Genomic DNA, 144179 nt, shown 5'->3' with positions numbered 1-144179 from the left:
GTGAAGACAGTATTAGGAATGTCCAATACCACCAATTGATGAACCGCCATTGATGATAATACATGCTTAATTAAAATTAGGCGGCCCTCTTGAGATAAAAGCTTAAATTTCCGACCAGCTATTTTTTCCTCAATTTATCAACTAGGGGCTCTAAAATACGGGTTCTAAGGCATCTAGATACCAAAGGAACACCCAAGTAAGTAGTAGGGAAACCTCCTTCCGCAAAACCAGTCGTCCTTAACAGAGATCTCTTCCAAGCAAAAGCAATTCTCTTTGACAAAAAAATACTTGACTTTTCTTTATTTATCAATTAACCAAACCAATCCTCATATTTCTTTAGAGTCTTAATAAGCATTCGAATGGAACTTATCTTGCCATTTGTAAAAATAAGAATGTCATCCGCATAGAGAATGTGAGATACCAAAGGCGCCCCACGAGGGTGATAGTAAGCCCCTATCTTATTCTCCATAATTTTTTTCTTTAGAAGCTGAGAGAGAACTTCTTGTAAAATAATAAATAGATAAGGAGATAGAGGATCTCCTAGGTGAAGCCCTTGAGAAGGTTTAAAGAAACCTTAATAAGTGTCATTCATCATAATGGAGAACCAAGGAGAGGAAACACATTCCACCACTAAACCACAGAATCTTTGTGAGAAACCAAAGCTTTTCAGAACGAAGTTTAAAAAATCTCACTCGACCCTATCATATGCCTTAGCCATGTTCACTTTGATCATTACATTTCCACCATTAGACTTCTTATGCAGAGAATGAATCATTTCTTGTTCCTTTCAAATATACTTCTACTAGGAATGAAAGCTCTCTGCTCCGAAGAAATCAATGCAGACAATAAACCTGTCATCCTTGCAACAATAATTTTTGAAAATTTTTTGTAGATAACACTACAAAGACTAATAGGCCTAAACTTGTCAAAACTTTGAGAATTCTAAACTTTTGGGATAAAAACAATGTGAGATGCAGAATAAAATATAGGAAGAGGAGACCCAGCAAAAAAATCTCTAGCTACATCAATCACGTCTTCTTTTACAATATCCCAACAATCCTGGAAAAAAGCTTAACCAAAACCATCCGGACTTGGGCTACTATTTCTTGGGATAGAAAGAATAGCATCCCTTACCTCCATCTCAGATGGTTCACAACAAAGATCAATATTCTCTTCTTCAGAAACCATAGAAGATATTATATCAACAAGGTTAGCTATTTTATTAGAGCCTACACCTATTAAGAAATTTTGAAAATACCTAATTGCACCCTCATGAATAGCCTCCATAGAATCCAACACTTCTCCATTTGGAAGTTTCAATGAATGAATCATAGTCTTCTTCCTCCTTTGGTTCACAAATGCATGAAAGAACTTTGTATTATTATCCCCCGCCTCCAACCATTTCTTTTTGGCTAGTTGAAATACGAATCTCCTCTCTCTTTTCCCATGCTTCCAACTAGAGTTTAGTAAGGAAAAAATCTTCCTCCATTTCTGACGAATACCCTTCCTAAAGCTGAGCCTCTAGAGCCTCTATATTTTCCTCTAGTTTTTTAATGTTCTACTCTACATGTCCAAAAACATGTTTGTTCTAGTTTTGAATTGCAACTTTCGTATGTTTCAATTTACCAGCAAGTCTAACTAAACCCAAACCATGAGACTCCTCCCTCCAGGCTTCCTCCACGCAAGACTTAAAAGATTGGTGTGTGCTCCACATATTCTGATATTTGAAGGGAGAAGGACCATACCAATGCATATTTCTATGAAATCAAATAATCAATGGGTTATGATCTGAAGTCCTCCTCTTTCCATACTCAAAATAAATATTTGGCAAAACTTGGAGAAGATTCGAATCATACAGCACCTTATCCAGTTTTGCCTAACTCCAAGAATTACCATTGTGACCATTACACCAAGACATGTTATTGTTAGTACCAACCAAATCCATAAGACCACAGTTTTCCAAGCAAGTATTAAATTCCTCCATAGCCGATAACGACCTCATATGACCACCAATACGTTCTGAATCTGAACGGATGATATTAAAATCTCCCGCCACTAACCAAGGGAAATCATCCCTCTTTACAAACTCCAAATCATTCCAAAGTTCCTAGTGATCTATTTGACGACATTTAGCATAAACAAATGAAGCCAAGAAAACCTGGTCCATAGAACTAAAAATACCCGAAATAACTTGATCAGACATATGTTGTAACTCAAAGTACACTTCCTCTTTCCAAAACATCCAAATTTTACCTCCCACTAAAGCATTTGCACGAAAATTCAGAAAATTTAGAAAGTCAGCCCATTGCGACATCAAACTTTCATCAGAAAATGATTCTGAAAGAACCAAAATAGAAGGCGAAAGATTCCTCATTAACTTATGTAAACGATTTTTCGACGTGCGTAAACCCCGCATGTTCCACACTAGAATTATATTAGTCATAAATAAAGTTTCTTTGGATGGGTAATAACCTATTGAGACTTCTTCTCACTTTTCCCATTAATATCCTTCAACTTAACAATCAGAACATGTAAATCATCATCCGAACAAAAGCTTTTTTCCAATGGGAGTTTCTCTAAAGTATTTGTCTCCACCTCCCTATCTGATTCACAATTATATGGGACACACCTGGCCATGAAGGTACACTCTTGTTCCAAAATTTATATAACCATATCACTAGACGTCATCAACTGATCACGCATTACTATGCCATCTTCCACTATTAGAATATCAGCGTCAAGAGCATCCAAGACTGGTTCAACACTCTCCTCCCTCTGCACAATCTCATACTGATTTGTATTTCGCTACAAAGTCTCCACTTCAGGCCTTAGATCTTCAGGAACAAATTCCTCCTCTTCCATCTCACGTTGCGGAATTGTCTCAACCACTGGTAAAATTTGTGATGTCGTTGCACCCTCTTGAATCTAAGCCCCCTCTATAGGTTCTTCAACAATGCATGGATCTATCAAATCTCTCTTAACTTCCTTCCCTTTATCCAATTTCTTCACACACCAAACTTCTTGTCAATTTTCTTGTCTACCATTTTCCGTATCCTTACTTCTATCCCCAATTTTCTATTTCCTTTCACCCCCTCGGCATACCACCTTTGAATGCCCCTGTCTATGACATTTCTCACAATAAAATCCTTGCTTTTTGTACCTCACTTCCTGCCAAATTTTTTGATTTGCAGAAACAACAATCGGGAAAGCATCCACCTGATCTACCAATAAATCCACCTCCATGCACATTCTCGCACCCGTAGCCCTAGTTCGATTAAGCGTAGCATTGTCAGTTCCCAAGTATCGACCAAACCTCGTGGCTAGGATTTGTAAGCAATCAAACCTATACATGTGCATCGGAAGACCAAGGAGAAATAACCATTGAGGGGCCAAGGATGGTTCCGACTTCAGGTTGAAATCCTTTGTCCATCGAAAAAGACAAAACGGAAATCCAGCCAAAATCCTTCCTTCATGAGACCATCCATGAAGAAAATCTCATTCATTCTTCATATGAACCAGTACGTGAAAATCAACCATGAAACTAATAGAAGGAATCTCTGAAAGGCCCTATGACTTTATGATATTCAAACGCATAACGTCAATGGATGGTCTAGATCACAAAAATTTCAGAACCAACGCAAACTGAAAATCTTCTGCCACTTTGTTCATCTCAGCCTCTGAGAATATAAAACCAATATCTCCATCAACATAAACTGGATATCTCATGGCTAGTTTGAAAGAGGAAGACGACGGGTTAACAACATTAGCATTATAACGTGATACTACATGGGCGTACGATAAAGGTCCTGAACCACCTTTGGAAAGAGGCCCCACTAGTGGAGGATTCCCCAGAGGGCCGGTAGGCACCGCCATCAACTCCTACATAGTAAGCTTCTTACTTCAATGAGAATGGAAGAGAGACATACATGATTTAGAAGAGTACCAGCAGAAGAAAGCTTACCGAAATTCAAAGTCCTGGAAAACCAGTAGGTGGTGAAGTGGGCGACCGTATTTGTAGCTGATGACTCTTCTCTTTGGAAAAATTCTCACAGCAGGAGGAGGCTGGCGATTTCTCCTCTGCAAATCCCGAAAATGGCAATGTCTGACTCTTTTCTATGAAACCCCTAAACAGAACCTAGTCACCGTCGTCGTAAAGGCTGAGAGTCCCGTCGTCATTGTCGCGATATTTCTCGAACTCGCCATCATCCCACCACTGTCTTTGCTAACCTCCTCTACAAATCCTAGAAAGACCACCCTCTACAACCTCTACTTCAGTGTGTAGGGTCGCAGAGAGCAAGATCCGAAGATCGGTGACCACAACTGGCACAGGTGAGAGCAACGGTGCAGCTTGTGTGGCGATCGGCAGTAGCGTGGCCAGTAGTGGTCGTGCACATGGCGTCTCGCGCAGGAGTGCAGTGGAGTAGTGAACATGAAAACACGTCAGAGAGAAAGCGGTTGGTGGTGGTGCAACACTATAGAGTTGGTCATGAATCGTGAAGGAGGGAGAGCCGAGGGCAGGAGGCGCTAGGCACTGTGTGCGCGACGGCGCGTGGGCTATGGGGATTGGGTCATCACTACCATTGTAGATCTAAATCGCGAGAGCTAGGGCTTTTGCAATTTCCATCATCAAGCGATCTTGCTAATATGAACTTGCACACAAACTTGATAGACATTGAATACCTGAGTATTTGTCATAATAAAAGTGGGTATAACCTTTAAGGTCAACATTCTCCCCTTTTCGATGATGACAAATACATCATACAAAAGTGGGTACAGTCTAGAAAGGCTCCCCCTATCAATGTGCACAATAAGAATTTTTAAAGATGTATAAGATCAAATAATTTTCAAAAGATTTAAAGATGTATAAGATCAAATATTTTTCCAAAAGTACTTAAGTATAAGATCAAATATTTTTCAAAAGTACCGAATTTTGTGCCTCTTCTCCCCCCATTGGCAACAACAAAAACAGCTTGTGAAATGTAACTGGTTTTTGAAGAATATAGAAATTATGCACACAAACAATATAACTGGTCATTCAAATTTAAAATGACATAACAAACATGATTAGACCAGAATTATCCACAAACCATAATAATTAAAATCATATCATAAGACCCGTAAAAGATTTGATTTTAAAATATACGGCATATGATAACACGTAGAAGGTTTGAGCATAAAATAGTCTAACTATTTCATATGCATTTTCATGTGTAGTTATCGAACCAGTTATGCAATATAAATATATAATAATAATAATAATAATAATAATAATAATAATAATAATAATAATAATAATAATAATAAATATATATCCCCCTTTGATATTTGCAAAAAGTACTGGGGGTGCTTGCTAAAAAAAACTTTAATTTAAAAACAAGCAAGCAAACATTATTCTAGTCTAGCATTTAAAAGCAATACAACATATAACCATAAAGGGACAACCATATAGATTCTAAAAATTTAATCAATCAAATGCAAGATAATATGGAAAAAACGGATGACTGTGGCAAAACTACAAATTTCAACTTAAGATTTTTAATATAATCATTTTATTTAAGCACATGCCACAGTAATTTTAAAACACATCTGAGCCTAAAATACTGGTGAACATAACAAGATAAAAGTTTAGTTTAAGATGCTCCCCCTTTCAAATTTAATTCAATCTTAGATCAAACAAACTGCTTATACTTAATAAGGATTAATTTCATAAAGAATTCCAAGTGTATAAGCAATCATTTTTTTAAGTCTTTTAAAACGAATATACTAGATTAAGATTATTCATTTTACTATTTGACCAGTATAATCATCCCTATAGGTCACACATGCATCAAAAAATATATATTAAGGCATGAAATAAAGCACATAAATAAGAACAATCCATATTAAAACATAGAGGTTTAAATGCGGGATATGATATTCAGGGTTCTTAGAAGAGCCTCAATATTCAAAAATCAAAACATTATGCATATGAGTTTTTTTTTTTTTTTTTATGCTGTTTCTTTAGGGATGGAGCTATGCTCCTTACCTTAAATACCTGATGATTATGTGAGGATGAAATTTAATTTTCATTTAGTTTTCACTTATCCTTTCAAAAAGATTTTAACGTTTATTTTATCATAATCTTCTTTATACAAGGTTTTACTTTGGAAAAATTCCTGTCGAAATTTCGGCAACATGCTGTTTGTAAATCAAACATTTTCCCATAAAACCTATACCTGATAGGTTGTTCTCAACAAATAGATCATATGAAGCACGCAACAACCTATAATCCACTACCAGCATGCAATTCACATTAACTGCATCCGCCATGCATGCATTCCAGTAGTATAATCAACTCAAGATATTCAATAGAGCTAAATAGTAGTTCGTGCTAGGAAAATACATAAACTATCCATCAAAGAACTTTTAACCATTTATTGAATCATGGATAGTGCTGCAATGCTATACACATATAGGCATAAAGACATAAATGATATAAGAATATGAGAGCATTTTAATTTATATAGATATGAAGGATAAATGCTCCCCCTCAATTATGTACTATACTCATTTTATGATGTTTTCATTTTCTAATTGCTTAACTGAGTTGTTGACTCTATGATACCAATCCTGTTTTGATAATGGCAAATCACTTGGTATTTGATCTGTGCATTGAAATTATGAACAGGAATAATATTTAGTATGCACAGAAGGCTAATAAGTCATGGAAGCCATGAAGATTAAAGTATATACATCTTGGCACAATCCATGGAACTAAAAGAGTTGAAGAATGAAGATGCAAGTGGCAAGTTCAAGATCGTCATGAGAATGGGTATTTATAACTGAATGTACCTTAGATTGACCTTAGGAACTCATGCATCTCATGAACATCTTTAGGGGATATTTATGGACTTAGAGAGTTTTTTAAAACCCCAAAAAATATTTTATAAAAGGGCAAAGAAAAGGAGCATAAACAATTTTTTGAAAATAAAAAGGAAAATTCAAAAAATGTTTAGTTCAGAAGACTAAACTCCCTAACCATTCGTCTGAAGATTCAACTTCAAAAGACCGAAGTTAAGCTCAATCGTCTGAAGAATTTCTTTAGAAGACCGAAGATTAAGTTCAGTCATCTAAAGAATTATTGAAGAAACACAAAAACAGGTAGAGTGTTGACCTTATTGGTCACGCTTGGTTTTGATTATGAAAAATACTCATTGTATCTAATAAGTGTTTGAGGTTTTGTGCAGGAACTAAAATTGTCAAAGATTGAGATGTGCACAAAGAGGAACTAAAGCTGAAGACCCATTTATCGATTGTATTGTATTTAATTCATTTGTAAAGGGTCTGTAATAGTAAATAGGTCTTTGGTTTGTAATAAACTCACACACATCACATGCATGATCATACATAAGCTCAAACAAAGCATAAATAAGAAATGACCTTAGAAAGACCTTAGGGCTTTCCCTTCAGTCGACCGACACCAGAATTTTTTGGTGCCTTCAAAATTGGACCCCAAGTGACCTTAGGACACTCACTTTTGCACTTGCATGTATTAGGCACTTGAATAGAGTTTGCATGTTTCGAAATGAGACCTAAATGCACACTTGGTGCACTTTCGGTCGATCGACAAACACAGTTCATTTTGGCATGGTCGACCGAACCAGACCTGGGTCAATAGTTGACCAAGGCCCTAGTCGACCAAACTAGGTAGTTCAAAATGCCTCGGTCAATCGAAACCTCCCTGGGACAACAATTTGACCATTTGGTCGACCGAGCCACTTTTGTACTCCCACTACCTGGTTGACCAAGGGTCCTCGAAAAAATTCCCAATGATCTGATCAACCAAACTAATCAGTTCAAAATGGCTTGGTTGACCAAACCTTAGAGAAATGGAAAATCACCCACCTTCGGTCGACTGAGCCCTTAATTCAAAATCCTCCTGGTCGACTGAACCATGTGAGTCTTGGTCGACCGAACTTGTTCTGGTCGACTGGACCTCTTGTGTTGCCCTGCATTTTTACTATGATTAACTTATTTTTATCAGGGTTAAAATATTTAAAACATCATTAATCTTTTCTAATATTCCCAACTATATCCCTAACGGCCATATTTTAGGGGTTTTCTATTTATACCCCTTCATTTGGGAAGATTCATAACTTGATTAACCTACTTTATTAAAAATTCTCTCTCAAGTTCAAATATCCATAATACTCAGATCTAAGCCCCATTCACTCATACTTACCTGCTACTATTGTCTAAACCCTCTGTAAGTTGATTGAGTGTTTAATTGGAAAGGTTTGCTCTCCTTGTTCAATAGACACGATTTTCTTGAGAGTCAAACCTAAGGATTCTTAGGGGACTTTGTTGATAAGTCTATCCTAAGAAGACCTTGATAGATCTTCTAAGCTTGCACTTTCTTTGCAATATCTTGAGAAGATTGTATTTGTTTTTGGTTGCAAAATATTTTCAAAATACTTTCAAATATCTAGCATGCGTTATCTTGATAAATATTTAAAGAGATATTTGTTTGTGTGAGAAAAATATTTGTGGCTATATTCATTGATTTATATCTTTAGTTGAATACAAAAGATTAATCTCATTTGACAAACCAAATCTATATACTACTTGAGCTTCATATACATATATGTATTGATAAAACCTGTTGATTGAAATATATGGAGTGTGGCTAATATCTTTGCTTGAGCATTTAGATTGAATATCTTGTGATACAAAGATTACTTGCTTGACACTCTCACGTACGCAATACACTGATAGAAAACACCTTTGAGAGTTGAACTGTCTAGACCACACTGAGCTTACATATTGAATCATACTATGGTATATGTTATTGTGCATATTTGGATACATATCTGCTTTACACGAAAGTACAATCATTGTACCATTTGATTGTAATACACATTTGTTATATTTCCAGGCATAGGCCTGAAAAGGGAGACTAGCCCTAGAATAGTCCCGGATTGGCCTAGACCCGGTTAGGAAAGCTAGGTGCGTCGTCCTGTTAAGGCGTGTAGGTTGAGGTCAGCCCCATTAATTGACCTGGTTAAGGTTGAGGTCAGCCCTATGCTAATTGACCTGGTTGTAATCGGTGTTGCTCCACCCTTAAGTGAGCTATTAGTGAAATCCTTGGGCTTGCGAGCTAGAGGTGGGGGATGTAGGCTCAGTTGGCCGAACCTCGATAACATATCGTGTGTTTGTTTATATTTCTGCATTGTATATTTACCGCACATGTATGTTATGGGTGAATGATGCGCATGACTTAATTTCTACATTATATTTATCTACGTATTTGGAAATTGCATAGACTGACCCTAAGTTGTGTATATACTATTGTTGGATAGATTTACCTAGGAGAAAAAGTTTTAAACTCCAATTCACCCCCCCCCCCCTTTAGGAATACACCAATTCTAACACAGAGGCACACCAGAAGACAAAATCCTGACTTTAGTCATCTGAACCTGCAACTTCAGAAGTTTGAACCCAAACTTCAAACGTCTAAACCTGTGTCCAGGTTAATTTTTTGAAGCTCTAAGGAACTTCAGTCGTCTAAGCTTTAACCCTCTGTCGTCTAAACTTACGGGAAGATTAAAATTTTGATTTTTAATGAGAGAACACACGAGTTATTTTTTTATCCAACGGTTAGGATTCATTCTAAAGGCAAGGTTACCTGTATAATCAACATCTAAACCCTAGTGCCCCCAAGAAGAAAAATAAGAAAAAAAGAGAACGAACCTTTAGTATACAATTGAGCATATTGTACGTTTAGCATAACCTGGGAGAACTTTGAAAATACTGCTGAAAGTTTTTTCTTGTGATTTCAAAATTTATGCGTCAAATCTGAGCTAAGGCTATCTTGATCTTCAAAAGGCAATCTTACAATTGTTGTTTTCATTTTGGTATTGAGGTTTGGCAAATCCATCTACTTGTTAATATTTATTCTCAAATAGTTTTTCATCTCAAAATCCATTATTGAATATTAGTTGAGAGATTGATCTTGAGAGTGCTTATATTAAATTGTTTGGACAAGATCACTATTTGAGAAAAGTTTTCGCCATTGGTTAAATGGTTTTGATTCAAGGTGTATTCAGTTAAAGACTCGATATTTTCGATATTACAAAACCACTTGATTAAATATCCTTAGTGTTCATAACTATATATACTATTGAGGGATATTTTCTGAAAAATAATATATTAGGTTTTTTATCTTTGGAACTCATATCATATATATGCATAGCACGAAGATCATTTTGTGATTGGATACTTGGAAGAAAACTTAGTGATTTAGATCTTCATAATATTTAAGAAAAATTTTTATTAAGATCATATTTGGTATTCGTGCATCTAGTAAGTTGAACTAAAAACCTAATTTCTCCAAAGCTTTTACTTATATCATTACTTAGGAGATTTGATAAAAGGAAATTTGTGTTGAAGCATATCATTCATATAACGATTATATCGTTACATACATACTGAGCTTCAAGTTTCATCATATGGATATGTATTAGGCTCTCAATTGTACTCACTAGCTTTGTTAGAAGCAATATTGAGTTGTTTTGTAGATTTGAAATTCTAAATTGTAATCATGGTTCGGGTTGTGAATCGGGTGAGGAGAAAGTTGTGCCTCTTGTAAGCAGCGGATGTAAGGGGAGCTTCGTCTCGGTTAAAGGAGCAGGGATATAGTGGAATCCTTGAGTGGGTTGCTCAAGGCGAGGATGAAGGCCGGGTTGGCTGAACCTCGTAAAAATTGTATTTGCCTTCTCTCTTCCTTCACTCCTTTTATTTTCTGCAACGCATTTCATTATCTATCTTGCATGTGTATGTTGAATAACCCCACACACACTTGACAATCAATTGGGTGAAAAGAATTCGGTGATATAATAATTTAAATCCATCTTAAACCCCTGCAATTAATTTGTTAAGTATAGAAATAGGGATTAAGTGGTAAATAAGTTTAAACAATTTAAAAAAACCCAATTCACCCCGCCTCCCCCCCCCCCCCTTTTTGGGGTTACACCTAAATTAACACGAGTGTTTTAGATTTTTCGTGATTTAATCTTGGCTTATCATGCTTAGGCTTAGAGGACCAAAAATTCACAATGAGTATTTCTTTATGAACTAAGCCTACATTGTCTCTTTTCTTTATGAATCCTAACGAGTGAGAGGCACAAGTTCTAATGGCTTTGAGTTTTAAATACATGAGCATAGGTCTCCTTAAATTTAAGACCTAGTGTGACCAACTTAGTCGTTCAACTCATCTCTAAGGATATGAAGCTCTAAAGGATATGACTTAACGATTTGAGAGCTTGTGAAGCTAAAAGGAATAAATACTCTTAAGAATTTAAATCACTATTGAGTTCCGAAGACTATTTTGAAGAAAGCAGGACAATTTTTAAAATATTTTTATACTAGTGAATATGTCCAAGTCATCTTACCAAAGAGCATTTAGGAGTATATGGTTCTTGAACATAACTCTTCGGAGAGTGGAGAGTACCCTATAAATATAATCACAATTTAAATCTAGGATACAAGTGGATAGGTGAAACCTTACTGAATATGGTCATGGTTCGGTAAGGATTTCTTGTGAATAGGATGGTGAACCAAAATTAAAGGGTTCAAATTTTAGACTAAAAAGGAAATTTTGATTTAACTATGAAACTTGAATCCCTGAGTAGATGCCTCTAATATTGATTACAAGAATAATGTCTTTAGATAAGCACCAGAAGAATAGGAATTTATGATAGCCAATGCTTAGGCCTAGAGAGATGGCTAGAATTTTTAGCAGGCTTTTAGGAGAAGAAAAATGAGTTTAGGCATATGATAACTAGAACATGATGAATTCCCTAAAGCTCAATTTTGTGCAATGGAAAAATTGTGCTTAACTCAAAATATCTATATTTAAGCGTGAGTTAAACATTTAGAATTAATTACTTGGCAGATATGCTTTGTCCATTTGGAAGTGGAGTTTACTTTAGCTAGTTATAGCCAATATATTTTTATGTTTTATGCCATCAATATGATATATATGAATTAAATTCAAATTGGATAAGACATTTAAATTTTTGTATTGGCTTGCTTCCCTATGGTACTTAGTATAATAATAGTAGGTGCATATACTAAGATTTGACATCTAAAGCCCAAACTACTTCCCAACCTTATAGTCATCACTACCCCCTATAGCTAATCCTAAATGCTAAGGAAGAATTGTGTAATCATGTAATTCGTGTTTAAGTAAATTCTTCCTTGAATTTCAAGGGGTTTGCTTTCTTAACAACCCATACCATTTTTCTGTTTTTGATTCTCAATGGGTTAGGAGTCAGTGATTCTTTGACTTTCCATACTCGTTTAGGTTTTACACCTTTTCTTTTAAACGGGCAATCAAATTTTATGTGCCCCTTCTTTTTACACAAGACACATATGGTGTGAGTGTATGAACTAAAGGAGGTACTAGTATAATGTTTAGATTCTCTTACAAAGTACCCCATGTATAGGTTCTTCCTTTTCTTATTTTCAATCCCATTAAAACCTATACCTTCCTTATCTAAGGTCATCTTTTGTGAACCTAAGAGCTTGTCAAAGTTTTCTTTACCCCTAGTGAATGTATGGATGATCTTAGCTTGGTCCTCAATTTTTCTTTCTAGGTCTTGAATTTTTAGATCTTTCAAACTTTTGCAAACACCTTGTAGTTTTATAAATTCTTTAGACATTGTGTTTGCTTTACTCTCAAGTTCGAAAATAAGACGATCATTTTCATTATCACTAGAGATTTGGGATCTTAAGACATTCAGCTCCTTTCCCAATTTTTCATTCTTGTTTACTAAATTTTTTATTTTTAAATCATTTTCCTTTTCAACAAGAATTTTTTATTCGAGTTCTTTCAATGATGCCTCATTCTTGTTTTTCAAAATAGTATAGCGTTTAAGTGCTTTAACAAGAGACTTGTGAGTTTTAATGTATTCTTGTTTGATTTCCTCATAAGTTGGCATGTTGTCATCATTAGATTCACTACAATATTCACTACTAGAAATATCATCAGATTTAACACGACCATTGCATGAATCATCTAATGAGGTGGAAGGAGACGAATTTACCTCTTCGTTAGTTAAAACTATAAAGCACTGATTTTCTCCACCATGATCCTTTGAGTTTGACTCACTGGGAGTTATAACCTTTTCTGACTTAGTTTCTACATGCCTCTTTTTGAGTTCCTCCCATATTGCTTTAGCATTTTGACATGCCCTTACTTCATGAAAGATATTAGTGTCTAAAGCATAAAATAGAATGTTCATAACATCAAAATTTACTTGCATTAAATTCAGATCATTCCCATTCAGCTCAATTTCTGATTTGGGAATTTCAACATTATTGACGATTTTCATAGGCACGATATTCCCTTGAGCAATAACTCTCCAAGTTCTCCAATTCAAGGATTTGATAAAAATAGTTATTCTAAGTTTCCAATTGGCAAAATTTTCACTAGAGAACATTGGGGGGTTTGCAGAGAACCTACCCTCATGAGATGGAGATGCACCAAAACGAGCCATCATGATCTTTTAAAAAATAACATTAAGTCTAAGTAACAAAGCTTTGATAACAATTGTTGACTTTTTGGGGACTTGCAGCTTTTGGTGAATGGGATGCAACTTCGGCGAACCTGCCCTAAAGGACTTCAAAGGGTGTGGTTGGTGTGGGCTTCAGAGAGGTTCACTCGAAGTCCTAAAAAATGAGTTCTTCCTCCTCTCTCTCTCTCTTACCTTTCTCTTTAGGATTTTATTTTTTTATTTTTTCTTGTGATTTGTTGTGTGTGCATGTGAACACTAGTTTGTGATGATCGTGTGTAGGATGTTTTGATGCTTCGAGCGAGGGATTGGGATATTTGGTTAGGTGGTTTTGGTTTGTGTTAGAGGTAGGAGATGAGGATGAGTTGGCTCATCTTCGACCTAGTAAGTGAGTAACTGTTGACTCGTGTGAGTCAAACCAACGAGTTGTGTGAACTCGGGTGGTCCTAAGTGAACCCGGTGTGTAAGATCAGGCACGTGTGAACCTAATTGGTAAATGGGCTTGGTCTGATTTTTCAAGTGGGCCTGGGGGGTGTTTTAAAAATGGGCTTGGGTATTTTAATCACAGGTGGGCTCAGGTTTGTTTTAAAAATGGGCTCGGGTCTTTTAATCACAGGTGGGCTCGGGTTTGTTTTAAAACACAGGTGGGCTTGGGGTTAGTTTAAATGGGCTTGGGTTAAATTAGAAATGGGTTGGCTCGATTGAGTTTTAAAATTTAGAAATGACCCCGAGTCATTTTTTTAAAGAGTCATTGGGTCTAGGTTTTAAAACAAAGCTCGAGTCTAAGGATTTTCAAAAAGGGGCTTGAGGGTTAGAATTTTAAAACAGACCGAGGGTATTTTAAAAATGAGTCGAGGGTTGAATTTCAAAAATGGGCTGAGGGTTCTTTAAGACTTAGAATTGGGATTGGCTTCTTAGAAAAGAGATGGACCGGGTTGTTCTAAAACAAGTTGGGCTTTAGGGAGATTGGTTCCAAATCTGGTGGACAATTTAAATTTAGATCGGTTTAGGGTTGGTTTTAGACTAAGTCAGGGATCCGAATCTAAGTTCGGGTTTGTGCACTATGGGATCTCTGTGGAGGCTCATGAACAAATCTAAAGCTAGGGTAAGGAACTCCTGCATTCACATTCATGTTCCTGCAAATGTGATTTGAATTATATAATGCATAGGGTGCAATTTCAGGATTTTACCTTCTCCCTCCTCTTCACCGGTCTTTTTCTCCTTCCTTGGTGCAAGTCTGAACGTCTACACGTCTATTCTGGTGCTCTGAGCTTTTCTATAATCTACTTCCTTGCTCTGGTCCTTCTCCTAACTCCTCTGCTCTGGTCCCTCTCCTGCTCTAATTCTTTCCCTCTTACTTACTGCGTATCTCGCTCTCAGAGACTCCCTCTACTTTCTCAATTTTGACAGGGTATTGCTGCTTTCTCTGTTTTTCTTTCTATTTTTCCAGCATTTCTTTATGCACTCTCGATGCCTTGCAACAGTTCTGCGACTCCCTATTTATAGGGAGTTCGGGGTGCATTTTGGCACCAATTCCTTAGCAATTCCCCACCAACGAGCTGTGTCGGGGAATAATTCCCTGCACATGTGACTCCTCCGTCCTGGTTTTGTGATTTTCTAATTTCCACTCTTGTCTGTGCGCAGATGAATTGCCCAGGTGGCAGCCTAGGACTTGTGGGCTTTTTGGGGAGCTTCCAAGGGGCAATTCCTGAGAGGAGGGCATGGCATCTTGGTTTATATGTATATATTGCAGTTTTCTTTTGGGTGGCTAACTAACTCTTCCTTTCTATCTTCTATGCACAAGTAATTGGGGTGATCCAGGTGGCAGCACAAGGATGGCAGGCATGGAATCCTCTTTTAATTTAGGCGTAATCCCAAAAGGAGGGTGAATTGGGTATTTTTAAAATCTTTAAAGTTAATTTACCACTTAATCTCGATTTCTATGTTTAACAAATTAAATGCAGGAGTTTGAAGCTGATTTAAAATTTATTTTATCAATGAATTCTTTTTACCCAATTAAGTGCATGTGAAGTTATTCAACGTACACATGCAATACGAGTAATGTAATGCAGTGCGGAAAATAAAAAGATAAGGGAAAAGAGAAGGCAAACATAGTTTTTATGAGGTTCAGCCAACTCGCCTTACGTCCTTGCCTTGAGCAACCCACTCAAGGATTCCACTAAAAACCCTGCTCCTTAAATTGGGACGGAGCTTCCCTTACATCCTCTGCTTACAAGAGGCACATCTTTCTCCTCACCCGGTTCACAATCTGAACCGTGATTACAATTACAATTTCAAATCTGCAAAATAACTCAAGATTCACTTCTAGCAAGGCTAGTGAGTATAATCAAAATTTCTAACACATATCCATATGATGAAACTTGAAGTTCAATATGTATGTAACGATACAATCGTTAATGAATGAATATGTTTCACTAAATTTCTCTTTTATCAAATCTCCCAAAATATTTGCATGAGTAATAGCTTTGAAGACAAGATGCACAAATATCAAATATGATCTTGTTAAAAAATTTGTCTTGAATATTATAAAGATCTAAATCAATAAGCTTTGTCCCAAATTTTCAACCACAATATGATATTTGTAATATGAAAATTAATATATATATATATATATATATATATATATATATATATATATATATAGTTATGAACTTCTAAGGATATTTAATCAAATGGTTTTGAAGTATCAAAAATATCAAGTCTTTAACTTAATACACACTTGAAGCAGAACTATTTAACCAATGGCAAAACCTTTCTCAAGTAATGATCTTGTCAAAACAATCTTTATATGTATATGAACACTCAAGATCAATCTCTCTAATAATATTCAATAATAAATAATGAGATAAGAAACTCTTGAAAATAACAAATGGATTTACCAAACCTTAATACCAAATAGAAATCAAGATGAGTATATGAAATCCCTTCGTTTTTTTGAGTTGATTTGCCTAAGCTTGATGAGTATAAGTTGGAGTGTAGGCAATCATATAGCAATATGTTCAAGTCTTTCAATTCTATTCCAAAATTTGGGGCACTAGGGTTTAGATGTTGAATATATAGGTATCTTGCCTTTAAAATGAATCTTAGCTATTGGATCAAAAATTAGCTTTCGTGATTTCTCATTAAAAATTAAACTTTTAAACTTTCCCACAGGTTCAAACGACTGAGGGTTAAGGCCCAAATGACTGAAGTTCCTTAGAGCTTCGAAAAATTAACCTGGACACAGGGTCAGACGACTGAAGTTAGGGTTTAATCTTCTAAAGTGTCGGGTTCAGACGACTAAAGTCTAAGTTCAGTCTTCTGATGTGCTTTTGTTAGTTCTTCAGATGACTGAACTTAATCTTCGGTCTTCTGAAGAAATTCTTCAGACAACCGAACTTAACTTTAATGTTCTGAAGTTCAATCTTCAGATGACTGAACATGGAGTTCAGTCTTTCGAACTGACCAATTCCTGGATTTTTTCTTTTTAATTTGAAAATTTTGTTTTGCTCTCTTTCTTGGCTCTTCTATAAAATATTTTCCGTGGTTTTAAGAATATCTCTAAGTCCATGAATGTCCTCTAATGATGTTCATAAGATGCATGAGACCTAAGGTCAGTCTAGGGTATAATTTGAGCCTCAAATTAAATCATATGAAAGATGTGAGTATATTCAGTTCTAAATACTTATTCCCATAACGATCTTGAACTTGTTGCTTACATCTTCATTCTTCAACTCTTTTAGTTCCATGGATTTTTCCAAGATGTGGATTTGGCCAAGATGTGTATGCTTTCACAATCTCAATGCACATATCAAATACCAAGTGAGTTGTCATTATTAAAATCGGATTAGACTCATAAAGTCAATAATCTCCCCATTTTTTATGATGATAAATACACAAGAAAAAATATAAAATGGGTTACGCCGAACAAGGCTCCCCCTCAAATAATGCATCAAATATTCAACAAATGAAATATGCTCATGTCAAATAAGATATACTCATGCTCATACACAATTAGTTTTGCCATACACAATTTTGCCCATTTTTTCTTGCTATGCTTGCTATAGCCGGATTATTCTCCTATAGCCTGATTTTTCTCCCCCGTTACACAACTAGTGTTGCCAAAAAAATTTCTATTCTTCTCCCCCTTTGCACAATTAGTTTTGCCAACAATTTTTGCTCCTGATTTTTCTCCCTCTTTTGACATCAACAAAAAGATGTATAATAATACATGAGTGGACATAACCTTATGTTCTTCTCCCCATTGAAATCTTAAAGATTTAAACTTGTTCAACCATCAGATTTGAAAAATTTACTTCTCCTCCTTGCTAATGTATAAAGTTGTGTTGTTGAATGTAAATTGCATTGTGAACATACACCGTGTGGCAAATTTCAAAGATTATGTGAGGATATCAAAAGTTAATTAATGTGATACCGAATGAGAACAAATGAACTGAATTTGAAATTTTTAACCAATTGTGACTATTAAGTGACGTTGCTCCCCCTGAATTATGTCATCTAATATAATTCTAGGCAACCTCTCAACTATGTATCAGACCTAATTCATGCCTAATTTGGATAAACCTATCCTCTGCAAGTGGTTTCATGAATATGTATGCCCATTGTTCATCCGTGCATACAAACTCAAGTGTCACATCTTCTTTTTGTACATGATCACGAAGAAAATGATGTCTTATTTCTATATGTTTAGTTCTTGAATGTAACATAGGATTCTTTGAGATGTTTATTACACTCATATTATCGCATCTTATAGGTATTGTATCATAGCTTAATACAAAATCCGTCAATTATTGCTTCATGTATAGTGTTTGAGCACAACAACTTCCTGCCGCTACGTATTCAACCTTAGTTGTGGAAAGAGCTACTGAATTGTGTTTTTCAGAAAACCAAGAGACTAACGAATGTCCTAAGAAATGACATGTACCATTTATGATTTGATACCAGATGTAAATACAAAATATGATACTAAATGTGATTATGCTTATGTTTTAGAGCCATAGTATTTTATAGTTAATTTACTTCCTTTCAATTACGCACTTATCATATTCTTATGTCTTTTCCTTGTAATAATGCTTCACTAGTTTAGTCAAGTGTTCTAATATTTTCAATAATTTATACTTGGTTTTACCTACTTTAGCTTAGAGGACCATACAGTCATAAACAATTCTACTACAGGGTCATAAGCCTATATTGCCTCTTTTCTTATGGATCTCAACGCACAAGTCTCCTAGTCATTTGCATTATCATATAGATTGAAACCTATCGCATATAACTTAGCCATTTTACATATTCAAAATCTTCTAATTGATTTGACTTGAAGTTTGAAAGCTTGTGAAGTGAGATTTTGCAAATACTCTTAACAATTATCATTAAGTTCAAAAGAATATTCATTATGAGTGGACAATATTCAAAATATTTCATGGAAGCGAATATATCCAACTACATAGGCCAAAGAACCATTTGGGAGAATATTAATTTTTGAATACTACTCTCTAGGTATTTCTGGTTATCCAAGTAGTGGATGGTACCTTATAAGTATGTCTTCAATTTTAAGCAAGGGTACGACCCTATAATAGATGAATCTTTACCAGATCTGAACATGGTATGGTAAAGATTTCTTGTGGAGGATATTGCTTAATCACAAATCAAACTTAGGTATTTTTATACTTTAAGCACAACGGGAATATTTATTAAAAATGTCTTTGTACACAATTTGATCCCGTATAGAATTCCACGGATTTGATTATAACGAGATATCTTTTTAATAAGCACCTGAAAGATATAGAGTTTATGATTTATTAGTGCTTGTGGCTAGAATGCTGATTGATTTAATTATTTGAGGCTCCAAGCATGAGTTTAGGATTAGATGATTTTTAATATATGATTTTATTCCTAAGGCTCAATCTTATGCAATGGACATAATCTGCTTAACTCAGGATTTTAATACTTAAGCATGTATTAAGCAATAAGAATTATTTGTTAAACAACAATACTTTAATTCATTTGGAAGTGAATTTATTCTTCAATAATATGATTTATGTTACTCATTGCAAGGATATTAGGTTCCTGATATTTTAACAGTTAACTCTCAACCTTCACTTTGAACACATCAAGATTTGCATGCTATTCAATATTTTAACATTTTACCCAATCATTACGATATGAAAGCATTAGCTAGTTAGATTGGATATATTGCTTAAAGGAATCATATTAACTTAACTTTCTCGAAGGATTCTTAGTATAATAATAGTGTAGTAGATACACATACTAAGATTTACATTTTAAGCATATACTATTCCCAAACCTATTAGTCATCACGACCCCTTTTTGTTTATGTGGCTGACTTCACTAAATTCTCAATCCTAAAGTCTAAAGAGGAGTTTTTTGGGTTTGTTTGGTACTCATTTTTCTTTGACTCGCCAAACTTGTTTGAGCTTCACACCTTTCCTTTTAAATAGATAATCAAATGTAATGTGTCCTTTATTTTTACATAATACGCAGGTGGTGTGAGCATACATACCGGAGGAGGTACTAGCATAGAATTTTGATGCTTTAACAAAATACCCCATGTATAGGTTCTTTCTCCTCCTATTTTCAATTCCATTGTAACTTATACCTTCTTTGTCTAAGGTCATCTTTTGAGAACCTAAAAGCTTGTCAAAAAATTTTTTTCCCTTAGTAATGTGTGGATGATCTTAGCTTGATCCTCTATCTTTCTATCTAGGTCTTGAATTTTTAAATTCTTTAAGCCTTTGCAAATAGTTTGTAATTTTACCAATTCGTCAATCATTTTGTTTGCTTTACATTCAAGTTCAGAAATTTTAAGATCTTTTGCATTGTCACTCGAAATCTTGGATCTTAACTCTTTTAGCTCTTTTGCCATCATATCATTCTTGTTTTCTAATTTCATGATTTTCAAATCTTTTTCTTTTTCAACATCAATTTTTGATTCTAAATCTTTCAGTGATGCCTCATTCTTGGTTACTAGTCTTTTAGTTTCTAATTCCTTTTCATTCTTTTCTTTTTCCCAAGAGGTATGAGACTCTCAAAACTCTTCTAATTGTTTTGCTAAGTCTTTATTTTCACTTTCCAACATTATTTTCTTTTTGGACATCTTTGTTAACATTTTATAAGCCTTAGAAAATTCTTTTTGTAATTCCTCATAAGATGGCATGTTATCATTATCAGATTCATCATAATATTCACTACTAGAATTATCACAAGATGTATCACAGTCATTGCATGAATCTTTTTGAGAATTTGAATGAGAAGTAGAATGAGTAGAGTGTACCTCTTCATCAACTAATGCAACTAGGCCACAGTTTTCTACTGCCTGATCATTTTAGTTCGAATCTTCCCAAGTAAAGGGCTTCTTTCCTTTGGTCTACCCAAATCTCCTATCGAGTTCTTCCCATATCTCCTTAGCACTTTGACGTGACTTGATTTCATGAAAAACATTAGTATCTAAACCAAGTAATAGAATGTTCATAGCACCGAAATTTATTTGCATTAACTTCATATCAGTCTCATTCAGCTCATATTCAGATTTAGGGATTTCAACATTATCAATAATTTTCATAGGAACTAAGTTTCCTTGAGCAATTACTCTCCAAGTCCTCCAATCCATTGATTTGATTAAAATAGTCATTCTTATTTTCCACTCGATGAAATTTTCACCATAAAACATTGGAGGTCTTGTAGAGATTTGTCCCACACCAAATGGGGATACTCCAAAATAAGCCAACGTGATCTTTTTACGAAAAACATTTAAGTCTATGTAATGAGGCTCTGATACCAAATGTTAATTTAGGTGTAATCCCAAGACGGGGGTGAATTGGGTATTTTTAAAATCTTTAAAGTTTATTTACCACTTAATCCCGAATTCTATGTTTAACAAATTAAATGCAGGAGTTTGAGGCTGATTTAAATTTATTTTATCAATGAATTCTTTTTACCCAATTAAGTGCATGTGAAGTTATTCAACATACACATGCAATACGAGTAATGAAATGCAGTGCGGAAAATAAAAAGATAAGGGAAAAGAGAAGGCAAACACAATTTTTATAAGGTTTGGCCAACTCGGCCTACGTCTTCGTCTTGAGCAACCCAATCAAGAATTCCACTAAAAACCCTACTCCTTAAATTGGGATGGAGCTTCCCTTACATTCGCTGCTTATTAAAGGCACAGCTTCCTCCTCACTCAGTTCACAATCCGAACTGTGATTACAATTACAATTTCAAATCTGCAAAAACAACTCAAGATTCGCTTCTAACAAAGCTAGTGAGTACAATCAAAATTCCTAACACATATCCATATGATATAACTTGAAGCTCAATATATATGTAACGATACAATCGTTAATGAATGAATATGCTTCACCAAATTTCCCTTTTATAAAATCTCCCAATATATTTGTATGAGTAATAGCTTTGAAGACAAGATGCACAAATATCAAATATGATCATGTTAAAAAGTTTGTCTTGAATATTATAAAGATCTAAATCAATAAGCTTTCATCCAAATTTTCAACGACAATATGATCTTTGTAATATGCAAATTAATATATATATATACATATATATATATATATATATATATATGATGTGATTACTAAAGATCAAAACCTAATATAAAATTTTTTAGAAAATATCTCTCAATAATATATATAGTTATGAACTTCTCAGGATATTTAATCAAATGGTTTTGAAGTATCAAAAATATCCAGTCTTTAACTAAATACACACTTGAATCAGAACTACTTAACCAATGGCAAAACTTTTCCCAAGTAATGATCTTGTCAAAACAATCTCTATATGTATATGAACACTCGAGATCAATCTCTCTAATAATATTCAATAATAAATAATGAGATAAGAAACTCTGGAAAATAACAAATGGATTTACCAAACCTTAATACCAAATAGAAATCAAGATGTGTATATGAAATCCCTTCGTTTTTTTGAGTTGATTTGCCCAAGCTTGATGAGTATAAGTTGGAGTGCAAGCAATCGTATAGCAATATGTTCAAGTCTCTCAATTCTATTCCAAAAGTTGGGGCATTAGGGTTTAGATGTTGAATATATAGGTATCTTGCCCTTAGATTGAATCTTAACCATTGGATAAAAAATTAGCTCGTCTGTTTTCTCATTAAAAAATAAACTTTTAAACTTTCCCTTAGGTTCAGATGACTAAGGGTTAAGGCCCAAACGATTGCAGTGCCTTAGAGCTTCGAAAAATTAACCTGGACATAGAGTCAGACAGCTGAAGTTGGGTTTTAGTCTTCTGAAGTGTCGGATTCAGACAAATGAAGTCTGAGTTCAGTCTTCTAAGGTTCTTCTGTTAGGTTTTGTGTTTCACCATTAATTCTTTAGATGACTGAACTTAATCTTCGGTCTTTTGAAGAAATTCTTCAGACGACTAAGCTTAACTTCGGTCTTCTGAAGTTCAATCTTCAGACGACTGAACGTGGAGTTCAGTCTTCTAAACTAACCGATTCCTAGATTTTTTATTTTTAATTTGAAAAATCTATTTTGCTCTCTTTCTTAACTTTTTTATAAAATATTTTTCGGAGTTTTAAAAATATCTCTAAGTCCATGAATGTCCCCTAATGATATTCATGAGATGCATGAGTCCTAAGGTCAGTTTAGGGTATAATTTGAGCCTCAAATTAAATCATATGAAATATGTGAGTACATTCAGTTCTAAATACCCATTCTCATGACGATCTTGAACTTGTCGCTTGCATCTTCATTCTTCAACTCTTTTAGTTCCACGGATTTTGCCAAGATGTGTATGCTTTAATCTTCATGGCTTCCATGACTTGTTATCTTTCCGTGCATGCTAAATATTGTTCATGTTCACAATCTCAATACACAAATCAAATACCAAGTGATTTGTTATTTTCAAAACCGGATTGGACTCATATAGTCAACATCCTCTTTTTTATTTTACAATTATTATTATTATTATTATCATTATTATTTTGTAATTTCATTTATTTTTATTTCTTGGTATGCTGATGTACCCCTGCTCCCTAATTTTGTAACCCTTTATTGCTTGCGTGTACCACTTCCGTACATGCTCCCTCTTAATCAAATTACGATGCACCTTTTTTTTTTTAATTTTGACTTTGGGAGTTGACCAATTTTGACAAAAAAAAAAAAAAAAAAAAAACAGAATATGGCTTTAATCTCCAAATGAAGCCGGTTTTTTAAAATTAAGACCCAATTTCAAAATAGGTTAAGATTTTGCAAGTTTAACTCCAAATTTTAACATTCCCAGACTCATGAAAACCCAGAAGACTCCATTAGCTAAACTAAGTTTGGGATTTCAAAATTAAAATTAAAAATTTGAGGATGAGACCTAGACTTGTTACAAAGAGCAACGACTCTAAAATCAAAGGAGCAACATTAGATCTAACATGAGGACCTTAAACTGATTTTTGAGTTTTTTGAGAGTTAAATTTATTGACTTAATATGAGGGATGACATTTTTTTTAAAATTGAAGGACCATTTTAAATGAGGACTAATTTTTTGGGTTTTTGAAACTAAATTAAGACTTCGCAGAAAAGGACTTTAACTTATTTCTAAGAACGAAGACACTAAAATTAGGGGATCCTAAAGCCTAATCTTCAATGAATTTGGAAATTACGGGGCTCGGCTAAGGGAAAAATGGTTTTGAAATCCGCTTTACTTTAGAAGGAATCAATCTTTGGACTCCTAAGACTCCAAACCTAAATACCTAAAGGGGGGGGGGGGTTTAACTTTGGAACTGTGGGGTCTCACACAACAAACAAGATTAATTTTGCAACTAAAAGAGTTAATTAAAATTACCATAAACATTTCCTAACAATTGGCTTAAAAACCTAAGACTTGGATTTGAACATTTACAAGACTCAACTCTAAACCATATTTTTGACTTTTTAGAGACTCGACTGAAATTAGAAGGACTCGAATGAAGGATTAGAGTCTTAATTCCAAAACTCGAGGTCATTTGGGGCTCAAAGTCAACTCATGTTTTGTTAGGTTTCCTTGGGGTGGCCTGGTTAAAATTGGGGTGTCGACACTGCCAAGAGTGTTCTTGGGTTGGAGATTTGCAAGGTTAAAGTTATAAGGAGATTGGGATTATCTCGAGGTGACTTTATAGTTATAGCTTCGGGGAGATTGGTGTTATCTCAGGGTGGTTGTGAGGATTAAACTACATGGAGATTGTGGTTATCTCAGGGGGGTTTTGGGGATCAAGTGTGGGAGAGGTTTATGCTAAAATGGTCACCGAAACACCATTAGCGAATCAAAGTAATCAGTTTATCGCTCAGTACTTAGGGTCAAACGATGATGTTCAAGTCATGTCAAAGGTTTCCTACACCAGTGCAGTTGGGTACTTCGATGGGCAACAAAGGATTTTTTCAGTTGTGAGGTTAGCAGATGGAGACTACACAGGGGGCTTGGACGATAGGAGGCTTGCAACGGGATATGTTGTGGAAAGGCCTAATTGTTGGAAGTCCAGGGTACAGTCTCAAGGTGCGCTGGTTACAACTGGATTGAAGAACTTGGCAGAGGCTAAGGTTGTCAAGGTAGCATTGTGGTTCAGAGGATCTTTCAAAGAGTTGGGTGTTCAGCTTGGTGGAGTTCCTATTACCATGGTCAAGTTCAAGCGTGGCTTGGACTTGGTTTACGTCTCTAGGCGTTAGAGGGGGGGCAGGTTTCAATCTACTGGCTCGAGAGGAGCAGCGGATTATGCTTTCGGATTTCTCCTAAGTGGTGAATGTTCATCAAGGTGGAGATTGTTGGAGATGTGGCTCATATTCTCAGTGGAATGTCTGCACCTGGAGAAAGCACTGTGACACAAAGGACCAAGGAAGAGAAGCAAGGTGTGGGCATGGAGGGCAAATCATCAACAGTTTGGGGTGTAACCGTCGACGGTTTTCGTCGGTGCAGGTTATGGATTTTCAAATCCGAGATCACTAGATTGGGCTAATCAAAGGGATTTCCTCCACAGGATTGCTACAAAAGTTTTTTAGATAAACTATAGGTCTTCTGTACGCATTAGATTGTTATATAAATATTATTATGTAACCTTAGAAGAGATTGATCTTGTAAGCTTCATCATTGATAGTGAAATTGGTTGCTACTCTCGTGGACATAGGCAAATTGTCGAACCACGTAAATTCTTGTGTTTTGATTGTTGCTTTCATTGATTCTCATTGTTGAGTGATTACTAGGTTCATATAATTCATGTACATGTGCGAATATCAACAAGTGGTTTCAAGTTCTAGTTGCTTGTCACAACAATTGGTATCTGAACCAGGTGCTTGTTGGTGAGCATCGAATCACAACATATATTAGGGGTTGTTTGATGTTATTGTAAAAAATTAGGAAAATGAAAATCAGAAATCAGAAATAGAAACTAAAAGCTAGAAACCAGCAACCTATTTGGTTAACATTTATAAAACTAATACAAATTAAAAACTTAATTAAAAAAAAAAAGCTTATTTTCATTTTTAGATCAAAATATTATAAAAATATGATTAAAATAATAAAATTACAAAAAAAAAAAAACACACACACATTAAAAAATTACTATAATAAAAATAAAATTTATAATAATTAGTTTTCTTCATTATTCTACTTTCAAGATTTATGCAACAATAAAAAAAAATTTTATTAGACATTACAATTGAAAAATAGTAAAAGTATTTTGTAATTGGCTTTATTATTTTTTTAAAAATTATATATATATTTATTTTAATTATATTTAAATTTATATGAAAATTTAATTTTGAAATTAATTTAAAAGTATGTAAAATGAATGATTTAATCCAAAAATACTATTCTGAATATTAAAATTTCTGGCAATAGGTTGCCAAAATAACTAAAAACCATAAAATCTATTTTTTTTTTTTTTTTTTTTGGCAAACAGTTGAAAACCAGTAACAGAAACAGAAAACTAACAGTAGAAATAAATGTATTTTTAAAATTTGTTTTTCACTGGAGAAATATAAACAAAAAATAAAAAACAAACGATATCAAACAAACCCTTGTACTCTTCATGATGGGTGGGAAAACTTAACCGAAATAGCGCAAAAAAGGGCATCATGGTAGCAGGGGGGAAAAGGTCAATTATCAAATTTCTTGTTTTTAAATGGATTGTTTTAGCAAAAGGAATCCTTACTTTCCCACTTGTTTTCCAATATAAACCCCCGAGAGTTAGATTGGAACATAGATAAAAGATTACTTGGTTTCGAATTTTCTAGCACAAACCCCTTGGGACATAGATAACAGATTACTTGGTTTCGAATTTTCTAGCACAAACCCCTTCACGTTACATTAATAAATTCCAATGCAAGATTGAATTGCAAATTAATTCTAATATTTCATATCCCTTTTGAGAAATTAAAAGAGAAAAAAAAAAACAAAAACAAAAACTTGGCCCATTCAATTGGGGAAGCAATTATTTTTCATTTTTTTTAGTTTTGTAATGACTTATAAAAATATAATCTTTAACATTTATACAAGAAACTTTGAAAACATTCTGGGTTATTCACTTGCGTACAATAATTTTAAATTTTTATTTTCAATATCCAAAAATATTACAAAAATACTACCAGTTTTCAAAAATTTTCATGGAAACATGAGCAGTAATAAACAATATTTTCCAATTATATCAGGCAAAGAAAACAAAAAAAATATTAGTTTAATTGTGGAAAACAGTTGTAGCTTTTACTATTAAATTTTTAAATAATTATAAAAATGTTACATTTTTTTTTTGTTTTCCAAGATTTGTTTTAAAATTTCAAAAGAAAATTATAAATTTTTTCCAATTTCCTACAAAAATTTTGAAAATTGGAAAATAATTTGACATTTTATTAAGTTTCTGAAATTAAAACTAAAAAATGAAATTGTTTTCCACTAACAAACAGGAAATAACATTTTTTTTTTAATTTTTTTCAAAATTAAATATAAAAACTATTTTCACGACCATTATGTTTTGAATTTATTTTTAAAATGCTAAATAAATTTAAAATATAATCTGTTAATTTTTTATTAAAAAAATTTAAAAATTGTTCACATTCAATCAACCCTTGAATTTTGGGTCCCATTTGAAATTTGAAAAATATTAAGAAAAGAAAATAAAAATTCGAATGAAATCGTATTTTTATATTTGATTATTAAGGAAAGTGAGAAGATAAATAAATAAATATATATATATATATATATATAACAAATTAATGAATAAAATTTTGATTTGCACATCATTATTATTTAATTTTTTTACAATTTTTAGTTATATTAAAAAAAATTAATTTTTTTATTAATATTTAATATAAAAAAATAAAAAATAAGCTCTTTTTTTATTTTTATTTCTTTGAGCAAAATTCTTAATGCAAGCCATTGATGAAGAGAACTTTGGCCATGGTACGTGCGTGGTGTAATTGCAAATTCGCAGGGTTGTGGCGGTGGTCCGGGATTTAGTGGTACTAAAAGAAAAGAAAAGAAAATGAATTAATGAAAAGAAAGGGTGAGAAAATAAAAGAGGGAGAAAATGTCAACGGCTATGAAAAAGAAGCTCAAATAGAACTTCAAAACTTCAAATTACAAGTTTTCTTTCTCAAATTCCGTGCGCTGGTCACATGTCACCCCGCCCCACCCCTCTCTCTCCCTCCCATGCACAATTGGGTAGGGTACTGCATGGCCCACCTCTAGGCCCATCCTAGCCGTTCAATTGGTGGGCCATAAAGTAGATGCACATGCACAACATGATTATGCTTCACCCTTCATGATTTTCCAGGGTCTTAACAAAATGCACAATGGAGATTAGTTTTTATCCTTCACGGGTTTAATGATGAGACCATCAGGAGGTGATGACGAGCACATAATAGCCAGAATTTTTGGTATCAACTCTCACATAGTTGCTGCGGAGAGCATTCAGGAGGGTTATTGCAAAACAAGTGGCTTTGTTCTTTTACCTTTTCAACCACTGACAAGATTCTTTTGCCTTTCTTTTTCACTTTATTATTTTTATTATTTTCCATCCTACTGTCCTGTCTCTGTTAACTCCATATATATATATATATATATATATATATATATATATATATATTATTTTCCTAGATATCTAAAACACCGCCAAAGCAATTTTGTAATTTTAACTTAGTGTTGGAGGCTTTAGCATTCATAAAAACACAATTTCAATAGCGTTCATCCAAAGGCTGTATCTTAATTTGTAACATCCGCATTACCAAAATTGAGAGTATAATCATCCTACTTCTGTGTGTGTGTGTGTGTGTGTGTGAGAGAGAGAGAGAGAGAGAGAGAGAGAGGCAAAATTGCTGACATTGAAAAGCCTGTTCAGAGAGAGGGCCTAAATTGATACCATTGAAAAGTCTGTTCCGAGAGAGAGAGAAAGAGCCTAGGGATTAACGAAAGGATGTTTTGGGTGGCATGGTATATCCAAGCTTTTAGAAAGTATATGCAGGGTTAACGTACAATACATGCGATTCGCCTACTAAAAAAGATAGCCTGTTTTTTTTCATCTCCCCCACTGCACAACCAGACAAAAACCAAAAGCCCCATCTTATTTTCTCTCTCGCTCTGCATAGTCGCACATGTCATCTTTCATCAGGGAATCTCATCCCAGCAGACCATCCTTTTGCCTCTTCTCTTCTAACCCTAATAATTGCCAAACCCTTTTCTTTTACTGCTTCTATCTTCACCTCCTGTCGCAAATCCCCATACATACAGCACCCACTTTTCATAATCAAACCTCTTTAGTTTTTCCCATTCAACAAAACAAAACAAAACAAAACAACTGTAACGACGAGACACGCTTCCGGTCCCCCACCACCCCCCACCCCCCCCCCCCCCCCCCTTCCCCGGCGGGGCCTCTTCTAAGTTCTTACACAAAACACAGCACATCCTGTTGCTTCTTCTGCCTTTTTCCAGAGTCCCTAAAGTACCATTTCTAATGATATTTATATACTTCTAATTCATAGGCCAGTAACAACATTAGCAGGAGATTCTTGAAACTTGGCTGAAATAGGTTTTAAAAAAACAATTGTGAAAAGTAGAGATGAAGATAAATGAGAAGGTTGCCAGGAATAATAACTTTAAAGGAGACCCAGTGGCTAAGCCTGAAAAGATCCTAATTTCCTTATCCTGCCATTATTTAGTAAAAAGGTTCTAATCAGTCCACGAAGGTTCCCCCCGTCCCTACCAGTGGTATCCTGCTCCCTACAACAAATTGCAGATGCTAATGAGCCCCAAATAAATTTTTTTAATACGTATATTAATATATAATATTCAAAATCTTGGAAAACCATTGTGGCCAGCACCATTTGAATTCCGAAATTGGGAAACATTCAAACAATTGAAGAGTTGCATGTTTTGCAAGTCATTTAACATGGATTAGATAAGCCAGGGGCAGCTTAGGAATACAGCACCATTAAAAAGTCAGTAATGATTCATATTATCTAAGACTGGAGCACTCACATGTGAAGGTTCTGATTGGGACAAAAGCTTGTGTGTTAACATGCATCAATTGGTTGTCGCAAGACCCAAGACTACTGGCAGGACCAATTTCTTTAGAGAAGTTTGTCCCCGCTGATGTCTCATCCAACTGATGATTTTGACCCTTCAACATTTACTCCTAAATATTGATCCAAAACATTCTTCAAGGCCTGCAGCATTAAACAATGGAAATTATCTCACGATTGATGGATAACATGAACCCTAGGTTGCTTTCATACTGCGAGACCACTAAGATAAGAGAAATGAGTACATCGAGAAACGGGAATAAACTAAGATTATGTTTGGTTTCTGGGAAGCCTATCCATTAGAATAAAATTGTACAAGACATGTAATAAAAATTATAGTCATAATATACATTTGGCTATACCATCCAATATGAAATAGGATAGGAATATTCATCGACATTTCCATCATGAGAATAGTCATTCTTGATCTATTCCATGTTTATGGATTCATAAAGATTTAGCATATTCATTTGTTCTGTGATGCCAACACAACTGTTTTAAGCTATCAAATTCTTAAATTATGACTGGTCAATGCCTAGGGATAGACATACTCAGAATCAAACTTAACCTAAAACTACAAAGATTTCCAAGAGAGCAAAAAAACTAGGATCTCCAAGTTGAAAATAAAATTTCGGCTACCATTAGATTGAGTTACTGTCTTTGCAACCACAAATCATAGCAGCGGCAGCCTATAAAAGAAAAATATGACCATGGAAAACCATGCATTTTCTGGTGCTTTGCAACATTTATAGACCCACCTGCAATGGACAATGGCCAACTCTCATGCCAAGTTCTTTGCCAGAGAGACTATTCAAATCGAATAAATGGTCCACATGGCTAGATACAAAAGATGTGCACAAATATCTAACTCATATATGCTCAGCTAAATTTGATAATAGGAAAATATGTCAGACATTGAATCTAAAAAGCATTGTCGAGTATGAGTACAGCATTACCTGGAATGCAAATGACTCCTTCCCATTCAGAATTTTGTCCATAGCAGTGAACTGGTCATCAAATACTCCATAAAAAACTTGATAGAATTTGTTCCTGAAAATTGATAGAATACAGATAACAAGTCAAAACAAAATATAATGGATTAGTGTTCCCTACTCAATTTACAGGCAAATGGCAACTTGCATGAAATTGACGTGTACCTAGCTTCTCCGGTGGTCTGTCTATCCATCTCATCAAACTTCTGTGTAAGGACCTCTGCCCCTACTGGTGAAAGCAAGTTCAGTATTAGAGCCTCCAAAGTTCTTGGGAAGTTGTGCTGAAAGAGTGAATAGTGTAACAGCGTGAAAAACAAAATTTATTAATCTCATCTCTTAACACTAATTTAATATAAAATAATTATCATGAAATTCTAAAACATAGGACCTTTTTTTATGAGAAAAATATAAACATTAATTTGATTTAAAAATAAGTATCACGAAATCTAAAACATAGGTCCTTATTGATGAGAAACACAGACAACCGCAGCACCAGCCACTCCTGATAAGTGGAACAACAATATCTGTTTATAGATGGTTGAACTCCATTATCAAATCATAACACTAGAACAACCAAACACAAAAGACTTTGATTTTATGAGACAAAAATCTTTGATAATTGTGGCATTTTCTAATTATTAAAGGGTAAAATCAGATAAACAATCAGTTTTATATTGAAAAGGGCAACAATGTCTGTCCATGGCTGGAAGAGCAGGAACTCCATTATCAAAATTTAAAAACCCCATTTTGTCTAACTAATTTAAGGCACTTCCCTCCCTCCCTGTCATGCTACTTTGGCCCACACATCGCCACGCTTATTTCCAGTATGTGCATTGTGCCTGACTTGAAAATTGCATAAAACCTTAGAAAGCCCATTGCCGAATATGTGCATTAAAGCACAAATTCATGATATATATATATATATCAATTTATTAATCCCTGCAGGAACATTTTAGTCAATAAATACATAAAAGAGCATGTTTTAACGTAGTATTTGAGTGCGGCTGTGCAGGGGAGCTGGACAGCTTCGAAAGCACTATAATTTTTTTTTTAGATTAAAAAATAAGATATATTAATAGAGAATGAGAGTACAAGTACAAACAAGAGAATGAGAAGTCCTCAAGAAAACAGAGAAAAACAAACCAAAACAGAACTGCTCATTCTCCAGAAAAACCAAACAAAGGCTACCTAAGAAAGGCCCTTTTTCAAACCCTATCCATCATAGTTAATAGAGCACTGCAAATTGACTAATTCCTGTTGTCCCTTAGCCTTTTACCACCATCCAAGCGGACTTGCTTCCCCTCCCAATCAGCGAATCACAAACCCATTTTATCTAAGCAAATGTTGAAAGTGTGCACAGGGGCAGGCAACCGGCCTGCTCAATCTTGTCTCTTCCCTCATCTATCCCATCGTAGTCCAAAGCATAAATTCCCTGTAAAGCATCCACTGGAGACGGAGACTTGGGAAAACTGGCCCAATGGATCAGAAGAGTCTGATCCTGAGCCCAAGTTGTTCACAAACCTCATCAATAAGTAACCTCCATCATAATCAAAATCACTACCCAGCTCACCCTCCTCATCAAATACATCACCCCTTCTTCATCTCCATAGGATTATCCTAACCCCTTTTATTAAATCTATATTTGACCCATTCGAAGGATCCTCAACCTAAAAATTCCCATTAAAATTTCTTTTCAAAAATTTAACTACACTTGCATAGTTGCATCTGTACTTAATTGCCTCTTAGCTGGGGATTCATTTTTCTTCCATGCCCATCCAAGCCCACAAGTATAAACCTGAGGCATTGCTGGTTCCCCCACAACTGGAGATTTTGTCACCCCTTCCATCCCCACCTTATCATTACTAGAACTTTAACCATCTCGATCTCCGCCCTGATCAACTGTTTCATTAAACTCCATCTGCACTTCCTGCTGCCTCAAATCCATTATCTGACATCAATCCTCGATAGGAACCCCTCTAGAAAACTCATCAGTTTTCAATACAGCCATTTCCCCGGCTTTCAGCCCACTATAAAGAAGCTCATGCTGCCATGCACTAGCAATTCTTGGCAATGAATATGAATTCGGGAATTTGGATCTCCTCTACCTGCCTGTTTGTAGCCCTCTTTTTCATAACCCTTCACCGCATGAGCCTCATATACACTCCCAAATTACTGATAATGTGTTCAGCTTGAGGTGTACTCACCTGAATATCCTATTTACTTATACATAAGACCCCCTAGCTCCATAGGACAGCTACATGGACCCATAAAAGAAGAAACATTCCCATTCCGGGTGCCAAATCGTCCTTTAAGTGTTTGGCACACACATCAAATGCCTATTGGCACCTTTGGAGCCAGCTAGCACTTCACTTTGATTTGCCCTACTCTTTTTTTGGTATTTACCCTTTTATTTTCCCCAAATTACGTGCCCAGAACCTAAGGCGCTCTATTTCTGACCTTTGACCAATTTTTGAATGATCTTCAACCACTTGGATGGTTATCTTGGCCTCCAAGGCAAAAAACTAACCTTAAGACTCCAGTATACCTATTAATGGGAGTTTTTTTTTTTTGGTGGGGGGGGGGGGGGGGGGGAGGAGAGAGAGAGATGAGAATGCTACAGTGAAGTACAAGAGATTGGGACTATCTGAATTGTATTACACAAGACTACAAAGCTTTATTTGTATTGTAAAGATACAATCCTGGGTATCTTTCATTTTTCTTTCTTCTTTTTTCGTTTTTTTTTTTTTTTTTTTTTCAATTCTTGTGGATCTTCAAGTAAGAGCATAAATAGAATTCAATTTCTTTCTATTTATAGGCACCTGATTTTATGTATAAAAGCAGCAGTATGTAATGACATTATACACGACATAATACAAAAAGTCATTCGATAGTTTTTTCTACTTGGTATCAGAGCCTAAGATACTTAACACCCTAGCCTCACAGTCCTGAAAAAATCATAGCCGCACATTCCATCCCTGGGAAACCCTAGCCACCATCAGCTTCTTGAGCACACAAACTCAGGCCGAGAAAGAGGTTCAGCTGCCACCCTATCAGGTCCAGAAAGGAGTCCAGCCATGAGGTTCAGCTGCCACCCTCTCAGGCTGAGAAAGAAGTTCAACCGCCACCCCCTTCTCAAGCAAAACCCTAGATGCCACATGTCCCTACCCACCTGCAACCAGAAACCTCACAAATCACCATGTCTGTTGACAGTAAACATCTTGTTTCAGCTATGCAATTCAACAACCAGCATGATTAATCCAACCTCCCGATGGTTTTTTGAGAAGCTGAATTCCACCAATTATGTAAATTGGGCACAATCAGTCAAGATGATCATCAAAGAGGAGCAAGTTGGGATATCTAGATGGCTATAACAAGCGGCTAGAAGAAGATGAAGCTGCAACAGAGAGAACGGAAGATGAGAACTCACAGGTGTTGGTTTGGCTAATCAACACTATGCGGCCAAACATTGGGCGTAACTACCTATTCATGGAGAAGACAAGAGATCTATGGGCAGCCATGAAAGAGGAATTTTCAAGTGGAGGTAATGATGGTTCAATGTATGAGTTGGAGAATCAAACCTGAGACACTAAACAAGGTGATTCCGATGTTAGCTCCTATTTCAATACTTTAAAGGGATTATTGATGGAATCGGATTATTATCAAAATTTAGAACTTGAGAATACTCATGTGCCAATTAGACTTACTCGCCTTATGGAGAAGGGTGGGACATATAAATTCTTGGCTGGTTTACGATCTGAATTTGATTATGTGTGCTCCATGATGATTAGTAGAACTCCTTTTCCTTCCCTTAGTGAAACTTTCTCGACGGTACGAAGTGAAGAGAGCATAAGAAAGGCCATGACTAAGGATCGGAGTGGAGAATCCGTGGCTATGGCAGTCAACAGAGATTGTAAACCTCCAAATAAGAGGAAGAAAGGGGACAACAAGGGCAATCTTTGGTGTGACCGATGCCATCAATGGAGGCATACCATTGACAATTGTTGGGAGATGCATGGAAGACCATGAGCTAATAGAGATAAAGGTAAAAAAGGAGAGTAAAGCACATATGGCTTAAGGTGCACAACAACAGGAGGAGACTAAGTCTGCATTTACCAACAAGTAGCTTGCAGAACTTATGAAGTTACTAGAAATCCGTGCCAAGAATGCTAACTCCACAGGAGGTGGTAAACTTCCTATGCTCTCTCTACTACTTCAAATAACTGTAACACATGGATTATTGATTTAGGTGCTTCTGACCATATGACAGGAAATATCTCTGTTTTTATTTCATATAAACCTAGACTTAGTAACCATAGATTTGAAATTGCTGATGGTTCGACATCAATAGTTGCAGGAAAAGGAACAGTTCATCTTGGAGGGAAACTAAAATTACCTAATGTTCTGCATGTGCTTCGACTATCACCAAACCTGTCTCTATTCAAGAGTTATGTAGGCAACTTAACTGTTTAGTGTGTTTTTTTGAATCTAGTTGTTTTCTTCAGAATTTGACCTCAATGCAGAAGAGTGGTTTGGGTGAGGAAGAAAATGGGTTGTATCTGGTGAAGATGCACAACGGGCACCAATAGCAAATACGATCCACAAGTTTTCATGGAATGCAACGAAATGATGATCCTCCTGAAGCTTGGTTGTGGCATATGAGACTTGGTCATCCATATTTTCTTGTTCTTAGTGAAATGTTTCCTAGCCTAATAAAGCCCTCTGATGTATCCCAGTTTCATTGTTCTACTTGTGAATTAGTTGTTCAAGTCAGGCTGTTTAGGCCACAGGTCAAGGTTGTTCTGTGATATTTTCATATTCCTGCACATCAGTAGGCATAGCAATTGGCAAAGAGACTTGATCTAGACCTTGATTAGGAGTTCAGAACTGCTCGGGATTGACCCTATTCTCCTTGTGCCGGGCAGTAGGGAGGTAAAATGGGACCAACTCGTGGAACAATGAAACTGGGATACATCAGAGGGCTTTATTAGGCAAAGAAACATTTCACTAAGAACAAGAAAATATGGATGACCAAGTCCCATACGCCACAGCCAAGTTTCAGGAGGACCACCAAGTCGTTGCATTCAATGAAAACTTGTGGATCATATCTACTATTGGTGCCCATTGTGCATCTTCACCAGGTACAGCCCATTTTCTTCCTCACCCAAACCACTCTTCTACATTGAAGTTAGATCCTGAAGAAAACAACCAGATTCAGAAAAACACACTAAACAGTTAACTTGCCTACATAACTCTTGAACAAAGATTAGGTTTGCCGATAGTCGAGGCACATGCAGAACATTAGGTAATGTCAGTTTTCCTCCAAGATGAACTATTCCTTTTCCTGCAACTACTGATGCTGAACCATCAGCAATTTCAACTTTATGGTTACTAGGGCTAGGTTTATATGAGATAAAAACAGAATTATTTCGTGTCATATGATCTGAAGCATCTGAATCAACAATCCACGTGTTATAGTTATTTGATGTAGTAGAGAGCGCATAGGAAGCTTTACCACCCCCTGTGGAGTTAGTAGTCTTGGCACAGGTTTCGAGTAACTTCATTAGTTCTGCAAGATGCTTGTTGGTAAAAGTCCACTCAATCTCCTCCTGTTGTTGAGCACCTTCAGCCATAGTGTTTTACTCACCTTTTTACCTTTATCTCTATTAGCCCCTGGTCTTCCATATATCACCCAACAAGTGTCAATAATATACCTCCATTTATGGCATTGGTCACACCAAATATTGTCCTTGTCGTCCCCTTTCTTCCTCTTATTTGGAGGTATACTATCTCTGCTGACTACCATAGCCACAAATTCTTCACTCCGATCCTTAGTCATGGCCTTTCTTCTGCTCTCTTCACTTCGTACCATCGAAAAAGCTTCACTAAGGGAAGGAAAAAAAGTTCTACTAATCACCATGGAGCACACATTATCAAATTCAGATCGTAAACCACCCACGAATTTATATGTCCTACCCTTCTGCATAAGGCGAGTAACTCTAACTGGCAGATGAGTATTCTCAAGTTCTAAATTTTGATAATAATCCAATTCCATCCATAATCCCTTTAGAGTACTGAAGTAGGAGTTAACATTGGAATCACCTTGTTTAGTGTCTCGGATCTGATTCTCCAACTCATACATTGAACCAACACTACCTCCACTTGAAAATTCCTCTTTTGCAGCTTCTGATAGATCACTTGCCTTCTCCATGAATAGGTAGCCCAATGTTTGGCTGCATAGTGTTGATCAGTCAAGCCAACGCTTGTGAGTTCTCATCTTCCCATCTCTCTCCTGCGGCTTCATCTTCATCTAGCTGCTTCTTATAGCCATCTAGATATCCCAACTTGCTCTTCCCTCTAATGGTCATCTTGACTGATTGTGCCCAATTGACATAATTGGTGGAATTCAGCTTCTCAAACACCATCGGGAGGTCGGATTGATCATGCTAGCTATTGAATTGCATAGCTGACGTGAGATGTTTATTGTGAACAGACATGATCATTTGTGAGGTTTCTAGTTGCAGGTGGGTAGGGATGTGCGGCAACTATGGTTTTGCTTGAGAAGGGGGTGGCAGCTGAACTTCTTTCTCAGCCTGAGAGGGTGGCAGTTGAACCTTGTGGCTGGACTTCTTTCTCGACCTGATAAGGTGGCAGCTGAACCTATTTCTCGGCCTGAGTGGCGGCTGAACTTCTTTCTCAGCCTGAGAGGGTGGCAGCTGAACCTCCTGGATGGACTTCTTTCTGGGCCTGATAGGGTGGCAGCTGAACCTCTTTCTGGGCCTGATTCTGTGTGCTCAAGAAGGTGATGGTGGCTAGGGTTTTCCAGGATGGAATGTGCAGCTAGGGTTTTTTCAGGACTTGAGGCTAGGGTGTTAAGAATCTTAGGCTCTGATACGAAGTAGAAAAAACTAATGAATGACTTTTTGTATTATGTTGTGTATAATGTCATTACATTCTGCAGCTTTTATACATAAAGTCAGGTGCCTATAAATAGAAAGAAATCAACTCACACTATATAAAATTAATTCTAGGAAATAATAGCTAATAAGGCAAGTCTAAATTAGGACACTAATTTTGATTCTTGACACACTATATTTAGAGTTGCTGAGAATGGTAGCTTTCCATATGCAGCAGATCTTCAACAGTTTGCATGGTTGTTTGCATGTTGTTCTTTGAAATATTTTTTTGTAGTTTGTATAAACAAAGAAATTTATTAGAAGAGAGAAGAATGTACAGCAAAAAAAGAAAAGAGAGAGGAAAAGAAAAAGGGAAAAATGGGGAGAATAAAAAGTCCTCCCTTTACACCAAAAGAAACTAGCCTACAAAGATCATAGTCTAAGCCCAAAAATCAAACTCAATGTAGTAGAGCCAATCAATCCCACTGCAGGCCTTACAAAAGTAACATGACGAAAAAATCCATTTGCCGACACCCACAGCATGCAAGATAAACCTTTCTACTCTAAAGCAAATTGTTAACAGTAACCACACTTTTGAATATTCTACCATTCCTCTCCAACCAAATACACCAAATAATAGCCATAACAATGTATTGCCACATAGCTTTCCTATTCTTTCCTTTAACAAAATCCCTAAATGTGATGGTACAAAATGCATTCAATGTGGAGTAACGGACATAGTTTTCACCAAATATACCAAATAATCTTATTCCAAATAGCCAATGTGAAAGGACAATGAAGAAATAGATGTGCGCAAGTCTCTCCACCCCTCAAGCAAAGGATTCAAACGTCGAGTGATTTAGCCTTATTAGATCTTATTTTCTGAAGCAAATCATGGTGTTAATTCTTTCAAGTATTGCAGTCCAAATGAAAGCTCTTACTTTTAAGGGAGCTTTAGCTTTCCAAATCGACAGATACAAAGCGAAAGTATCCACAATAGAGTGACAAGTCAAGTAGGAGAAAAAAAAAAAGATTTAAAAGAGAAATCGCTAGAAGGATCTGTAGTAAAGATAGAGATAATGGAGAGAAGAAGACAACAGGAGAAGAGAAAAAAAGAGAAAAGAGAATGGGGTGGTAGTTTCTTGTAGTTTGTATACCCTACAACAACAACAACAACAACAAACCTTGAGTCTCATTAGGTGAGGCCGGCTACATGAATCCTTTTTCGCAAAAATCATCTGATCGAGGGCATTATCCTCAACTAGGTTGAGAGCAATTAAGTCCTTCCTCACTACCTCAATCAAGGTTATTTAGGTCTACACCAGAAACAATAACTAACTCACTCCTTATTGGTACACTGCTTGGCCTGTGTTTCAAATGCCCAAACCATCTAAGCTACCCCTACCTTATCTTGTTTTTGACCGGTTTAATGTCTAGTTTGCTGCATATATGTTTGTTCCTTAATTTATCTTTTAATGATATTCCACTCATCCACCTTAACATTAACATTTAAGAAACTTTTACTTTTTGTATATGTTGTTACTTAGTTGGTCAACGTTTTGATCCATAAAGCATGGCTTGTCTTATAGTCATCTTATAAAATTTGCCTTTTAAGGGTATTCTACCATTACAGAACACACCTAACACAGTCCTTCATTTTACCCAACCTTCTTTATCTCTATGAATTACATCCTCCTCAATTTCTCCTTCTGCTTACATAATAGATCCAATATCCCAAAATCTATAGAGCTATTAATTTCTTAACTATCAAGTTTAACCTTATCTCCAAAACACCTCCATACATTGCTAAAATTACATTTCATATATTTTTCTTATATCTACTTATCCTAAAACTTTTGAACTATAAAGCGGTTCTCCAAATTTTTATTTTTTATTTTTTTTGGATAAAAAAAAAGTTCTCCAAAATTCTAACTTAGATTCCACTCCACTCCTACTTTCATTAACTAGGACAATATCATATGCAAATAACATACACCAAGGGATCTCTATTTGGATATTCCCCAATGAGTTCATCAATCAATAAAGCAAATAAATTCTCAAGAATCCTTTCCTAGAGTCCTAACGCTAGTCATTATTCTATCATACACATCCTTAATGATTTTAGTATAATTACTATTAGCTCCCTTCTTTTCTAAAACTCATCAAAGGACTTCCCTAGCTACCCTATCATATGCCTTTTATAGATCAATAGAAATCATAAGTATGTCCCTCTTCTTTTCCCTAAAATTTTATATTAATCTTCTTAAAAGATAAATAGCTTCTATTGTCAACCTTTGAGGTATAAAACCAAATTGATTATCTAAAACCCTCATTCTAGTCTTATTCTTTGCTCAATTTCCTTTTACCAAAGTTTCATCATATGATTCACATCTTAATTCCACAATAGTTATTACAATTTTGAATATAGTCTTTGTTTTTGTATGTGTTTTTCCTCCATTCCTCCAGCAGTTTCTTAATTTTTACAATAGTGTTGAATACATTAGTTAACCATATACTTCCTTTATCCCTTGAACATTTCAAGACTTCAATTGGCATGTTATCTGATCGTATAGATTTTCCACTTTTCATCTTTTTAATAGCAATCTTAACTTCAGTGACCCTTATATATTAATGATAATAACAATAGTAAGTCTTACAGACAAAAATAGCCCACTAACACAACCTAGATGCTGAAATAACATATTCTCTGCTACCACTCCCACTCAAGTTGTAGGTGTATAAATGTCCCCCAACCCTAGCTTGTTACAACAATTTGACAAGATAGACGTAAAAAAAGGCTTTGTAAAAACATCACCTTGTAAGTTGGGAGATTTTGTGAAGGTCTAAAAGAGATGGAGGTCTAGGTCTTGGTAACTTAGCCTCCAAAAACATTTCTTTGATGGGGAAATGGTTATGGAGCTTTCCTTTAGAATCTAATTCTCTTTGGCGTTAGGTAACTTGCAATAAGTTTGGTATACAAAAGAATAGGTGGGATGCTAAAGTTGGGTTTAATATTTACTCATGAGAGTCCTTGGAAGTTCATATCTCAGATTTGTGATTATTTTTTTCCAAAAATCTAGCACATGGTGGGTAATTAGGAACGAATTCATTTCTAGGAGGAATTTCAGATTGGGGAGATGTCGTTGGCTATTGTTTTTCCAAGTCTTAATTCTTCATGATGCCCCTATTTCTAATTTATTTCTTTTGTAAGCAGATAGTCTCTCTTAGAATTTCCATTTCGGGAGAAATCTTAACAACAGAGAGATTGATGAGTTGGCTCTTTTAACCAGTTTGCTTGATTCTATTCATGTTCATTTGGGAAATGATAAAAGGGTTTGGATTTTTAGATCCTTCTGAGATTTATGTTATAAATCTGTTTTTCTCTAATTTGACTCACAACCCCAGTGAAGACTCTTTCGGTTTGTACTCTTTGATTTGGAAAGTGAAAACTCCCTCAAAAACAAAATATTTATTTGGATACGGTACTTGATAGAATTAATACTGTAGACACCCCATTTTTTCCCAGGCCCAATATAACAAAAATGTTTATTATTATTATTATTATTATTATTATTATTATTATTATTATTACTCTTCTATTATTATCTTTATTATTATTTTTATTATTATTTTATTTTTAAATACAATTTTATTATTATTATTATTAGTTTACTATTATTATTATTACCATTACTATTATTATTATTATTATCATTTTAAATATTACTGTTATTATTACTTTATTATTATTATTATTATTATTATTATTATTATTATTTCTACATATTTCCTTATTATTAGTATTATTATTTTATTATTACTACCATAACTATTATTATTATTATTATTATTATCATCATCATTATTATTGTTATTAATATTATCTTCCTTTTTTTTTTATTACTTTATTATTATTATTACTATTTTACAATTATACTATTATTATTATTATTATTATTATTATAGTAAATAAAAAGATAAAAAAAGAAAAAAGTAGAAAGCAAGGGGGAGCGGAAACCCTAGATCCCTACGCTCCCCCCCATTCATCTATAAAAAAAGTGTGGCGCAGCACCCATGGACACAGCTGGGGGTGCACACAAAAAAAAACCTGTCTTGCTACAGCGGTGCCCCTGCACCAAAACTCTCTCCTTCTTTCCCGCTTTCTCTCTTCCCTCTTCCTCTGTTCTTCTTTCTTTCCTCGTTCTGTTTTTTTCTCCATCTCCCGACTCTCCCTCTCGGTTACTCTCCCCTCCGCAGCAGCCAGCAACCATCACAGCCGCCCCCAGCTCCTGCCATCCACAACACCAGACCTCCTTCAGTCTCTGCAACACAGTCCACGAACCACCAGCGACCTCCTCTGCCTGTCTGCACAGCTCCTCCGGCTACCCTGCACGACGACAGCAGCAGCAGAGAGGCCATTCCACAGCAGCCTCCTCTGTTCAACTCCGGCAGCACCAACACCAGCACCAGCACAGCAGCCAGCGGACCTCCTACCAGCAGTCACCGAAGCCAAAAGCTCCGTCAGCCACCGACTTTGAGCCTCCACACCTTCACTCCAAGCTCCTGAACCTCCAGCCAGCAACCAGCCCCTCAGACGCCAGATCAGCGACGCCATCTTTCTGAGCCTTTACGACTCCGGCGGCCAAGCTTGCAGCCCCGACGACCCCACTGTAGCCTCTCCGGCTCTTTCATGGCCACGCACCCACACTCACACACACCGTTACACGCACTCAAACACCCAACGCACATACACAGAACCCACACACACTCACATGCACGCACTCACACACACGTGCACATATAGATTTTCTTTTCTTTCTTTTCTTTCTATCTCTTGCCTATTTTATTTATTTTCTTGTTTTGATTTAATCTAATCATGGGGTTTTCCTGGTATGTGCATATGTCTAGGTTGTATTTATTATATATATTAAATGACTAATCTTTCCTCTTGAAGGATTTGTAAGGTATAATATTTGTTCCAATATTTAAGTTTGTTCTTTTTTTGGTTTGTATATATTAAAGTATTATTATTATTGAGTTGGTGTTTATATTTAAAGGTTGAATTTTTGCTGTATTTATTATGCAATTAATAATATTGTTTTAGATTTTTAACGTTATAATATTGTTTAATGGATGTTCATGTTGGTATTTTTGGGTTGTATTTGTTAAAGTATTATTATTGTTATTGTGGAGACTTTGGAATTTGTGTTAATATGTAAAACTTGAATTTTGTCGTGTTTATTAAATATGCATTGCTCACGTGATATGTTTAATATGTAGGGCTGGCTAGTGTTTAATATGCAAGGTTTGGTTGAATGTATTTGAATACGTAACGGTCATGTGACAGGTTTAATATTTAGGGTTTTGGTTGAATTTATTTAAATGAACAACATTCAAATTGTATGTTTAATATTTAGGGTTTTGGATTATCATCATGTGGTTTTCTCATTATTATTGTGGTGGATTACTATTACGGTATAATTCTTATTATGACAGTATATATGATATTATGACATTTCCGTATTATTATATGTCTATATTTAGTAGTACATATTATATTTAGTATTTTGGTGCATTATGGTGTTCTTATTATGGTATTTAGTATAATATCATTACTATGTTTATATTTAGTATTACCTATTAGGGTATTTTTATTATTTTAACATATAGGGTACTACTTAATATGGTATCTTTAGGATATTCAGTATTAGGGTATTATTAGTATTTTTAATATATAAGGTATTACTTTAGATAGTATCTTTAGTATTGTAATAGATATGGTATTTTATTACCTATTTTGACATTTATAATATTTTAGTAGATATGTGTTACTAATATTATATGCATTGTAATAGTTTAATATCTTAACTTATTATCCTAGTAATATATATTAAAACCTCCCAAACTAGTATTTTCATACTGAGAAAAACCCTATAAGATTTCCAAAATTTGGGAGTGTATTTTGTAAATTATTTTCAATTTTGTCCCTATGATTGCAATAAAAATGGTATGAGCTTTCGGGCTTAACATACCTTTTGTTCTGAGGGAATATATACATATATAAATTACGTATATTTTTGTATGATTTATTTATTTATTTATTTATTTTGCATGTGTATTTGTAAATTCACAAAAGGAGTAACCTAAAAGGCTTTTTAAACTTACTTAGAGAAAATTTCATAATTAATTAGGTACCTTTCGTAAGAACGGACACATAGGGGTGCTCGTACCTTCCCCTCGCGTAACCAAACTCTTGACCCCAATTTTGGTAACGTAGACTCATTCTACCCTTAACCGGATAGTAATTAAGTATTATAACCACACTAAAAGATTAATGGCGACTCCATTCCTAGTTTTTTCCCAAAAATTTAAACCCCAATTTTTATCTCGCCAGTCGCCACCCTGGGGCACCCGCCCTCCCGGGAGGTCATGACAGCTTGGCGACTCCGCTGGGACGTAGAAAGTCGAGCCAGTAATTAATTAGAAATTATCCCGAGTTCAAATTTAATAAACCTTTCAGTTGCTCCTCATTTTGTGAATATTAATTGTAAACATTCTCTTTCCAAATTTTTTAAGAATATTAATTGCACATATCTTCTTTCCAAATTTGTAGATAAGAATATTAATGGTACATAATTTCTTTCCAAATTTGTAATATTAATTGTAAATATTTTCTTTCCAAATTTGTAGATAAGAATATTAATGATAAATATTTTCTTCCCAAATTTTTAATATTAATTGTAAATATTTTCTTTCCAAATTTTAGGTAAGAATATTAATTGTAAATTATTTCTTTCCAAATTTTTAGATAAGAATACTAATTGTAAATATCTTCTTTCCAAATTTTTTAAGAATATTAATTGTAATTATTTTATTTCAAGTTTTTAGATTAAGTTTGTTAATTGTAAATATATGGTTTCCATAAGCATGTGATTGATTGTAAATATTTTCCTTTGTTGCTTGAATAAATATGTGATTAATTGTGAATAAGCATATAACATGCATGTGGGGTAGCGGGAATAGGCTAAACTTAAATTCACACATTTTCACTAGCCTTCTACTCGGATTTCACCCTTTAGGATTAGAAAAGAGTATAGTACCGTTAGCCCTCTTGGGACAAGGTCCTTGGGGGCGCGTGAAGCACTCCGCTCAGAACCTGTTGTCTATAAGGGTTAGAGTCTACCCACACGTACTTGTCCGTAGTTTTCTCTTAACTAGGATAGAGCCATGAAGAAACCCTGTAAAATACGTGTATCTAAGAATCTCTGGTTCAGTTGTCGTGGGTTCAACTGTGGTCGTGGTCGTGGGTTCAATACGGACAAATACGTGTGGGTAGGCTCTAACCCTTATAGATAACAGGTTCTCAGCCTAAACTCTATCTTCACCCAATGGGCTTGGACAAAATTCAAACTGAGTGGAGTGGTTCACGCGCCCCCAAGGATCTTGTCCCGTGAGGGCTAACAGTACTATACTCCTTTCTAATCCTAAAGGGTGAAGCCCAGATAGAAGGCTAGTGAAAATGTGTGAATTTAAGTTTAGCATAATCCCGCTACCCCACATGCATGTCATATGCTTATTCACAATTAATCACATATTTATTCAAACAACAAAGGAAAATATTTACAATCAATCACATGCTTATGGAAACTAGATATTTGCAATTAACACACTTAATCTAAAAACTGGAAATAAAATAATTACAATTAATATTCTTAAAAAATTTGGAAAGAAGATATTTACAATTAGTATTCTTATCTAAAAATTTGGAAAGAAAATATTTACAATTAAAATTTGGAAAGAAGATATTAACAATTAGTATTTTTATCTAAAAATTTGGAAAGAAAATATTTACAATTAATATTCTTATCTAAAAATTTGGAAAGAAAATATTTACAATTAATATTAAAAATTTGGAAAGAAAATATTTACATATAATATTAAAAATTTGGGAAGAAAATATTTATCATTAATATTCTTACCTGCAAATTTGGAAAGAAAATATTTACAATTAATATTAAAAATTTGGAAAGAAAATATTTACATATAATATTAAAAATTTGGGAAGAAAATATTTATCATTAATATTCTTACCTGCAAATTTGGAAAGAAAATATTTACAATTAATATTAAAAATTTGGAAAGAAATTATGTACCAATAATATTTTTATCTACAAATTTGGAAAGAAGATATGCGCAATTAATATTCTTAAAAAAATTTGGAAAGAGAATGTTTACAATTAATATTCACAAAATGAGGAGCAACAGAAAGATTTATTAAATTTGAACTCGGGATAAATTCTAATTAATTATTGGCTCGACTCTCTACGTCCCCAGCGGAGTCGCCAAGCTGTCGCGACGTCCCAAGAACGCAGGTGCCCCAGGGTGGCGAGATAAAAATTGTGGTTTAAATTTTCAGGAAAAAACTAGGAATAGAGTCGCCACTAACATTTTAGTGTGGTTAGAACAATTAATTACTATCCGGTTAAGGGTAGAATGGGTCTACGTTACCAAAGCTGGGGTCGGGAGTTCAGTTACGCGAGGGAAAGGTACGAGCACTTCTATGCGTCCGTTCTTACAAACGGTACCTAATTAATTATGAAATTATCCCTAAGCAAATTTAAAAAGCCTTTTAGGTTACTCCTTTTGTGAATTTGTTACAAATACACATGCAAAATAAATAAATAAATAAATAAATCATACAAAAATATACGTAATTTATATATGTATATATTCCCTCAGAACTAAAGGTATGTAAAGCCCGAAAGCTCATACCATTTTTATTGCTATCATAGGGACAAAATCGAAAATAATTTACAAAATACACTCCCAAATTTTGGAAATCTTATAGGGTTTTTCTAAGTATTAAAATACTAGTTTGGAAGGTTTTAATATATATTAATAGGATAGTAAGTTAAGATATTAAACTATCACAATGCATATAATATTAATAACACATATCTACTAAAATATTACAAATGTCAAAATAGGTAATAAAATACCATATATATTACAATACTAAAGATACTATGTAAAGTAATACCTTATATATTAAAAACACTAAAAGTACTCTAATACTAAATATCCTAAAGATACCATAGTAAGTAGTACCCTATATGTTAAAATAATAAAAATACCCTAATAGGTAATACTAAATATAAACATAGTAATGATATTATACTAGATACCATAATAAGACCACCATAATGCACCAAAATACTAAATATAATATGTACTACTAAATATAGACATATAATAATACGGAAATGTCATAATATCATATATACTATCATAATAAGAATTATACCGTTATAGTAATCCACCACAATAATAATGAGAAAACTACATGATGATAATCCAAAATCCTAAATATTAAACATACAATTTGAATGTTGCCCATTTAAATAAATTCAACCAAAACCCTAAATATTAAACCTGCCACATGACCCTTACGTATTCAAATACATTCAACCAAACCTTGCATATTAAAAACTAGCCAGCCCTACATATTAAACATATCACATGAGCATTGCATATTTAATAAACACGACAAAATTCAAGCTTTACATATTAACACAAATTCCAAAGTCTCCACAATAACAATAATAATACCTTAACAAATACAACCCAAAAACACCAACATGAACATCCACTAAACAAATATTATAACGTTAAAAATCCTAAAACAATATTATTAATTGCATAATAAATACAGCAAAAACTCAACCTTTAAATATAAACACCAACTCAATAATAATAATACTTTAATATATACAAACCAAAAAAATAACAAACTTAAATATTTGGAACAAATATTATACCTTACAAATCCTTCAAGAGGAAAGATTAGTCATTTAATATATATAATAAATACAACCTAGACATATCTACACATACCAAGAAAACCCAAAGATTAGATTAAATCAAAACAAGAAAATAAGTAAAATAGGCAAGAGAAAGAAAGAAAAGAAAGAAAAAAAAATCTATGTGCACGTGTGTGTGAGTGCGTGCATGTGAGTGTGTGTGGGTTCTGTGTATGTGCGTTGGGTGTTTGAGTGCGTGTAACGGTGTGTGTGAGTGTGGGTGCGTGGCCATGAAAGAGCCAGAGAGGCTACAATGGGGTCGTCGGGGCTGCAAGCTTGGTCGCCGGAGTCGTAAAGGCTCGGAAAGATGGCGTCGCTGATCTGGCGTCTGAGGGGCTGGTTGCTGGCTGGAGGTTCAGGAGCTTGGAGTGAAGGTGTGGAGGCTCGAAGTCGGTGGCTTCCGGAGCTTTTGGCTTCAGTGACTGCTGGTAGGAGGTCCGCTGGCTGCTGTGCTGGTGCTGGTGCTGCCGGAGTTGAACTGAGGAGGCTGCTGTGGAATGGCCTCTCTGCTGCTGCTGTCGTCGTGCAGGGTGGCCGGAGGAGCTGTGCAGATAAGCAGAGGAGGTCGCTGGTGGTTTGTGGACTGTGTTGCAGAGACCGGAGTAGGTCTGGTGTTGTGGATGGCCGGAGCTGGGGGCAGCTGTGATGGTTGTTGCTGCTGCGGAGGGGAGAGTAACCGAAAGAGAGGCTCGGGAGACAGGGAGAAAAAAAAAGAACCAGGAAAGAAAGAAGAACAGAGGAAGAGGGAAGAGAGAAAGCGGGAAAGAAGGAGAGAGAGGAGAGAGTTTTGGTGCGGGGGCACCGCTGTAGCAAGACAGGCTTTTTTTTTGTGCGTGCCCCCGGCTATGCGTCCATGGGTGCTGCGCCACACATTTTCTAATAGATGAATGGGGGGGAGCGTAGGGATCTAGGGTTTCCGCTCCCCCTTGCTTTCTTCTTCTTTTTTTTTATCTTTTTATTTACTATAATAATAATAATAATAATAATAATAATAATAATAGCAATAATAATGCTAAGTAATAATAATAATGATAATAATAAATAATAATAATAATAATAATAGTATAATAGTAAAATAATAATAATAATAATAATAATAAAGTAATAATAAAAAATGAAGATAATATTAATAACAATAATAATGATGATGACGATAATAATAATAATAATAATAGTAATGGTAGTAATAGTAAAATAATAATAATAATAATAATAAAGAAATATTTAGAAATAATAATAATAATAATAAAGTAATAATAACAGTAATATTTAAAATAATAATAATAATAATAATAAGAATAGTAATGGTAATAATAATAATAGTAAACTAATAATAATAATAATAAAATTATATTTAAAAATAATAATAATAATAATAATAGAAGAGTAATAATAATAATAATAATAATAGTGATAATAATGATAAAGTAATAATAAAAATAATGATAATAATAATAATAATAAACATTTTTGTTATATTGGGCCTGGGAAAAAATGGAGTGTCTACAAATACTAATGATGTGCTTTAGAAGAGAAGGGCTAATAAGGCCCAATCACTAGATGTTTGTGTCCATTTTAGTGGGGAGGCTCACATTTGTTTCTTCATTCCCCCTTTACTTGCGTTGTCTAGATTAAATTAGTTGGTATATATGGTAGAGATTGGATTTGCCCCTCCACTTTGAAGGCTTTTTGCTATATCCCATATAGAGGTTTTGAAAAAGGGAGGGATAGGAATGCCTTATGGCAATGCACTATTATGGTTGTTATTTGGTGTGTTTGGTTGCAAAGAGACGCTAGATTTTTCAAAGGGGTGGCCATAGCTAATAATTTGTTTGGGAGTAGATTGGTTTATTTTGCGTCACTATGGGTGTCAGCGAATGGTTGCTTTCATCAAGTTTCTCTCAAAGACCTGCAGTGGAACTAGTTGCCTCTGCTTCATTGATCTTGCAGCATAATTTTCTGTTAATGTTTTAAAGAGAGGATTTCTTATGCTCCCGATTTTTCTTTTCTTTTCCACTTTTTTCTTTTGTTGTACATTCTTATCTATACCAATAAATTTATTTGTTCAATAAAAAAAAATCACTTAATTGATCCAAGATTTCACAAAATTCTTCATGACCTTCTTAACCACAGCATCCCTCACAAAAATGACAGTTAATTTCAACGCACTCAGTCCTCATGAAATACTGGATTGCTAGTGATGTAAATGCCAACTTGATTATCACAGAAATATCCATTGGTTTTGTTACCAGAAATCTCATCTCTAACATAAGAGACTTCAGCCACATAAGCTCACTTAGAGTATGAATCATAGCTCAGTATTTTGCTTCAGCATTAGATCTTTCTACAATGGTGAATTTCTCGCTACACCATGTAACAAGATTACCTCCCAAGAATGCACAATATCTAATAGTAGACCTCCTATCACCAACAGAGCTAGTCCAATCTGCGTTTGAGTATCCCATGACCTAACATGTTTATTACATTTATATATTAAACCTTTGCCAGAAGAGCCTTTGCAACCCCGCAAAGTCCTACAAACAGCATCCCAAAGTGGTTTTTTGGGATTTCCCATAAATTGACTTACCACCCCTTTGGAAAAGATATGTCAGACCTAGTGAAAATCAAGCAGATCAACTTGCCTACCAACTACCTATATCGTATTTGTCTTCAAAGTCTGATCCAGTGTCATAAGACACCTTCATGTTAGGATCCGTAGGAGTATCAAATGGTTTAACTCCAAACAAACTAGTCTCACTTAGCAAGTCCAAGGAATATTTCCCTTGAGATTGACACAACGCTTTCCTACACAAGTACAATCTCAATACCAAGGATATAATGCAGAGTACCCAAGTCCTTGATTTGAAATTTATCTCGAAGCCGGTGCTTAACATCTGCAATCCTGCTTGGTCACTACCACTTATGATGATATCATCAACATAAACTAAAGTACCACACCTATCTCATTTTTACGAACAAAGACTGAATGATCAGAACAGCACTAGATAAAGCCAAATGTAGAGACTACCACACTAAATTTGCCAAACCAAGCTCAAGGAGATTGCTTAAGACCATAAATGGCCTTACGCAACCAACATACTTAGACGTCCTCCCCCTAAGCAACATACCCAATAGGTTGCTCCATTATACCTCTTCCTGCATATCTCCATACAAAAAGAATTCTTCATATCCAATTGTCATAAAGGCCAATCAAAATGAACTGCCAACGAGATCAACACATGAACATTATTTAGTCGAGCAACAGGAAAGAAGGTCTCAAAATAATCAATACCATTTTTTTAGTTGCACCACTTAGCAACCAATCAAGCCTTAAGCCATTCAATTTAACTATCACAAAGATATTTAATGGTGCAGACCCAACAACATCTAACCAATTCCTTTCCAAGAGGAAAAGCGTCAAGTCCCATGTCCCTTGAGTGGTCAAGAGAAAATATTTCTACATCCATTACATGCTTCCATCTAGGGTTAGCAAGTGCTTCAACATGTGATGAAGGGGTAGAAATTGGGGAAATAGACTAGGCAAAGGAACACATAGGGCTAGGAAGGGGAATAACAAAAAAAAAACAATAGGATAAGCAAATAAGGACTATTGAACACATGTTTGAGTACGTTTATGGTGAGCAATGGGCAAATCCAAGTCACATTGGAATGGATCTCCAGAACCAAGCGTTGAAACAATGATGAGCAAAGGAGGCAACTATATAGTGCAAGTGATGTTTGCGCTTGCTTTACTTCATTTATAAACCTTCAATTGTTTTTCTGGATTAACAATCAATGGATTTGGAAGAGGAGTAGTGATGGGGATCAACATGCTCCTCGAGTATCTTTTGCAGATATTGTAACACGTGGACAACCACCCAAAGTCCACCATTGGATGTGAACTTTATTTGCAGCAATTGAAGCTTCTCTTGGAAGCTAGCTTGGAAAGAGAATGACAACTTGCAAGTCAAAGAATCTTGGTTTTTCAAGAAGCATGACAACTTGCAAGTCAAAGAGTCTTGTTTTTTTCAAGAAGCATTTATTTCATTTTAAGTTCCTAGACTCCACTATCATAATTATTCTAGTTCCTAGGCACCTATTTCCTATGACAAACTATTTCCTAGGAACCTCATTACCTACATTTTAAACGTTTTATTTTACTTTTGTATTTTCTTTAATCTTTTAAGAAGCCATGTGCAAGTCATGTGCATGCTCATGTAAGGCTATAAATATGTCATCACTTGTTTGTAAAAGGTATCTTGCATTATCAATTTAAAAAAAAAAAAAAAAACAGAAGGTTTTGCTTGAATGTGTGAATCTTGTTCCTCTCCTTGTGAGTGAGTAGTGTGAGGCTACATTCCGTCTCCCCAAAGATTTGGTGGTGATAGACCATGACAACATCAATGTCATCATCAACACTACACACCCACTCCTCTTTCATAGCTCACAGCCACAACCTTCCTCAACCTTCGTTCTCGTCTCAAGATTCCTAATGATCAACAAGCTTGTTTGTAGTGTGATCTAGTACTCGTGTGTCTTGATGTTTGTCATTCCGAATCTTTTGGTAAGCTCGTTTCAATTCCTTATTTGTGACCATCTAAAATAGCCCCTAAAGGTACCTTGTAAGCCTTGAAACTCTAACCAAACCCTTGATTGAAAAACCTTGTTCATTCTCTTTGAATCTTCCTAGATTTTCAACATGAACATGTTTTCTAGTACCATGTTTAGGGATATTTGATTTGTATGATAAGACTTGTGATCTAAGACTTCTAATATAACATATTTTAAAGTGAACTTGATTACTTGAATAAAATGATTAACTAAGGGCTTTCAAACCAAATCATATACGTTTTCAAAATCTAAACAACTTGTGATCATTAGAATATGTTTGTGATGTTCATGCTTGGTTAATTCAATTCTTCCCATAGATTGTGATATTGTGTGTGCTACAAAGAGGGTCAACCATAGGACTAGGGCTACTTAGAACCGTCCTACATCATATTGGTATCAAAGCCTAGGTTAGGTTAACATTTGACCCTACTTTGTGTGACCAAACCCCATTCCAAAGGGCTGCCCTAATGTTGGCCGAATCCTTCCCCAACCTCTAGGATGTCTACTCGAGCTGGGAATCCTTACCAAGGTCGTAGGACTGATGTTGAGAGAGATGCCTCAATAGATGAGCTTCAAGATCAAGTCCATGACTTGAATCTAGAGCTAGTTGAGATTTGCCAAAGACTAGATAGGTTAGAAGTCCAACTAGACCATAACCCACCCCAAGAAAATTTAGAGCCGCCCCTTGAGTGAGGCAATGATGATGAACAGCTTAGAGAGCCACCTATGCCCCCCTAGAGAAAGACCTCTTCCTCCACAAAGGCGAGTGAATCGCCAAGATGACTTTGTTAAGAGACCCCCACACCATGAGCCCTATGCCCAAAGTTGGGGTGATGAAGAGTATGACATTGATGACTTTCAAGGTAGGAGACCTCACCATAGGGACCATCATGATCCTTACGATGACGTGATGAGGCAAGTGAAGATAAAGGCCCCCATCTATGATGGACAGATGGACCCTAAAGTCTTCCCAAATTGGTTGACTAAGATGAATTTCTATTTTGATTGGTATAGGATGACTGACCCTCATCGGGTTAAGTTTGCAAAAATGAGGTTGACGAGGCAAGCCAAGCTCCATTGGTTGAATGTCGAGAGACAAGAGGCAAGGTTAGGTCATAGGCCCATTGAGCATTGGGACCTAATGAAGGATAGGTTGAGGGAGAAGCATGTGCCCTTAGCTATAAAGAGCGCCTTAAGGATCAGCTGTACAGTTTGCGTCAAGGTAGCATAACCGTGTCAGAGTACATGAGTCAGTTTGATGAGTTGTCAATAAGATGTGGTGTCTATGGGACTGTTAATCAGCAAATCTCCCAATTTCGCATAGGATCAAAGCCTGAATTGAGGAGAGAACTGTTTCCCCATCACTTTGAGTCCCTTGAATAAGCCTATAATTTAGCTCATGACTTTGAGCAAATGAATAAAGGGCCTATGGGAAAACGGTTTGGTGCCTATTCAAATGAGTCATACTCTCAAAAGGTACAGAGTTATGACAAGTCCTAACAAGCGCAATCAAGTCAAGTCACCTTTCGAGGGAGCAATCCCACAGTCCAGCAACCTATGGAAAAGGGAAAAGCACCCATGACTAGATCCTCTCGCCAGAGTTCTGGCAATGCAATGTGTTTCAAGTGCCATAAACAAGGACACTTTGCCAAATAATGTCCCACTAGGACCTTGGCACTTGATAGGGAAGATGGTGAGGACAAGCCTAAGGAGGATCAAATATATGTTCCTGAAGTTGTACCGAGTGAGGATGAGTTGTCAAGTGATCCAGATGAAAGTGCCCAGTTGAGTGTGATGAGATGCATTATGATCATTCCCAAGGCTCAGGAGGACTAGCGTCGCACTTCTATTTTCCATACTTACCTCGAGCATCTTTTGCGGATATTGTGACACGTGGACAACCACCCGAAGTCCACCATTGGATGTGAACTTTATTTGCTGCAATTGAAGCTTCTCTTGGAAGCTAGCTTGGAAAGAGGATGACAACATGCAAGTCAAAGAGTCTTGGTTTTTCAAGAAGCATGACAACTTGCAAGACAAAGAGTCTTGTTTTTTTCAAGAAGCATTTATTTCATTTTAAGTTCATAGACTCCACTATCATAATTATTCTAGTTCCTAAGCACCTATTTCCTATGACAAACTATTTCTTAGGAACCTCATTACCTATGTTTTAATGTTTTATTTTACTTTTGTATTTTCTTTAATCTTTTGAGAAGCCATGTGCAACGCATGTGCATGCTCATGTAAGGCTATGAATATGCCATCACTTATATTGTAAAAGGTATCTTGCATTATCAATTAAAAAAAAAAAAGAATAAGCTTTTGCTTGAACGTGTGAATTTTGTTCCTCTCCTTGTCAGTGAGTAGTGTGAGGCTACGTTCTATCTGCCCAGAGATTGGGCGGTGAGAGACCACGACAACATCAACATCATCATCAACACTACACACCCACTCCTCTTTCAAAGCTCACAGCCACAACCTTCCTCAAGCTTCATTCTCATCTCAAGATTTCTAAGGATCAACAAGCTTGCTCGTAGTGCGATCTAGTACTTGTGTGACTTGGTGTTTGTCATTCCGAATCTTTTGGTAAGCTGGTTTCAACCCTTATTTGTGACCATCTAAAACAGCCCTTAAAGGTACCTTGTAAGCCTTGAAACTCTACTCAAACCCTTGATTGAAAAACCCTATTCATTCTCTTTGAATCTTCCTAGATTTTCAAGATGAACATGCTTTCTAGTATCATGCTTAGGGATATTTGATTTGTATGCTAGGACTTGTGATCTAAGACTTCTAATATAACATCTTTTAAAGTGAACTTGATTACTTGAATGAAATGATCAACTAAGGGCTTTTAAACCAAATCATATACATTTTCAAAATCTCAACAACTTATGATCATTAGAATATGTTTGCGATGTTCATGCTTGGTTAATTCAATTCTTCCCATAGATTGTGATATTGTGTGTGTGCACTACAAAGAGACTCAACCGTAGAACTAGGGCTACTTAGAACCATCCTACATCAAGTAGAAGATTTCTTGAGAGGGATAAGGTGGGAATATAAAGATTAACAGAATAGGGGGGACCATAAATCATTGATGGAATCAAAATAGACTCATCCAAAGAGCACCCAACACTCAAAAAATAAGGTGTCCTTGGGAAAATGTAACGTCAACAATAACATATTTCCTCAGTGTGTGGGGGCCGTAATACTATATCCTTTCTGAATTCTCAAGTACCCAACAAAGACACATTTAACAGCACAAGGTGAGAACTTGTCCTAACCACCAATATATGGAACATGAACAAAACATGTGCGCCCAAAGACACAAGGTAAAACAAAGAACATGGATGTTTCTGGGTAACGATGAGAAAAGGGGATGAACACTAGACGGCGTCCTATTGAGCAAAAAATAGATTGTAAGCAAAGCATCGGTCCAAAAGGTTTTAGGAACATGCATATGAAGGAATGGGCACCATGTTATGCCAAGTAAATGTCTATTCTTTATATTTAGCCACTCCATTCTACTAAGGGGTATGCAAACATGACATCAAACATGACATGTGATGAATAATCCCTTTGGCCAAGCAAAAAACTAAAGCTAATTTTGAGCAAATTCGAGTGCATTATCACATAGAAAAATTTGGATACCAATGCCAAAATAAGTTTTCATTTTTGGTAGAATTGAGTAAATACATTCAAAAAAAAAATTTAGACCTATCTTTTAACAAATAGATCCATGCTATAAATAAATAATAATAATAATAATAAATAAACAAATAAATAAAAATCATCAACAAATGACACAAAATATTGATGTCTTGATTCTACACAGATCTCAAATGTTTGAATGAATAAGAGGTAATTGAATGAATAAGAGAAAACAATTACTACGACGCTCTCGACTCTCAAAAATGATGTCCTCATATGCTTTCCCAACTAACATGCAAAGCACTCAAAACATGAAACAGACTTGAACATAGGAAAAACTTCTTATAGTTTTTGAAGAGATGGATGACCCAAACGAGCATGCCACTAATTAGAAGAAGCACCGTGAGTAGAAATTGAGGAAGTCGTATGACAAAATTTGGGCCCACCATGACCATCAGTGAAATAGTACAGGCCCTCTTTCTCAAGCCCTCCACCAATCCTCTTCTTCGTTCACAAACCCTAAATAACACAACAAGAACGAAAGAAGGTTATAGAACAGTTATACGACTTAGCTAATTGACTAACTAATAGCAAAAGTTCAAGGGAAATTTAGGCACATATGACACAAACAAAAAAGGAAAAGAAGGAATTGAAAGAATATTGCCAGAACCAGAAACCATTGTAACTAAACCACAAGAGCAACCTTAGAGGGTGGACTACAAATTAGGATTACCTTTCATATATAGGAGGAGGCAAAAGAATCTATAACCCAAGGTGAGGAGGATTGAGAAGCAAGAGGCCCAGTTTTAAACTCCTCTCGAGACATGGCAGATGATGCACTAAACTCCCCACTAGAGTGGCTAGATGCATTTGAAGTTTCAATAGTAGAATAGCCCTTTACAAAAGACATCTTGACCCAATTTGGTTTCCTAAGGAGATCCCAACAGCGATCAATAGTATGATTTCCCTTCCCACAATGCACGCAAAATGTGAAGCATGACAACTCCTCGTCCTAGTACACAACCATTGCCACCACCACAATCTAACGCTGTCCTTGTCCTTCAAAACTTCCCATACTATGGTTATAGGTAGTATTCATGGCTGAATTATCACAGAACAGAACTGGAGAAGAAATCAGGTAACAACACTGACACAAATAGCACTTTCAGTACTCCAAAAAATCTGAACTTACAACACCTCAGACCCCCCAAAATCCGGAAGTTCAAGAGGCAGATATGACTACAGAGCTGAGCTTATCCTATGAGGAATTACATAACCACCAAAGGCAGACAAAGCAATGTATGGAGACATTAATAAACAACCTGGCAGCAGCTCCAGGCATTATGGCTGGCAGCAAGGGGGAACAATTGCAGAAAAGAACAGGAAATGAGTATTTGAACACCAATCAAAATCAACCAGCAGTCTGTACAAAATTGCAAGCAATCAATCACAAACACATGGCATCAAAACAGCTTCATCAGCAAATCACAAACTGAGTACAACAGATTGCTGCCTGTGGAACAGAGGAACAGCAGCAGCATACTAGAAACAGGGTATGCTGACTTCACATCAGCAAATCAACATGAAAACATATAGTTTCCTACCAAGGATTCTGCACAACCTAACCAAGAGGAAGGGTGTCCATAAATGACTATCAAACCAACCAGAAAATCACACTTCGGACTGATTAAGGGAGGATAAGGAGAAAAAAAATGAAAAACAGAGTATGAAAATGAATTCAGTTAAATTAGATTTGACGGAGATCAATGCTCTGATACCATGTTGTAGAGTTAAATATGGAAGAGGGAAGGCAAGAAGAGAAGAGGATAAGAAGAATAAAAAAACAATAAAGAAAAATCTGAGTGGCAGTTTCCTGGAGTCTAACGTACAGCTCCAGGTCTGCCCTCTTATATATTATAATAATAAAAAGTCTTTAAGGACAAAATTACCTCCACTCACGCAGCCAATTGCTGAAATAACATATTCTCTTCTAACAGGATCTAAGCTCCAAAGCCTTTTATCACTCCCCAAATGAACATGGTCAATAAAGCCAACTCACAACCTGGTCAATAAAGCCAACTTGCTAATCTCTCTCTCACTAAGATTTCTCCCAAAATGGAAATTCCAAAAATACTATCTTCTTGCAGAAGAATAAATGCAGCAATAGGGGTATCATGAAGATTAGATAACTGAAAAAAATGAAGGAATGTAATAGACAAAGGCATCTTCCCCACTCAACGGTCTTCCCAAAAGCGAATTCACTCCCCATCATCCATTGGATAATGGATTTTAGGAAGGAAAGAAGCATAAATCTGATAAACAAACGTCCAAGGACTTGTATAAGTAATGTTAATTCCCATATTTGGCATTTGTAGCATGTCAAATTTACGATGAATTACCTTACACCAAAGAAAATTATGTTCTAAAGAAAAGTGCAAATAACCATTTCCACACCAAAGAAATATTTTTGGACACCGAATTACCGAGACCCAAGCCTCCCACCCTTTTAGTCTTACATACAACCACCTAACCTATAAAATGATCTCTACTACCCTCTCACTGCTCAACCCAAAAAAATCACTCACTACTTCTCAAGCCTCTGCACCAATTTTACAAGGATTCTAAAAAGAGAAAGGTAATACAAAGGGATGGAAAATAAACAAGTTTGGATAAGGGTGACACGACTCTTAGAGTGAAAAATGCTCCTCATCCAGTCTCCGAGCCACTCTCTCAAAAACAGGATCCTAGAAAGAATCAGCATTGGGATTATCACCTAGAGAGATACCTAAATAAGTCATAGACCAAGTCAAAATGGCCAAAGCTAGCCTAACAAAAGGGTCCACATTAACAGCAATATCCACACCACTCCTAGAGATTAATTTTCAGCCTCGACGCTTTCTCAAACACCTGCAAGCAAGGTCTTAAATTTTGATTTTGACTCAAATTTTGAAGCTCCAAAAGTACAGAAATTTTGACTTCGATGTCAATTTCGATTTTGATTGAAAAAATAACGGAAATCAATAGTAAAGCATGGAATTTTTTGTGAATCTTTATAAATTGTTAACAAACATAATAATGTAAGTTTTAGGACTAATATATTACAAGTTAAATAGATTTATGTTGCGTATAAGGTAGGAATTTGAAATATAGTATGTGTATCAAACATATTTGTAAGATAATATTCATTAAACATATTCAGTTAATACAAATGAAATTCATAAATCATTAAATACTATTTATTATACAAATAATGATAATTTAGACATGAATGGTTAAATAAAATGTTGCTGCAAGTTCATTTTTTTATATAATTTCAAAAGCACTCGTAATAATCATTTGTTTCGATCAAAATAAATAAAATAGAATAAGAGAAAAATTACACTTCACTCCTAAATCTCTCATTTGAATTCCTAGGGAATTTCATTTTATAATTAAAATTTCGACAAGTTTCACTAAAATTTCAAAATTTCGATAAATTTCGGATGATTTGTTGAGATTTCAACGGAAATTATGCAAGATGGAAATCAATTGCCATTTCGATTTCGAGGGTGATAGAAACTCGAAATTTAACGGAAATTTCAACAATTTTGTGGAAATTTAAGACCAAGCATGTAAGATAGTCAACAAATTAAAGAAGCCACCTAGGTTATCTAATGGAAAGAGATTAGTATCATCAGTGAACTGAAGATGCAATAAAATACAATCCTCATAACCTACCTTAATCCCCTCTACTAACCCTCTCTCTACACCTCTCTCAATCATCCTACTCAAAACATCAACCACAATAGTAAAGAGAAGGGGAGATAGGGGAACTTCCTATCTTAGACCCCTAGACACACGAAACCAAGACTTAGCCTTGCCATTTACCCAAAAAAAAAAAAAAAAATCTACATAAGATAAACACCCTCTAATTCATTTCCTTCCCCTCAAGCCAATGGCTTTTCTAGTCATAACCTTATCCAAGAAATCATAGCTCACCCATAATAAGCTTTCTCAAAATCCAATTTCAACACAAGGCCTCTCTTATTACTTTGAACAGTATCTTCAACCACTTCATTAGCTATCAGGGCAGCATCATTTGTCTGTCACCTATAAAAGCACTTCGGCTGAGAGAGATAGCATCCTCCTGAATTGTAGCCAATCTCTTAGATAACACCTCAGTCAAGATCTTATAGACACTCATTACCAAGCTCATTGGTCTAAAGTCCTTGACCTTAATGGCACAATTTTTTTTGGGCACCAAGGTAATAAAAGTATATTTCATGCTACTCCCTACCACTTCATTGAAAGAATTCAACAAAAAATTTTAAGATCTCCCTTCAAGATCTCCCAACTATCCTGAAAGAAAGCGATAGTAAAGCCATCTGGCCAAGGAGCCTTCTCTCTACCCACCTCAAAAAATTCAGCTCTTAATCCCCTCTTCCTCAAAAGGTCTCTCTAACCAAGCAGCTTTATCAGCTGATATAAGACACTAATCCAACCCCTCAAACATAACTCTTCCCTCATCCTCCTCTAAAAAGAAGTTCCCATAAAAGTTAGTAATCAAACACTCAATATGGTCAAGATCCTTAATAACCTCTCCCCCATCATCCTCAAGTTTTTTAATAAGGCTCCTTCTTTTCCTATTGATTGCCACCCTACGGAAAAGCCTAGAGTTGCAATCCCTGTTCTTGTCCCAATTCATTTTAGATTTCTATATCCAACTCATCTCTTCCCTCAAAACAACTTGTTCAAACTCATTGAACAACTAGACTCGCCTACCAATAATGTCCTTAGAAAGAGGTCCCTCCTTAGTCGATCAATCAAGTGCACTCAGTTCATCAAGAATACCTTTTTTTTTTTTTTTTTTTTTAACATCAGCAAAAGTCTCCATATTCCAGACTTTCACATAGAATATCAACAAGAGTTATTCATGTTCTAGCAACCTTTTCTTAAAACAGAAACCTTCCCATCCTTCCACAGTGCACTCTCCTTGACAAATAAAATACATTTATTTTTTTAATGTTGATTTAGGCAATGTTGCAAGTAGTGATGTATCTCAATGGGACCTAAGGAACAGAAAACTATAAAGAATTTCTTAAGATACCAAGGGAATTCAAGAAAGATTCTTCAAAAATAGAATTTAAAAAAAAATAAAATGAGATTCATTTCGCATGTTATACTATTTCAATTGTATATATCTCTTTTCTGGGATAGACACGTAAAACCCCCAGTAAAATTGAATTGTTTCCGTCTATAATCAATAATGGGCAAGGATTATGATCCTTGTAGCTCAAGTGTGAACAGTAGTAGGGGCAGTTTTGGTACCTCTGTTACTGGGTAATAGAGGTAAACCAACATGAAATAATGTAGCAGCATTGCATCACTGAGCACGACAGAGTCTTCATACCCCAATAATAACATGTTATTGAGATGGCTCTAAAGAGATTGAGCCCACAAAACATGAAGAATTAAGCATTCAAGTTATTCAAGGACTAAGGGTTGGCAACACCAGGAAATGGTGGCATTATTTGCCAATACACTTTGCCACCATCCTATGACTATTAGATTAATACACATCAAATAACTTCACTGATCTACTGATTATCGGCAAAAAATTGAACACTAAAAGAGGAAGAGTTTCTTCAAGAAAGGAGATACATTAAGGGAGAAAAAGAATACAAACAAAATAGGACTAGAAATCCTCAACAAAGAAATCTTAAAAAAAAAAAAAAAAAACGCCCAAAACAGAACTGTCCAGCATGCCCAACATCCAAAAACCTAACAAGCACTACCAATATATATCCCTTTTCAGTCCCTTTCCATCACAACAAATAGAGCAGTGCAAATTTTCCAATTCCCATTGTCCCTTCATAGTCTTAGCTTTACCACCATTTAAATGGACTTCCTTTCCCTCCGAATTAACCAACCACATACCCACTTTATCCAGAAAATGTTGAAAAGAGATCCAGGGACAGGCTCAATCTTGTGACTCTTATCTCCTTCCTCGCCTAATCCAAAATCTCAGCACCAAAAACTCCCTCTTAGACCGCCAATGGATCTGGAGGCTTAAAAAAATAGCCCAATAAATCAGAAGAATCTACTCCATACTGAGTTGTTCACCAACCTCATCTATAAGCAGACCTCCATCATAATCAAAATCAGTAATACAGCTCACCCTCCTCGTCTGAAACAGCAGCCCGTTTCTTCTTCACAATAGAATTTTTCTCATGTCCTTTGTTAAATATATTGTCAACCCATTTGAAATCTCCTCAAGGTAAAAACTAAAAACTACCATCACCATGTCTTCTCAAAAATTTAACTTTCCTCACATCTGCACTGAAATGTCTCTTAGTTGAGGAGTCCCTTTTTCCATTCTCTTCTGCCTTTGACAGGTATAAACCTGTGGTAACGCAGACTTTCAGCAATCCAGGATTTTGACACCCCATAGATCCCCACCTTGTTTTTACTAGAAGTCACACTACGTCAATTCCAGACCTAATCAGCAGTCATATTGTCCTCCATCTGCACATTATAACATCCATCCTCCATAGAAATCCCTCCAGATAGCTCATCATTATTCTCCCTTCCCTCAGCTCTCCGCCCACTAGGCAAAGACTTACACTGTCCACTCACAATAACCACTCTGGATGTAGCACAAAGTTGTGTCTCCTCAACCTGCTTGCTTTGTCCAAAACCAGACGTATACCCCTCCTTTTCAGAGCCCTTGGTGTCACAAGCCTTACTTACACTCCCAAAATACCATTGAAATGAGTGCTGGGCTTGAGGTGTACTTAACTTTACAGCCTCCTCACTTGTATGTTAGGCCCTTGAGACACAAGCCGGAGATGAAGAAGCAGTCCCAGTCTGGAGGGCAAAGCCCCTTGCATGTTAGAGAATTCATTCTCTATCAATGCTCCACCTAGAATCTGCCAATCACCAATGAAATATGGGAAATGGTATCCTCCAAGTCAGCATCCAATCTCTTAGATAAAACTTTGGTCATGCGTCTTTAGGCCCTCGACTCACATTCTCTTTTAGACAGCAGAGCAATAAAAGTTGAGCTAGTACTCCTCCCTACCACCCCATTATCAAAAAAATTCATGAAAGACTTTGAAAAGATCTCCCTCCAAAAAATTCCAATAGTTCTGAAAAAATGCCACTGTAAACCCATCCAGGCCAGGCGCCTTATAAATGAACATTATGAAAACCTTTAAGAATTTCTGTATTTAATAGATTCAAAACTTTTTAAAGTAATAAACATTCTTAAATAATAAATTCAGTAAATAATTTTACAAGTGCATCAGCTGGATCGTGCTACTAGGTGACCTAGCCATAGTTAGGGGGAAAAAAAGGTTTGCTGTAACTCCATTAAATACAAAAAGAGTGAAACCCACCTTGTCCCCATTGGGTCTCAGATCAACAGACCCATACATCTCAACACAAAATGGAAACACCTCCTCACATCATTTCCAGGACTTAAAATAGAGAATTAAAGCAAGGTGAAGAAGTTTTTCCTAAATGACCCAAAACTCTCAATTATTAGTGCCACCACACTTTCCCGGTTCAATTGGTACTTCATTTTTTCTATGCTTGATTCTATTAGTATAATTTCTTCATAATGCTTCAACCAAGCAACAAGCACACACAGCAGGCTCATTTTAGGTTTAAAAGAATCCATCCATGTATCAAACTATGAGAGAAGTACTATAAAATTTAACAGTGCTAAAAAATAACAAATAACCAAACTAATTCTAAAAAAAAAAAACAAATGTAAGCTTTGAGGGACATTATAAACTCACTGCCATGGCAAGAAAGACATTATGGAGGGTAAGTGGTTCAAGGACCCAAATGATTTTAGCAACAGGATCATCTTCTGGTCGAAATAAATCAGCTATCAAATTGTTCCTGTAGTCACCCTTTGCACTAGTTGCCGAATCATCTGTCAAAGTTGATTGCACTGGTTGCCTTTGATCAGAAAAATTAACACGGTCATGAACTAAAGAAACAAGTTCGTGAATCGCTTGAAGAGCAAGGGGCTCCAATTCATCCAACATTGTACTCTGCTTTAGTTTATTCCTTTTTAAATCCTTGTTCCCACACTTCAGGTCCAAATCATGGCCTTGATCTAATCATTTAAAAAAAAAAAAGTCCAATAATGAACAGGTTAACAGAGCACGTATATGAGCAACAGCTTTCATTTTTCTTCAATAAATTTAAAAAAGAAAAAACATTATAGCAACTGATATTATCTATACTAGCATGAACAATGTAAATTATTTCATTGGACAAAAATAACCTTGCCATGGTGTTAAATATTGTAATGATCCTTAACTATCTTAAAGTGGGCCTAAAACATCCAATACTTGAAGGCCTAGTGATGTAGGACAAGAAGCAAGCCCTTGGGAAGATCCTTGTTGGGGAATAATTAAGAAGAATTGGGTTAAGGGATTATGGGGTTTAGTTAGTAGTTTATTATGTGTTTAATTTCATTTGTATAGTATTATGTGTGCAGGAATGGGGGTAGTTTTTGGGATGGATAGGGATAAGGCTCCAGGTCTGGATAGTTTTAATTTGCCTTTCTTTCAGGACTGCTGGGATATTATTAAGGATGACCTGTTCAAAGTTTTTGCTGAATTTTATGGGAACAGAAGGCTGAGTAAAAGCATTAATTCTAAACTTTATTACCCTCACGCCTAAGAAGTCTAGATCCATTAAGGTAGAGGACTTGAAACCTATTAGTCTAGTCTCTAGTGTCTATAAGATTATCACCAAAGTTCTACCTAATTGGCTGAGAGAGGTGCTACATAAGACTATTTCTACAGCTCAGAGTGCTTTTGTGGGAGAGAGAAAAATTGTAGATGCTACTTGGTGGCTAATGAGGTAGTAGAGAATATTCATAGGAGGAAGAAGAGGGGTTTTATATTCAAATTGGATTTTGAGAAGGCCTATGACAGAATTAGTTGGAGTTTTTTGGATAATTTTTTTTTGGTGAAAAAGGGTTTTGGTGAGCATTGACAAAGGTGGATAGGAGGTTGTTAATCTAACTTGTGGTTCTCAGTACTAGTGAACGAGGAACCTAAGTCCTAGTTTAGGGCTTCAAGAGGCATTAGAAAGGGGGATCCTCTTTCCCTTTTTTTGTTCTTCCTTGTAGCCAATATGTTGAGTAGATTAATGGATAGGGCTATGGATAGATGGATGGTGAAAGGGTTGGAAGTGGGGAAAGAGGGAGGTGTGGTCTCTCATCTTCAATTTGCAGATAATAAGAACCTAGGGTTTTATCGTAAAGAAATTGGGGAAATTTAAAGAAAGGAAAATAGTAAGAAAAAATAAGGTTGATCACTTCGAGGGGAACTGCCTCCAAATTAGCCAAAGGCTATAAATTATATTATTGCTCGAATAAAAATATTAAAAAAAAAAAACCCATTGGGTTCCATATATTTATAGGGTAGGGAACCTTACTCCTATTAGGAATGTAAAATATCCCAATACAAATCCTTAATGGACTCAATCCTAATTGATTTGAGAATCCTAACACATCAAATAAAAATCCCAACATTAAATAATCCTAACATTAGATAGAATCCCAATTAATATGGGAATCATAACACATTAATTAGAAATCCCAATTGAAATGGGAATCCTACCATTAAATGGAAAACCCCAATTGATTTAGGAATCCTAACACATTAATTAGAAAGCCCAATTGATTTGGGAATCCTACCATTCTCGTCTCGTTCAAATCAGCCTTGTCCTCAAGGTTAAGCAACAATAAACTTCAAAAATCCCCCCTCCAAGGATTGATAAGTTTCCCAAGTTGCACCTTCAAATGGTAAATGAGACTAGGTAACTAAAACTTCTATGATTTCATGACCTCTACATTTTACCACTCAGCGATCCAAAATTGCTTGTGGCTGCACTTGAACCTCACCAGTAGGTGCAACATCAGGCAAGTGGTGTCGCATAGCAACTTGTTCCCCTAACTTCTTTTTTAGGCAAGAGACCTTAAAAACTGAATGTACCTTAGAACTTGTTGGCAAGTCAAGACAATAAGCAATACGGTTGTAGCCTGAGAAATACCCAATCTCCCACTAAGAATTCCCTTTCATTATGGTGCTAATCAGCTTGTTGTTTCATACAAGCTTAAGCGACAACAAGATTTTCCTTGAGGATCTGCAGCACGTTGTCTTGATCATGTAACTCCATCAACTTGATCAACTTTGGAGGATCCAGCTAACTACCTGCCCTGTAAGAATAGGAAGAGCTCGACCATAAACAGCCTCGAATGGAGTGAACTTGATGAAGGAAGGATAAGTAGTATACCACCATTCAACCCATCAAAGCCATCACACCCAATCCTTCGATTTGTCGCTAGAAAAGCAACGAAAATAAGTCTCCACACACCTATCAACAACTTCAGTTTGCCCATCTGATTATGGATGATATGCAATGCTCATACTCAATTGTGTTCCTTACAAATGGAAAAAGTTCCTCCCAAAAGTTGCTAGTAAAGACTTTGACATGATCATTGACAATAGACCGAGGAAATCCATTCAACTTGACAATATTCTCAACGAAAGTGCAAGCAACACTTATAGCAGTAGGTGAGTTATGGCACAAAAATAAGCATATTTTGCGACGAGACAGTCCACAACAACAAAAATAGTAGACTTACCTTCAGAAGATGATAGTCCCTCAATGAAATCCTTGGAGATATTAGTCCAAGCTTCTTCTAATATAGGAAGAGGTTGTAGAAGGCCTGGACTCGCCACAGTTTCCCCTTTCTGTCCTTGACAAACATCCCATTCTGCCACAATTTTTTTTTATTTCACCCTTCATTTCTTTCCAATAAAATCACTAAGAAATGCGCTTGTAGGTTCTAAGAAAACCAAAGTGACATGTAGCTGATAATGTGTGTAATTCTTGCAGTATGGTTTGCTCATGGGCTAAACTAGGCACTAATAAAATCCACCCCTTATACAATAAGTGTAAAACGTCCAAAATGTAAGGAGGGACTGAAGTTGGCTCTTTTTTGTAGCTTTTCGATAATATCTCTAGTCTCTGGCTTATGCCACCATTCCTTCCTAATTGGTTCAAGAATAGTACATGCAAGTACAAAAATAGCTATAAGTCCAACTTGTTCAAAAAGTCGTGAGAGTGCATCTGCCACCACATTCTTGGTCCCTTGTAAAGAATCTCATAGTCATAGCCCAACAACTTAGTGACCCACTTCTGCTGTTCCATGAAAAAGTTTCATTGCTCCAAAAAATACTTCAGCCACTTGTGATCAGATCGGATTTGGAAATGCTGACCAATTAAATACGATCTCCACTTTGTAACTGCATGCACAACAGCTATCATCCCTTTGCCATAATAGACATGCTACTGAGGGATGCAGAAAAAGCCTTACCAGTAAAAGCAATGGGCCATCCGTCTTGCATTAAAGCTGCACAAATGCCAACTCCTATGCATCAAAATCAAAGATGAACACCTGGCAAGGCAAAAACTAGTGACATTGCATGCTTAAGCTTGACAAAGGCTTGTTCAACTTCCTCACTCCATTTGAATGCATCCTTTTTTAGCAAAATAGTTAGTGGAGCACTAATATTTCCATAATCATTGAACAACTTGTGGTAGTAACCAGTCAACCCTAAAAATCCTCGCAACATTTTGATTGTTTGCGGAATAGACCAATCTGTCATCACTTATTGTTGGCCTAATAAGGCTTAATCTCATTTTGATGATAACAAATCAAAGTTACTTAACATGTCTATGTAACTTTGAGTTTCAGGACTTAAGTTTTTTTTGTGAGCGTACTTGAAGAGCTTAATTGATTTGAACACTTAAAAGTCATAAATCATGAAGGATATAAAGCTATGTGAGACATGAAACTCGTTGAAGAAGTGCATAAAGCTTAGAAGACATATTGGAAGCTTCACAACATGAAGACTTAGGCACTTAGATAGAACAATCAGATGAAAGTCTCATGTAAGTACTTCAAATCTCAATATTGATTGATTGAAGCTCCTAGGATATGTCATTGGACTTAGATACCTGATTTTATACATGGAAAAGGTTTTCTCAAAGTCCAAATTAAGTTTTCTATTACATGAATTAAGTTTGGAACCAAAAATATTGAAAAACAAGTGTTGCTGAAAGGACAAATGACTAATGATAAATCATCAAGCAACTGTGGTGCTACTGAGTTTGAAAATAGACAAACAGAATAGGCACAGGCGATTGACCTATCGGGCATAGTCGACTGACCCCATTCTAACTTTCAGAATGCACTATTTTTAAAAAAGCATAGTCGACTGACCCTTTGAGGACAAGCAACTAATGCATATGTTTAAACAAGTTACAGCACTGATCTTGTTTCCATATCTTACTTGATTGGTTTCCAAATTAAGAGAAAACTTTAGGGAAACTTTTTGAAACCCTAGTGCACTATTTAAACATCATATTCTCGCACATTGGGGTAACGAAAAAATTTGAAAAGAGAGAGAGAACGGCAAAAACTCTCTGTTATACTACTGCAGTGTTCTCTGCGAATACTCTCAGAAAACTGATCTAATCTTTCGAATCTCACACGTTTGAATTAGTTCTGGTGATATACTTTCGAGCTTCAACTTTCATATTGTTTATTTGAAGTATAGTTTTGAATCCAACGTATACTAATCTGCTCATTTGAGGAGCTTTTCTCTTGTACCAGCAATTGTTGTTGTTTGTTGTATTGTTTGAAGGTTCAGGTATTGAATCGTTGCCTAGCGAGAGGGTGTTCTCGTTAGAGAGGCGAACTCCACCTTGAAGGGAGAGAGGTTGTAACTTAACCTGGTAACGAAGCTGGAAAGGAAATCCTCATAGCAGGTTGCTTGAGGCAAGGACGTAGGCTGTGGCCGAACCTTATAAAAACAATGGTGTTCAGCTTCTTCTTCCCTACACTTTTACTTTCCGTGCTTAACTATATTTTCATTATCAACTTGCTGAATATTGAATCTTGCTGATCGTCTGAACTTGTTCAATAACATATTGTGCTGAAAATCTAAATCTTGCTGAATATTGAATAGTGCTAAATATCGAATCTTAGTAAATATTGAATCTTGTTGAATATTGAATAGTGGTGAATATTACTAAGTATAGAAACTTGCTGAATATCAGAGATTAATTGAATATTAATTTCAGTTGTGATAGAATCTATATCATTTTTTATTTAGTTGTTGGATAGAAAATCAAGACAAGTATAAAGTTTTTTTTAGTCTTGTGTGATTAAGCTAAGGATAAAATGGTTTTCTTAATTAAAGCATATATACAAAGATAAACCTACTTCACTACTAAAATTGTTTTTGAAAACATCATTAAGCATTGCTAAAATAGAAATCTGGTAAATTGTTCAGCTGAGTAAATTGAAATTTAATATTGTAGTATAACTGTAGATTTCATATATATATTAGTGATCATATCTAAGAACTTTCGATTGATATAGTTCGGTTACTGCATATATATATTGGTTGTGAATATTATTTAAGTGTGAAATAATTCAGGGTTGAAGTAAATAATAATTCCGCAAATAATTTTTAAATAACCCAATTCACCCCCCTCTCGGTAATACATTCTAATTTCACTTATATTTTAGAAGGGTCAACTAAAGCACCCTTTTAGGAAACAATATGCCCAACGTGTTCCACATGTGGTTAAACAAAACTGCATTTAAATTTCTTGACAAACAAATAACGCTCACGAAAAGTGGTGAGTACAGTTCGCAAATAACCTAAATGATCTTTAAGAGATGAGCCATATATTAGGATATCATCAAAAATTATAAGAACAAACTTATGTATGTAGGGTCCGTTTGGAAGGTTGAAGGTGCATTGGTTTACCAAAAGGCATAACCAAGAACTCGTAATTGCCATCATGAATTCTAAATGCAATTTTTTGAATGTCATCCTCATGTACCCGAGTTTGGTGATAACCTGATCTCAAGTCGAGTTTGGTGAACTATTGGGCACCTCCTCACTCATCTAACAATTCATCCACAATAGGGATAGGATATTTATCCTTCACAATGTTCATGTTCAGTGCTTGATAATCAACACGTATCCACCAAGAGTCATCCTTTAAGAGAAGGATATGGACTAACACTTGGTTGAATTATGCCAACATCTAACATTTTTTTCACTATCTTTTCTATTTTTGCTTTTTGAAAATAAAGATAGGAATAAGGGCGGATGTTAGTCAAGACACTACCTAGCAATAGAGGAAAGCGGTGATCATGTGTTCACTGAGATGGCAATCCCTGTAGCTCCACAAATAGGTTAGAAAATTTTAAAATAAGAGACTCTAGCCCTTCATCCTGGAAAAATTAATGTTGTAACTCCTTTGCTGCTCAAAGTTGTACCAGGCAGCTATGTCGCTCCTTTTTAAGGAACTTCTCCATAAAATGGCACGAAACTGTAGTGACATTACCACAATGTTTTCCTTTAAAAGTCCACTCTCTGGCCATCCACAACGAACTTCATAACCAGTTTAAATAAATTCTAAGCTATATCACCTAAAATCCTTAACCGTTCAAAACCCAAAACCAATTCATAATCTTCTAGTGGTAGCAAAAATAAATCAACATACAACCCATGATTTTGCATAGCAAGTTTAACCTTCAGATACTTGCTCTAACATGTCAAGGTCCTTCCATCTACAAGCTTCACATCACAGTTTTCACATTACTTCAATGGATAGACTAGTCATTTAGCAATTTTAGCATTCATGATATTATAAGTGCTACCCAAATCAATTAAGATAGTAACAAGTTGGCATTTTAGGAAGCCACTAATTTTCCTAGTTTGAGGATTAGAATAACCAACTAAAGCATGAGCTGAAGAAAGTGATAAATTCAACATTATCATCAGATTCCACACCTTCTTGATTTAAATAAGGGGGATCATCCTCAACCTCTTCTGGATCCTCCACTGGTTCAATCATCAAAAGTCAGCCCTTTTTGCAATGGTGCCCTCTATGCCACTTCTCATCACAATGTCATCACAAACCTTTCATCATTCGTTCTTTAAGTTTCTCCTAAGTCAATCGTTTGGCATAAGGATTGCAAGGAGCAAGTGGTGTAATAGTGTTGCTGACATTCTGCCTGCTAATGGTCTTGGAGCGACGCCATTCTTCTCCCAACTTCTTTTCTTCTAACCGTGCAAAGGAAATTGTAGCAATCATATTCCGTTGCCAACGCACTTTGACCTCACGCCAAATGTCAGGTAGGAGACCTTCAATAAAAGTACCGACGAGTTGGCCTTTATTCCAATCATTAAGCCTACTTGATAGCCGCTCAAATCATGCTTAATACTCCAAGACAATGCTAATTTGGCATATTTTAGCAAGCTCTCCATCAATATTCTCATATCCAATGGACCCAAATCGAACAAGTAATGCAGAAAAAAATTCTGACCATGAAGGCATTTTGTAACGAACTTCAAACCAGTCATATCATTGTATAGCATCGCCATCCAAACTAATTGAAGCACTCTCAACTTTAGATAATTCTAGAATACGGTGAAAGAAAAACTATTTTTGAGCCCTAGAAACCCAACCAATAAGGTCACCATTGTCCCACCAATGAAATTCCACCTTCATACGAGAAGTACCATGATCATGCTCTCCTTGGTAACCTCCTTTGCGCATGTATAGCTGCTCCCTACGATTAGCGGACATAGAGGCATCATTGCTCTCTCTTTATGGGAAGATGTAATGAGTAGTTTAGACATCGATATCTAGATCTCTTCAAATTGAGACTTAAACATATTGCTAAATTCAGCCTTTAGCCTATATCTTCCATCTAGGACTCTGCTAAATTTTTTTAAGCCATTGAGCATGAATGACGACCAAGAATTCCAAGATCTTGCTTTTGTCAGCAAGTTAACGGCATTCACAAGAACACCGGCCCTAATACTAAAATGATAAGACCCTAGTATTTTATCGTAGAGAAATTGGGGAAGTTTAAAGGGAAAAATAGTAAAAGAAAATAGTGTTGATCACTTGGAGGGGATCTGCCTGATAATTAGCCAAAGGCTATAAATTATGTTATTGCTTCAATGAAAAAGCCCCACAGTGTAACATATATATAGGGCACGGAACCTTAAATAGACTCAATCCCAATTGATTTGCGAAACCAAACACATTAAATAAAAATCCAAACATGAAATAATCCTCACATTATATAGAATCCCAAATGATTTGGGAATCATAATAGATTAATTAGAAATCCTAATTGATTTGGGAATCCTAGCATTAAATAAAAAATCCCAATTGATTTCCTAACACATTAATTAGAAATCCCAGTTCATTTGGGAATCCTAATGACAAATGATACCATTTTCTTGTTAGAAGATCACAACCGTTCTTTTGACTATGTTTTGGGCATCCTCAAAGTTTTTGAGAGATTTCAAGGCTTAAAATATATATTGGAGAGAGTTGGTTAGCAAATATTAATGTGCTTGTTGGGCGAGTTAGGGAGCAGTCTTCTATTTTGCAGTGTGGTATTTTAGAGTGACCTTTGACTTATCTAGGGTTCCCGCTGGAGGGCAATCCTAGATGTGCAGATTTTTGGAAACTAGTAGTGAAGAGAGTTTCTAGGAGGCTTGATAGTTGGAAGGGGGCTCTCTTTTCCTTAGGGGGTAGAATCACCCTCATCTAGGCCTACTTATCTAGTATCCTGTTATATTACTTGTCTGTTTTTGGATTGCCAATGGGGATCGCTAAGAAGATTGACAAAATCATAAGGGATTTTTTGTGTTTCAAGGTTGGGTTTTTAAAGGATCCTTTAGTAAGATGGGATGAGATTTGTAGGTCAAAATTGTAGGGAGGGTGGGTCTTGGAAATTTGGTATCAAAAACATTGCCCTTTTAGCTAAGTGGTCATGGAATTTTGAATTTTCCCTTAGAAAATCATTCCCTTTGGCATTAAATGATTAGAAGTATGGCATGGATGAGAATAGGTTGGGTATTAGAATTAGTTTGAGTTATTCATTGAAGAGCCTTTGGAGATCTATTTCTCAAATTTATCCCTTTTTTTATGCCTCATATTAAATTTGTTGTGGGGATGGATTCTCAAATTCGATTTTGGAAAGATTCATTGTTGGGGATGATATTCTAGCTACATCTTTTCCACATCTCTTTCGTTTGAGCCAAGGGCAATATAGTATGATTTCCTTCTTTGTCGTTGATTTCATTTCAAAAGACCTTTTAATGATAAAGAAAAGTTGGAACTTTTATCCTTGTTATCATTATTGAACAACTGCCATCTTTCTTTAGATAGGGACACTTGATTTTGGGTTTTTGATCATTCGGGAGGGTTACTCTCGAAAATCCTTTTTTTCTTTTTTTCTTTTTTTCTTTTTTTCTTTTTTTCTTTTTTTCCTTTTTGAGTTTTGACCCGTCCTAATGCTTGTTTTCCCCTATATTCTTCTACTTGGAAGGGCAAAACACCCCCAAAATTAAGGCTTCCATATGGCTGCTTGTGTTTAATAAAATCAACACTAATTACTTATTGCTGGCTAGGAAACCTTTGAAGGCCTTATCTTCAGATACCCATGTGTTATGCTATTTGAACTATTAAATGGCACCTCATTTATTTATGCCTACAGGATTTGGAATAATTTATTTGGTGTGATAGGAGAATCTTGGGTCTGTTCAGCATTGGTCAAGGAATTGTTGTCAATTTCCTTTGAGGGGATTGGTAGAAGGAAGGACAGGATGAAAATATGACAGGGAGTGCTGTGGGAACTATGGGTGGAGCGTAATGAAAGTATTTTTTCAGGAAGAGAATTGAATTGGCAGCTGGGTTGGAAAAAGATTCATTACCTGGCTTCTTTATGATGTGTTGGGTTCAGTTGCTTTAATGGAGTTAGTTTTTCAGATATTCAGCAAGAGTGGAGGAACCTTTTGCTCTAAATTTTATTCTTTTTCCAGTTTTTGTTTTATTAGTTTATTTTTTCTGTATTTTTCCAAAACATTGACGTGAGAAGTATTTTTCTCTTTTTTGTAGTTTCTCCTCTTATCAATGAAATCTCTTCTTTTACTATCAAAACAAAAAAAAAAAAATTGTATACTCAAGGGCTTGTTTGCTATATTTGTGTAATATAGGGGTATGTTTGTAATGTAATGTAGTTTTAGGGGTATATGTGAGATTCTACGTCATGAAGCTTTCTCATAAATAGTGTGTGAAAGCCATGTTGTAGGAGTTGTTGAATTTGAATCAAAGAGAACGTGAGTTTCCCCCCTTGTATCTTCTCTCTCCTCTCTTCCCCTTCCTTCCACTCTTCAATTTCTTCTAATCTCTTCCATGGCTGCAGATCCTTGATGCTGCCCCCACATCATTTGGTATCAAAGCCCAAGCACAATCTCATTCTTCCATTTAAATTTCCCCATCTTTCCCATACACTCTTTCTTAATAATAAAAGAAGATATGTTAAGAAAGAGAATGTACAATCAGAGCGAGGATACTAAATCCTTTTTAAGAAAAATAAAAACAAAATCAAAGGCAAACAAAAAAGAATAAAAATGGTATAAATATAAAATAAAAATTAAAAATAAAAATGTGAACTTATCCAAGAAAGCCCCTCTTTAAATTCTTCCCATCATAGTTCACTGAACACTTCAAATTTGCTAACTCCTTCTTACCCTTCTTCGCCTTAGATTTACAACCATCAAGCCTAGGTTCATTTCCTCCATGATCAGACAATGCGAAGCCCAAGCTATCCCACAAATTCTGAGTTCTAATGCCTTTCTCAGCAGATTCTTGAACTGCATTAGGCAGAATTCCATCTTTTACCTTCAGCACCTCTTTAGAAGCATCATCCTCAAAAATATAGATTCCATCTAAATCTTCTAGAGGAGGCGGCGACACATAAGATAAATCCCTGAGACGATTATTAAAAGAATCGGGAAAAAAATCCTTTTTGCTCCCGCACTTGATCCAAAAGTAAACCCTTGTCACATTCAAATTCACAACTACATACACTTTCATCCTATGAAACATCAACCCATCTCTTATTGTCCTTCTATTAATTCTCTCAACAATTGGCTCCTCCACTAAAAACACTTTTAGAATCTCTCTTAAGAATTGTTTTGGTCTTGTCACTAGATGAATCTTGATTATCTTCAAAATACTTTCTCTTTTCAAAACCCAACTGCACTTCCTTACGGCGAGCATAAACCTTTCGACTCCTCAGATTATCAAAATTGACTCCCTTATCATCTGAATTCCCTTTAGAACCAACAATAATCTTGATTTTCAACTCCATTGCCTACTATCATTCTTCTCCAAAATAGGAGATACACTCTAGAAGTAGGCTTTTTAGCAGGACACCTATATGATTCTGCCTCCTTTTCTTTTCTTTTTTTTCCAAAGCAACTGTTTCTCTCCTCTTGACCACCATAGATCTTGTTAAAAGATTATTTAAGCGCTGAATCGCACACATTTTCCTCCTATTCCAAGGAGAGATTAATTCCTGCAGCCTTACAAGTTTTCATAAGAATACCTTACTAGAAACCTGACTAAGCATTTTGGCCTGTCCTTCCAATTGGCCCAACTACGATTTTCCTTGTGGAATTTTCTCCTCTCCAATCTGGCCCAATATAGAATCAAAATTCTGCTCTTGAGCCCCCTTAACCAATAGGCCCATCAAAAATTTTAAAAGGCCTTTATTGCTTCCAACCTTTATTGGTTCCAAACGACAGGCCCATGTCTAAATTAATCATCAAAGACCCGGGCCTAGCCCAATCAAACTTCATCATTCCATCGTTCATGCAAAACACCCTAGACACCTCAGGACTAGCCTCCTCCATCGAAACCTTCTTCCTTAACAACATCGATTAATTGGGAAGAGCTTTCTGCAAGGTCTCTTCTTGTATCCTCCCCCTGCATCAAGCACACACCACCTCCAGCACATTCTAAGGACAGAGTGAACTCCATCATCAGGTACCGAGCAAGCACTAACTATAGGATTCAAAGGAACTCCATCAGTTCAGTTTTTCCTCACACTATTTGACTCCAAGATCGATTCTCATTCCTCCTTATACTATCAATTCCATCAATGTTTGACAAACAAGAGCTCACCAAAACATCGAACTCTTTCCCAAACCGAAACCACCCATCACCTTTGGACCCTTCGGGGACAAAGATAGAATATCTTTTGCCTCTCCATACGTGCCCTAATGCCAGGAATTTCCCTGCCCTCGTCGCATGAATCACCATCCAATTGTTGAGATTTTGATTAAAATGAATGACCTAACTTTAAGATAGGTCTCTCCCTTTATTTATAATACAAATCAAATACAGTATAATGACAATAATACCCTTACTATCTCTCTCTAACATACTAACAAAATAATAATACTAGAAGACATAAGTAACCTCCAACACTCTCCCTCAAGCTGAAGCATAAATATCATATGCTCCTAGCTTGTTACAAATAAATTTAACACGGGCGCCCCTCAAAGCTTTGGTAAACAAATCAGCAAACTGCATATCGGACTTCACATAAGTGGTAGTAAAGAGCTTCTGCACAAGTTTCTCTAGAACAAAATGGCTACCAACTTCAATGTGTTTCGTCTACTCATGAAAGACCGGGTTCAAGGCAATATGAACAGCAGCTTGATTATCACAACAACTTCATAGGTTGAGAATGTGAGAAACCCAATTAAATAACCTCTATTACTCCCCCTCATGCTATATCATAAATATCATATGCACCTAGCTTGTTACAAATAAATTTAACACAAGCACCCCTCCCCCCCAAAAGCTCTGGTAAACAAATCAGCAAGCTGCATATCAAACTTCACATAAGCGGTAATAATGAGCTTCTGCACAAGTCTTTCCCAAACAAAATGGCAATCAAATTCAATGTGTTTCGTCCACTCTTAAAAGACCAAGTTGTAGGTAATATGAAGAGCAACTTGATTATCCATTTTGAGTATAGGAGTAGCCCAGAAAGGCACATTTTATAGCGAGGATCCAACTAACTAATCCACCCTAGCAGTTAGTTGATGAACAAAGGACACACACCCGAATAATACAAGGAGGGAGAATAAAGGTGAATTAGGAAAGAGAATGGAGTAGGGAATTTTAAAACACTTTAGGTACATAAAAAATAAAAAAAGGGGGGGCAACTCGGTGCACAAAGCTTCCGCGTATGCGGGGTCCAGGGATGGGGCGGACCACGATGGGTCTATAGTACGCAGCCTTACTTTGCATTTTTGCAAGAGATTGTTTCCATGCCTCAAACCCATGACCTCTAGGTCACACGGCGACAACCTTACCGTTGCGCCTAAGCTCCCCTTCACTTTAGGTACATGCATTTGCCAAAGGTGTGAATGATTTCAAGAATATGTACATTTTTCCTCTCTACAACCTCATTTTGTTGAGGAGTGTAGGCACAGGATGATTGATGGACAATACAAAACAAAGTCAAATAAGTAGTGAATTATGAACTGAAATACTCTTGAGCATTATCACTTCGAAGTATTCAAATTGGCAAACCAAATTCAATCTTTATTTTAGAACAAAAGGCAAAAAATATATGAATTAACTCATAACAATCTTTTATTAAATATAGCCAAGTCATTCTTGAATAATCATCCACAAAGGCTACAAAGTACTAGAAACCCAAACATCATAATGGACTAACGTGAACGGGCTTGCAACCCGTTTATTGACTCGGGAAGCGAAACACAATGATGCTTTCCCAAATGACAAGACTCACAATCAAGACTAGACACAAAACTCAAATCAAGAACAAGACGTTTCAGCTTTTCCAGTGAAGGATGACCAAGGCGACAATGAATTTGGAGAGGTGTGGCAGCAGCAGTGCAGGCTGTAAAAGGAGATAGTGGCTCAAAGTGATAAATTCCACCAGCTGCACGCCCTCCACCAATCGTCTTCCTCATCTTCAAATCTTGAATAACCACAGAATCAAGGAAGAATGTCACTGAACAATTCATGGATTTAGCAATCTTGCTAATGGCATAAGATTGGAAGGGATGGAAATATACAAAAACCAAAAGAAGAGAAATAGAAGAAGTGGTATTTACAGTCCCGATTCCCTTGACGGCAGTGATTGATCCATCAACAAGAGTAACACAAGGTAAATTTTCAGAATATTGAAGAGTAAAGAAAAAATTAGGCATATGATTAGTGGCAGTGGAGTCGATGACCCAAGGACTAGGATGAGAAGTATTGGGTGACAAGCATAATGTGGGATTACCTATTTGGGCAAGAGATGCAATGGAAATAAAAGCTTGTTGTGACACTTGATATTACTAGAGCTAGTAATACTCTTCCTCTGACATGGATACAATATGTTGCCCACCACCCAGCCCCAAAGGTGTGGAGTTGATGGTGGCTGCATTGGCTACCCCCAAAGGTGTGAAGTCAGTGGTGGCTGCATTGGCAACACGTGAAGGTCTACCGTGGAGATCTCAACACTGCTCAATAGTACAATTACCTCAACCAAAATGAGTGCAATTGCAAGTAGTTCCTCCACCTCATCCAACTCTACTACCATGGCCACTCGAACCCCCTCGCTACAATTGTTTGGTAGAGAACTAGAATCACTCTGTGTAGCAAAAGTTGTCCTCTTAGAGCCAGACGCAAGAGCGGGAGAATTTGTGCTAAAGGAAGCACGAAGGACATGAGAATAAGCATCGAAAAAATGATGGCAACTCTACACTACTAAGAATCTAGGACCAAACTGCCTCAAACTTAGGTCTCAAGCCCGCTAAAACCCGAAGAACTGTCATATGCTCCCCATGCTTCTACAACTCACGAATGTCGGCGGTTATAGGTTGCACGACGTTAAGCTCCTCATGAATATGTTTCATCTCTCCAAAATAATCTGCAATGCTCTTATCTCCTTGTTGTAACTGAAAGTACTCTCGTGATAAATCATACATACATGTAATGTTACTAGAGTATAGAAGTTTGGCATAATCCCAAATCTCCTTGCACCTTAGATGCATGCACATCCATGCAAACATGTGGCTCCATCGAATTCCACAAGAGAGAAACAATCAAGGCATCTTCTTGAGTCCACACTTCTCTTCTCTTCTCATTAGAAGAATCAGATTGGAGCAAGTGGTCATATTTTCCTAATCCTACTAAATAAACCCGAACAACTTTAGACCATGAAATTTAATTCCTTCCGTCCAACTTTTGAGTTGTTATTTGTGGCGGTGATGAAGGAAACATGTTTTTGGGATTCATAGACTCCATCCCAACGCTCACAAACTAGTAGACACACCAATGTCAAACAAGAAGAACAATCAAAACTAATCAGGACAATCACAATGAATGTGAAGCACTGATACAACTATAGATGAGGTAAATGACTAACCAACTAATATAGCACTGCCACAGCCTCACAACTCAATGTACGAACACTACCACTGCTCCAAGAAACTCACAAAGTAGCCTTTACGAACACCAAACAAAAAACTAACTAATTACCACAAGTGCATGGTCGAAAAAGGTTGGGTCTTTGAGCAAAAAAAATGCCAACAACTCGATAATATAGTCTAGAGAAGGAATCAGATCATTGCAGAGGCACAAAAAAAAATGGTGGTCAAAAACTCTCGCGCCGACACGTGGGTTCGGCACTTCCAACAATTCGCCAGCACGTGGTAGCGCATGGGGCTGCTGCCAGAAATGGGGTTTTGTGGATGTAATCAGAGGGCTCTATTTTTCAGTTATATGGTTGGTTTTGTGAAATAATAAAGGATGGAGGTAGATCTGAGAATGGCAGCGACAAGATGGTGTTTTCTGGCGACGGCTGTGTACTATGGTTAGGTTGGATCACGCTTTGATACCATTTTGAGATTTGGATTAAAATGAACGACCTAACTTGAAGATAGGTCTCTCCCTCTATTTATAATACAAATCAAATACATTCTAATGACATTAATACCCTTACTAACTCTATCAAATTAACATACTAACAAACTTAATAATAATACAAAAAGACATAAATAACCTCTAACGCAATAATCAACAAAACCCACTTGAGATCTACAAACCATCTGACCATTTTGCTGCAGCTCAAGAAAACCGAACCCATTGATTATGCTGCCAATTATTCTCAAAAACGAACAAAGCTCCAACCTTCCCTACTTTATATATCTTTAACCGAAGGATTTTCCTTCCATCTGGACTGAATGAATCCCCATCATCAATAACTAATAGCATCTCGATCAAGAGAGTGAGGAGACTAATTCAAGATCTTCCATAAGAGAGAGAACCATCTTGTGTCTTCAAGTTAAACACTACTAAGGTTACGTCTGGGAAGCATGAAGAGCCTTCGAGAATTCATCCTTTACCACCGCTATTGGCCTTCTAGAGAAGATATTTCGATAGCAAGCCAAAGCTCAAAGATGAACGAAGGATGGGAAGCAAGGGGCCTGAGAGAGAGAGCAAAGTAGCTACGGCTTCGAACCTTTGGGTGAGAAGAGACAGCAAGCCTTCAACAAAGAAGAGGGTCATGAGTCTTGCTAGGGCTCCAACAAAGCTCTTGCTCAAGGCAGAGATTTTCAAAGCCAAGATCATTGCTAAGATTTCCAGTGAGTCGGCAACTGGAGGCTGGTATAGAGGTTGAAGGCTGAGATATCTGATGAAACGAGGATGGGAGAGAGATCAAAGGCTAAGATGTTCAGAAACTAGAGGTTGCGAGGATGGGTCCCAAGAGCTAGGGCTCCATCATCAATCGTTCAATGAAGCTCTTCTTCTTCTTCTTCTCCCTTATTCTTCCTTCTTCTTTACTTCTCTCTCTATTTCTCTTCCTTCATTCTCTTCCTAATTCTTCTCTGCTCTGAAAATTCAGGGAAAAAAAAAAACAGAAAAAGAAAAAGAAACAGCTCTGAACAATTTCGAAATTCCAATCATGCCCCCATTTATCAAAACCCTGATTTCCAGCCAAGATCTTACAACACCACCAACAACAACAAAAACAGAACCCCCCGAAATCCCAGCCCTCAAAATTTTATCACTTTCCAACCACCAAAGGACCCCCAGGCACCAGCCAAACATATCCAACCACCAGCTCTAAGAAAACCCTAACCTCCTTGCTTTTCTCTTCACACCAACACCATCTTACTCCCCGTTCCTTGATCTCCCATTGCCCCAAAAATCATTGCTGGAAAGTCACCACTCGCAACTCACGCACCTCACGTGTCAGCGACATGCATGAGAAAAGTTGTTAGAATCCCCTACAACTGCCAGTTTTGCAAGAAATTGCTCTCAGCCACGATATTTTGGGTTTCTTCCACAATATTTTCTTTAGCAGCATGATATTACGATTGTGGATCTTCTATTTTGCAAGCAAGCGTGATAATTTGCTTTAAGAAGCAAGAAATTGTCGCTGCCAGCATAAAAAATATAGTTATATTGCTGCAATTTGTGAGTTTTGTAAGTGAATTTGTTTCATTTCTACATGATACTCAAGGTTAAAGGTGACTTGGAGATAGTTCTTTAAAATTGAGAGTAAACTCGTGGTTTTACATGTATAGAATGAGAATTGTGGCCAAATTGTGTTAAGGACTTTTTGGTGACACATAGTTGCAGTGGGTATACATACAAATCCAGAAATATGATGACAAACTATTGGACAAAGGAATGCTATTTATCATACCCTGGCACAATTTCAAGATTTTCCACACCCTTCTCAAGTGTGGAGGAAATGTTTGCAAAATCATCATTGATAGAAGATGCCCTATGAATATGATTTCTACATATGGGGTCACTCGTATGCAACTTCATCCAAAACCTCACCTAGAGCCTTATAAGATATCTTGGGTTGATAATACTACCGTACATGTTTGTGAAAGATGTTTAGTTCCTATCCAAATAGGTGGCTATTTTGATTATGTTTGGTGTGATATCATACCTATGAAGATTGGCCACATACTCCTTGGTTCTCCTTGGTTGGATGATTTAGGTGTGACTCAAGGACATGAGAGCACATGTGTCTTCCACTGTAATAGGAAGAAAATGATTTTGAAGTCAACTCTACCAATCAACCAAAACAAACAATCAATCACAATTACTCAACTTGAAGACACTACAAGCAAGGAAATGCATGTGTTTGAAGACATCCAAGACATCCAAAGTCTCTCAAACTTTTCTATAGTTGAGTTTGTCATCCCCAATATGTTCATTAATGCTAATTCTCAATTTAAGTCTATGGTGCTGCCAATAGAGTGTGGTTTCTTGTATCATTCAAGTGCTGGCTTTCAAAGACTCCAATCTTGCTTCTTAATTCTGATCCTCTTGCATTTCAAGATTTGAGGTCAAAGTTTTTCTAACTAGGGGATATTTGATGTGGGACAAGAAGCAAGCCCTTAGGAAGATCCTTGTTAAAGAATAATTAAGAAGAATTTGGTTAAGGGATTATTGGGTTTTGTTAAAATTTTATTATGTGTTCAGTTTAATTAGTATAGCATTATGTGTGTTTGGGGGCTTGTTAGTAATATTTGAGTATTATAAAGGTATGTTTGTAAAATAATATAGTTATAGGTGAACATGTGAAACTTCATGTGAAAAGGCTTTCTTATAAATATCGTGCGAAAGCCATGTTGTAGAAGTGGTTGAATTTGAATTGAAGTGAACATGAGTTCCCCCCTTGTATCTCCTGTCTCTTCTCTTCCCCTTCCATCTTCTCTTCAATTTCTCCTAATCTCTTCCATGGCTGCAGGTCTTTGATGCTGCCCCTCCGTCACCTAGTTGGAAAAATATCCCTCCTTTTTGTCTTGTAATGGACTAATGACTCTCAAAACTCATATATCACATCCAATCAGTAAAAATTCAATTCAAAAAACAAAAGAACTTTTTTGGTAAAACTTTTTTTTTCTTTGGTAGAAACTTTTCTTAGCTGTCCCAGTAAAAAATTTAAATCCCACTTATCCGTGTCAAAACTAAAAAGCTTTCTAAAATCCACATTGAATCAAGAAAACAAAAATACTTCAATTCCAAAAAACCTCTTATAATTAAATATAATCTTTTTTTAGCTAATTCCTCAAGAGTCAAATGACTCTGCTTATGTTCTTATTTTATGACCAATAGGATTCTGTCTGCTTCTGTTTTTATTTTATTACAAGCTTTTTGGATGTTGGTGGATACCCATGCTGAAGACATACTTCAACTAAATTCAAACACCCCTACACTTAATTTTTTTCATGTCCAACACAAGAAGCATCTTGACTAGTGTACAATAAATTTTGCAGCATAATTAGACATTAGACCTTATACTTTTAGTATCCTCCCAAATGATACTCTAGAAAAAAGAAATAAAAAAATAAAATAAAAAAGTGTGCAATTAAAACTGACCTGTTTCTTTACTAGTAGACAACAGAGACACCTGCTTCATCTTCTCTATACCAGCTGAAGAATCCTTATGCAGCACTTGATTCTGTCCTAATTTGAAAATAAAAAGTAGATAAAGAATAGCACTACAAAAATAACCGCAAAACATTCAAGAGTGTTGCAATGATTTGCCATGTAAGAGAGATGGAGGAAAAAATGTTATACAGTTACAGAAAATGTGGGTAGAAAGATGGCTCATTGAATATCAACATTCAAGCAATCAAAAATTATAGGGATCTCTAAGTTCCCTCCTCTCTATTATATAAATCTTTGTTCTTTCTCTATTATAGAAATCTTTCTTCTATCTCCAATTCTCCATTCTTACTGTGTGGTTAAAAAGAAGTTCTACTCAGCATTATAATCAAATATCAACATTTTCTGCTACAAATTAAAAATCCAAGTGTCAGGATGCATACCATTTCTTTGTCGACCAATCTTTTTGAATCAATTATTGATGAGAAAATAAAACAGGAAAAAAAATTAGTTTTCTTTCATTTTACTCAAAAAATTTTGAAAAAAAAAAAAAGAAAAGGAGCTGAAGGCACCTTCTTAGGATTCTGCGCAAATAATATGCATCCATGTGTTCTAACATGCTAGACATCATGTTGGATGGCCACCAAAAGTTGACAGCAACAGTCAAATCACTACTATCCACTTGATGGAACCTGTAGTGATCAGAAAATCAACATTCCTGACAAAAATTCACAAAGCTTGATAATATGAAACAATCAAGGTAAAGTAAATGGCAAAGTAAACATCAAAACAATACCACAACGCACTGATTTTTATGATCTAATACAAACATATAGAACACTATTTACTGCAATGGTAAAGGTGTTGGACATCCAGCATAAGTGGCAGGAGGAGTAGCAGTAGACCTAAAAATAGCTTGGAATGAGGTGATGAATAAGGATACAACGGCCCTCAAATTGTCGTAGGATATTGCCCAAGATCATGTAAATTGGCAGAAAAGTATTGATGAAGCCAACCCAACTCAGTGGGACTTAAGGATTGGTTCTTTGTTGCTGCTGTTTTTCCAAACAACAGCTATTTCATGCACTACAAAAGGATGGGGGGAAAAATAGCCGAAAGTTAGCCTGTATCTCAAGATCACCTCTCCCAAGATCCTTCTATTAGGTAATGGCATTCAAATGAATAAAACATAAACAAGAATACAAGAACAATCCAACTACCCATTTATCCACTTTCTCCCGTATCATGAAAGTCGTCCCCCATTCTCCACTGCATCATCAAGCAAGCAAAAAATAAATCTTCATGAGATTTTCTCAACAAAAAAAAAAGCTTCCTCAATCATTTTGTCTACACAGATTTATTCCCTCAAATGTGGCATATGTAACATGCAAATCAACTGTTACAAAAAGACTATTTGTCTGGAAGCAGTAGATACCGAAGGAATAAATCAATAAGTACTAATTTAAAAGACTAAAAGCTTTAGGCAGAAAGAAGGAAGCACTTGAATTGAGGGAGATGTGCCTTAAAGAGCGTGTTTGACTGATACATACAGAAATTGTGGCAATTATAGCACAAATACATATAGGAATAAAATGTAAATTAAGCAAGTTATTCCACAAGTGGCAAGCCAAAATAAAGAGGATACCATAAACGAGCTCAGAAGGGAGATGATTAATTAAGAAAACCTAGGAGATGATTATTATTTCAGAGAACTCTGGACGAAATAAAGAGTATATACCATAAACAAGTTCAGAAGGGAGGTGACTATTAATTGAGAAAACCTGGGGGATGATTATTATTTCAGAGAACTCAGGAGATGACTGTATTATGTTCAGAAACTTAACGAGAGGCCTCTAAGAAAGCCATCACAGTGATAAACAAATTAGAATTTAAACCTTACCAGCCTTCAGGAATGAGTAGTGCATCACCTGCGTAAAGAATAACCTTCTGACAATTGTCCATTGAGTGTTCTGCTCTAGGATGAATCGAAAAATCAGGGTTTTCTAAAGCAACAGAACTGCAGGATGAATAAAATCAGAAACAAACCAGTTAAAACTTCAATCCAAAGAAGGAAAAAGAAAAAAAGAAAAAAAAAGTTCATAGTTCAAACACTAGAAAATTTATCAAGTCATTGCAGGATCTAAGTCAAATTTTTGAATCATTTATATGTTTCAGGGGGTGGAGAAAAGAGCAACATCTAGCTTCCAGGGAGTCAGAGACTGATAGCATACCTATGGTTTGAGGCCTCCCCATAGATAGGCATTGGATATAACAGGGGACTGGCAGACGGAGGCCATAAAGCAACTGCCAAGTATAAACACATGCAAAATAGAGGATTAGTTTTGATGTAAGAAATAACAAATACATAAGAAACCAAAGCATGAAATCAAAAACATAGGAGGAGGCATAAAATCACAATCTTATTATTTTATTTTCAATCTTCATAAAGCATATCTTAGTCAAAAAAAGAAAAGTATACAAACATATAACGGACAGAAATAGGAACCACCTGAAGATAAACGAGAAAAACATTTTATTAACTTCATGGTTATTTTTGTAAAAGAAAAGCAAAATGTAGTACCCCAAACTCCTTTGCATGGGCTTTATAAATTTTGTAAAACAAAATAATAAAAAGAACAACTGGCAGCACTCCACTGAATGACTTCAATTCCTTTTTGTTTTTTTTTTTTTTTTTTCATAGAGCAATTCCTACACCTTCAAATAGCAAGAAATGACTCCCTTCTATATGCTTTTTTATGCTAAAACCCACACCACCTTGGGTCAGCGGCAGAATTACAGCTCCTGCAAGGGAAGGTAACATGTACTTGAGAAAAGGAGAGAGAGTGGCTTAATAGGATAGGAAAAAAAGGATCGTGCACCCATGCACCTCATGGCCAATGCCAATTAAAACATAACTAGAACACTCCCAGTGTGAACCTCATGAACAATGCAAATTAACATAGCTAGAACACCCCCAGCATGAAGGCCAGTAAATGGTGGCACGAAGGCAGCCTATGTGTGGTGCTCCTGAGAGGCCCGTTTGAAAACTGGTGGGAAAGCACCTCTTAGGAAATCTCTTCTAGTGTGTGAGCCTCCGAGATTGCATAGAGCCTCCCCCGAAAGGTCAGACCAATATAGTAAGTGAATCCACTCAATGGGGTACACCTAACACCACCCCCCCCCCCCCCCCGCCCCAAAAAGGTTGCAAGGCCCTTCCTTGGGACCCATCCTCCCAGGACCACCCAAGGATGCTTAGAGAGCTCAAGCATCAGGGGAGTTCAAGGATGATCCAAGACCACCTGAACAGGAGAAGAATAACAAAAGAGAGTTCAAGGATTGTCCTGAACTTCAATAAAAGACTATTAAATCCCAATTAAAGTAAGAACTGGCCTCCTAGACCACCTGAACAGGAGAAGAATAACAAAATTAACAATAAACACATACAGACACACTCCACAATGCCTATGGGCTTTCTCTCTTCTGGAGCTTCGTAGGCTAGACTTGCCCTCCACACTCACCAATCCACCATCACCATTCCCACTTTCTGGTAGTCTTTAACATTTGCAACATCTTAAATTTCTTCATTTAATTCTTTCCAATATTACCATCAAATGGGGGAATTGCAATAATTCCAAGGGGAAAAAATAACTTAATGCATATCAACTGAGTGACTGTCAGATGGTCATGCATACAAATGTTTTCAGTTCCATCAAAAAGCTCCAAATTTCAAAAAGAAAAAGAAGATGAAAAGGAAAAACTCATCAAAAAATTGTTATAAACCAGTATACATTTTCTAAGTCAATAAATCCAGTTTCCTAAGCATACTAAATGAACAGGTTGAGGAGCTACACATAAAAACCAAAGATCTTTTGTTTTTCCACGTGTAGTAAAAGAGCATAAACAAGGAGCATCAGCAAAACCAAATACCGACATATTGAAGTAATTATAAAAAAAAAAGGTCTAACTTTAAGAAAAATGAATCAAACCTTGTTTGCACCCACCAACTACGCATAGAAGATTGTGGTGTGGATCATAGTGAGTACTTGATCTTGTTTGAGCACAGTTCATCCACAAGTTGATTGAAGCTAGTTCTTTTTTCTCCAAAAATTCAGGCTAGAAAAATTAACCAGGTAATCACAAAATCAAACTCATATAGAAAACAAAAGTGAGTTGTTTACAGCTAGCTAAGAGTCAGGTTACATTTGGTTTACAGAACCGAATGGGAAATGGAATGGCCCAAGAACATGGAATAGAAGGAATGATTATTCCCAAATCTCAGCACGGGAATGCTCGTATCATGTTCTAAAATAACATCAACTTCGAGTCATTTACCTAAGGGTGGTACTACTTTTTTTCTGTAAACAATAATAATCCTATAAAATAACTGTTCCATTCCCACCTTTCCCATCCTGCAACCCAAAAAAAAACATAAATGATATATAACTTGAATGCACCCAGAAGAGAAATGGACGCACGATTTGAATGTCTTCTCTTAGAGCTTCCAATTGAGCCCTATCTTCCTTCTCAATATTCATAATTGGTACCTGAATTGCAAGCAACCATGTTTCACCGAAAACTTGCAGTCAGATGGATAAGGTAGTTTGAGTACACCCTGATACTGAAGCAACAGAAGTTTCACCTAAACAGTATTAAGAAGGATAGTATTCTGTTCAGACGTTTAAGAACAAATGCAAGAGATGTCCAATTTATTAAAGCCCTCCTAGTAGCAACCTGGGCTAAATAAACCTGTTGAGGAGCATCTCCAGGCAGCAAACAATCCTCAACAGTATTAGACCCTGCCAGCATGGGCCTTTCTGACTCAAAACAAACACCATGCCCATCATCTGTGTTCCGTAGATGTTGCTTACAAAAATCTATAAAGGCTGAAAATGGAAATTGAACCTACAAAAAAATAAAATAAAAAATAATTATGGTAATGCCATCCACAAACAAGCTCCATAGATGGAGCAAATGAGTTTTAAAGCAAAGATGAATTACCCTTTCATGGCTTCTAAGATCACCATAAAAAACTGGTGCAGATTTGGAAAGCATAGCCTCCACAGTAGACAATCCTACTCGTTCCTAATTTCCAAGTCATAATACAAAAACCAGTAAAGACTTCAATCAAAAAAAAGAAGCTAATTATTAATTAAGCATAAGTTGATTGCACAAATTTGTTTGTTCTCCTATATGAAGTGTGAAGCAGTGTTTAGAAGGTACACAAGGCAAACTTGAACAGGTTTATACAGGGGGTACCCATCGGCAGTCAGCCTTAAAAGAAAAAAGTTAATTATATGAGGGTTTCATGCCTTACGGGTACCTAACGTCAAATACAGACACTTCTTATATTAGTTATAAAAAAACTCCTCACAAGCCAGGCAGCCAAACCCCAAAAAATAAATAAATAAAATAAACAAATAAATCCATATTCTTTTAGACTAAGAATTAGATCATTGTATCCAGTGACTCTCTATGATTTGCATTCCAATACAGACATTAGTGATTATGCTCCTTAAATAGGCTTACTGGAAATTGGAAAACCTTAAAAGGCAATTTTGGGAAGATATGAATAATATTAAACAAGGTATATCAGGGAGTAAGAAAATATTCTGCCGATTAGAATGATTGGATCACATCGAAAAGGACAACTAAGGCTATTAGCAGAAGTGGATATGGAGATAGATATGAGTCTGGCCATATGATATGATCTCAGACTTGGCTGCCTTCTGATCTTATAACAATGAATGCACGATTTAAGAACAGATGAACACTTCTCTTTTTTTTTTTTCTTGATAGAAGAGAAGTTTTATTAAAAGCAGTGAGGAGAAGAAAACAGAGAAAAGGAGAACAAGAAATCCTCAATCAAAAGAAGAGAAAAAAAAAAGAAAAACCAGCATAATCTTAACAAAACCACCCAATCTCAATTGACATACTGAAAGCAGTGGCCCTCAAAACAGCCTGCTCTATAAGCTCAAAAGGAAACCAAATATCACACTATCTCAAAGAAGATCCTCTGATGTTCTCTTCCCAGAAAAATTATAGCATTCCTCTCTAGCCAAATTCCCCATAAAATGGCACCGAGAGTACACCCCAACAGCCTCTCCACATCCTTAACCTTCCCAAAACCAACAAAAGAAATACTCACAAATTCTTGCACCAACTCTAGGCACACTCACACTTTCCTGAGAACTCCAAAAAGTGTATTCCACAATCCTTATGCATCCTCAGCACCACTCCTACACAAAACACATATCTAGAGACAAAGCTTTAGAAGGCCTCACACTCAGTAGCAGATTGTTGGTGTTAACTCTATTAAGGGCCACCAACCAAACAAATGCTTTATCTTTAGAAGGAACTTCAGTATCCCATATGCCCCAAAAAGAGGACAAGACGCATCAACCTTCACTAGATATTAAAAAGTAATAAAATTTAAATTAAAATATATTTTTCACTAATAATCCCCTGAAGAATCCGAAATCCAAATTCTGGCATCAGTTCTATTGGAGATAAAGCTGCCCTCCAACACAGTGAACAAAGAAGTACGTCTTTCCAATTCTCCATCATTCAAGCCCCTCCTAAAATGAAAATCCCAAGAAAAAGAATACCTCTCAATAACAAAGAAGGAAATCTCATTATTATGGAATATAAAGAGAAGAAAGACAATATAAAAGAGGAAATGAGCAATACAAAGCAACCTCCCCCACCCAAACATCTTCCTGAAACTGAATATGATTGCCTTTACCCAAATGAAACTTTGTAATAAGAAGAAAACAACAGTAAACCTGGGAAATGAACCCCATGGACTCTCTGAGGAACTTCTAAAACCCATATTTGCATCCAAGCCATTCTAGAGCAATCTGAATTTATTTTTTATGTCTTTGTGCCAAAGGGATTTTACCTCCATGGGAAAATGTCACGACCATTTAGTAAAAAGGGCAGTGTTTTTTCGACACTAAATTACTTAGACCCAGCCCTCCCTCCTCCTTCAACCTACATACCACCTCCCACTAAACTAGGCGATCTCTCCTCTCCCCTACATCTGACTAAAGAAAATCCCTCATAATCCTCCAAGCTTTTGAGCTACTCCTACAGGAATCCTAAAAAGAGATAAAAATTACAGAGGAATAGCAGACAAGCTGGCCACATAAGAGTAGTTCTATTCCCCCCAAAGAGAATAAGGCACCTCTTCACCCATCCAACCGCTTAGCTACTTTAGACAGCACTAGGTCCCAAAAAGCTAGAGAGCAGCACTTTCCTCCTAAAGGACTCCTCAGTAAGTCGTTGGCCACTCTAAAACCCCAAACCCAGCTAGGGATGTTAATTCTAAAACCCTTTTAGAGTTATAATTAACTGCCCCAACACCACTCTTCCCCAACTTAGGGGATCCCATACCTAAACCCCTAGATGATCTAACCCACTCTTTTGGCTTCCCATTAATAATAACTGAAAAAAAAGCAGTATATCAACACCCCCTTATCCAATTTCTCCACCTATCTCCAAACCCTTTCTGCCCCCTTGTCTCCCTCCTGCCCAAGAGAAATAGTATCACTAAGGACGGACAATCCTATTAGCAAAGACCTTAGCAATGGTCTTATACTCAGTAGATAATCAACTAATCAGCTGAAAATCCAACACCTTGGTCGATCTACTCTTCTCAAACCCTAAGATGATAAAATTAGAGTTAACACTGTTTCCCACCTCATCATTAACAAACTCACAAAATACCCTCCTCAAATCCTCCCTCACCACATCCCATTCCTCATGGGGAAAGGGAAGAAAGAAAAAAGAACAAAGAAAAACTCTGTTAAAATCATTCAGCCCAAGAGCCTTATTCCTCTCTAAGCTAAACACTACCCCCTGACCTCCACCTACTCAAAAAGCCTCTCAAACCAAGACATGTAGTTCCCTGAATAGGATTTCAACCCAACCCCTCAATCATTGGCCTTAACAACTCATCTTCAAGTGTAAAAATGCTTATAAACCATCACTCAAAGCTTATCGACTACTCCTCATTTGCCCATCAGCAACCTTACCCATCTCTAACCCACTTAGTTTTTATGCCTCCAAGTCCTGACCTCCTCCAATATTACACTTTCTAACTCATTGTTCAAGCTAACTCGCTTAACTCCCTCCTTAACAAAAACCCTTCCTTAATCTCTCCCTTGTCTAGAACACTCAACTCACTCAAAACACTCACTTTTTTTCAATTTTACATGCCCAAACACCTCCAATTTCCACTGCTTTAACACCTCTTCAGTCCCCTTAAACTTTATAAACCTAAGACCCTCCCAACCTACAGCATCACACCTACTCCATGTCTCTTTAATTAAATGACAAAAGCCATGATGATCCATCAATACATTCGCAAACTGAGAAGGAGTAGGCCCCCATTTCACCTTTCTACTTTCTAGACCCCAGCCAAACAGGAAAATGATCTGGAACAGAGAGATCAGGAAATTCAACCTCCCACTCATAACTAAGAAGGAATAAATCTATCCGACAAGCCACCGCCCTATACCCCAACTTACCAAGTGAAGATAACATTCTCCAAACCAATGGCTCTCTTCTGTCAGCCCACACTCCCAAATGAACTTAACAAGAAATTGCATGCTAGAAGGGAATCCCCCACCCCCCTTATTTTCATGCCAAAAACCCAACTACATTAAAACCTCTCCCAATTACCCGCCCAGCAACACAACCCATAAACAGCCCACTCCTCCCAGAACTGGGGCCTAAAGGTAGGTCTAGTAGAACCATAAACTGAAGTGAATCACCAGTCCGCTGCCCCCAACCTCCAGAAGCATTGACAATGAGGAAGAAAAAAAACTAATATGAACCACCAAAGTAGCCGCCCGGGTATCCAACACCATCAAATTCCCCCAAATAACCCCTGTGAAGAAACAATAGCCCAATCTTTCCCTCTACCCAATCTTTCCCTCTACCTAACAGTTCCCGAACCAAACCCCTATTCCTAAAAACTCCTAACCAAGGTCTTAATTTCAACTTCAACTCAAATTTCCAAGCTCCAAAAGTATGGAAATTTAAATTCCAATGTCAATTTCAATTTTGATTCGAAAAAATAAAGGAAATCAGTAGTAAAGCATGGAATTCTTTTATGAAACTTAAGAAATGGTTGATAGACATAATAATGTAAGTTTTAGAACTAATATATTACAAATTAAATATATCTATGTTGTGTATGAGGTGGAAAAGTAGTAATATAATATGTGTATGAAACATATTTGTAAGATAATGTGCATTAAATATATTCAGTTAACAGGAATAAAATTTATAAATCATTTAAATATTATTATTATATAACTAATGATAATTTAGACATGCATGGTTAAATAAAATGTTGTTGTCGGTTTATTTTTTCATAGAATTCCAAAAACTCTCATAATAATCTTTCATTTCAATAAAAAATAAATAAATAAAATTAAGAGAGAAATTTCACTTCACTACTAAATCTCTCATTTAAATTTTTAGGAAATATTGTTCTATGGTGAAAATTTCAACAAGTTTCGCTAAAATTTCGAGATTCGATAAATTTCAGATGATTCATTGAAATTTCAACGGAAATTATGTACGATGGAAATCAATTGCCATTTTGATTTCAACAGTGATGCAAACAAGAAAATTCGACGGAAATTTCAAAATTTTTTGGAAATTTAAGACCATGCTCCTAACCATCTAACATTCTATCTCACTAACCTCATATTTTAACTATTTTACCCCCTTTGTCCTCCCACCCCCCCCCCCCCAAAAAAGAAGAAAAAAAAAGTTATTAACCTTTCTGAATTTTTCAACTCTTTTTGAATGCTCTTCTGCTCTTGTAGGTCTTTTAGGAGAATAGATACCCTAGCCACCTTCCCTAATGAACTTGCCAATTTAAACACCATCTCATACAATAGGGCTTGAGGATTTTGGTGTTCTCTCTCACCTCCTAATAGACAAACATAGTAATATCTTCTCCCCCTTCAACTCCCTCCCTTTGACATAGAGATATATTTAGTAAATTAGGAAAATTACCTAGATTAGGAAGAATGCCTTGCAACAACAACAAGACAAGCCTTAAGTCCAATTAGGTGAGGTCGGCTACATGAATCTTTTTACGCCAATTTACACGATTATAAGCAATTTCCTCTGACAATTTTAAGACTATTAAATCCTTATTCATTATCTCATTACAAGTTATTTAAGGTTTATTCCTACCCCTTCTACTGCCTCTCATAGTAACTAGCTCACTCCTCCTCATCGATGCAATATTTGGCCTACATTGCAAATGCCCAAACCACCTAAGGTGCTCTTCCCTTAGCTTATCTTCTATAGAAGCTACGCCTAAGTTACCGCAAATATGTCAATTCCTTAATTTATTTTTTAATGTTATACGACTCATCAATCTTAGCATTCTCATCTCAAAAACTTTTACTTTTAGGATATGTTGTTTCATAGTTGCCCAACATTCTGATCCATTTAACATAGCTGGTCTTACAACCGTCCTATAGAACTTCCCTTTAAATTTTAAGGGTATTCTACGATCACACAACACGCCCAAAGCACTTCTCCATTTTACCCAACTTGCTTTAACTCTATATATTACATCTTCAGTTTCTCCTTCAACTGGCATAATAAATCCAAGGTATCAAAATCTACTAGTGCTATTAATTTTTTGACCATCAAGTTTAATATTTTCTACAATATTTCCTCCTACTATGACTAAATTACATATCATATATTGTCTTACTTCTACTTATCTTAAAACCTCTAGATTTTAAAGCTTCCATAACTCTAACTTAAATTCTACTCCACCCTTAGTTTCATCAATCAAGACAATTTCATCAGCAAACAATATACACCATTGAACCTTATTTTGGATAATCCTAGTAAGTTCATCCATCACTAGAGTAAAAAGATAAGGGATCAAAACAGATCCTTGATGTACACCTATTGTGATTGGAAATTTCCTAACCTCTCCGGCTTTAGTCCAAATGTTAGTCATTACTCCATCGTACATATCCTTAATAATGACTTTCAAATGGCTTAGAAATCCCAAGAGCTATCCTAGTAAAGGCCAAATGATATTTAACCGAGAGACTATCAAAATTGACATTTTCCTCAAAAAAAGCAAATTTAGAATCATAAGGGATAATCAACAAAAGACTCTCCTCAACAAGAGCATTTTGCAGGCCTGCAGCTTCCTTCAAATGGCGAACACCAACCGTACATTCTCAGAGTTTCCATCCAAAGTTCAAAATCCCCTTCTTCTTCTGATTGTATGAATCACATTCCACCAAATCCACATTGCCCAAGCTGGAAGCCCATTTTCTTTACAAATTTCATTAATACCAAGTTCATCCCTGAAGCCATGAGATTCAATCAACCATTCCAGCAAAATAATCCTCTCTCATATTCAGTCATACTATCCAAATCGTCTTCCTCATTGCCATATGCCAAAGACAAAGGAGAGTTAAAGCCATTGTCTGCCAGCAATACCTCCTTGCCATCTAAATTCAACTTATCCATGTCTTTCCCCCACAAATTATCTTATCTCACATGCTACACCAAATAAATTTATCAGCTCTGAATCCTCAAATCTGTCATCTTCTTCAAGAAGACCCCCAATGCAGCCCCCATCATGACAATGAATTTTTACTCAGCAATTCAGCATGGAGTTCTGGAACTTCTTGATTCATCTTGCAAATAGTCATCCCTCTGAATTTCAATTCCTCATTCGGCACAACCCCATTTCCCTCCCTCAGATTTATGTCATCAACCTCCTCCATTTGAAGTTCAAACTTCTCCCACTCTGCAGACACAATCTTCAAAGCAGTTCTCTTCCCTCAATTCAGGCTCAGAAAAAACATTTTTATTCCACACAAAAGAGATTGCCATATTGGGCTTCAATATTTGTTAGATAACAGAAAATTTCATTAAAACAAGAACAGAGAAAATTAAAAAGAGTACGGAGGATAAGGCTTCTTCCAAAACAAAAAAATAAAAGAGAGTTGCATCATTGTTGCCTTACAGTCCCTATGTATATCAGAAAGCAAAAGACCTTCAAAAACCCCAAAAAGAATGAACCCAAAAGGAGTAACTTCCTCTCAAAGCAAGTTCGGAGGAGTCTTCTGGCCATTAAAAACTATAGCATTTATTTCAAGCCAAAGTGTCCGCAATGTAGCAAAAACTGCACAACTCCAAAAAGTTCCCTTGTTCTATCCCCTTCCAAAACCCCAAAAGTTCACGATTATAAAGTCATGAACAGTCTCTTAACAATTAGCCTCGCTGTCCTCACATACATAATGCATACCTCTGGCCTAAGAACCTTATGAGGCCTCCTATAGTCTAAAGCAATTTATTCATATTAATCCAAATGCCTAAATGAAAGAATGACTCTTAATGGGACTTTAGCCTTCCACACAACCTTGTCCAAATAGACTAGGCTGGATTTAGAGATTTTGTAAGTTGTATGAAAAAAGATTAGAAGCGAAGGAACCCGATGAGTCCCAAATCCAAATCCTAGCATCTCCTCTCATATTAGAACTAAAAGAATTCAAAACACTCAAATGGCAAGTGAGCTCATCAACCTCTCTCATTGAGACTCCTGAAGAGGTGGCAGTCTCATGAACCCCCCCCCCCCCCTAAAAGAATAAAATTTTGATGGAAGATAATTTTAACAAATGAGGCATAAATAATTCCAATGAATCTCACCCACCCAAATATCCTCCCAAAAACGAACACGATCACCATTGCCCACAATAAAAAAAAATTAGGGGACCAAATAACAAGATGCCCAAGGAACAAATTTCCAAGGACTTGCATGAGTGACAATGCTAATCCCTATTGTATCCCACCCATTCCTATGAACACTATACTTACTCTAAATAAAGGTCTTAAATTTCAATTTTGACTCAAATTTCAAAGCTCCAAAAATACAGAAATTTTGATTTCGATGTCAATTTCAATTTCGATTTGAAAAAATAATGGGAATCAATAGTAAAGCATGGAATTCTTTTATGAAACTTTAGAAATGGTTAATAGACATAATAATATAAGTTTTAGGCTAATATCACAAGTCAAATTGTAAAATATAATGCATATCAAACATATTTCTAAGATAATGTGTACTAAACATATTTAGTTAATACAAATGCCTTAGAATAATGAAATTTATAAGTCATTTAAATATTATTTATTATACAAATAATTATAATTTAGACATGAATGGTTAAATAAAATGTTTTGACAAGTTTATCTTTTCATATGATTTCAAAAATCTTGTAATAATCTTTTGTTTCAAAAAAAAAAATTTTAATTAAGAAAGAAATTTCACTTGACTCCTAAATATCTCATTTGAATTCCAAGGAAATTTCATTCTATAGTTAAAATTTCGAAAAAGTTTCACTAAAATTTCGATATTCTATTAAATTTTGGATGAATCATTGACATTTAGACGAAAATTATGTAAGACAAAAATCGACTGCCATTTCAATTTGAGGGTGATTGAAACCAGAAATTTCAACAATTTCGTGTTTAAGATTATGCTACCAATTAACTAGTGCTGTAGGGAGTTAGACTCCAAGGGGAACCTCCATGACCATTTACCTATTAAGTAGATGTTCATAGAAACCACATTATCCAGCCCCAGTGCCCCCACTGATTTAGGTCTCCTAACCACCTCCCAACTAACGAGGTGATCCTCTTGTCTTCCCTAAAAATGGACCACAAGAAATCTCTCATTAACTTCACCAAATTCCTAGCCACTTTCATGGGAGTTAAAAAAAGAGATAAAAGTAAATGGTAATATTAGAAAGGAAGCACTAATGAGCGTAATCCTACCTGCCAAAGAGAGGTAAGCCTTCTTTCGCCCCTCTAATCTTTTCCCTACCATTTGAATCACCACGTCCCAAGAAGCAACTAACAGAGGTAACCAAAGGAAGATACGAGATAGGCTAGGTCAAATATCGCACCTCACCTAGAGATATACAGTCCTCTAACTCCCTATTACTTAGATTAATACCTTCTAAGACACTCTTAGACAAATTTATCTCCAGTTCAAAATCTTCTCAAAAATGCTAAGCAAAGTAAGAGCTTTACAAATTTTCTCAACATTGTTAAGGGAAAAAAAAGTAGCATCCACGAACTGCAAATGAGACCCCTCCACCTCCTTCCTACCAATCACAAAACCCTTGATCACCTAGATCCTGAGGCAAAGCACAAGCCTACTTAGCCCATTGACCACCAGTGTGAAGAAGAAAGGAGATGGATACAAAAGATTTCTCCAAAGTTCAACTCCCTCATACCCAGGTCTAGATGGAACAAGCCTCCCTTGCAAATTATGGATCAACTTAATAGATTTATTGACAAAAGCCCATTCTTTCAATGGATTTAAAAATAGGCCCAAACCGGCCAAAACAAATACCCTTTTCGCTTTCTCAATTTATAACTTTCTCCACTTAACCTATTAGGCCCATTCTTTACCACAGCCATCCCCCTACATTAGAAAACCCATATCAGTCACCCCCCCCCCCACTAACCTCCCTCTTCCTTTGAGTATTTCTAGAATAATTAAATTTTAAATTTGACTGATATTCTTGCCCCTACAAATCTCTCTTTCAAACTGCAAGCTCTGGTGGAATTTTCTTCTCTGACCTGCAACTTCTGGCCAACTTTTCCGACAAAGCTCCCATCCCTCTCCAACAAAACACTAGGTTTGAACATATCAACAAATTTAGTCTTCGGGCTTGTTCTAATAGTGTATTTTATTTTATTTTTTTCTCTTTTTTTTTTTTTTTTGGCTTAGCACACACTTGTAGTGCATTTTAAGCTTCGACAATGTTGAGAAATCCAAAGTCTCTACACGTCTAACGTACTCCTCCCTGTCAATTACCAAAACCATGGGCATTCAATAATTTATTCAAAGCTTTACAAAAATTCCACCATCCTTATGCTTCCCGTCCATCTGGAATTCTCAATGAAGACCTCCCACCTAAATCATAAAATTTATCAATAGATATCAATTTCCCTAGTTCATTTTCCAAAAGATCTCATTAGAATACGCCTATTTGTAAATTTGAACTTCTTAACCTATGTGCCATGTGTATTCTGATTTAACTAACAAGAATTGATGAAGTTGATCCCACCACCCACTTGTACTTTTTAACCCACAATAGGGATAACCTTCCTCTAGTTTTCTCCATAATTCTAAGCACGAAACGGCCCCATTCAGAGTGTAAGTGGTTATAATTCAAGGCTCAAACAAAAGGTCAAGTTCATACAGTTATGGGTTTAAGAGTGACAAGATCCTTCACTAAAACCACAACAATGGCAACTTAGGTGACTCTTCAAAGAGCTTCTTCATTGATGATGATTGATAAAAACAACTACCACAATCATCAGAGCCATCTCAATGCCAGCGACAAGCTGATGAGGATCGTGGGAGACTGATGGTTCGACAAGGTTCTTTTCATCTAAATCTTGACTTAGCAACAGCCATCGGTCCCATTCCAACACCAGCAACTAGAATTCTGGAAGAGGAAACCCCAAAATTTTGAATATGAATCTTTTTTTAAAAAATTTCTTGCTACTTTTCTTGCAAGAAATACAATGACAATTCAAGAACACACTAAATAACCTTCAAAAGTAGACAAATAAAAGTAAAATAGATTCTTTCTTAACAAGGAGGATAGATTGTTTATCACAAAGTTATTAGGTAAAGTTAAGCCATACAACATAGATTATTAGTCTTAGACATGCATAGAAGAAATGAAAGAGAAAGGGAAACCTAGATCAATATAAGAGAACTAGGTGGTGGAACCAAAGGGAGAAAACGTAATAAAATTTAAAAGGTGGTGATTGGACAATAGGAGATAACATAGGCATAAATACTCTTAAAAGTAGGATAGGTAATTCAATTAAAGAGATCACAAATCGATTTTAGGTGAATCTAGAGCAAGATGCTTGACTAGTTGTCGATAGTCATTTTTTTTACCCAATAAAATAAAGAGACCGAGCTAGGTATATGAAAAAATTAGGTCAAAACACATAAATAGGAGGCAACGTGGGCAGTCAACCAGTCACTTTTAGGTGGTCGAGCAGCCTCTTTTCTTCTTCTACAACTTGGCGCCACACACAAGCAATTGTCCAGCCCAATGAAATTTAAAAATTTTGAATTGTTTGCATGTGATTGGCTAATGAATCTAGACATGCCACATATCCTAGAGTTCCCACATGTCAAGCAATGACTATGGGTAGTTGGTAGTTTGAATTTGAATCTTTGAAATTCAAATCCAAACGGCATTTTCCCTCCATCCCATTTGAGGTTCATAAATAGACCCCTTGGTAGAGAGATTGGGGCACATCCAAGTGGGGGTAAGGAAAGGAAAACCCAAGTATTTTCGTGCATTCTTTGGGTTAGCATAGAGGGTATTTGACTTAAGAATTGAAAAGAGAGTCCTACTTCTCTCATATTTTCTTCACTTGCTTCATTGGGGTGTGTGCCTTTACTGCTTTCAAGAGTGTGCCCTCCACTTGATCTACAAAGTTTCTACAACATAAGGTAGTATCACCCATTATCTCATTTGATTTCAAGTTATAATATGAGTTTTTGCATGAAAATCATGTTTGCATGTTTGTAATGTACAAGTTTGATTCATCATGTTTTCCACATTTTCGTACATAGATCATGCATGCTAGGGATGTTAGAGTATGTTAGTATTTAGATTTCATTAAAAAAAAATTAATTGAAAAGTTCTAAAAAATGCATTTTTCTCAAAAATTGCATGCAGACAGTCAGTTGGCCTGCAGGCACAATCGACCACCCCATCTATATTTGAAAAAGTAGCTATTAGGCTACAAGAGTTGACCGGCCCTCTGCAAACAGTAGATTGCAAAATCCCAAGAGCGCATATTTTGGCTTTTTTTTTCTTGATTTTCTTCAGGATTTCATGTCTTTTTGAGTCTAAACACTCTTTAGAGTGTGACCGGTCGAGTCTGGATGCTGAACTATTAGAGGTTTTCATGGTTTTTCCATTAAAAAACAAAGTTTTCATTTTCAAAATGATTTCAAAAGGATTTCAGAAGAGTTCTCAAGTTTTTCAAAATTTTCACATAAAATCTAGAATCATATATTCATGATTTGGCTTTTGGATGTTCTCCATAACATTTTAAATCAAATTTCAAAGTGGGTTTGTGTCCTACCGCCAAAAGTCCACACTTTTTTCAAGTATAAACAAGCACCCAACATTTTCCAAAATAATCACCCATGAAGTGTCTTAATCTCTTGTAGGTGGAAAATGAGTTTTCTTAAAATTAAACTTAATCTTAATCTCTGTTTTTACTAAGTTTCCAATGAACAATCAAAGTTTAAAAAGAAAAAGCAAAGGTTTTTCAATACAAACATCAAGTGGTTTCAAGGGATTTCAAGTGGCTTTCAAAACTCGTCAAAATGTTTTCTAAAACTTCTTTTTGAAAAGGGTTTGATGAACTACAAATGGCTTGATTCCTCTGGAGGATATGTAAGCAATCTACTTTAGTAGACTCAGCCATAACTTTTAAAAACTAAGTTTCACCTTTCATTTCTTCTCACTTTATTTTGTTTTCATGCGAATGTTTGAGGGTCTTTGAAAGGGTATGAAAGCAGTAGAGTTTCCATGGGGCAAGGGCTCTGTATTATGAAAACTTTTTCAAAATGGGTTAGAGGGCGAAAGTTTGCTCTATAAAAACCAATTAAAAAAGAAAAACTGCAATAGGCGGTCAACTGGCATATGCTGCAAGTTGGAATTTTCCCTAATTTTAACACTTTTCTCAAGAATCTGAACTTCAAAATTACTTTGTTTTACCTTTTCAAAAACTAAAATAAAGTGGTGACTCTGTTACTAAATAAAAAAGGTAAGGAACCAATGGTTTGGTTCCTCTTACTTATTTGTTTTTCATTAGTCACCAAAATGTTGGCAAGCAAAACGGGCCACTCGAGCCTGATGTCAACACTAGTAAAGAGAGTTGTTGGAGAAATCAAGACATTCAAAAAGTGGTTAAAAGAAAAACAATATAGTTTAAGACATGACAAAAATATAGAAACATTGAAACCTTTGAAAAGTATATAGAGGAATTAAAACTTTGAAAAGTATAAAAGGCAAGAAAAGATGCAAAAAAAAAAAAGTTGTTAGTCAAACTAAAATAGTGGACATAATAATTTACATACAAGAATGGATACAAAAGAATGGGAAAGAAGACATATTTAATTGTGAGAACTAGAGAAAGAAATAGGTCCAACACAAAAAAATGTGGATGATAGTTTTTAGTTAAAAAAGAAGATATAAAAGAAAGATGGAAAATCAAGTAGAAGTCTTAAACTTGGAAAATACAAATGATAAAAAGGCTAAATATTTGAGAATCATCAACATTAGAGTTAATGAATTTAAGTTCTTACATTAAAGAAGATGAAAAATAGAAAAGCTATTGGACCACATGGCATCCCAATTGAAATTTACAAATGTCGAGTTGTCATGAGCCTTGTTCAGGGTATTATGCTTGCCTATGACTATTCGTCTTATCCACATTGGGTAGTAACCTTAGTCTAATTACTCATGAGGTTTTATTCCTTGGATAGAGTAATGCCTCAATGAAAAAGGGGAGTATGACAATGACTCATATGTCATATTGATGTTTCCTAGTGCCGAAGTGAGATTAGTGTATAATCTCTTTAGAGGAGGGTGTGAATGTCAATCAATGTAAAAATCACTAACGAATATGAACGTGTTTAGTTTACATAACTCCTAACTCCTTCCCTAGACACACATTGCCTACGAAGGTGCGAAAATACAAATTGCAGTGCTTTACTGTTTGCTGCATGACTCGTGTTTACTATTATGATTGCTTACTACTTTCGCATGATTTGTATTTGATGTGTGTGAACTTTTTTTTGTAGCAAATCCATGGTTTATTTTGGATTACTAGTAAATTTTGTGTGCTACACATAGGGCCCACACAGCCCTTCACATGATTGAAGTGTTTTGCCCATGACAATTGGTATCAATAGTTAATTACTTTAGGATTTGATTACCTACAAATTGTGGGATTGTGTGAAACATCGGCAAGAGAACCATGTCATGCAACGCTAGACGTGCAAGTCGAGATTGTAAACTATGTGGCCATAGAGGTCGCCCAACTTACAAAGCACGTTAATGTATTGGAAAGATCCCAAAAACAACAAAGGTTCTATTGATAAATTATCGGAAGATTTAGTGGTATGATGGAAGCACTACAAAAACATATGGGTGCACATACTGCAAGATGAACCTAATAATTCATGCTCTTGGGAATGCCAATTCTATAGAGGTAGAATAGGAGAGCAATGGTACCAAAACCAAGAGCACTCAATGGTACTCATGATGCTAAGGAGTTGGAGAACTTCTTATTTAATAGGGAAAAAATAAGTTTGTATGGTTAGAGCTAATATGAAGAAGGCAAAAGTATCCATGGCTACAAGTACGTAGGTGCAAACGCTAAGTTTTCGTGGCATACCAAGTACGATGGGATTTAGAATGGATGGTGTATAATCAATACTTGGGCAAACCTAAAGAGAGAGCTCAAGGCCCAATTCTTTCAAAATAATTTTAGCTATTTTATTGAGATTGTTGGGATTTTCACATTTTTAAGAATCTCAAAGAGAGAATGATAGATGATTTAACTATTTTATTGGGTGTTGGAATTTGTTTCTCTCATGGTGAGAGATGACTTGAGGATTTGCGTAGGGGATTCCTCTGGTTATTATCCCCTGAATATTTTTTCCCTCAATTATGAAATCCTCGGGTCATTGTACTTTCCCTCTGAATAATTTTATCTGAACGGCAAAGGTCCATCAAAACCAAAGCTTTCATGTATATTTAGGTACTTTATTGGCTTAATACCAATGATTTGTTGCAAAAAAGGAGGCCTCACAAAGCCATAAGTCTAGATATATGTATCATGTGCCATGACTCAAATGAAACTTCCAACCATTTGTTCCTACATTGCAAAATGGCTAAGCAACTTTGGTTTATGTTGTTTTCAATCTTTGGTGAGGCAATGGTTTTCCCAAGGATAGTTGAAGCTCTCTTAAAAGTGCGTGCAGAGGATTGGGAGAAGTAAGGAAGGGAGGATCTTTTGGAGATCTTTTGCAGAGGATTTGCTCTCCTTTGGACTCTTTGGATGGAAAGGAACTCAAGGATTTTTAATGGCTAATCATATCCTCCTTGCTTCCTTTGGGATAAAGTGGTTTTCCTTGCGTCATTTTGAGCTCATTCTTTAGGGTTTTTTCAGGGTTTATTTTTGTCAAATCTTCAAAGGAGTTCGAGGGGAGCATTATTGTTATCCTTTTGGTTTTTTTTATTTCTTTAGAAGGATACTTCATCCTCCATCTTGATTCAAATTCTCCTTTTCTTTTTTCTATCAAAAAAAGTCGCATTCTTTTTGTATTTTTTCTTAGTTGTTACTTGATTCAAGGACAAAAACGAGCATTTGTTCAATTGAATTTTTAATTTGTTTCAGCTTTAAAAATATCAACCAAACAAGTTTCTAGTTTCCAATTTCTAGTTTTCTTTTCTGGTTTTCAATTTTTGTTTTTGGTTTTCGTTTTCATAATTCTTGTTGTGATACCAAATGATTCTTTAAATTTTTAGTAAAGTGTAATTTAACACAAGGGTTCAGGTTCTAGTCTTGTGGTTCATGTTATTTGTTTGTTGAGAATAATCTTATTACCTTTTAATGGATGTTTATCGTTGGTTTATTCCCCAAGTGGGATAGTGTTAAGGCTTGATATACATTGTTGGCCCACAACCTAGCACTTTACATTTTTTAGGTAAAGTGGTAATCCAACAAGAACTAGGAAAACGTCAAATGAATGAAGGAAAAAGCACTTTGATGCCTATGAAAAAAATTTAAAAGGAACTACTCAAAATTGTAGGAACTATCGTGGAAGTAAACTTATACATAAAACTTTAGAAAAGGTTAATTGAACAAAGACTAAGGTTAGAAACAAACATTTCAAAAAATCAATTTGGCTCTATGCCCAAAAAATCAAAAGTTACACACATACACAAATTAAGAAGATTAATCGCAAAGTAAAAGGAAAAGAAGAGCGAGTTGCACATGGTTTTTGGGGTAAAAGGAAGTTCTATGGTAGGTTCTAAAGAAAAGGGTTGGGGTAGGGAGGGGAAGGAGTATGCAGTAGGCATATAGATGTCATCTAGAAAATGTATGATAAAGTTTTGACGAGTTTTAGGTCTCCACATGTAGAGTGGAAATTTCCAATCACTATAGGTATACATAACTTTTTGAATTATAGGAAAATGAGCTTTCTACGAAATCCAAAATGTGGTGCCATGGTATGTGCTATTTGCAAATGATATTATCTTAACTAATGAGAAATTGGGGATAGAGTAGACTCTAAGCTAGAATTATGAACAAAATCTTTAAAATCTAGATATTTTAAGATATGCCAAAGTATATGAAATGTAATTTTAGTCATGTTAGGAGGAATATTGGAGAAAATTAAACTTGATGGTCTAGATATTAATAGCACCTGTAGATTTCAATATCTTGGATCTATTACGATCCTTTATGATAGTTGAAGGAGAAATTGAAGAATATTTATGCATAGAGTAAAAACACATTTGAAAGAATGGAGAAGTACTTCATGCATGTTGTGTAATCGTAAAATACCTTTAAAATTAAAAGGGAAGTTGTATAGGATAGGGCTATAAGACTAGAAAACTAGCAATACTATATGAATCATAATGTTGAACAACTAAAAAACAACATATCCAAAAATAAGAAGTTGAAAAAATAAGAATGCAAAGGTGGATGTGTGGTATTACTCTAAATGATAAATTACAAGCTGAACATTCATGGTAAGTTAAGCATAGCACAAGATAAGGGAGGGTTGGTAGGTGGTTGAGATGGTTTGGGCACCAAGAGTGAACCTAGTTATTGTTAGTAATAGCAGAGGGAGGCATAGACCTAGAATAACTTAAAGTAAGATGGTGAGTAAGGATTTGACACCCCTAATGGGAGGCTTTGTAGTTTTTATTGTCATTGTTGTTGTTATAGTTGTTGTTGCTACTGCTACTTGGAAAAATTGATACTTCTAGAAGCTTAAAGTGTCGGCATCCCAACACAACCCAACATGTGTCAGAAATTAATTTATTTATTTTTATTCTAGAGACAATTGTGACACTTCCTAACACTTCTTGACATGGCAAGGACACATACGAGATGATTCTTGCACTGGAATGCTGCATTTTGTTGCCCCCTTTAATTATGTTACCAAAAAAATCAATAGAAAATATTCAAAAGCCGAGAGACTAAGAATCAAGAGGTTCTTTGACATTGAAGTGGTTAGGCTGGAAGCCCTAGAACCACTTGTGCCAACCCCCAAAATTTCCCCTCTCTCTAAAGTCACTGCCAATTCACCACTCTTTGTTAATAAAATTTTTACAATATTCTTGATGAGCCATGCTCATTGCCCACCATCAGCCATGCCCTTGAGTCATTTTTCTATTGTTGAATCAATATTCTATTATATGAATGTAGTTGATAATTATATAACTGGAGTTTGTAAAATGTACAATTGATAACCATGCATGAATAATGCTTATCTTTATTTTCATATTAAAATTACCTCAATATTTTTCATAAAGGAAAAGCATGGATAAATATATATATTTTTATATTAACATATCCCTGTCATGTCACATCCTCATTTTTTTCAAAATCCCAATATCAACGTGTTTGTATCGTGTTGAATTATCCTCATTTTGTCAAAATTGCCATGTCAGAATCGTGTTGTATCCATCTCTTGTTTTGGTATAGAGATGCTACAAATATTCATGTATTTATTCCACTTTTTGAGTTTTTATTAAATTTTTCCCACTTCAAATGAAGTTCACATAAATTTTTTATACTCTTCTTCAGACAACAAGACCAAAGATGATTCATTGCCACAATTACGCCAAAAAAAAATGTAAAAATCAAGTCCCTGACTTGCAACTTTCAAAAGTCCTGTCAAAGTGACCAAGAAGAAACACATTGATTTTCAAACTAGAAATAGTGAAATATGATGTTCATAATGCCACTAACCTCAAAATGCATAATGCACAACAATACGAAGACTAGTGTAATAAGAAATGAGAGACTTCAGCTAACAATTATCATTAGGAACATAGACAAGAAGGAACTAATTATCACCCCGAAGTAAAATAGCCATTATTTTCATTTGAACTGCCTCAGGTAAGTTCTAATTTAGGTAGAGAGAGAGAGAGACCTGCAAATAGTCGAGGCCCCCACTAGAGGGATTCCAACAGGAAACAGCTTTCCAATCCTTTATACACCCATTAAAGACCTTTTAAGAAGCAAACGAATCAAACAGCAATTTTGGAACGAGACGGCGACAAAAACCGAAAGGTTCAAAACGATAAGCAGTTATTTGGAGAGTGAAATTTACAACGGGAACGTTCCGTGGTTCAATCTGAGAAGCAAAATTAGCGGCCGAAGGTACTCGTTCGAATGTTTGAATTTGCAGAGAGTCATCCATTCTTCCCTCTTCTTCCCCTTCTTCTGTAACATATCAGTGCTTTTGCACCCTTTTTTTCAGGGGCGTCGGACTTTAGAGACGAAGTTTGCCGTGTGTACTTAAAAACGCTGCGTTTGGGAGGCTATGGGACCGCGTAGCTTGGAGTAGTGAATAGAAGGCTCGAGTTTGGGCCCTCGAACACTTAAAAGCACCACCGGGCCCAAATAAAGCTCATTTATTTTCTGCTAGGCCTGTCGCCCAAAGAAAGTTACGGAGGTTGAACTTGGGATGACGCTTGGTGGGTAGAGCACTTGACCCATACCTCCAGCTTGTTGATACCTGCCCATACACCTGGCAAAACGGGTCCAGACCTGTCAGTGACTCCCAGTTAAAACGGGTCTGGAAGTTAACTCATTTATAAACAGGTCAATCCGTGACCCTCTTATTTATAAACGGGTCAACCCAGGTTCGGGTCCGGTCACTCGGGTTTATTTGAGTCATATTCATATATATATCCCTAACCCACTGACCTAGGTCCCCGTCTCCCGACTTGGCGACTCCCCATTTCTCCCTCATGCCTCAGCTCATGGCCCTCACCTTCCTTCACCTCGAACGTCGCATCGTGGTTCTCGATCTCTAGGTCTCGCTTCACCCTCCCGAATTGTAACGACAAGGTTTGATCCGAAAGGCCTTGTACATAGCAGAATTCATCAGCAGCATTTGTTCCATCACCACCATCGTCACCTTCCTGCTGTTGGATCTGACTCTAATCTCCTTAGTTAGTTGCACGTGGAGCCGAACGCCTGCACGGCTGATCCATTTCAACACATTGGGGAAGAAGATCTTCATCCCGCCAAAGGAATTGAAGCAAGTGGTGAAGAGGAGGTTGTGGTAGGCTTCGTCCCGCGAGATCCTTATTTTCTCTGCTTCGTCGAGAACTGGCATAGATGCTTCGTACAAGAAGTCATATAGTCTCTGATAATCGGATTTCACGAGAGCTGGCGAGAGAGGGAAGATGTGGAGGAGCATATCCTCTAGAAGCTTTGTGTTTATTGTGTAATTGTGTTTGGGTTTGGGCTGATGCTCACATGGGTACGTTCCACAGTTCTGTTTTTTCATTTTTTTGTTAAAAAAAAAATATTCATGAAAATTTAAAATAAATAAATTATTTTTTAAAACTTGTGATCCGTAGGTGACCTGTTTATTAAACGGATGACTCGTTTATTAAACGGGTGGGTTAGGGTTTACATAATTGTGACCCGTTTAACTTCAACCTGTTTATAACCTAACCTGTTTATGACCCGTCTAGACTCGGTCCGTGAACCCGTTTTGCCACCCTTACCTAGCTAGCCATTTAAAAATGCCGATTAGGTACTTTTCCATTGACTAAAACGTAGTCGTTTTGCAAACAAAATCTATTAACTTTGTTTGTCATTTCGTCTGTTCTACCATTATAAATGCACCTATTTCAACCTCCAAAGCCTCAGTTCTTTGCATTTCCCTTTCTCGTGTTTACCACCTTTTGCATGATGAAGAAAACTAAGTGCCTACCCTCAGGTTGTGGTTTAGGTGGTAGTGCGGGTTGCGGGAGTGCCTCTCACGAGGTCAGGTCTTCAAACCCTCTTAGGCTCGTTTCTAGCCTTACACTCCTGAATTTATCCTCCCTTTGAAGTTGTGGGGTCAACTTCAAGGGACATAGGATTAGTCACATAGACCGTAAAACAGACATGTGGATACCCGATGTGTAATCCAAAAAAAAAAAGAAAACTAAGTAACCTTCAGGATGTGGTTCAGGTGGTAGTGCAGGTTACGGGAGTGCCTCTCACGAGATCAGGTGTTCAAACCCTCCCGGATTCGTTTCTGTCCCTGAATTCTTGAAATTTACCTTTCTTTGGATTTGTGGGGTCGGCTTCAAGGGGCATAGGATTAGTCACGTGGATCGTAAAACAAACATGTGAAACCTAGTGCGTAATCCAAAAAAAAAGAAAACTAAATAGCAAAACAACCATAAGTAAAGGATAAATTGTGTTAGAGAGAGAAGCTCTCGTCACTCTCTAAGGCATGCACGATTGTGTATGGATTGTAAGTTCTTCCGTTCCATTTTCTTCACTTTCTTCAACCTTTATATCCATATTTTCCGTTCGTCTCTTAGTTGTGGTTCGCACTAGTGCCATCTTCGTTCATTTCTAGACAGAATTTTCGAATTTCATATTCCAGCCCAATTTAGATTTGAAAAAATTTGAATTTGAAAGGCCATGGGTCGCAAAGTTGCGACTAGGGCTTCACAAAAATCAGATGTAGATACTGATTTGAAGAAATAAGTAGATGATGCTCTGAATTCATAAAGATTAAAGGAGGAAATAAGGTTGCATGGATTAACAAGAAGCATCATGAGATCATTACTGAGTTTGCGAGATTATCGGGTGAAGCGATTCAAAGGATTCAGGGAGGATCAAGTGGTATGAAAATACCTTTGGTTCTGCTTGATGAATTGCAGAAGAAAAATGGGAATGGCTGTAGATACTCCCTCTTGCAGCTCAAAGGAGGAGAATAGTACCAAGATCCAAAAGGAAATGGGAAAGATGGAGGTTCCGATGGTGTTGAATGCAACAATTCTTAAGGAAATGGGGCTGACTGAAAATAGCAGCTCGCAGAATGAGGGAGGCTGTGGAAAGAAGGCCTTGAAGACCATATCGTGGGATGATGATGAGACCACTGTGTCTGAGACCTTGGGTGCAAAAGACACCAGTGAGGCTATGGAGGTCACGGATGGTGTGGAATGTGTGTGTGAAGGTGTGCCCCGGAACAGTAAGAGGGTGAAGGCAAATGAGGAAAACTTGCATATGCAGGAAGCTCCTGTGAGTGAGGTATTTAAGAAGAATAATCAAAGAGTTCCCTAGGTCGATCTATTTGCAAACAACAGGCAGTGCCAGAGTTGTGGGGCAATACCAACTTTTGATTCGGATGGGGCTAGAGCTAGGGTTCAAATAGCTAATATGGAGGATCCATATGGGACTTGAAACAAATTTCTGGTGGGTTACTTTGCTGGGAAGCATCCTGGTAAGGCAACTCTGAATATGTTGGTTAACTCGTGAAAAGTAAATGTGGAAGTTATTCACCATGAAAATGGGTGGATAATATTCAAGTTTAAGACTAAAGAAGATTTGAGTAATGTGATGCAAAAGGGGCCCTATTTGGTTTATGGTAGGTCCTTACTATTGAAGAAGATGCCAAGATACTTTCAATATGAACCTGAGGAGAGAACTAATTTACCTGTGTGGGTTTAATTGAAGAACCTGCCTATTGAGTTGTGGACACTAATGGCCTTAGGAAGGATTTGCTCATATTTGGGCAGACCTTTGTACGCAGATAAGTTAACAACCAATAAGGAAATATTTTCCTATGCTAGAGTATTGGTTGAAATGGATATTGCTAAAGAAGTGAAGAGAAGGGTCAAAGTGTGGCTCCCGGATGATATGTCAATTTTGCAGGAAGTTGTCTACAAGAACTTACCCAAATACTGCAAGTGTTGCAAGCTGGGAAGGGTAAGGAGATGATTCCTACTATAAAGAACAAGGGGAATAGTCCTCAGCTTGAAGTAAATGTTGGGAAGGAGGGAGTGGCTCCTACAGATAAAGTAGATGCAGAATCTGTAGGTGATGAGAGTAGTTTGAAGGAGGTGAGTAGTAAAACTTTGGAAGTCTTAACTGAAGCTTCTGAGGAAAGGAACAAAACCATGTCTGAAGTTCCCTCTTCTATCAATGAAACAAAGGCTAATGGTGTTGTAAAGGGGGCTGGTACATGTTCAAGAAGCAAAGGAAAAGTAACAGAGGTGATTCACAAAGACAAGGGTAAGGTTGTGAGTCCTGATCTTATTGCTCATAAAGATAGGGTCAGTACTTCTGGTTTTATTCATGTAAAGAACAATGAGAAGAAATGATAGCTTTGGTGTATTTCCAAGAGGGGGGGTGAATTGGAATTTCAAACTTTCCTAGGTCAAATTCAAATCGCAATTAGTATTTCCCAACTTAAGGTCGTTCTAATCATTAACCAATTTAGCAGAATTCAAACTGAGCAAGAATGTAAAGCAATCTCAGTATTTCTAAACCATTTACCATAATTAAAATGACAACATTCAAGTGCATAAATTTAAGTGCAAAAATTAAATGCGACACAAGAAATGTTATCGGGGTTTGACCAATACTACTTACGTCCCCGCATTGGCTCACCAATACAAGGATTACACTATAGGCTCACTTAACGAGTGGAGCAGCACCTAATACGAATAGGTCAATTGGCACAGGGCTAACCTCAACCTTTACAATCAGGTCAATAAACACAGGGTTGGCCTCAACCTTTACAACCAATCCTTACCAGACTGGATTACCACCCCCTTAGGCCATGCTTGGAATACAACAGATTTCACAATACAAACAGTGTACAAGTGTATGCTTCTCCAACAAGCATATTTGTACCAATGTCAATCAATTAATGCACATCAATAATATATGATTTATAAGCTCAATGATATACGTGTGCTATCAACACTCAGTAGGATGTATAATCTTAAATATGTGTAGAGTGTTCTAACAAGTTAATCTTTGAAAGTAAAAAATCTCAATATCAGATTAGTGTTTCAAAGATGTTAGCAATAATATTCAAACAAACTCAAAAATATTTTTTCAAATATATCTACCACAAGAGTTGTTTAAAATCAAGTTTTGTATAATATTTTGCACACAAAGATCCTCAATGCTAAGATCTTACAATATCAATGCTAAGATCCTCAAGCTAATGAGTTTTTCCCAACACAAAATTTATCAAGTTAAGTCTATGGCAAAACTCTAGGCAAACTCTCAATAAAAAATCAAACAATACAAATATTAATGAAAGTATATGGCTATTTAGAATGAAGCACTAATAATCTAAACACTCTCTCTAGGCTTGGATGAACAAAGAAAATGAAGTAGAGGAGTATTTGGGATAATATTTGGCAAAATAAGTTTTTTAAATTTGAGAAGATTTTTCGTTAATGATCTTACTAATGTTCAACCCGAGAGCACTAGTCAGCCGAACTTAAGGTTTGATTAACTAAGTGGTTGGATTCGGTCAATTAGGAGAAATTTGAACTGGAAGACTGGTCGACTAGACTTGCAAGGTTCAAGGGCGATTTTCCAAATCCGTGCGATTTGGTTGACTAGGTCAATTTGAACCACGAGGTTTGGTCGACCGGGCGATTGGCATTTTCCACCTGGGGGTTTGGTCGACCAGGGCGTTGCCCATATATTGCTGGCCGATCGACCGAAAGGTCAACTTGTTGACCTTGTGGGGTTCGGTCGACCAGGAGAAACCTATATACTTCTGGTCGGTTGACTGAAGAGTCAATAGGTTGACCCAGTGGGAGTTCAGTCAACCGAAAATCTTAGTACAACTGAGTTCGGTCGATCGAACATGCCAATTTCGGCATTTTCGGTCTTTTTCTTCTTAAAATAATGTCCCTATTCATATGATGATTAACTTAAATTTGATAGGGCATATATTTATGCATGCATGGGGAACTAAGGTCTTCTTTGAGCTTAAACCCTATTATGCATAATATGCATTAATTATTACAGACTATAATGCCTTAAATATTACAAACCCAATTAAAATAAAAAAGTGCAACAAATAAATATTTCGGGTCTTTATTTTCTTCAAGTCCATGTGCATCATATAGAAACCTCCAATTGATCATGCATACAAACTCATCAAACATTAGATACCAAGGTATTTGTCAAAATCAAAACAAGATCTGACCTATAAAGTCAACAATTTCCCCCTTTTTTATGATGACAAATATCTTATGCAAAAGTGGGTGCAGTTAAGAAAGGCTCCCCCTGAACCTATGCATAAGGGAAATGTAAAGATTTTAAATGTTCAAAAAGTTCAAACACATTTTCCTAAGGTACCCAATTTTGCCTAACTTCTCCCCATTTTGGCAATAGCAAAAATGGCTATAATAAGTTTAAAACAAATAGGCAAGGCATGGAGTATGAAGCATTTATACAAGATATGATTGGGAAAACGTTTTTGAGAAATTTTGGCAGCATGTCATTTGAACATAGATCAATTCCCAAAACAATCTGTATAAAAATGGCCTGATTGAGTCTAAATTTACAGTTATCCACAATAACTTACTCAAACAATCCAATATGGATCAAAATGGGAAGCTCATAAAGCATAAAGCAATTAAGCACACAAACAATGTAACTGGTCATTTAAATAATTTAAATGACAAGACAACAAGGTTTGGACCATAAATATACGCGAACCATTGTAGTTGAAAACATATCATAAGACTCGTGAAAGATTTGAGTTTAATACACACGACATATGATAACAAATAGATGATTTGAGTACAAACATAGTCTAACAAGTTCGCATGTATTTTCATGTGAAGTTATCAGACCAGTTATGCAACTTAGAAACATATATATAATAATAAGGCAAGATATAAAGGGTTTTTGATTTGAAAGAATTTCTAACCTATTACCAAAAATATATGTAAATAGATATATATATAACAAATATAGTTCCCTTTATGATATTATCCAGAAATACTAGGGGTATTTTCCAAAAACAAAAACCTTAAAGATCATGCAAGCCATAATTTTCTGGTTTAGCATTTTAAGCATATTCATAATATAACTAGGTAAAAACAACCATATAAAACCTAAGGATCTAATAAATATACACACAAGGATCGTATGGCAAATAGATGATAGTGGCAAGATAGTCATATATTAATTTAAGATGTTCAGGAAAACATTTCATTTAAGCATATGCCATAGTGACGTTCAACATACATTTAAGCTGAGAATATTGGAAAGTATAGCATGATAGGAATTTTACGTTTAATTACTCCCCCTTTCAATTTGAATTATAGTTTAAATGAAATAAGCAACTTGTGCTTATCAAGATTGGTTTTACAAGGTATGTTAAGAGTATGAGCCATTCATTTTAAATCTCTTAATATAAGTACACTGGTCAGGATTAATGTATTCTTCTATGCAACCAGTAAAGCTATCCCTATGAATTACACATGCAAGAGAAAAGATATATTAAAGCATGGAATGATACTAATAAGCAAGAGCAAATCCATTAAGCTTTTTTCCTAAGGATGGAGATAAGTTCCTCTAAATGCCTGATGATCATGTTAGGATGGAGATTAATTTTCATTTAGCTTTCACTCATCCTTTCAAAATGTTTTAACTTGTATTTCATTATAATCATCAATGTACTTGTTTTATTTTTAAAAAAAATTCAAAATTTCGGCAGCATTTTATCTAAAAATGTGATTTATCCCATAAAAAACCTGCCAATTTTAAAACATTTAAATATGTATGCACAAGCAGTTCCGGATGATTCAAATTAAAAAATGAACCAAGTGCGGATTTTTTGAAATCCAAAAACAAATTTTTCATGCACATCCAATATCATTTTAGAAAACATATTAATGTTTTTGGGAAAATGTCTACCAAAAATCCGACAACATGCCATCTGTAAATAGGACATTTTCCAAATTGACCTGCATAAGAAGATTCTCAAACAGATAGTATATCACAAGTTTAGAGCATGCGAGAACCTAATTATCTACCAACATGCAATTTCACATCCACTAGATCTGCCATGCAGGAGGCATTCTAAACTAAACATGCAACCAGGTAATCAACAATTTATATGCATATACCATTTATCATAAAATATTTATGAAAAGAACAGAGAATGGCAACAGGATATATATATATATATATATATATATATATATATATATAATCACTTGATCACAGGAGCAAACAACACGCATCAATAATGAACAACCAATGCTCCCCCTCAGCCAATAACTATGGATAAATATAAGTATCTGCAAATGACCCAACTATCGGTAGAAACCAAAATGGATAGTGCGTGTAAGTATGGTGTAGTCAATGAAAGAGAAATAAAAGTGATGTAAGCAGATCATAGATACATACCAGAGAATATTTTCGATCGTGCAGGGTGCTCTCTTGGCGTCTATATGTCGCCTCCATCATCAGCGCCATCGCCCATATCCAGGTCAAAGTCCATCGTCATCCGATCTCAATCATCCTGCAACTTATGGATGCAGTTATTTAGCTCACTGAAATTAACAGCAATGACCCTCTCAAGCTCCCTATACCTGTTTTGAAGAGATAGAGAACTCCATGAACTCATCTCGAAGAGCTGAGTATTGAGCACTGGATGACGAAGCTATGTCCCTCAGCTCCCTGATGTCATACTGAATAGACTGAGTAACCTGATGCTACGAATCTCTATACTATGCAAATGAGTCCATAAAACCAGTCATGACAGCCACTCCTGTGAGGCCTCCTCCTAAGCTGCTGCACCCCTAGCACCTATGGGCAACCACATGTTGCCGGCCAGCTCATACACCATCAACCTCAGGGTGACTGAGGAGAACATATATGCACTCCTCCTTCTCTTTCGCATGGCCACATTTGATTAGGTGACTCCCATCGCAAGAAATAGCCTATTAAGAATTCCCCCATATGGCATTATAATCCTCTGCCCAATCGTCTTAACCATCATCCAATGCATCATTAGACTAGGCAAATCAAGTTTCTTTCTTGCAAACAAACACCACATAACAAAACAGTCGAGGAAAGAAACATGGACTTTGGATCCCGCCTTAGGCAAAATATTGTATGTGATCAGGTGGTGGACTATCTTTGCCTCTAAGGTAAAGGATCTGTAGTTCGGCGGGTGATTGGGACTAGCAGCAAGGGGATCAGTTATAGTCAGGTTTGCAAAGGTCCTAACAGTGAACTCCTGCTCATTTATCTAGGAGGTCATTGAGTCAGGGCACTCAAAATCACCTCGCCCTATATCCAGAGTATCTGACAAATATTCAGCGTTAAATCTAATATTAGTCTGCAAAACCCTAGAATAGTATCCATTCTCATCATTACCTAAGTTGGCGTAAAATAACCTAACATATGTGGGATAGTATCCGCTAGGCTGATATGTGATAAAAGATCTCCGCCCCTGATATCGAAACATGTCCATAATGTTGCTAAAATGTTGTTCCATAAACTGAAGATTGAGAATCTTACCCAATATAACTTCCGTGGGGCGAAACTCTCTCATATATCTTATCTTGGCACGCTCTAACAAAAACCAGTTGTCCTCAACATAGACGAGATCCTGAGCATCAATACGCTCATCTGGTTGTGCCATGGATGCTGATGGAAGTGGTTTTGGTGCTGGATTGAGACTCAAGGAAACAGCGGAGGAGCTCTGAATTTTTTTTTTTTTTGATGAAAATGAGCTTTTTCATGTGGGAAATATATATATACCTGCGGGGTTCGGTCGACCAGGGACAAGTTTGGTAGACCAGAGTCTTAAGTTCTTCACAAAACGTTGATGTTCGGTCGACCAAGAGACTTGAAATGGACGGTCGACCGAAGAGGTGTTCGGTTTCGAGTCCAGTTGACTGAGGGGTTGACCAAAGTGGGTTCAGTCGACCTAAATTCATCAGTTCAAAATGGTCGGTCAACCGAAAAGTCAAAGTCAGCATTACAGTCGACTGAAGGGACCAGTTCATTTTGTGGATGGTTGACCAAACAAAATTAACTCTTCAATTTTCACCAAATTTTGACCTAAACTCTTCTTTAAGGGTAACACTTGACTTTTTTACTTAGGGGGGGGGGGGGATTGATTTTGAGGTCTTCTAAGTTTAACTACCTCCTAGGCTGTCGATTACATTTACCCCACTAAGTCTTATCCTATGGTTCAGTTTGATTTCCTCGTCCCTCTCTCTCCGAGGAACTGGCTACTAAGATTACCCACATCATTTCCTTATTTAAGCCTCTTGCACTTTTACACAAATAAGCAGAGCCAATGTGTCCTAGGCACCAATTATGTGCATACAAATGAGTTTTCTTATTTGTTCTATTTTGTTCAGAAGAGATGTTTGAGTTTTTTATAACTATGGGATTTGGAATATGAACCCTTTTTCAAAGATTTTTTTCAAAGATTTTTTTCTTTTGATTCCTAAGGATTTATTATTCTTTTTCCTTTAAACAGATAATTTTCAATATTTTCTTGATCTTTTTCTTTTCTAAGGTGGCATGATATTTTCTTAGATCTTTTAATTGTTTTACCAACCTTCTATTTTCACTTTTCAAAGATATTTTCTGTTTAGATACCTTAGCTAGAAGCTTATGCATTTTACATAAAACATTTTCTAGTTTATCATTCAAAAGCATGCTTCCATCATCAAAGTCAACACATGATTCATTACAAACCTTAACACAATCATTACATGAATCATTGCATGTGGCATTTACAGTATCATCACAAGATTCAACAATTGATTCAACACATGATACAATACGATGTTTAGCACAAGAATCATCAATATATGCATTACCATCAAAGCAATCATTAGAGGCAACTACTCATTTAACATATGATATATCACAGGCTTCAACATAAGAAACATCACATGCATTTTTGCACAAATCAGTGAATGAGATAGAGTCAGAATCATATACCTCATCGTCTACCAATGCAATTTGATCATGATTGTGGCTCGTAACATTTGGAGTGGCAGTCTCCATTTCCTGGGTCACTTCATACTTCCTTTCGAGCTCTACCCAGATTTCCTGTGCACTTTTACAGACCACAAACTCAAGCAAGATATCAGAGTCTAAAGAGCAATATAATAAGTCCATGGCATGTGAATTTGCATGCATAACATTATTATCATTTTCATTTGCAGGTATGCAAATTCCTTTATCAATCACCTGCTAGACCCTCCAATTCACAAATTTAATAAATATGCTCATTCGAATTTTCCACTGGGTGTAATTTACACTACAAAATAATGGAGCACTGAAAGGTGATCGTCCCTCTCCGAATGGGGATACACCAATGAGAGTCATTGCGATCTTTTACAAAAGCTGTTAAGCCTAGTGCAATGAAGCTCTGATACCAATTGATAGCTTTGGTGTATTCCCAAGAGGGGGGTGAATTGCAATTTCAAACTTTCCTAGGTGAGATTCAAATCACAATTAGTATTTCCTAATCTAGGGTCTTTCTAACCATTAACCAATTCAATAGAATTCAAACTGAGCAAGAATGTAAAGTAATCTCAGTATTTTTGAACCATTCACCATAATTAAAATGACAACATTCAAGTGCGTAAATTTAAATGTGGAAATTAAATGCGACACAAGAAATGTTATCGGGGTTCGGCCAATACGGCCTACGTCTCCGCCTTGGCTCACCAGTACAAGGATTACACTATATGCTCACTTAACGGGTGGAGCAGCACCTAATACAAATAGGTTAATTAGCATAGGGTTGACCTCAACCTTTAAACCCAAGTCATTAATACAAGACTGACCTCAACCTTTACAACTAATCTTTACCGGGCTAGATTACCACCCCCTTAGGCCACACCTGGAATACAACAGATTTCACAATACAAACAGTGTACAAAGTGTATGCTTCTCCAACAAGCAGATTTGTACCAATATCAATCAATCAATGCACATCAATAATATAGGATTTATAAGCTCAATGATGTATGTGTGATATCAACACTCAGTAGGATGTATAATCTTAAATATGCGCAGAGTGTTCTAACAAGCTAATCTTTGAAAGCAAAGTGTATCAAATCTTAATATTAGATTAGTGTTTCAAATATGCTAGCAATAATATCCAAACAAGTTCAAAAATATTTTCTTAAATGTATCTACCACAAGAGTTATTTGAAATCAAGCTTTGTAAAATATTTTGCACACAAAGAGAATGCTTAAGGAATCTTACAATATCAATGCTAAGATCCTTAAGCTAATGAATTTTTCCCAACACAAGATTTATAAAGTTAAATTTGTGGGAAAACTCTAGCCAAACTCTCAATAAAAAATCAAACAATACAAATATCAATGAGAATATAGGGTTATTTAAAATAAAGCACTAATAATCTAAACACTCCTTCTAGACTTGGATGATCAAAGAAAATGAAGTCAAGGAGTATTTGGGATAGTACTTTGCAAAATAGGCTTTTTAAATTTGAGAGAATTTTTCATTAATGATCTTGCTAATCTCTTACTAATTTTTACAAATGAGCCCCTATATATAGAAGTTGAGCAAATTATGACCATTTAGGACATATAGGGTATTATTAGAACTGTTTTAAAACAATTTGGCAAAGTTAACCCTGTTTAAAGACTTTTAACCTCAGTAAAAAAAATGTTCAACCCGAGAGCACCGGTTAAATAAATTTAAGGTTCGGTTGACCAAGTGGCTGGATTCGGTTGATCGAGAGAAATTTGAATTGGAAGGTTAGTCAACCGGACTTGCAAGGTTCAAGGGCGATTTTCCAAATCTGCACGATTCGATCGACTAGGTCAATTTGAACTACGAAGTTCGATCAACTGGGCGGTTGACATTTCCCACGTGGGGGTTTAGTCGACCAGGGCGTTGCCTATATATTTCTGGTCAGTTGACCGAGGGGTCAACTTGTTGACGCTGTGGGGTTCAATCGACCAGGAGAAACCGATATACTTCTGGTCAGTCGATCGAAGAGTCAACAGGCTGACCCGATGGGAGTTCAATTGACCGAAAATCTCAATACAACTAAGTTCGGTTGACCGAACATGCCAATTTTGGCATTCTCGGTCCTTTTCTTCTGAAAATATGGCCCCTATTCATATGATGATTAACTTAAATTTGATAGGGCATATATTTATACATGCATGGGGGACCTAAGGTCTCACTAAGGTCTTCTTTGAGCTTAAACCCTATTATGTACGATATACTTTAATTATTACAGACCATAATGCCTTAAATATTACAAACCCAATTAAAATAAAAAATGCAATAGATAAATATTCCGGGTCTTTATTTTCTTCAAGTCCATGTGCATCATATAGAAACCTCCAATTGATCTTACACACAAAATCATCAAACATTAGGTACAAAGGCATTTGTCAGAATCAAAACGGGATCTGACCTATAAGGTCAATAAGAATATAGGCCCTAGTTGTAGTAATCAAACAGGAAGGAAAGGGGGGACAACCCTCTAGAATCCTTAATGAAGATTGCCTTTTGGAACATTAGGAGCTTTAATAATCCCCTAAAGCAAAATGGGGTGAAGACCTCATCAGGAAAAATAAATTTGATGTGTTTGGTGTTCTGGAAACAAAGCTTTCTGATAATAGCATTGATAATTTCATGAAGAATAAAATGCATGGTCAGAGCCAAGTGAATAACTTCACTCAATATAATGCTAGGAAGATTTTTGTGATGTGGAACCCACAAATAGTGAACATTCAGACAATTGAATGCAATGCTCATGTGATACATTGCTTTCTTAAGTGTTTGGTTTCATCTAAATGCTTTACTGTTAACTTTGTATACAGGTTGCATTTTGTGGTTGCCATATGTGCTCTGTGGCAGAATCTGGTGCAGGTTGGTAGGGATGGTTTAGGTCCTTGGCTCCTAATAAGAGGTTTCAACAATGTGCTTACTATAGAGGAGAAGAGGATTGGTGCTTCGGTTACTAACTATGAAACTAAGGATATTAGGGGGTGTTTTATGTAGGTTGGGCTTATTGATGTGAACTTTGCAGGGTGCTTCTAGACTTGGACTAATGAGAGGATCTGGAGCAAACTGGACAGGGTGTTGATGAATTCTAAATGGATCTAGGATGGAGTGAGTGTCCATGCTTCCTTCTAGCTTCTAGGTCACTTATTAGATCACTCCTTTGGCCTTGTGACTTTGTCTAAGGAGGATTGTCTAGGTAGAATACCTTTCAAGTTCTTCAATATGTGGGCTAGGCACTGCAGCTTTCAGGAGGTGGTCAAGGAGGGGTGGGGTTCAGAATTGTAGGGGACCAAAATGTTCAGGGTTGTTAAAAAGCTGCATGCACTTAAGGGGCCTTTGAGACACCTGAATGCACTCCACTTCTCCCATGTGGGCTCTAGAGTTGCAAAAGCTAGTGATGAATTAGTAAAGGAGCAATAGAGGCTCCATGACTCTCCAAAGGATGAAGGGGTCTAGAATATGGTGAAGGAGAAAAGTGTAAAGGCTGCCAGGCTTGCTGAGGCAAATAAGATGTTTATGGCACAACAAGCTAAACATAAATATCTTAAATATTATGATAGAAGTTCCTCCTTTTTTTCACTCATTGATGAGAAGACACATGAGGAGGAATCATATTGCATCTATTACAAAGAGCAATGAGGAGCAAACTATATCTTTGCAGTAGGCAGCAGATGAATTTGTTACTTATTATAAGGGTCTGTTGGGGTCATCTGAGACTTGTGTTGAAGTGGATCCTAGTATTTTAGCCATTGGACAGTTCCTAAGTGAAGAACAAGCAAGGGAGATGATTAGGGACATATCAGAAGAGGAGGTCAAAGAGGCAGTTTTTAGTATTGGTGAGGAGAAGTCTCCAGGCCTTGATGGGCACACATCCTATTTCTTCAAGAGAGCTTGGGGCACTATTGGAGGGGAGTTCACTAGGGCAATCAAAGAATTCTTTGTGCATGGAAGGATGTTAAGACGGATAAATCATTTGGCTATTGCTTTAATAGCAAAATCAAACCATGCTTCAATTGTACAGGACTTTAGACCCATCTCCTGTTGTAATGTTGTTTATTCATCACCAAAATTATTGTCAATAGGATAAAATTGTGCCTCGATTCACTGGTAGATACTGCTCAATCAGCTTTCATTAGACAGAGAAGCATGATAGATAATATTTATCTAGTTTAGGAACTTGTGAGAAAGTTTTCCAGAAAGAGAGTGTCCCCCAGGTGCATGATCAAGGTGGATTTGAGAAAAGCTTATGATTCTATTTCTTGGAGTTTCCTGGAAGGTATGTTGGAAAATCTTAAATTCCTTAGGGTCATGATAGGTTGGATTTTGCAATGTGTCACCACTACTTCATATTCCATCTCATTTAATAGAGGACTACATGGGTTTTTTTAGGGGAAAAAAGGCCTTAGGAAAGGGGATCCCCTATCTCCTTTGCTGTTTGTTATATGTTTGGAGTACCTTTCAAGGTTGCTAAAGACCTTGGAGAATAATTATGAATACAATTACCATCCCTACTGTGGTAGTTTAAAGATCACACATCTAGCATTTGCAGATGATTTGATATTGTTTGCTAGAGGGGATTCTATGTCTATAGAGCTATCATGGATTGCCTCAATAGATTCTCTTAGTGCTCTGTTTTGAAGGCAAATAATTTGAAATATAACATGTATACTACAAGGATTAGAGGTAGCAAGCTGGAGGAGATTAGAAGGCTAACAGGCTTTGCAGAGAGGTGAACAAGATTGTTGGGTTGTTTAGTGCTTGGCTAGGACATACAATTTCCTATGCAGGTTGTAATAACCCAAGAATTTCTATAGGATTCGTCGACGAACACAAGGGTTTCATCGACTAGAGCTCTTCGGGATCTCATTGACGAAGACCCATCTCGTCCATGAGAAGATACCAAGAGAGGGTTTAGAGCAGACTAAAACTTGTTTACAAGGGTGCAGGCTCGTCGATGAACTTTCTACAAGACTCGTCGATCAAGTGACGTGTCTCGTCGACGAATCCCGCCCTATAAATAACTGAAACTCGGATTTTTAACCAAAATCTTCAGCGTAGAACCCTTCTCTCTCTGTCTTACGACCCCCTCCCCTTCTCTCTTCGATCCTGGCCCCATTTCTCGCCAGATTGAAGATCTGAGGCCACCACGACGCTCCTGGCAAAGTTCTTTGCAAGTCTGCTGGAGCAGATCGTGGGGAAAGTTGATTTGAAATTCATCCCAATTCCATGGTAAGACATTTTATTCAGATTATGCCTTCCTTGTAGTTATAAGAAATGTTGTAGGTAAGGAAATACTGATGTTTTGTTCTGGGAGATATTGTTTTCAAGATGTTGAGCTAGGAACCCTATGGGTATAGAGCTAAAATTTTACAGGGGTTTTTCAGATTTAAGGTAAGGGAAATATGTTATGCTAGCAATTTTTAATATGTATATAGAAGATTATGAAAGTGTATTTACAAGCATGTATATCAGATTATTTTTCAGAGAATTATGAATATTATTTTTATAGAAGAATTACAAAAATTGAGCATGAGACTACGTTTATTCAAATCTGTGGCATGAGTTTATTACAGTACCATATATATATATAGATTTTATAGTGTTATAGATATACAGATATTCAGATATTACAGAATATTAGAAATGAATGAGACTTACAGTATTTTCAGAGAAAAACATGATTTCTAAACCATAACACTTAGATAGATTATACAGTGATAGCATCAAGATGCTACATCAAATATACAGAATATACAAATATTATATGCAGAGCACACAGATATTATATACAGAGCATACATATATGATATACAGAGCATACAGATATTATATATAGAGTATACATATATTATATACAGATATTTTATACAGATAGTTCAGACAGAAAGCACAGATGATACAAATAGATAATATATATAGTTCAGTCAAATATCTTAGATAATATAGCTTAGAAATATAGTGTTATGGTTGTTTTTGAAATCATTTTAAAAGCAGCAAGATGAGAATATATTTATATATGTATACAGTATTACACGCTATTAGATCCCTGTGGAATTTACAGACAAATATAATTATAGCAGAGCACGGTACCGTAGCTAGTTTCAGACACGTGCAACCACATGAATCAAATAGCATGTGGATTCCGTTTAACCGTGCTAGGAGAGATTTGTAGTCTCCTCAGCATGCTGAGTTGAGGTAGTTGGTTAGACGATGACAGAGGTTTGAAATAGCCCGGAGTGATTGCAGTGGGCCAAGATCTACATAAATCATTATATATTGGCTGATGTACAGATATAGATTGACTTGCCTGCTAGGCCAACTAGAGTAAGTCCAACCTACGAGCCGCACAACCCTATCATGAGGGGTTATATCATGACAAACAGATCCCAGGGTATAGCAGAAGTTCCTATGTACAGATATATCACACAGCAGCAATTTATATTATTATACTAGCAGTACCTTCGGATAGCAAACTTAGATACACAATCATATTTTAAAGATTACATGATAGATAGATATATTCTGTGTAGTTTATCAGTTTTCTTAGATTTCAGTATTATTTCAGTATTTTAAATATGTAACTCAGTCGCCACACACTAGTAATAGCATATTTCTACTTACTGAGCCTTGTCTCATTCCAGTGACTTATCATTTTTCAGGAGATCCAGCTAGGCGAGTAGATCAGGCTCGCGGGTAGAGGTTGACTTGAGCTGCCCTTGTGGGAAGGGTAGGTATTTTTGAGATAACAGTGTTTTCGGATAGTTTTCATATTATAGTGACATCACTGAGTATTTTGTATTGTAAATATATTCCAGAGTTCTATAATTTTCTGGTATTGTGTTGTACATAGTAGTTCCCAGATTTGTGTACTGCTGCTTAGATATGTATGATAAATAGAGTTTCCTCAGTGCTCTTTGATCCTGGGATGTTATTAATAGTATTTCTGACAGATGATATTATGATTTGCAGATAAAAAAAAATGTTGAATAAATAGCAGGTCGTTACACAGGTAAGCTTGAATTGATTAAGTCTATCATTCAAAGGGTGGAATCTTTCTAGCTCTCTATTTTCCCCATTCCTAAGGTAGTTTTGGGTCACATTACGAAGCTGTGTCATTTCTTTTTATGGAGAGGAAGGAGGAAACTCTTGGTGGCTTGGTAAAAGGTTTGCCTACCTAAGGAAGATGGTGGTCTAGGGGTGTTTGACCTCATCACTTGGAACAAGGCCCTTCTAACCAGAGCCCTCTTGAATATTCATAGTAAGAAAGATACTATGTGGGCTAAGTGGGTGAACCATATGTACCTTAAAGGCTATGACTTGTGGGATGCTTCTCCCTCCCCCCCTTTATGAAGAGGATTATTGAGATGAAAATTTTTTTATTGTAAAGTTGTAGAGATAAGCTGACTGCAAATAACTTTATGAAGCAGTGGGTTGTGGAAGATCAGGTGTGTTCCTCTCATATTTATAGGTTTTGGAGAAGTAAAGGCTGCAAAGTCACTTGGCACAAAAAGGTGTGGAAGAGTGGATGCACTACTAAGCATTCATTTGTCCTCTAGCTGGGGATTAAGGGGAAGTTGTACACTAATGATAAGTTGTAGGGTGATGGAGTAGACCAGAACTATGTATTGTGCATGGCTGATGTTGAAACAATGGAGCACTTATTCTCCAAATGCAGATTTTCTACAGTGGTGTGGGGACTTGTTCGAGCTTGGCTGGGGTGGATTAAAGCCATGTCAACCTTGAAAGCTACACTTAAATGGCTTCGTAAGGAAGCAAAAGGAATAAGGGTGCTATCGGTAGCTAAAAGAATATGCTTGGCTGCCATAGTGTACTTTATGTGGCATTTCAGGAACAAGTGTACATTCAAAGGCTTGAGTATTAAACCTAAGGATGTGTTTACAGTTATTAAGATACACGCGTATAGAGTTGTTTATAATAGATTCTCATGGCTTTCTGCTAACTGGGGTTTGAGATATATAGAGGCCTAACTAGGCTTGGGTCACTTTTAGTTGGTCTGTTTCATTCGACGGTTGCACTCAAATCGCCAACGGTTGAGCCCCTAGGTATGCCCAGGTTTTTCTATAGCTTGATTTTGTATTATTGCTTTGTAATTGTTATGGAGGCCTGGCTTCCCCTTGCCTGGGTATGCCCAGTGTATATTGTACATATCTATTTGACCAACACAATATACTCATTACTGATAAAAAAAAAAAAAAAAAAAACCTTAGCAGCCTTCACATGTCCATGACAAAATAATTTTTTTTAAAAAAATAGGTCTTAATTAAGGAGGCAGAGGTGGCTGAAATGGTCCAAGAGTTGTATAAGATGAGTTGTCTATAAAAAATGGTGTCGATATTAGAGACGATGCTATGCACCATCGCGAAAATAATTAGGACAAAAGAGTAAAGTTGTCATATGTTCGAGTAGGGATTTGTTAATGTCGTTTGCCTATATACTCTTCGCACAAGCCCTCCTCCATCATCATTGCCCAACATTTTACTCCCTTGGAAGTGTCAAAGTCCAACTAAATTCTTGAGAGTTAAGAATTTATAAGACCTACACTAACCTCATCCATTACTTTCTTTCATTAGTTACTTGGAAAGTACCTTTAATAACATGTGAATTTGAGTAATGCTCTCCTTTTCTAAATAAAAATCCATATATGCATGTGTGATGAAACAAATGCAAAGTCTTTAATTTCAAAACACGATATGTGATCATTTTGGATTAGTGTTAGCTTTACCGTGATCCCAAGAGGGGGGGTGAATTGGTATTTTTAAATATTAACCCCTAAGTATTCCTCCTAACAGCAGTATATTCACAACCCTATAGTCAATCTAGTACAAGTAAAATAATTATATCAGGAATTAAATAAAGCAGTTTAATCAATTCACACAAGCACTAGAAAGTAGTAAAGAGAGGGTGACATGCAGATATGTTATCGAGGTTCGGCCAACTGCCTACGTCCCCGCCTTGGCTAATTAGCGCAAGGATTACCACAATAACTTGCTCACTTAAACGGGTCGAGCGGCACCTATACAAACCAGGTCAATTAGCACAGGGTTGACCTCAACCTTTACACCAATCCTTACCGAGCTAGATTACCGCCCCCTCAGGCCACACCTAGAATCACTCAAATTTACAATCAAAAGGTACAATGTAAAAGTGCTTTCACATAAAGCAGATTTGTACCCAAATACGCGCAATCACAAACACCACAGATGATTTAAAATGTAAGCTCAGTGTGGTCTAGATAGTTCAACTCTCAAAGGTATTTTCTATTAGTGTAATGCGTACGTGAGAGTGTCAACAAGCAATCTTTCTATTTCAATATGTTTTCAATCAAGATGCTCAAACAAAGATATCATGCAAGTTTCAAATATTTCAAATAGGAGAATATGTCAATCACTTCAACTAGTGTATATGTTTGGTTTGCAAAAACTAAGCAATCTTTGTATTCAGCAAATGATATAAACTTGAATAATATTGCCTCAAAGATTAGTATATCAAACACAAATATTTTTCCACAAAAATGTCAATATGAATACCACAAGATATTTGAGTAAGTTTGAAAATACTTTTTCAAGCCAAAAACAAATACAAACTTCTTGAGATATTGCAATGAAAATGTAATACTCGGAAGTTCAACACAAGTCTTCTTAGGGTGGGCTTATTAGTAAAGCCTCCTAAGAATACTTAGGTTATGCTCTCGTAAAAATCGATTCAAATACTCATGAAATGAGAGAGCAAACCTACACACTCAATATACTTACAAATGATACGAAGAAGTGAAGAAGGTAAGTTTGAGTGGATTTGGAAAGAGTATGAGTACTAGGAAAAGTTTTGCTTGAGAGAGAAATTTGGATTTTTGTTTTTGCTGATGAACTTCATAATTTACCCAAATGAAGGGGTATATATAGACATCCCATTATTTTTGACCGTTGAGGACCTATTAGGAATTGTTAGAAAAGTTTAATGACATTTTAAACATTTTAACCTTGTTTAAAAGTATTAACTGCGGTAAAAAAATCAGGACAACCCGAGACGTCCGGTCGACCAGATCTCATATGGTTCGGTCAACCAAGAGGTTTTTGAACTAAAGGCTTGGTCGACCGAAAGTGGGCGATTTTCCGTTTCTCTAAGGTTTGGTCCCGGGCCATATTGAACTGGCTGGTTTAGTCGACCAGACCATTGGGATTTTTCCCAAGGACCCTTGGTTGACCAGGTAGTTGGTGTTCGTTTTTAGCTCGGTCGACTAGATGGTCAAATTGTTGACCATAGGGAGTTTCGGTCGACCAGGGGTTTTTGAACTACATTGGTTCGATCGACTAGGACCTTGATCAACTGTTGACCCAGGCCTGTTTCGGTCGACCGGGGCAGAATGAACTGCCTTGACCGGTCGACCAAAAGTGCACAAAATGTGCATTTTGGTCCCATTTCAACACAAATTCACCCTATTCAAGTGCCTAATACATACAAGTGCAAAGGTGAGTGTCCTAGGGTCATTTTTTCGAAAATAAAGACACCGAAAGAATCCAGTGTCGGTCGACCGAAGGGTAAACCCTAAAGTCATTCTAAGGTCAATTTTGGTTTGAGCTTACATAATAAACCATGCATGTGTTGTTTGTGCTTATTACAAACCAAATATCCTAATTACTATTATAGACCAATTTCACCACTGAATACATATATTACAACACGAATGAATTGGGTCTTCCAGCTTTAAGCTTTCATGTGCCATCAACATGTCTTCTAATATAAATCTGCACATGAACTAGATATTTATTAAATACATGAGTATTTGTCATTATCAAAATCAGGTGTGACTAATAAGGTCAATAATTAGTATGATTAGAAATGTAGCAAATAAGAAATGGTCCCAATTAAGCATTTGATTTGAGGATTATGTGAAGGGACTTAAGGAATAGCCCTAAGATCTGGCTATAGTGTATACGGATAACAAAAAAAAAAATTTGATCATGCAAACTCTAATTATGTGATTAGGATTATACCTGCGAGATCTGTCTGATTTGATCCCGAATCTGCAAGTATGAAAACAAACTCTTGAAGATGACCAGGAATTTTCTACTGTATTCCTTGAACATGCCTTGCTCCTAAGAGAGTGGGCTTGTAAATGGCTGCTACGATTTTCTTCTCTCACGAAAAATGTCTGCCACTGTGAGAGTTCGCTCATCTCATCCTAGCTGCTGAATGGAGCGCGTGTATATAGGCTACAATAGGGACCTCTAGGCAAATATGATTAGGGCTTACCACGTAATTAAAAATTCCTAATCTGACCCGAATTCATCCTTAATTATGTTAATTATAATTCATACCACTAAAGAATTATAATTGCACTCCCTATCATATTCGAAATTAAATTTCAAGCTCCTATTATTAAATTCTTATTTATCTCTCCACGTAAAGATTACAGATACCCGTCTATTAAATTAAATTACTGACAGTTTAATTAATTGACATATTAATTTCCTAAGACCCTCGACTTAACTTATTTGATGTGTGGGATTCAAAATCCACCTGCAAGGTTTGACACAATCAAAACTTATAAATTTCCTCAATAGGGTATCATCAATCCCGATACAGGGACGTGGATTCCATCAATAATTAATGTTCACCATACACATAATGCTATCACCCAACTCATTGAGTTTTTTGACTCATAAAGATTCTCACTCTTCTATGAATCAAAGTAATAAACACTATATGCACTTATCCAATAATCATATCAGGATTAAGAGCATAAGCACTCATAATAACCATGAGGTATTAATTGTTTTGTATAGTTAGTATGAAAACAATTACCCCAAGTCGATCTTGTTCAATACACACAAAGTATACTAGCACAAGGAGTTGGAACTGTACCATTCCCAATAGTCAAGATAGACCTATGAAAACCTTATGCTACGGTCCTACCAATGGTGTGTCTAATTTCATTTAAGACTATAAACAATAAACTTATATTATATAAGAACTGATGATCTAATCTTCTATGTATAAGTTGTACTCTATACACTAGATCACCTACTATATAGAATAAAAGACGCACATGAATAATCATTAAATAAATAAAGTCAGGAAAACATTGCTCACAAAGATTCTCATTAAAATGGAATAATTGAAGTTATTAATAAATACTAAAACCGATTACATAAAGCATGTCTTTTAGTATAAATACCTAACATTATGAACTTTTTTTTTTCTTTTCAAGTCGACTTGAGAAAATCTTTGTTAAAATAAAGGGCACAAAGCTTATATATGAACTGGAAACCAAAATGATTAATCAAGGGATTATTGGGGTGCCAATTGTCAAAGTAGACAAAAGTAGAACTTCCTTTCTCTATGATGTATCTGATGTTGTAGTAGGCTAGATATCTGGCTTTGAGGATTTTCTACCAAGTCCAAGTGCTAGTGCTAATAAGAGAGATTTTGAGTGCCTAAAGGGTATTTCTTTTAAGCTTGTAGGTGTGGACCCAGATGATCTAAATAAAGGATTTTGAAGTGCAAAGAAGCCAAATTAGTTTGACGGTAACTAGGTCATTATTTGAGTTTCATACCTCCTTCTTCCTTAGGTTTGTAGGCATCCTTCCATTTTACTTTGCCAACTTGTGTATTAGTCATTTCCTTTCTATAAGAAGGATTTGAATCTCCTTTTAAGCTCATATATTAATTTTGGAGAAATAATGTATTGGCCCAATAGCCATGGATGGCTTGAAGGATAAATTTAATTAATTGAAGCCTTCTAACATATGATAAGCGCTTATTTGTCCAAAAGTAAAGTCCAGATGAGATAACAATCAATTGGTGAATCCTATCTACTGATTATCTTTGTTACAAGTAGCAAACCCATATTGTCTCGGTGGAATGCCTAGAATGCTTAGAAGTTGTTGTTTGAGGGGGTTTGGCAAACCATAGCATGATAGCTTAGATTTGGGTAAGTCGCATTAAAGACTGGATAATAAGTAAAAAGCATTTAAGTCATAGTTTATCCTAGAAGGAGAGTGGTGATATTATTATTGATTAATTAATATTGTGTTGGAAATTTCAATGAAGGTATTAAAGGATTAAAACTCAAGCAATGTTACCTATTTCCAATTGAATATAAAATGGGTAAATTTAATTTGGAATGTGAAGGGACCTAACATGCCTTGATAGGTTTAAGATGAGAATAGTTTAAATAAGAAATTAGGATAATTATCCATTGATTGATTTTTTAGGGCTTCTCGTGTCTAGAGGGCAATAGTGGTTCAAATGGGAAATCAAAATGATTCTTTATTAGTTAATGTGTGGGACCTAAATCCAATATGGTGAGAATAATTTGGATGGAATGAATTTCCATTTAATAAGTGTGGGAACATGATAGATCCAAAGGGCTGACTATGGTTAAAAGAACATTCATCAATTAGTTGCCCATAAAAAAGTGAAAAAAAAAACCATATTTTAGGGTTTAGGGTTTAGGGTTTAGGGTTTATAATATGCTGTGTATTGAGCCTCTTATACTTGGTGGAGTTTATAAACAAAGGAAGAAAGGCATACGTGTTGAAGTCTTTGGTGCTCTGCAGCAGGCATTCGTTGACGAGTGGACATCATTCGTCGACGAATTGAGATACCAAGAGCAGATAAAAATTTAGACATTCAGAAGTCTTCGACGAATAGGCCTCATTTGTCACGACTAGAGGTACTGAGAGATGAAAACGTTCATACATTCAGGAGTCGTCAATGAAAAGGCATCATTCATCGACGATAGGACAACAATCGTCGATGAATCGACCCTTTTCATCGATGATTGATCTTGGGGCTGCGAGGAAAAATTCAAATTTTGAATGGGAATGTTGGGACGGTTGGGTATTTGGAGGGAAGCCTCCATGGGGTTGTTAAATATGTTATTCTAGGCATATTGTTGAAGAGAAGAGATCATTGTATCCATTGTATCCATTGTATTGTGTACTTCAAGTTTCATAGTGAAACCTTTGCCGATTGCTCTTGTTGATGTAGGCTTTGGCGAACCACGTATATTTTTGTGTTGATTCTTGTTGCTTTCAGATATACTGTGCATGTGAATTATATTTTGGTGCTTCATTTTTTGCTGCATTTATAAATTCCGCTGTGCAATCCCATACTCTTTTCACAACAATTGGTATCAGAGCGTTGTTGTCATGGCATCGGGTTCTTCTTCTACAAGGTTTGACGTTGTCAAATTTGATGGAATGAGAAACTTTGGTTTGAGGCAGAGAAGAGTGAAGGATTTGCTAGTGCAGCAAGGGATGGTGAAGGCCTTATATGGTGTTCAACCAGAAGGTATGGATGAAGCAAATTAGGGAGAACTGGAGGCAAAGGTTGTTTCCATAGTACGATTTTGTTTGGCCAACGAAGTGCTATATCATGTGATGGAGGAGGATTCTCCAACGGCTGTGTGGCAAAAAATTGAAAGCCGGTACATAACTAAATCGTTTTCTAATAAATTATTTCTTAAGCAACATTTTTGTTGTCTTAAGATGGTTGATGGATCGAACTTAAATCAACACATCAATGCATTTAATTAAATCATACGTGATTTAATGCGTGTTGATGTTAAGTTTGAAGAAGATGATAAGTCTTTGATGTTACTAAATTCCTTACTAGAAACCCATACTTATGAAAATTTGGTTACCACTCTTACATGGGGGAAAGAGACTCTTAATTTTGAAGAGGTGACAAGTTCCTTGTTGGGTTTTCATCATAGGCTGAAAATAAGTGTGATGAAAACTCACACGGAGAAGGACTTGTGGTGAAAGGTAACTATAAGCGCAGGAAAGGAAAATTCAAAAATGGATCTAGTCAAAAATATTGTACTCAATCTAAGAAGACAAAGGATATCTAGGTTTAAAGTGCAATAAAATGGGCATGTTATACTGTAGTGTCCGAATTGGAAGAAAGGAAATGCTGAAAAGCATGAAGGGACTTCAAAATCAGCAAATGGGGTTTAAGAAGAAAATTTTATTTGTAGTGATGGTGATGTACTTTCAGTTTTGTCGGGGTCGAACCACCTTACGGATTCATGGATTCTAGACTTGGCATGTTCTTACCATATGACTCCAAACAATGAGTGGTTCAACACTTACAGGTTTGTAAATTCAGGTTCAGTTCTTATGGGCAATGATGTTTCTTGTAAGATCATTGGCATTGGAAATGTTAAAATTAAAATGTTTGATGGTGCAGTGAGAACCTTGAGTAATGGAAGACACATATAAGAGTTACGAAAGAGTCTAATTGTAGAAACTTGAACCACGAAAATAAAGAAATAAATAAAAGAAAAAAGAAAGGAAAAGGAAAAAGAGGAAATTGGTTTGACCAGGACCAAACCGTTGCCGATTTGGTGAGGATCAAAAAAATCATCGATGATTTTCCTATAGGTGAACAACCGAGAACTGTTTAAAGGCCAAACCGTCTACGATTTTGTCAAGCCCAGAAAAACCGTCGATAGTTTTCCTACGAGCAGACTCACTTAAGGGCTAAGTTACTCATTTTATTTCATAATTTACTTTTGCTCTCTCTCTCTCTCTCTCTCTCTCTCTCTCTCTCTCTCTCTCTAAAAATTAGGTTTTTGGTTTTCTCTCTATCTCTAGCCTGGGAAGTCTCTGCAAGTGCTATCCGGTCCTCTTCCCCTTCTCCCGACACGTAGGTTGTCAATTTTCGGTAGATTCGTGCGGTTAGGTTTTCGTGGTTTTGAAAGTTTTAGGCATTTTCTGTAGGAACAAGTAAAGAGATTATATTATGTTAGTTGTTTTTTAATTATGGACCAATTAAATTGCAATTTATGTTTACAGAAACAGTATATATGATTTTATGAGCAAATCGGGTATATGAAAATGGTAGTTTTGACTTTTATACGTTTTTTAGGGAAAACTAATGTGAATTGTAGAGACCCAAAGAATTATTGTAATTAAATAATAAAAGAAATGAGAGAAAAAGGAATTTTATAAGAAGGTGCAGCAAGGCCTCGTCAACGAGCAGACTCTTGGATTCATTGACGGGGACATGCGTCTCGTTGAAGAGAACTTACCGATATGCCTATTCTAGGGTCTGAAACTCGTCGACGAGTCCACATGGACCAGCTTCCTATATAAGCTCAAAACCTCATTTTTCTGCAAAAAAATAAAATAAAAAATTGACAGAAACTCTCTCTCTCTCACCTACGACTCTCTTCTCCTTCTCTCTTTGATTTCGGCCCCGTTCTTTGCCTGTTCGACGATCGGAAGTTGCCACATCACTCCTGGGAAGATTCTCTGCACATCTGCTATAGTGATTTGTTGATTAGGCTAATTTGGGAACCATCTCAAAATTTGGGTAAGTTAGTTAATTTCAGTTTTATTAGGTTTTTGATGTTTCTGGACTGAGGAGAATATGTTAGGGAAGATAATATTGGGGTTTTGTGAAATAAATTAGGGTATTATATTTTCAGGACTATGGTGTTTTTGGGACTCTGCAGATATGAGTTGGGGACCCCAGTGAAAATTTCTATGAGCCCAAGTAAATTATAGTTTAGAAAATTACAGGTATGTATCTTCGGAGAAATATAGTTGATTTATTGGAAATATGTATATATGTATTATTTCAGGATTTTGGAAATAGTACGCCATGAGCGTGAGGTTAAAGTTGGAGGCGAATCTCCTAGCCAGTAGGTAAAGGAAATATGCTATGCCAGATAAATTAGAATTTTTACCAGTAAAGATTATATGAGATTATGGGTATTTTTAGAATAGATATTATACAGTTATGTAAATTATATTTAATGAATTATTAATTGTTGCATGGCATGAGTAATATGAGTACAATACTAAATTTATACAAATGTTACAAAATCATGAATGGTTATACAATTTTGTAGAATAAGATATACAGGATATACAGTTATTTATAAAACAGATTATACAATATTCATTTCAAAGCTATGACTATCCAGTATTTTACAAAAACATGTATTTTCAGCATTTTTCAGAATACGATGATTTCAAAACCATAACATCTAGATACTCAGATATTCAGACAGATAATCAGATATACAGATTTTAAATATTTAGTCAGTTATTTAGATTTTCATATTATTCAGATCAATTTTGTAGTGTTATGGTTATTTCAAAATCATGGTAAGACAGTAATATAGAAATATCAGTTATATATATAGTATCAGACCCTGATGGAGCAAATTTAGTCAGTAGAGCATGGTACCGTAGCTATACAGTGGAGAGAGTGCAACCACACATCTCCGATAGAGTGTGACATTTTATGGTCGATTGTGCCATTGGAGGGATTGTAGACTCCTTGGTAATCCGATCCAGGTGGAGGGGAGCGATTGTAGTGCTCCTTGGACAGACCCAGGTTGAGGGGCCAATCGTACCTCAGTGGAGCTTTAGTTGACTAATCCTGGAGGGCCGACAAGGATTAAGTCCTACCTTCGGGCCGCACAACCTTGTCATGAGGGGATTTGAATCATGACATCCAGTTATCCATCCATGGAAGTTTTCACAGCTATTATATGTATAGGAAAGTACATAATTATTTATAGTTATTATAAGTATATTCAAATAGAATGTTCAGTAACAGATATATATTTTAAGAAATACTGGAGTGAGTTACATGGAATATTACTATTACATGTCAATTTAGATTCAGTTAATTACAGTATATGTATATAGCTTAAAGAAATTCATACGCCACACACAGGTAATAGCATATTTCGTTTTATTGAGCGTTGTCTCATCCTAGTAATTTAATATTTTTCAGGTGATCCAACTAGACGGGCAGACCGGGCTTGTAGATCGAGGAGATATCAGTTCTGCCCTGTTTATATGGTAAGTAGTTTTTGGATGAGATGTATTTTTGTATAGATCCTAGGGGATCTAGACTTTTAAACTAGAGTGATGTACATAAGTGGTAAAAATTCTGGTATTGTGTTTCTGGTTGCACACTTTATGTTTTCCGCTGCTTAGGTAATATGCTTTTGGGTATCAGAGAACATGATATATTTACCAGTTAGTATTACGTTCATTTATTAAAAAATTGGGTCGTTATATGAATGGTTTGAACATCTCCTATTTTCAATACAATATGTAGTTTGAGTTAAGTAATACCCTAGAGATGCTCATACCCCTGTTCTCAGCAACTTGTATATTTTCTCAAATAGTTTACCATATTTATGATTTATCAGGTAAAAAATTGTGTGGCATAAGGATGGTTTAATTGGCATAAATAAACAGACTATGTAAACTACCGTGATGTGATGGCTATAAGCCGATATGTGATATGACGTATATAAGCTGCGATTTTATATGATGGCTAGAGGCCGGGTTATGATATGCTAATTTTTATACCAAGGTAGGATATGACAGATATGTTATAGAATAATGAAGAACTTATGTTTTATACAGATTTATAGAAATGAATTATGATTTCAGTTTTATTATGTAAATTGCCTTATATGATTTAAAAACCCTATGGATATGAGATGTGATATTATGAGCATGGTACCATAACTAGATTTGGGAGGTGGTGCAATCACACGGGGATGGAAGTGTGATATGGGATAGTCGATTGGAGGCCTGGGTACAATACTACCTCGAGGCAGTTTCGGGGGCCCCATCTAGTGCAGTTCCGGGTGACCCTTAAGGGTAGGCATAATCGTACTCACTACCTTTTCTGACTTAGCTATGGTCGGCTGACCATATGCTGAGTACAACCTTCGGGCTGCACAACCTGTCATGGGGGGAAGCATGTCGGATGAGTATGTGAAAGCGTGACGACGCTAGTTCAGCAATTTAGGTTATATCTTTTATGTATATATGGGCAAATTTACTATTTATGGGCTATATTGAGCCGAAAGCATAGTTTAAATGCCATTTTTATATACAGTTAAATAATGGAAGTTTTATATTTTACACAGGAACTCATGCTAGCCACAAACTGATAATAATATAATTCGTCTTATAGAGAAGTGTCTCACCCCATTATATAAATCATTTTTCAGGTCTTTTACGGAACTGTGCCTAACTTGTTAAGGGGCAGGGATTAGACTTTTGGGAGTGATAGACTGAGCTGGTGAGCCACCAGCTGTTGCATTTTTTTATTTTGTTGGGTTGTATTATATAGACAGATAGTTTTATGTATGTTTTTAGGAACTGTTAGAAGTCTGGTAAAGTGTTTTGATGTTTTAGCATCTTCTGTTGTATGGCATTTAATTCCAACAATGACAAGTGCACCCGGACATGTTAGGATATTAGAGCGTAGGTTGGTAGGTTCTACAAACTATGTCGAATGATCTTACTAGAGTATAGGTTCAAGTAGGATGAGGATAGGAATAGGTAGAATAGGAATGTTGAGTTTTGCTTCGTAATCCTGGAGGCATAAATCCCTTGATGGACTTTTGTGTTTTTTTAGATTAGTCGATGAGTTCAGAAAACCACGACCATCCATCGATGGTTTTGCTTCCAAGCGGAAGGGCAAGAATTTGAAAACTAGAACGGGAATATGAAATTGGTAGAGTATGTCGTTAGGGGAGAAGATTTAGGCCAGTATTTGGAATTTATTTAAAATGAGAATTTTAGTATTATAATTGCACCAGACATGTTAGGATATTAGAATTCTAAATTCGTTTTAGTTCTATCTTTAGGATGGATCCTAGAGACAGTAACGCTATAGCCGGAGGGAGTAGCAGTGAGGGGGTTGCCCATGAGGGTGGCAGCGATTCTATAGTGGCGCTTCATGATTTTGCCCAGCAGTTTATAGCTGAGGTTATACGGAGTTCTCTGGGGCAGGATCATCCCACTGCTGAGTTGGGAGGTTCTATCGACCAGTTCACTCGCCTAAAGCCTCCTACCTTCGCAGGAAGTACCGACCCGACTTTTGTGGAGAATTAGATTTAGGAAATTGAAAAGATCTTGATTGTACTGCGATGCACAGATGAGTAGAAGGTGCTCTATGCCACGTTTAAGCTGACTGAAGAGGCTGAGAGATGGTGGGAAGCAATAAAGCTGCTAGAGGAGCAGAGACTGGTACTGGTGATGACATGGAGTCACTTCAGAGAGGTTTTCTTTGATCGGTATTTTCTAGACTCTATCAAGAAAGTAAAGGCAGAGGAGTTCCCGAACTTGACTCAGGAACAGCTGACTGTTCAGCAGTACGCCGCCTGATTTGTGGAGATGTCACGTTTTGCTCCCTATATGGTACCTGACGAGTCCATGAAGGCTTGGAAGTTCGAGAGGGGTCTGAGGCAGGAGATTATAAAGCGGGTGGCTGTGTTATAGGTGTCGGAGTTCGCTACACTGGTGGATAAGGCCACTGTGGCAGAGATGAGCCTACCACATTTTAGCATCGTTGGTGAACGCCACGGGAAATCCCGATAAGTTCGAAAAGTTCTTTGAAGAACTAATAGAAGAAACAAAACCTTACATTTTTATTCAATGTCTTTGTTTTTTTTTTTTATAAGAAAAGATAAAAGGATAGTAAACTTGATTTTAGAACCTAAGCTCTGATACCAAATGATGAGAAAAACAAAAAAGAGGCTGAGAATAAAACAAAAGGAGAGGCAAAGAGCATTGAAATTAGAAAAAAACAGAGTGGTAAAAATGAGAGAAAAACAACGAGAGAGGAAAAAGTGAGTTTGTATGCAAAAGAAAAAGAGTGTATGAAAGCTTTTTATGCACAAAGACCTCTAGTTGTACTCATGTACAAGGAGGCATATTTGAGCACTAATGAACTCACCTCTACCTTGCCTAGTGCAGTTGTTTCTTTGCTGCAGGAATACAAGGATGTCTTTCCTGTGGACGTGCCCAATAGTTTGCCACCAATTAGAGGAATTGAGCATCAGATTGACTTCAACCCCGGGCTACGATTCCCAACCGTCCAGCCTATAGGAGCAGCCCCTAGGAGACTAAGGAACTTCAAAGACAAGTTGAGGAGCTGCTTGCCAAGGGGCATGTGAGGGAGAGCATGAGTCCGTGTGCGGTACCCGTGCTACTGGTACCGAAGAAAGATGGATCATGGAGGATGTGCGTCGACTGTAGAGCCATCAATAAAATCACTGTAATGTATCGCCATCCTATTCCTAGACTAGATGACATGTTAGATGAATTGCATGGCTCTTGCATCTTTTCTAAAATTGATTTAAAAAATGGCTACCATCAAATAAGAATGAAACCGGGTGATGAATGGAAAACTGCATTTAAGACAAAGTAGGGTTTGTAGGAATGGATGGTTATGCCCTTTGGTCTGACCAATGCACCTAGTACTTTCATGCGCTTGATGAATCATGTGTTGCGTGCATTTATAGGCAGATTAGTTGTTGTCTACTTTGACGACATCCTAGTGTATAGTAAGAATCTTGATGATCACTTGGATCATTTGAAAGGTGTACTAGATGTTCTTAAAAAAGAAAATTTGTTTGCTAACCTAAAGAAATGTGATTTCTGCATGGAAAAGGTTATTTTATTGGGTTATATGGAAAGTGCTAAAGGCGTAGAAGTGGATGAGGAAAAAGTGAAAGCAATAAAAGATTGGCCAACACCTAAATCTGTGACTGATGTATGTAGTTTTCATGGGTTGGCTTGTTTTTATAGGCGGTTTGTGAGAGATTTTAGCACCATTGTTGCACCTTTAACTAAAGTAATAAAAAAGAACGTGGGGTTTAAATGGGGTACTGCACAAGAACATTCCTTTAAAAATGCTTAAAGATAGGTTGTGTTCTGCTCCATTGTTGCTTTTACCTGATTTCACTAAAACTTTTGAGATTGAATGTGATGCCTCCGGGATTGGTATTGGAGCTGTTTTGATGCAGGATAAGCATCCCATTGCATATTTTAGTGAAAAGCTCAATGGGGCAGCATTGAACTACTCCACGTATGATAAAGAGCTGTATGCCTTGGTGCGGGCATTGGAGACGTGGCAACACTACTTGTGGCCTAAAGAATTCGTGATCCACTCTGATCATGAATCATTAAAGCATTTGAAGGGGCAAGGTAAGCTAAATCGCCACCACGCCAAATGGGTAGAGTTCATCGAAACCTTCCCATATGTCATTCAGTACAAGCAGGGGAGAGAAAATGTTGTGGCTGATGCGCTTTCTCGCAGGTATGCCTTAATTACTACACTTAGCACTAAGCTATTGGGTTTTGAGTACATAAAGGATTTATATGCTAAAGATTCTGATTTTGCTAATGTATATAAGGCATGTGATAAAGTTGCGTTTCATAAATTCTATAGGAATGATGGATATTTGTTTAGGGAGAATAGACTTTGTGTGCCTAACTGCTCCCTAAGAGAATTGCTTGTGCAAGAGTCACATAGTGGGGGTTTGATGGGACATTTTGGGGTACAAAAGACTTTAGATATTCTGCATGAACACTTCTTTTGGCCACATATGCATAGAGATGTAGAGAGAGTGTGTTCTAGATGCATTTCATGTAAACAAGCTAAGTCTAAGGTCTTACCTCATAGCCTTTATACTCCTTTGCCTATACCTAGTGAACCTTGAATAGACATTTCAATGGATTTCATATTAGGTTTGCCTAGGTCCAAAGGGGGTAGGGACTCTATATTTGTGGTGGTTGATAGATTTTCTAAAATGGCACATTTTATTCCTTGCCATAAAACTGATGATGCCACAAATATAGCCAATTTATTTTTTAGGGACATTGTGCGATTGCATGGCATTCCTAGGACAATTGTGAGTGATAGGGGTGTTAAATTCTTTAGCTACTTTTGGAAGGTTTTATGGGGAAAATTAGGAACTAAGCTATTGTTTTCTACTACTTGTCATCCCCAAACCGACGGTCAAACTGAAGTAGTTAATCGGACTTTAGCAACCTTGTTGTGTGTGGTCATTCAAGGGAATTTAAAATCATGGGAAGAATGCATACCACTTGTTGAGTTTGCTTATAATAGAACTGTGCATGCTTCTACTAATTTTTCTCCATTTGAAATTGTTTATGGTTTTAATCCTTTGACTCCATTGGATTTGATGCCGCTACCTGTGAATGAGATAGCTAGCTTAGACGGACGACACAAGGCTGACTTGGTGAAGAGGATCCATGAACAAGCACGGCAGCACATTGAAAAGAAGAACTGACAATATTCATCTCAAGCTAATAAGGGGTGCAAGTTCGTTGCTTTTGAATCGAGAGATTGGGTATGGGTGCATATGAGAAAATAGAGGTTTCCTACTAAAAGCAAAACAAAGCTACACCCCAGGGGTGATGGACCTTTTCAAGTGGTAGAAAAGATCAACAATAATGCATACAAATTGGATCTACCAGGTGAGTATAAGGTCAATGCAACTTTCAATGTTTCTGATTTATCCTTTTTTGATGTAGGTGATGATTTGAGGACGAATCTTTTTGAAGAGAGGGGGAATGATATGAACCGACAAGCTTCGATTGCACACGATGATCTGCACGTGCTAAGCGGACCCATCACAAGAGCTAGAGCCAAGAAGGTTAAGGAGGCTATGCAAAGACTAATCGAGAAGTTGTTTGAGCAAGAGTCAATGAGGGCCATGGACACTAAAGAAAAAGACTTTCTTGAAGAGCCTAAGATGCTAAATTGTCTAAAGGCGTGAGAAGCTGGAACGTTAAGTCAATAAGGGCTGTTTGGGGAATTTTTATGGATTAAGCATGACATGTGACTTGCACATGTTTCATTAAATGACATGACACATGGCATGTGACTTGCACATGCTTCATTAAACGACACATGTCATGTGACTTGCATATGTTTCATTAAATGACATGACATGCCTTCTAGCTCTCATACGAGTGCGAGGTAGGGTCCTTGGAGGAGGTATGGTAACGGTGGAGGACAGGGACGGGATATGGGTGGTAGAGCATTTTAGGGTACCTCATCATACCCTGTTTGTCCTACGTGTGGCAAGAGACATTTGGGAGAGTGTGGGAGTGGACCAGGTGACTGTTTCTGATGTGGTAGGCCTGGACATATGGCGCAAAATTACCGCAGGACGTTGAATTTTGCACCTCCACAGCATTAGTATCAGGGTGGTAACCTGGCATCTCGAGGTAGTCACCATAGGGGCACCGCCCAGGCGTGGGTGTACTCGCTTACGCCGGGAGATGCAGAGAATGCCGACGACGTGGTGACAGGTACTATTTTCATTTTTTCAAATAGTGTTGTAGTTTTGTAGTGTTGTTTGATTTAGGTGCGACGCTGTAACGACTTGAAATTTCCTTCCTTTTTTCCCTTTTTTCCCCCTATATTAATAAATGAGCTCTGAAACCTTACATGAGCATAACTATCATCATCACAACCTGAAGTGGGACCGTGGTATCCTGTGCATTTCATATAACACCTAAGCAGCAGAAGTACATACATATTCAACATATACAAAAATACAATACCAGAGAACTATATACCTTAGTTGTACACATACACACATATACATAATATTTCCCAAAATACTGTGGGCTCCATAGACTAGCTCAAAACTCACCCCAAAAACTACACCGAACCTACCCCAACTCAACCTCTGAGCCAGCCCTGCCCGCCTATCTTGATTGCATGAAATGTTTAATAATTATAAGGTGAGACACCTCTCACTAAGGAGAAACATGTTATCATCAGTGTGTGGCATATGAGTTAGTCGGCATCATATCATTTAATTAATATTATACATGATATATATCAAGAAAACATATGTATAATAACACATGCTTATATCATATAGAATATAAAAGTTTCTAAATTATCTATTCAAAAGTACTTCTATCTATAATACGTAATCTCTGATTTCTGGGTGTACTCGAAGTAGTGGTGGCCTCTGCTGCCTCAAAGAGATCATCGTGCATTTGTTGTTGTGGTTGTTGGTACTCTTGAGGACTAGGCTGAGGTTCTGCGAGCAATTTTTTCATTTTCTAAGATATCCAACTGTGTGCTTATCGCATTAATGGTGTCCCGCAATTCATTATTATGATCGACTTGAGTTTGCATGAACTGCTAGAGCATGTTCGCCATCTAAGTTATGCTATCCTCCCGAAATTCCGACGGCGTATAGCTCTAAGGGATCTGTTGTGGCTGGTAATGAGGTGGAGGAATATCTAGGTATTTTGGTGGTTCATATGCATCACCACCACTAATTGTGCTGATAGGGTGTGCAGTTATGGGTGCCTGAGTGCATCGTGTGTTCCACTGTGGGACATTGTCAGCTAAGTAATCAAAGAATGATAATACCTGATCTGGATCCTCGCTGACGGGCTCTCCATTAAACATAGTTTGGACAAAACACGTGCAATAAGGGGTAGGAGCAGTATAAAAATAATCAGCTAATCTTCATAAGTCAAACCCGTGATATGGGCAAGTACTTAGCAGATCCTTCAATCGTTTCCAGCAAGCCCCAAATGTCTCGTCATCCTGCTGCAAAAAATTAAGAATCTGTTCTTGCAAAAGTTGAGTTTTCTGTGAGGGACAAAATGCATGCAGGAATTCACGCTCCATATCAATCCAATTAGTGATAGAATAAGGCCTCATAGAATGAAACCAAATCAGTGCCCTATCCTACAAAGTAGCAAGAAATAAGTTTAGTCTAGTAGATTCGTCAGCTATACCATGAGAGAAAAACATATTGCAGGTTAACTCAAACTCTGCTAGGTGCTGACAAGGGCACTCAGATTCCGTCCCGTAAAACTCGGGTAGCAATGACGTCCTCCCGCTCTACATCATGAAACTAAGTTCGTCATAAGGCAAAACAGTGGAAGAGGATGCAATGGCATATTCAAGCTGCAAAAACTCCATTATCGTTCGCGGTGCAGGTGCAGCCATTTTTCAAAACTCAAAATTTTTTTTCTATTTTTGTTTTCTATTTTTTTTTCTTTTTCATAAAACTAACAAAAATGACGGAAAAAACGCAAAATTGAGACTAAGAACAACATTCCCTGACAACGGCGCCAAAAACTTGACTCACTCGAAAAATGAGCAACTCGGAAGCTATCCCAAGTATAGGAGTTCTATCGTGTAATATTAAGCCCAAGGGCTAGATCGTCTCCTCAGGGAATGCGTTTAATCTCAAAATTTACGTTCGCCCAATCGAAAATAAAAGTTACTGAACTCAGTTCAAATTCGGGGGTTTTCAAGATTGCGGAGACTTAAATGAAAACACAAATTAAAGTCCTAAAACTAGCATGCACGGAATTAAATAACAATAAAGGAAACCCTAGGCTACTCAAGGAAATACCTAAACACGCATTATTAAAGATGGCAACTACAAATAAGGAATTAAAACACGCGGGAATGGAAACTTAATCAAACACAAACATGCACTAAAAATCGGGACTTTAATGCGAACCAAGACCTTGAAGTAAAATTAAACTATTAACGATTTAAACGAAGACAAAACACGAGAAAAACAAAACAAACTTTAATAAAAACCTAAACTAATCAAGCTTCAATCAAAAATCAAACTTTAAAAGGGTTACTAATTTAATTTCTGAGATAAAGACAATTAGATAAAGAAATAAACATTGTAGTAA

The 144179-nt window shown here is 36.3% G+C and overlaps 2 protein-coding genes across 5 annotated transcripts; one reads left to right on the top strand and one right to left on the bottom strand.

Annotated features, from left to right (window-relative positions):
• Nucleotides 1-24776: 24776 nt before the first annotated feature.
• Nucleotides 24777-25265, top strand: LOC131156018 (uncharacterized). Its single transcript, XM_058109471.1, has one exon. It carries the CDS (start codon nt 24777-24779, stop codon nt 25263-25265), a length of 489 nt encoding a protein of 162 aa, XP_057965454.1.
• A 4657-nt stretch (nt 25266-29922) lies between these two features.
• Nucleotides 29923-108196, bottom strand: LOC131155194 (lysine-specific demethylase JMJ31). Of its 4 annotated transcripts, none has more exons than XM_058108147.1 (15): nt 106954-108196; nt 106774-106851; nt 88470-88553; nt 88203-88373; nt 87947-88015; nt 87458-87584; nt 85703-85775; nt 85372-85488; nt 84044-84163; nt 83915-83933; nt 83463-83544; nt 63896-64221; nt 31265-31380; nt 31064-31157; nt 29923-30251 (listed from the first exon to the last, which is right to left on the bottom strand). In XM_058108147.1, the coding sequence occupies exons 1-15, from the start codon at nt 107041-107043 to the stop codon at nt 30183-30185; spliced, it is 1635 nt and encodes a 544-aa protein (XP_057964130.1). In that variant the 5' UTR covers nt 107044-108196; the 3' UTR covers nt 29923-30182. The 4 variants fall into 4 exon arrangements, 2 of the variants coding, with proteins under 2 accessions (XP_057964130.1, XP_057964131.1); XM_058108148.1 differs by having other exon boundaries at nt 87473-87584; XR_009136767.1 differs by lacking the exon at nt 29923-30251 and having other exon boundaries at nt 31084-31157; nt 31265-31328.
• Between the last annotated feature and the right edge of the window lie 35983 nt (nt 108197-144179).

Source organism: Malania oleifera, chromosome 5, assembly GCF_029873635.1.
Source record: "Malania oleifera isolate guangnan ecotype guangnan chromosome 5, ASM2987363v1, whole genome shotgun sequence".
In the NCBI taxonomy this organism is placed as follows: domain Eukaryota; kingdom Viridiplantae; phylum Streptophyta; class Magnoliopsida; order Santalales; family Ximeniaceae; genus Malania; species Malania oleifera.
The sequence above is the reverse complement of the archived record's forward strand: the minus strand, read 5'-3'. Positions and strand labels throughout refer to the sequence as shown.

Excerpts from the sequence above, each read along its gene's own strand:
- LOC131155194 (XM_058108147.1), bottom strand. The coding sequence starts at position 107,043 with ATGGATGACTCTCTGCAAATTCAAACATTCGAACGAGTACCTTCGGCC. Across the intron at positions 88,374-88,469 it reads ATCTTAGAAGCCATGAAAGG|GTTCAATTTCCATTTTCAGC; the intron begins GTAATTCATCTT and ends ATTTTTTTGTAG. Across the intron at positions 31,381-63,895 it reads ATGTCTTTCTTGCCATGGCA|CACAACTTCCCAAGAACTTT; the intron begins GTGAGTTTATAA and ends TCACTCTTTCAG.
- LOC131156018 (XM_058109471.1), top strand. The coding sequence starts at position 24,777 with ATGGAGATTGTGGTTATCTCAGGGGGGTTTTGGGGATCAAGTGTGGGA.